The sequence below is a fragment of the Lepisosteus oculatus genome, chromosome 1 (genome assembly GCF_040954835.1).
Source record: "Lepisosteus oculatus isolate fLepOcu1 chromosome 1, fLepOcu1.hap2, whole genome shotgun sequence".
Lineage (NCBI taxonomy): Eukaryota > Metazoa > Chordata > Actinopteri > Semionotiformes > Lepisosteidae > Lepisosteus > Lepisosteus oculatus.
Genome location: NC_090696.1, coordinates 18,284,511 through 18,428,136, shown reverse-complemented (window position 1 = coordinate 18,428,136; position 143,626 = coordinate 18,284,511). Strand labels below are relative to the sequence as shown.

The 143,626-nt window shown below is 47.4% G+C and overlaps 3 protein-coding genes and 1 long non-coding RNA gene across 22 annotated transcripts; 1 reads left to right on the top strand and 3 right to left on the bottom strand.

Annotated features, from left to right (window-relative positions):
* Positions 1-30,256: 30,256 nt before the first annotated feature.
* On the bottom strand, positions 30,257-47,658 carry stac3 (SH3 and cysteine rich domain 3). Of its 2 annotated transcripts, none has more exons than XM_015344029.2 (13): positions 47,437-47,658; positions 46,000-46,079; positions 44,377-44,440; positions 38,648-38,807; positions 38,088-38,185; positions 37,802-37,883; positions 37,490-37,587; positions 36,753-36,822; positions 36,284-36,333; positions 35,283-35,386; positions 34,180-34,231; positions 33,126-33,263; positions 30,257-32,125 (listed from the first exon to the last, which is right to left on the bottom strand). In XM_015344029.2, the coding sequence occupies exons 2-13, from the start codon at positions 46,014-46,016 to the stop codon at positions 32,027-32,029; spliced, it is 1,032 nt and encodes a 343-aa protein (XP_015199515.2). In that variant the 5' UTR covers positions 46,017-46,079; positions 47,437-47,658; the 3' UTR covers positions 30,257-32,026. The 2 variants fall into 2 exon arrangements, with proteins under 2 accessions (XP_015199515.2, XP_069042743.1); XM_069186642.1 differs by lacking the exon at positions 47,437-47,658 and adding an exon at positions 46,941-47,019.
* Positions 47,659-50,153: 2,495 nt separating this feature from the next.
* On the bottom strand, positions 50,154-105,659 carry LOC102693883 (R3H domain-containing protein 2). Of its 16 annotated transcripts, none has more exons than XM_015344265.2 (26): positions 105,206-105,659; positions 75,843-76,033; positions 74,504-74,715; positions 73,861-73,902; positions 72,386-72,475; positions 71,050-71,176; positions 69,666-69,744; positions 69,208-69,267; positions 68,670-68,810; positions 67,905-68,013; positions 67,123-67,218; positions 66,628-66,677; positions 65,770-65,823; positions 61,493-61,728; positions 60,218-60,396; positions 58,970-59,089; positions 57,404-57,706; positions 57,156-57,282; positions 55,802-55,962; positions 55,163-55,317; positions 54,770-54,870; positions 53,744-53,913; positions 52,941-53,085; positions 52,454-52,548; positions 52,076-52,160; positions 50,154-51,443 (listed from the first exon to the last, which is right to left on the bottom strand). In XM_015344265.2, exons 3-26 carry the CDS (start codon positions 74,666-74,668, stop codon positions 51,127-51,129), a joined length of 3,207 nt encoding a protein of 1,068 aa, XP_015199751.1. In that variant the 5' UTR covers positions 74,669-74,715; positions 75,843-76,033; positions 105,206-105,659; the 3' UTR covers positions 50,154-51,126. The 16 variants fall into 16 exon arrangements, with proteins under 16 accessions (XP_015199751.1, XP_015199755.1, XP_015199757.1 ...); XM_015344269.2 differs by having other exon boundaries at positions 55,802-55,959; XM_015344271.2 differs by having other exon boundaries at positions 66,628-66,659.
* Positions 105,660-111,170: 5,511 nt separating this feature from the next.
* Positions 111,171-115,472, top strand: LOC102685239 (inhibin beta B chain). The gene is made up of 2 exons (XM_015344116.2): positions 111,171-112,045; positions 114,718-115,472. Exons 1-2 carry the CDS (start codon positions 111,565-111,567, stop codon positions 115,470-115,472), a joined length of 1,236 nt encoding a protein of 411 aa, XP_015199602.2. The 5' UTR covers positions 111,171-111,564.
* A 149-nt stretch (positions 115,473-115,621) lies between these two features.
* On the bottom strand, positions 115,622-143,114 carry LOC107077019 (uncharacterized). Of its 3 annotated transcripts, XR_011186969.1 has the most exons (7): positions 143,000-143,114; positions 139,353-139,425; positions 137,712-137,820; positions 136,702-137,083; positions 133,484-134,456; positions 130,455-130,584; positions 115,622-115,710 (listed from the first exon to the last, which is right to left on the bottom strand). It is a non-coding gene; the product is annotated as an uncharacterized lncRNA (long non-coding RNA). The 3 variants fall into 3 exon arrangements; XR_011186872.1 differs by having other exon boundaries at positions 133,350-137,083; XR_011186918.1 differs by having other exon boundaries at positions 133,524-137,083.
* Positions 143,115-143,626: the final 512 nt, after the last annotated feature.

Sequence of the window (143,626 nt, the reverse complement as noted above, 5' to 3'; positions counted from 1 at the left end):
GCAAAAGGAGTCATCCGTTCTCATTTTAAGTTTCATGCAAGTAAGCCTTTACAATTTAAAGCCTGGGTTAGAAATAGCAATATGACTAATTCCCGATGGGGTTCAGTCTACCAATCTAACAACCAGCAACCCAATTTCAGCACTTTAATAAGTGATAATGATACAAATGGACGAAGTGCACTGTTCAGACTGGGAGACTTATTATTGGCGACCGCGCTCCCAGTCTTGGCGCCCTGTGGACAGCGTGTTAACTCCACGCCGTGTCTCGTTGTGTGCCGAAAAGAAAGGGGAGCAGGAGAGAGAAAGAGTCCACAATTAAAAACGAAAGGAAACGAGGGTGTGTGTGTGTGTGTGTGTGTGTGTGTGTGTGTGTGTGTGTGTGTGTGTGTGTGTGTGTGTGTGTGTGTGTGTGTGTGTGTGTGTGTGTGTGTGTGTTGGGGGGGGGAGGAGGGAGGCAGACAGAAACGAAAGCGCAGCACATCTTTAAAATTCAAATTGGAACGTGTCACTCCAGACAGCAGATACATATTCATGCTCTTACCTTCGCTGGTGGTGGAGGCCCTCTGCGATCCTGCAGACTGACAGCTTCTCAGGTCAGGTTCTGTTCTGCTGCGAAGCACGAGCCACTGCTGGGTCTGCCGCTACTCCAGCCCGGGCCAGCACACCGTTATCCCAGACTCCCTCAAGAAAGCCCTGGGTTACCCGAGTTGAAAACACAGACGCGTTACAGCACGCCCTCCGCCAGCCTTGAAATTTGAGAGATTTGCTCAGCTTATTTATAAAGCGAAGTGAATTCTATACTGTATACTCACACACCTGAAGAAGGCTCCACGGCCGAAACGTTGTGTTCTCTTTCTTCTTTTTTTTCAGCATGGAATAAACCTATAACCTGTTTCTATACTGTATATATCACTTCCCGCAGCACATAATATTAAAAAAATGACAAATATTAAAGCCAGCAAGACAAATATTTTGCAGCTGGAGAGCTCATAAAAAATGTCTCAGACAATTAGCACTGAATTGCAATAAACAGATTTCTCTGAAGAGTGCTGGATGTGTTCCTGTTATTTTTTCTGTTGTTAGTGCTGGGGTGTCCTTTTCTTATGGCAGATGTGACTAGTTTTGATTGAAGCCGTCTTAAATTTTCAAAAGCTTCAGAAAATATTCAACTATTTTGACAACTGTTATTTTGTCAGCTTGGTATACTGCAAATCTGTTAGTGGTGTCATTCCTGTGCTCTCGGATACAGAATTGTTTCTTCGAATCCCATTGGCACTCTGTATCCCATCAGCAACCTCCTACAGCTTTTAATACGCAGAGGCAGATAGCATCTTTTGCTTTGTTCTGTCTCTTAATTTTCCAATGTGCTTGGCTTGCTTCTTAGCTTGTTGCTAGCCAATCTATCCCACTTAATTAAATAGAAGCTGAGACAGGGAAAGATACAAATATAATACACAGAACAGAGAAATCAAATATTGGCTACATCTAAACAACAGTGGCCAGAACTTATACTGCCAATCCCCCTTGCTAAGTCCAGAGAAGAGCCCCCCTCAGACAGCTGGACCAATCTCAGGACAGCACCACTCTCTCATCCTAGCGTTAATCCCACATCAGCAGGGTCCACTTGTCGGCACGCCCGTCTCCATTTGGTGGTTTGAACCAAATCTTTGAGCTGACGTTGCCATTAAATGCGACCGAGAATATTCCAACCGGCACGTCGCTCCACCTGTCGTCGGCGGGGGGGGAGGAGAACAAAGTAATGTAGCCAATTCATAGAGGGGGATTATTAGGAAGCATGGGAAATTTGGCCAGGACGCCAGGGTTACACCAGACTCTTTTCGAGAAACACCCTGGGGTTTTTAATGACCACAGAGAGTCAGGACCTCAGTTTTACGTCTCATCTGAAAACGGCGCTCGTTTTTTTACAGTACAGTGTCCCCATCGCCATAGTGGGGCATTAGGACCCACATGGACTGCAGAGTGAGTGCCCCCTGCTAGCCCCACTAACACTCAGGACAGCACCACTAAAACAACACAAATCAGAGAGACCCAAATCACAGCATGAGTCAAATAACACTACCTCACTTCACTGGGGGACACACACAACCACAACACTAAATGGAAAAGTGCTGGGCCCAAAAAAGACAAACTGGTCAAGAATCTGACCAGGGTGAGAGACAACAGGGAGAATATCAAGGTACCAGAGGGGAATCGAGCTCAGTTCTTGGACAGTCTGGAGTCCTCTACTTTATGTTCCAACCTAAACTCTTCTGTTACAGTACATAGTAAACCTAATTATTTAATTTACTGCATTGGTGTAATACTTGTAACTTGGCTGAGGTGATTTGTAAGTAACCCTGCTTTTAATGACATACTGTAAGTGTTATGGGTCAACGACTGCAAAAGAACTTAGGTCACATGTTGTATGTGTCCTATGAGATCTAAGCTAATTGATTAATTGACTATTCGGGTTGGAAGAAAAAAACAGCAGGCACTAGGCTCCCCAGGAAGTGAGCTTGACACCCCTGTCTTGCATTCAACCTTTTGTGAGTCAGTGCAGCGAAACACAGAGCTGAGCAATGAGAACATTCATCATCACATCAGAGATCGTCATTCTCCCCTGTGCTGAGGAAATGTCTGACAACGTCAGCCTGGGTTTTTTGAATGCTCCTAGCTTGCTATCCTCCACAATTGCTTTGACGATTTATTCCAGGCATTAACAATTCTTTTCTGTAGAATTCTTTTGTGTAGGAAAAAAAGTGTTTTCTACTGAAAAAAGAGTGTTGCTGCAAGGCCTCTTTCAGAAATTGAAAAGACAGATTTTCATTTAACAAGAGAACCCTACAGTTTGATTGGTCAACCCTAAGCACTAGCAATGGCATGGGTCTTTTTCCAAAGGAATAACAGTGATGGAATAACATATATAAAATAAAAAATGCAATTTTACGTACCTGTGAATTGAATCTGAGTTTCTGGATCAGTGTGAATCTCCCATAAAAAAAGAAAGATTTGTTTTTCCTTGTTTCACTTCAAAATGATCTGTTTTTGAACAGCAAAAGCCTGTCATTCAAAATACTGAATGCTCATGAACAAACAGGACTGGTCATAATAAAAAATATGAACACATACCTTATTTTATTTAAACTTAGGAGAGAAAAGGCCATTTTGAAGAACTGAGCAGCCAGGATCTAAGAGCTTCTTCAGGGCACAGTTTGCTCACTGTTCCTGTCTGTGGGGGGGTTTGTTTTCATAAAGACAAAGGCAACAAATGTCTCAGTTTTGGTATATGAGTCAATACAATCATATTGCGGAGTATTTTGCTTATTTCTACATTCATAACGAAAAGAGTTTTTGAAAAGAGCTGGTCTTTCAGTTGTACAGCAGATATAATGTTTATGTATTGTTCCAGCTGGGTCTTGTATACCTGGGGGAGAACTCATCCAGAGAGGATTGTGTGGTTGCAGGTCAGGCTCTGGTAGTCAGAGGAAACCTTGTGGAGTGAATCCTAGGCAACCTAATGTTTTTAAAGTTAACAGTAACATCACTTCAGTTAAACCTTCACATGGGTTTAATTAGTGTTTTAGTTCTACATTTCTTTGCTTCTCCATGTGAGGTACACGTGTGTACACGTGTGCAGATTTTTTTGGCCTCTTTTTCTTCCTGAAAATAAATGTTCCAAAATGTTTTTTTTTCCATCTGCTACCACCACCCCTTGTTTACTCTCTTGTGTTGAATATTTATACTATTACAGGAGTCTCCACCCCTAGCAGGGCTCAATCCAGTAGGGCTGAGAAATCACCCAGTTCTAAAGGCCTGAAACAGCTTATTTCCGACCAGGCGTACTGTGGAAGTCAGTCATTAAGAGATCGTTCTTGGAACACATTCTGGAAACCCCTCAGCCTTCAAGAGCTGGATTCCCTTAACTGGTCTGATGGGACCGCTGCTGTTGTCCTCTTGAGCAGGGTACTTCACACACATGACACCAGTAAAACACCCTGCTGCTTAAATGGGTTGCAATTTATGTCATTTTGGATAAATGGCGTCGGCCAACCAATAATAATTTATCCGTGTTCCCAGTCATTAAGAATAGGTGATCTACTGTAGGTTGACCTGTAAAACCTAATGCGTTGGGACACTGCAGGACCTGGACTGATATACGGTCTTTAAACCTCTCCAACATCCCTCCAGGGCCAAAGCCCAGGAGTCCTGGGCCTCTTTAACACAATCCCTGTGCCACTTTCCCCCTTCAGTTACTTCTCCTACGTGTCCCCCTGCACTGTTCATTAAACTGAACTAATTTTAGACTGACAGCTGGAGTCGACCTCATTTACTGCCTTTCAAAGTGTTTTAGAATCGAGCTGTCCTGTGCTAAGGGCCGAAGGCATCAAGAAGTCCCTCGTCGCTGTTGTTGTCGTTATTTATTTTTGGAAGAATAAATCTGGGTGACAGCTGAATGTCCATGTTCGAGCAACAGTGATTTCCCGAAAAATGTGTGCTGGGAGAATCTGGGCCTCTGAGTCCGTGTGCTGGGTGTCCGGATGTATCTGGGATGAAGCAGGTGGATTTTTCTCTTCTTCTCTAGGTGACATCACTTCAGAACAGCTGTCCCCTGGTGATTCTCTGTACTGTACACCAAGAGCAGCTGCTCTGCCTCTCTCCTCCTTAAATAAGACACGATCATGAGGCTGTCAGCTGTCCCTCCAGGGGTTTGACAAGCAATGCAAATGTCTTGAGCATGATAGCTGGCGTGTTAAAGAGTTGTTTATCTTTGTCTTTCCTCCTTTTCCCTGCGTTTTCATGATTGTTTATTCTTTGTTCTCCCCTAGATTTTGATAGAAAGATCTAGGTTATCCCAAACACGTGCATTGGTGGCGCAGTGCTTAGCATTGCTGCCTGGCAGTGTTGGAGTTCTGGGTTTAGTTCCCGACCTGGGGTGCTATATGTGTGGAGTTTGCATGTTCTCCACATGTTTGTGTGGGTTTCCTCTAGGTGCTCCAGTTTCCTCCCACAGTTCAAAGACACACTGGCAGGTTCATTGACTTCTGGGAAAATTGACCCTTGTGTGTGTTTGTGTCTGCCCTGCAATCAACTGACGTCCTATCCAGGGTGTACCCTGCCTTGTGCCTGTTCCTTGCCGGGATAGGTACTGGCTCCCCTTCGACCCTGTACTGGATAAAGTGGCTAGAAAATGGATGAATGGAAGAATGAATGGATGTATTCATCCATTGGTGGCTGTCTTCCAGGGGCTGGCAGAGAACAAAGACTACCAGGTATTCCTTTTCTGCATCATGTCTCCCGATTGGGCCCCTCTTATGGGTCAGCAAAGGCGAGAGCTGAAACACTTCGGGGGAGGGGGATCTGTCATGACCCTTCCTCGTTGTGAGGAAGAACGGGTCGCAGATACTGCAAAATGAAAAAGAAAAAGATCCCCGTTTTGTGAGGTCACATCTATTTCAGGTGCAAGATGCATTGGCTGCAATAACGATCTGGGTATAGATCACTTCTCCATTATCCTCAGTTACCTGACCAGACAAAGTATTCTACTTCGGGTCTCTCATACCGCCACCACATGCGTGCATCAGTATTGTTTGCTAGTTCAGTTAAATGTTGGTGAACATTTAATCTTATTTTGCAGAATACATGCAGATTATTCTCAGGATCATGTATGAGATTGAGTTAATTTTGCTATGATATGAGTTAATTTTGGTAGTAAACTTAAAAGTCCATGAGCAGACTATTTTTAAGAGGTCTGATAATCTCTTTTGAAGTTGTGTGATGTGTGAACAGTTGTATACATACAGTATGATTGATTTAATCATTTATGTTATAAATCATGGCTCAATGATTAAGAATCCACATTTTTTCAGGCATAAACATCTTGTGGTATTGTATGGTTCCCTGGTATCAATTCATAGTGGTGAATGATCATAAAGAATGTTGCTTTGCTTTGTACTGCAGTTTGTTTCACCCAAATTGTAATGTTTTGTAATGTAACGGAGAACCTGATATTCCAGAATGACATTTTCAAACACCTGGAATGGCAACAGTGGCACATAGGGGCTAACACTGCTGTTTCACAGCTCCATGATCCTGGGTTTGATATCGCCTTCTGTGTCCGTCTGTAAGGAGTTTGCATGTTATCCTCGTGTTCACATGGGTTTTCACAGAGTAGTCTCACCAGTTCCCTCCTGTCTCATAATAAACATACAGGATGGGAGTGAGTGGCAGCTTTCAGTGGTCTCTCCCAGAGTTATGGTCCCTAGTAGGAAGGGAGCAGGACCCATTTTCCCCGACTTGTGAAGGGTGACCCTGATAGCTCTGTTCTATCAGTTCACAGACAGATATGTCAAGCACCCGACGTCCATCCTTCACTATACTTAAACCTCAAACACATTAAAGCAAACACCCACCACCTCCTCTCTTCCCAGGCAGAGCGGGCTCCGTCCCCCTGACCGGGATTCAATTTCTTTCTGTCACACCAAGTCCAGGAGAGCGTACACTCTGTGTCACAAAGACGGGCACCTCTGATCCCCGCTGCTGGCAGCCCAAATTAAATACCTGTCCGAAAACAAATCAATTAGATAAAAAGATGAGTGGTGTTTGAACAGGACGGGCAGCCTGCGTGTCAGGGAGGAGAGGCATCAGCTGGAGCACTGAGTGAGTATTGCAGGAGAGAACAGGCTGTAACAAATGTCTCAGTCATCTGTGAATCACTACACAGTGCACACAATGCTATTCTAGGCAGATCTGCAATCAAGTCATATTCGACAAAATGTCTTGCATCGATGTGAACAGTATAATAACTTTGCTCATTATTCATGAAATGAATAATAAGAAACAGCATTTTCATTATGCATGTGTGATGGTTAAGGTTCAGGAGTCAGGATCACAGGGCTGTGGCTTAATGTCTCCAGTGCGGACAATGCATTTGTATTCAAGCAAGTACGGCAAGCTGCTGTACTCTAATTACTCCAGCCAGCTGCCAATGAACAGGCAGGTTTCGGGCTCAGGAAGCCAGAGGCAAACTTCACAATGTTCAGTTTCACCCTTTCTCTGCTCCTGACCAGATCCATCCCCATAGCTCTGTCCTGTAGGAAACCTGGAGAGCACACGGCCTCTACAGAGCCATCCCCGTAGCTCAGTCCTGTAGAAAACCTGCAGAGCACACGGACTTCGGAAGCGGATCTGCCAGTTGTCTGCCGTTTCTGGCTATTTATTGATTGATTGATTGATTGATTGATTGGTTGGTTGGTTGGTTGGTTGGTTGGTTGGTTGGTTGGTTGGTTGGTTGGTTGGTTGAGAGAAAGTTCACCTGGAGCAGGGTCACAGTATTTGGGTTCAGGCCCTTCTTTCACAGGAATGACAGTTTAGAAAGTGTTGCTCTAACTTGATAAATGTCTGCAGGAACACAACACCAATTGTCCAGGTGTTTTGGAAGCTGGGCAAGGAAGACAGGGTTCAGGGCTCCTCTGTGGTCAATCCTGTTGTGTTTCTACATGCCATTGCCTGCACTGCTCACTTAGAAATGCAGTTAGAAATGTTGCCGTCCGAGTGTTTTCTCAAATACACACATTTCACCAACAAAAGCTACCAAGAGCTGCCAGGAAAACAGGTTGATGGTGCTGAACATGCTTATCCCTTTGTGCCTGTGATTTATATCTTTTAGCACTGAGAGCTGGTCAATGGCACACAGCCCTTTTCTGAGCTGAGAAACACGCCCGGCCTCTCACTTACAGTCAGTGTCTTTCAAGGACCTAAGCTGGTGGATCTCAGGACAGGAGTTTTTCCCAGCTTTCGTTGGTGTTGTACAAGACTTCAGCTCACAGGGTTTCCTCTGGAGGGGATGCGGTTGGCCTTTCTGCACTAGGTATTACAATTCATGGCACCCAGTTCGACAGCTGAGCAATCGCAGAGCAATCGCAGTTCTGTGCCTTGCTCAGAGATACAACAATATTGCGTGCCGTGATAGCCTGAGCCCACCACAGCTCTCTCTCATAACAGGTCCGAAGCCCTTCTCCACTGATCCAACCGTGTCATTTGACCTGCTCTTCTTGACACTATGGAGCCATTCCTCCTTTCTACAAGCTCTGTGTCCCATTCCACCTCCCTCACTCTGTGGCCCCCTCCCGGAAACCAGACATCTCTTGCTGCCAGAAGAGGAAGAAGGTCTTGCCCATAAATGAATAAGCCGAGCCTATTAAGAAGCCTGCGGGAGGTGGGGAGCTGGGCTGCTTGAAATGCGGATCTCACATGGCAACGACGCCCCTACGTGGAGGCAGAAACCACGGCCCTCATTCGCATGCGGAGTAAAAACACGGGCAGGGAGGCTGGGAGGAGAAGTGCGCCGCAGTTTCCCTACGCCCCGCCTCTGTGTGCCCCCTCTTGGGCTGCACCGGGGGCCTCCGGCGCATGAATAAACCATAAAGAAATCATTTCTGAGGTGTGGCTGCTAGGGACTGGGTCTGGACGGAGGTTTGAGAGACCCCCCCCCCCCCAGTGCTGTGAAGGAGCGCAGCACTTTTCACAAAATTAAAAAAAAAAACAACAGCGCTGGCTTATATTTTTATATGGTAAAAAAAAAACGTTTACTCGACATCGATTTTCTTTATATTACTTTGTTTTCTATTCTGCAGACTCCTCAGTTTTCTCTGCATCCTTTTGCCTTTTTTTTCTCCTCCTCCAGATATATCCAGGTCTCCGTATTATTCCGCAGGGGGGGAGGGGGGTGGGATCAATACACCTGATATAAAAGGTTAAATAGTGGCTTTGTAATATTTCCCTCATTGCCATGATACCGAGAGCGGCTGTAGCTCCACTGAATGCGAACGTCGGGGACCGCTCCGTCTGAAAGGTTAATCATAGAACCGGAAGGGCTACCGCCCACAGATGGCATCCCGCCCATCAGCTGTGGTAAACCGGGCAAACGGTACCGAGCCTGTTACCAGGCAATGTCAGTCACTGCGCCAAAGAGTAGATTGATGGCTCCTTGAACAACGTGAAACAAGTGAAGCTCGTCTCCTCGACCCGGAGCCCGGGAGAGAGACAGGAAAGTGATGATCATGCTTCATCACAAGCTCCCCTGGTGTACAGGCGGAATATTAAAGTGTGGCTGTTTCTCTGCACGCCGCGCTCCGGAAAACAGGTTCGCAGGTTCTGCTCTCTTCTGTGTGAACCAACACTGCAATTTTAAAGGGAGCCTCTGCAAGTTTCCTTTTGCTCACACTGTGCGTCTTGGATGCCAACGATCTTCTGACGTTCAGCAGCTAAGGCCATTTCTAACACGTCTAGGCACTGGAAACAGTTGAAGGCTTTGGATTGATCTCATTAGGGCCAATTAAATAGGGTCAATTATGTAACTGCAAGCTCAGTTGAAGCAAAACCAAGCAGTGGAGGGGGTCCCCAGATCAGAATTGGCAACCTCTGATATAATACATTGAACTTCACATTTTGCATTTGTCCGAGGTTTTTGTTTTAGAAAAGTGAAAAAGAGCCACAAATCCCATTCCATAACAGCATCACAGCACTACGATTCAAAGCTTTAGACTAATGACAAAAGGACATCTCCGGCCTTATAAACGAAAAGGTTAGACAGACCGTCGGACAGAAAACTCCGTGTTAAATCAACCACTGTCACTGTGTATAAGGGCACCTTGCCTGAAGAGGACAGTGCAACTCTAAACTGTCTCTACCTGCATTATAAGTGTGTAAAGGTATCGTGCTTTAACACCACGGAGTATTTAAGAAGCCAGAGCCATGCAGCTGCGTGGCAATGCTAAGTGAAGCTGGCGTGTGCTCACAGCGGAGAGAGCACAGCGCAGGCCGAGCAGACAGCGCAGTGACAGGGCAGTCAGAGTCAGTATCGCCGGGCCGCCCTCAGTGTCTGCACCTCGACAGGTCCCGGCCGACAGACAGCTGACAGGCCACTTAGCTGCACACGAAGCACATTTCCTACACTGTCAAACCCACTCGTGCAACCTGACAGCAACAACCACACAGCATCTCCAACCCGCCACACGCAGCACAGGCCTTACAGATACCACAGCTGCTGCTAATGGTACTGTAACCCTCTCATTTATGTACCTGGGTGACTGTGATGGTCAGTCTGTACCAGCAGGCCCCCTGTGCAGTGCAGGATTTCCCATTAGGCTCTGTAGGCACAGTGCCTGGGGCCCACAAAATATTTAGGCCTACGAAGGAGGGAAACACTAGTGACTAATAAATAAGGAGCTGCAACAACAGGCTTGCGACCGACTCTAGGTGCTCCAAATCAATAATCCTGCGCTGTCTGGGGGCTGTTCTAGACACTAGAAGTATTGCAGAGATGGTCACTCGACTAGCTCCATCAATCACGTGGTTCAGCATTAGAACAGCTTAAAATGCTTCATGTCAATCGATGTCATTCAATTGGTGTTTACCCCTCTTCTTGCACATTTCAGAGTGAAAGTGCCTAGGGCCTACGAACACCAAAATCCGGCCCTGGGTTAGGTGGAGAACTGAGAAATCGCCACACTAAATTAAGAGGGAACAAATAGTCTCACCACCAGTGGAACCCTGCAGTACGTCGTCCCCAGTCACTTTACTGGACCCTTGGTTTGGAAACTCTGGCCCACAGAGAAGATCGCCACCTACTGATCCACCAGCACCAGTTGTGACCGGGTTTTCTTGAAAGGTCTCCCACCCCAGTACTGACCACCTCTCCAGCCTTGCTGAGTTTCTGAGATCTGACCAGATGAGGCTAGGTGATGACGCAGCTACCTGCAGTTTGCCTATAAAGGTGGTCAGAGTATTGCGACATCTGTGTTGTGAACGTTGTGCAATGGAATTTGAAGGTAGTGTGAATGGAACATTCCCAGAGGCTATAGCAGTGCTACCCAGAGAGCACCAACACAACTACTGTGACCCACGGGTATAGGGTATGTTCATAGGGCTTTCAAAATATTCTCAGGCTAATGCAGTAGTTCTTAGTTTTCTGTGAAAAATAAACCATGAAAGACTTGGAACAACTTTGTTTTGTGGTCAATTTTTTTAAGTCAGCGATTTACAGATCACTTGGAACAAAGATCCGAGCACCCCTCAGCTCTCCAGGACTACTACAGTTAACTAGCTTGATTGAACAACTAACCTACTTATTTGATCATTTGCTAACAAGTGTTTCCATTCTAACAATACTTAGCATGCACTGCACAGGACGATTTTTTTGGCAGGATAAATGAGGTTCGTGTTTTGTTTTGTTTTGTTTTGTTTTTTTCAGTGGGCTCTTGCTGCAGTGACTTCGACTTGAACCGCCCCGTTCGCTGCCATTTGAACAAAACTTCCTTTTACCAAGCAGAGATCAACACCAACGAATGATTATGGTCTTGCGTTGGGTTTTACTGTCCCTCCAATTACACGATCAATCAAGTGGGTGGTGCCGTCTTGATCAATATTGCTTTTGCACTCGATTCCGGCCAATTTAAAAAAAAATCTGAATTTCGTCCCTCTGCCCACGCCATTTCTTCCGGGTCAGTGCACCCCTGACCGAGTGAAGTTGCTCTTCGGTCGTGCTCAACCGGCAAGATCACGGAGGCGGCCGCGCGGTTCCGGTTACTGACCGAGCAGACGAACCTCGTCCGGCCAAGGAAGACCTCCGCCTGGGTTTTAATTTAAATCGCTGCTGCTCGGAGCGAGAGATGATGGAAGAAATCAAGGCAGCTAAAGAACGTCTTTCAGCTCCGCTGCTCCCCTTATGAATTGAAATTTCCAGGACTGAGATGACGATGGATGAGGTTGCCGAATTGGTAAGAGTTTTTTTATATCGCTTTTTGAGCCCAGGCAAAAGTTTCTCTTTGAACTTCTTTAAAATACACGTCTCTTTCTTTTTACTTGAGCCTGCCTTTGTATCCTTTTTAACTTAAAAAAATGAGAATAAATAAAAAAAATCAGTAACAGAGCCACACCGGTATTATATGTGTATAGAACGCAAAAAAAAAGAGAAAATTGTCATGTTGTGGAAGTTTGTGTGTTTTCTTTTATTTGTATGAGAGAGAGGTTAAAGAGAAAAAAGTTTTGGTTTATAGTTTTGGTTGTTTTACTGGGATCATCATCATCATCATCGACGTATAATTTTTCCTCCTCAATCCCAGAAGGGGAGCCCGGCCGACAGACGGGTATCTAAATCGCTGACCATATTAATTCATAGTGTTGACGCTTTTAGCGTATTCCTTATAGAACATTATTGTAGTAACCCATGGTAGTACAGTATAGTCAAGCACAGGGAATCCAATCATGCAAGATAGAACATATGAAAGCAATGTTCCTGGAAATGCAAAGTAGATGTAGAGGGAACAGATGACAGAGGTCTACAGTTAACATGCAAGTTTCTCATGAACCCTCACTGCCATTATGGTAGTGACATCCAAGGTTATTCCCTCCTCTAGATAAATCGAAAGCTTACCTTTATGTGGAACCTGGCCCAAAATTGATTAAAAACAACAAGCGTGGGGGGATGAACATCCCATCAGCACGTAAAGACAGCTCAGCCCCAGCCCATGCCGTTAATTACCAGAGTAATTAGTCATTGCGAGTACTCAGATCTAACTTTTAATTGAAATAGATTACTTTTATAGAAATTAGTTCCCCGGCACCTGAACTGCATTGCGCTATTGACTGAAAGGTCATTACAGGACTTGTTGCTGAGCTGTTGCAATCAATTGAACTTGTCTCATCAGCACTGGAAGTTTCTCTCTTCCCTTTTATAGATAAATGATTTAGGTTGATTTGTTTTTCATTCCAACAAAGCAAATTCCACTCGACGGCAGGAGGAGAGTGAGTGAAATGGGAACAAGTAGAGGTTGATTCCCTGCTGAAAAGAGAAGAAAGGAAACGCAGCGTTTCGGCTGCGGAGCCTTAATCAGCCTTCATCCTCACACCCGAAGAAGGCTCCACAGCCAAAATACTGTGTTTCCTTTCTCCTCTTTTCAGCGTGGAATAGACCTTTACTTGTTCCTTTGCAGCCTGCGCACGCTGACGCGGCTTCTTGCTTGAGTGAAATGTTCTATCAAGCCCCAAGCTGTGCAGGGTTCCACTTTGTTTCCCCATATGAACTTAATATTTGAAAGTCCTCTGGTTGTAATATCTCATAGTATGCCTAGCGGTTTGCTGCTCTTCCCTCATTACCTCATTCTGCAGGCATGGAGGGGGGGGGGGGGAAGGCAATTGGTGTTGCACAGCTGCTCTGAAGCCCTTTTGTGAAGAACTGAGCAATTCCGTGCAGCAGTTAAAAACGTCCCTACTGGACACTCATTCACATTTTTTTTTGGAATGTAATGGATAGTATAAGTAGAACTATAATACTAAAGCACTCAGATCACCACGGGTGCATTCAGTATGTATCGCAGTAAAGACTCCACTAAGGCCTGCCTTCTAACCACAGGAATCTATTGTGTTGTTGCGACCATATGTTAACAGTGTGGGTAACTGAAATGAGTCCAGAAGGGGAAAAAGCAATCAGAGACAAGAGGAGACCCAGAAAGGAAATAAACAGAAAATTGCAAAGAAAGTCTCAAAGAAATTGCAGCGATAAAGCTCAGGTCCCAAGGTTATGAGCCTATTTGTTAATACAAGTGAGAGGGCTGCAGTATCTCTTCTGCCGAGCGACATACAAGCTAGTGCTGAGCAGATACGGCGGAGACGTGAGTTTGTTTTTGTCTATTTTTAATATGGTATCTCTCCTCTGAGCATTGCATTTGCTCAAAGTCAGTCGGGTGCTTTGTGTGGCGCCTGGTTCAGCATACAAACTCATGCCACACACTTTGAGTCTCAGACAGTGACCGAGGGGATTGAGGGGTGATGGGTACTTTGTTGCAGGATCCCCATGGGAGTCTCTGAACAATTCAATTCGATTAATACGTTGATTATTTGTCTTCATTTATTCAGCTCACACTTTAATCCCAGCCAACTTGCATTTGTACCCATCTATACAGATGGGCATTGAGGTAAGTTGCTAAGGGGTACAGCAGCAGTGCTCCATCCTGGATTTGAGCCTGCAACCTTCCAGCTCCCTACCCACTCTGAAGAAAGAAAGGCGCCCCAGTTTGATGGGTGAGTCAATTAGGCATCGGGAGGAGAGGGAAAGGGTGTGTCATGGTGGCGCAGTGGTTAACATTGCTGCCTGACAGTGCTGGGGCCCCTGAGTTCAGCTCGGGACCTGGTTGTCACGGTCTTCATCCCCCCTCTAGAGGGCTCTCTTACTTTTCCCGTATTGTACTTAGTTTCATCAGTGTCAGCTGTGTTTCATTCCCTTTCCCTTCTTGAAGCCCGGTGTCTCCGTAGTTCCGGGCTCAGCTTTGGAAGACGGACGCTCAGGAAGCCCGCCTACCACCGGGCTTCATCACGGCGTCCTGACCTCTGAGTCCGGGGCTCGGAGCACCTTGCCCTGTTATGCTTTTAACTGTTCGGGTTCCTGGTCCCAGTTCCCTGTTCCTGTTTTTTAACCGTCTTTGTCTCCGATGGATCTCCCAGTTTCTGGATTTTGGACTTCCTTCGGACTCGTTCGCCTGCGCTCCCCCCATGCCTCAGTCACTGCCCCCTGTCTGTCATCCCGAACTTGCCTCCCTGTGCCTTCCCAGAGACATTCTCCAGACACTTCCAGATTATACCGTCACGCATAGGGTCTTTAACAACGCATTTCACGGGAGTCTGACCCGGCTCTGTGACACTGGTGCTGTCTGTGTGGAGTTTGTATGTTTTCCCCTCGTTCGTATAGGTTTCCTCCCACAGTCCAAAGACATGCTGGTAGGATAATTGGCTTCTGGGAAATTGGCCCGAGGTGCGAGTATGTATGTGTGTGTGTGCCCTGTGATGGATGTTCCCTGCCTTGTGCCTGTTGCCTGCTGGGATAGGCTCCGGGTCCCCCATGACCGTGGATTGGAAGAAGAGGTTAGAAAATGGATGGATGTGTGGGAAGGGTAAGTTAGTGCCTTCAGAGGTATAAGGTGAAGGTGAAACGGACCACAGCGCTGTGTCATTTTAACCCTGTATCGATTGCACATCTGCAGCCACGTGTTCTAATTTAGGGCCAGCAGCTGAGCCCTGTGGCTGGTGCAGAAGCCACTACACATACAGTACCAGCATGAGTCAGGGAACAGCATGACAAATACAGTACCTGCACATTCGTTTGTTCGCGGGCTCGTCTGGCCTGTACCTTTTAGATCTGCCTTCAGGTTCTCCATTTAAACAGAACCCACCTCCTTCACTGTATGAAGAGTCTGCAAAACAACTGAGGGTCTGTTTAGGGTCCTGCAGTAGTGTGACCTTATGACTCTGTGTCTGCAGGAACATGGACTGGATTTTAAAATTGCCCTTAGGTCAAAATAAATTAACATACAAATTCAATTAATTAGATGACCACTGGTGCTTAATGACCGTGCACTGTAAACACATAATACCAGCATAATCATCTGTTTGCTGTTCCTGCCTTCAGTCAGGCTTGCTGAACAGCTGATCGATGTTACTGATTTGTCTGGGAGAGCCATTGTGAATTAGTCTATATATACAATTTCTAATTAACAAACGCTAAATAGTCAGTTTATCACACTAGTAGTGACAGAGAACAACATCACAACATTCCTGCAGGCAAATATTAATGATCCTAATACACCATATGAACTTGTTTTGGAAATACTGTTTCTCTGTGAGCTACTTGGATAACTGTACTGTACTTGAAATTAGCAAAGGCATCATGCTTATAAAAGTTTAGGATATTCTGTTTAAAGAACATTTTTAAAAGTGGGTCTGGAGCTTCTCGGAGGACGTGGAGTCATGTGGCCATCCTGAATCGCACAGACATTGTGATTTCCACACAGGTTTGAATCAATACCTATTTCTTTTATTTTGGAGGAGGGGGTGGGGGGGTCACCTTCAATTCCCAAATCAGCCACCGCAAGCCTGTAAGTAGATTTGTGCAGACAGATACAACAGTGGAAACATACAGAGCGGCTGTCTTGATTTCCCAGGATGCACCTCTGACATGCCTGCATGGGGAGCTGGGGGGGTTGGGGGACGGAACAGGGTCTCTTGACAAATTGCGGCTTCCCAAGAGAGAGAGAGAGAGAGAGAGAGGAAAAGAATTGCCAGAACTAATGGGAAGAGGAGATTCGCAACAGACACTATCCATTGCAGAACCCCCTGTGGGAAACTATTAACAGCAGAAGCAATCACCATTTAGCCACTGTCCACTATCTGTCTGCCTCTTGCTCCATCACTCCCTTCACCCTTCCTGTGCTCACTCTCTCCCTTCCCGTCTGTCCAAGAAGAGCTTGGAAGAGGCTGGTCCTGCGATCTCATCTGGCTGACCTGTCACACACGACTGGTGCTCTGCCGTTCCACCATGCCACTGCAGGTAACTGTACTGGAACAACTCGGAGGGGGAACACTTGACTTGAGGCCGGAGCCTCTTTCACAAACGCGGGGAGTGTCCTGGGACACTAATGCTACACATGAGGGGGGTACAGGCTTAAAAATGCCAAAAAGTGAGAGACCAGAGGCACCTATGAACATAATGGCTAGCAATAAGTACAAGGCAGGGAACACCCTGGACTTAGCGTCAGTCCTTCTCAGGTCAGACAGACACAGGCACACCAGGGCCACATTTCCAGAGAAGATTTCTCAGAGCTGAGCCAGGTCTGTTCTAGGAAGGGATACCTCTAAGGAAATCCAGGCTGCTACTGTAATGCATGTTGTGGGCAAGCAGGAGGCACGCTTCCCTCTGATCCATAGGTTCCAATGCCCCAGTATGGTGGCAGGGAAAACTGCGCTGTAGGATGTGTTGTCCTATCAATGTGACGTTCAGCTGAGGTCCTGACCGTTTGGTCATTAAAGATCCCCTGTGCTATCCTGGCTAAATGGCTTCTCCTCCTGAACTGCTGTGTAGTGGGGCTCCTGGGTATTGTGCAGTTCCTCAGTGGTAAGTGGTGTGGGTCCCCTCCTATATATAAAGTGCTCTGGGATCCTTTGGGGTGAAAAATGTAAGGATTCTAAGTAATTCTGGTCTTATCCTAGTCGTAGTCAAGGGTATTAAAGCACAGTACCCCTAGAGGAGACCACATTGAAAGCAAGGTACTGTAGCACTGTTAATGGCAGAACTGCAAGATTGTCCAGGAAAGTCGTCCAGTAACCTGTCCTCATCTCGCCTGCTATGCCTTCACCCTCCCTCTTCCCCTGACCTGAGTTCCCCTCTCTCCAGTGTGAGCGAGCCTGTCCCGCATCAGACAGATGGAAGAGCTCCCAGCACTCCTGCAGTCGAACAGCGAGAGAGAGAGACACAGCCTTACCGAAACAATGCACCACCCAGCACGGAGAGGGGGGGCTGGCGCCTGTCACGTGCCCCCTGTGCGTGCCACTCGCTAATGAACCCTGACAGTACCTGGGAGAGGAGGGGAGGCTGGGCCGGGGGAGCTGGCATTATTCAACAATTTCCCCTAATTGACTGTTAATTAATGTAAAGTCAGTTTAACCTTGCCGGGACCTTGGCGTTGAGCAGCAGGGAGAAACAGACAGTGAAGAGACAGGTTAGCCTCTGGCAAAGCGATCAGGGAGGAGGTGGCAGTGGGGTGTTTCACTGTCACTAGATTCAGGCGAGAAAGAGGGAAGACGACAAAGACAGGCAGGCAGACTGACGGAGGCACACAGGCAGGCAGAGGGAAACAGACAGACAACCAGGCAGGCAGGTAGACAGGTAGACAAGCAGGCAGACAGACAGAAGCAAACAGGCAGGCAGGCAGTGCGGCACTGTTTCTTGGTGAGAGTCAAGGTATCTCACAACGTTAGGTTTTAAACAAAGTTTTTCTCACCCTGTCGGCACCAGCTGTGAAAGCCAGCAGGAGCTGCACCCCGGGGGGATACGGGGGTTAGCGAGACCCCCCTCCCCGTTCTCCCCTCCACTCCCGTGCAGCAGAGGAGCGGGCCTAACGCCTGCTGCTATTAGCACTGAGCTGTTCACTTAGCTGTCACTTATCAAAGGCACGGTTTCACAGCAGCTGCCTCAGAGCGGCGGGGCAGCTTGCAGGTTTTCCTCTAGCATAAGATATTCTCCGGCATTTGTGTACGTAGCAAAATCCACCTGCCTGCAATACGCATGATACAGAACCCTGCCAACAGCACACCATGAAGCACCAAACAGAGGAGCCACAAACACCTCAGTGAATAGCAGTTCAGCCATACGCACCATGCAGAGGCCTGACAGAGATGATCAGAAAGTAGGCTGATATCTTTGCCATTCCTATTACCACAAAGCGTTGTGAGCCTGAGCCTTATTATTAGTTCTTTGAGATTTTTTTTCAATTGTCTTTGTAAATTATTATTATTCCTGCTGTGAACACCAGCTTTGGGGGTGCTGTTTCCTTTGTGTTCTTAGCATTTTGCACTCTGATGCAAGGTCTGGTTTTTTTTTTTTCAGTCACTATATTTTGGTGCATGTTTAATTGGAAATCACTGACTGATGCCAAATGGAGGCCAGAGTATCAAAAGCTAGCAGAAACAAAACACAAAACAAAATCATTTCCCTGAGCATCTCTTTGTATCCCTTCATCTGCATCTCTTCCACCAAACCTCCACCCTCCCCATCGCAGCATTTATTATTTCTGCACCTCCAGATTAATTTGTCACATATTTATGTTCATTTGACAAGACAAAGCTCTGTTTCTCGCCCGGATGAATTTCTGTGATTAAAGAGATGACAGCAAAACCATCTGCTTGTCACATTAATCTGTCATTTGAGAGCAGATGTGATCCGTAGCCCATCAGTTACTACTGGTGGCAGAGGGAAAAGAGTGTGCGTGTATGTTTGTCTGTGTGTGTGTGTTGGGGGGGGGGAGGCATGATTCCTGATCTGGAATCTGTTTTTTTTGTTCTTCCTTATGAAATTCAGAATCGCACTTTAATCCTCTTGTCCGCCAGTGGCTGCCCTCAGTCCAGCAGGGGAGGGAGGAGTTTCGCAGTGTGCTCACACACACTGGTGCACCCTGGGAAATCACAGGGAGACGCTGGTGCGTGGCCGAACGTGCCCAGTCCTGTTGGCACTGAACTGTCACGCACCACCGCTTGGTCATTCGCGTAACAGAGCAGCTCAGGGTTGAGGTACAGGTAAGCATTGGATTTTGGAGCTCAAGCTGTACTCTGAACAGCTGCTTTGAGGCTGCTTCAAGGTGGAGCGGTGGCACTGTGGCTGTGGATCTGCGCCTGTGGCTGGAAGGTTGCTGGTTTAACTCCTGCAGCTGACAGAGGAATCCTACTCCGTTGGGCCCCTGAGCAAGGCCCTTAACCCCAGCTGTTCCAGGGGGGCTGTATAAATGTCTGACCCTGCGCTCTGACCCCAGGCTTCTCTCCCTGTCTGTGTGTCTCTTGGAGAGCAAGTTGGGGTGTGTGAAAAGACTAATTCCTAATGCAAGAAATTGTATATGACCAATAAGGTGATCTTGTCTTCCTGGGAAAACCTTGTGGTGTAGCTTTAAGGTCTCAGTTCTTTTGATAGCCCTGTACAAACTCTTATCTCCTGTGTCTATTTCTTTAATGTGGAATGTTGATTTGAGAATCTTCATTTTTTACGAAGAAGGTAAAGACCCTCATACGCCCACACTTCAGCCTGTGGGGGAAACGCATGTTTTGGGAATGAAGAAGACTACCCCTAGGGTTTCCCACCCAAGCGCTGTACTGCCTCACACCTGCAAGTGAGCCTGCAAACTGTCATGACCAGAACAGCTCTCGCCTGCGTCGTTCCCACTTCCACTTCATAACGCACCCCCATCCAATACCGCAACAACAGTAAGACCCCCCCCCCCACACACACACACGCTCCCTAAGAGAAAACCATTATGCTTGACCACCCCGAGGTGCCTCTTTGGTCCCTGATAAAGCGAAGCGTCGTCCCTGTTTGCTAAGCAAGGTTTTTAGCCATCCTATTTGAAATGAACAGTTTGATCAATATCAGTGACTCTTTTTTTTTGGGGGGGGGGGGAGACTCGGAGGCAGGAATTGTGTCCGATCTCCTCCTCCCGAGACGAGGTGCCGTGATCACCAAATTCCAAACGCGTCTCTTCCCTTACAAGCCCTCCCCACCCCCCCATCACATCTCTCCCCCTGAAGTCACGTCAGGGCTTGGCGACAATCCCATCCATCTTGGCCTGGGACGTCTGGGGCCCGAGGAGCCGGGCTCCTCCGGGCGACGAGGGCTGGGCGAGAGCTGTATCCATCACTCACACAACAGCACTGAGCTCGTGCTGGGGGCGGCTGAGCCACAGTGGCCAGGAGAGTGGCTTGGCTCCTGCCGGCGGCAGACTCTGGAAGAGTGTGCCGTGGTGAGAAAAGACTGGACTGCTGACAGGCTTCAGCTGCAGAGACAGAGAGATTTGCTCTTAACTGCAGCCGGGAGCTCTGGAGCGGACAGGCCTGATGAGCCATTGAAAGACTCTTGTGCGGAACTGCTGGGAGGAGATGGTAAAAGAGCCCTGAGCTTTTGTAATCCCCAGCCGGGATTTTAAATCTGCCAACTCTGGCCTCCTCGTGATTGTGGAGTCAAAACCTGTAACTCACGGTGATTGTGCTCCCGGTGGGCAGCACGGGGGTGCAGTGGTGAGCTGTGAGCATTGCTGCCTCGCAGGGCTGGGCTGCAGGGTTCAATTCCAGACCTGGTGTGCTGTCTGTGTGGAGTTTGCATGTTCTCCTCGGGTTTGTGGGGGTTTCCTCTCACAGTCGAAAGAGATGCTGGTGGATTGATTGGCGTCTCGGAAACTGGGCCCTGGTGTGAGTGTGTGTGTCCTGTCTTGTGCCTACTGCTTGCTGGGATAGGTTGGCCTCCCGTGTTGCCTTTGAAAGGTCATGTGACCTCTGCTGGTTGCATTGTAGCAGAGATTGTGATTTCAGTCAAATCTGGATTAAAAATCTACCTTTACGGTGTCTTACCCTAAAAATGAGTTCCAATGTCCAAGGGTTGTAATTGTCTAATGGACTGTTTGAATTCTGGTCTTGTACGGTTTAACTTTGCATTCCCTAATGTGGAATTTGAAGTATGTGATTTGATGCCATATCTTTTCAACTACTCACAGTATTCTAAATGACTGCTTACTTGTACCTTATACTACTTCTATCTATAGATTTAAATTCTACGATTCAACGGTCTATCCCATCGGAGGCCCTATTCGTGCTGTACTGAAACACACAGCGTACAGTACCAGCCTCCCTCAATCCCGTACAAAAACTCGTTTTCCCTCCCAGACCCAGTCTAACTTCCTGGAACGAACATGGAGGAAAAAAAAACTGTTACAGCGTCTTCTGGGCGAAAGGCAAATTACAGTAAACAGAGGGGCTTTTAATTTATGGAGCGGCGAATCTCGTCACCTGTTCCGCCGTGTGGTTTTTTTCTGGGTCTCTTTGCGTACCCAAGGCGTGGTTACGGGGACGCAAGAGGGGGTTCGGCTCCGCTCTGAAAGAGGACAGGCCCGCCCGGTCCGGCCGCAAAGGGCGGCTCCGAGCCCGAGAAAGACGACGACGACGGGACGGTCCGGTAGGAGCCGATCCTGCGGTCGAGGCGGGTACGCTCGTTCCGGGCGTCTTCCCGAGAAGATGTTCCCAAAGCCAGCCCAGGAACCTCCTGTTTATTTCAGGCTCGTCTCCTAGATGGATCCCCCGAGGTCTGTCCGGTCTCTCTTTCTCTACCCGTTAGCCATCTCTAATTGCTCTAAGCCCGCGGTTGTGGCTGCGGAGAGCTGCGCTTCGTGCCGCCGAGATCTGAGCGCGGAACCAGCCAGCTTCTGCTGACTAAGATAACTCCCTGCCGCACACCTTCCTCGGCGGCGAAATAACGCTGACAAGCCTTATCCCCCCTAATTAGGCAGCAGTGTGATCGCGGGTGTCTAATTCCCTGGCACCTGCTCTGCCGTTACCGAGGAAAACTTGTCACCTGGTGGGATTTTTTTCGGGGGGCCGCAGGTTTATCCATCAGATCACAGACCCGGGAAGCGAAGACATTGCTCGACTGCCGGAGCAGATCAAAGGCCGAAATTTGAAGGGAAAAAATATACTGTACACACTGCGCCTGTACTTGGGAGGCTTGGAGCCTCAGATGAATGGAAATTACCGCTCAGAATGGAGCCGGCGCACTGGGGGGGGAAAAACGAGCTAACGAGAAGGTGACAGAGAAACAGTGCTTGTTCTGCATAATTTTCTGCTGCAGGCTACGTGAGATGAGAAAGAGCCGGGGAAGAGTGTCGGAGAACTAAACGAATGCGCGACCTTTATGCCCCGAGCTCAGTCCAGAAACGTGAGCCGGTACTTCGAGGCCTAGTCAGGAACGAGTCGATCAAAACAGGAGCGAATGAAGGGGTTGAAATTCTTGCTCAGTAGACGAATACGGGGCGGGGATAACAATCTGAAATTAACCAATGTGATCAATTTGTCGCTGTTTTAATTTTAGACGTATTGTCCTTCTCTTTACCTTGCGCGGGGTGGGCGCCTCGGTGATGGCACTCTCGCAGGGGCGCCCCGCCACCTCTACACCGATCAACGGCGTTCACGGTTTCACACAAATAAACGGGCAGCACTGTACTCTTATTGGGAGGAGAGCGGGGCTGCTTGTCAGGCTCTTCCTCTCCAGGAGGATAGTTCAACGCGTAACGATGTGTCCCCTCGTTTGTACTGCTCGCCTCCTATACCGAGCGGTAGACTGTGCGCGGACTTGCAGGGATTCTCACGTCTCGGCTTAACAGCCGCCGATCCGAATCCGTGGGGCTGTGGAAATAAATTTCATTTCTTTCCCTAATACGCGGATAAAAAAAGAACATCGTCTGAGTCACACATTTTAGGAGCATTCCTAGGCGGAATAATCTAGAGCCGGGAAATTAAAGAAGTCCTGTAACCGTGACTACCGAAGATAAATCGACAGATGCCTAGACACACAAATACAGAGAGGGGTAGACGGATACATGGATTGATTGGTTTAGTTTGTTCTATTTTTTATTCTGTTCTTCTGTCTCCCAGTCGCTATATTCTTTAAAAAAATTAATAATTGGATATCTTTCCTATGGTGCTAGAATTGTTTTGCAGTATATTGTTACTGGCAGGTGTTAGAGGTTTGTATGTAACTACATATTTTAAGTTTTAAGTTATTCCTTTTGAGAATAATAAACCACATCGACATTGAGGAAGCCCAGCAGTTAAATGTTGACACATGAGACACTGAGCCACACTGGGTCCAGTCTGACACTGAACCACACCGGTTCCAGTCTGACATGAGATACTGAGCCATAATGGGTCCAGTCCAACATCACACTCTAAGCCACACCAGGTCCAGTCTGATTCAAACACTGAGCCAAAGCAGATCCAGCATAACGTCACACTCTGAACCACACCAGGCCCAGTCCGACCAGACCACACTGGCAGAGGGGTTGGAATGGGCTCAAACCAGCAGACTCTGCTTCATCATGTACAGTCCCCCACTAACCTTCTCTGTGGACATTTCTTTCTACTGCTTAAACACCTTGAGTTCTGTCACTCCCTAGCCTGTGATCTTACCTCTACTGCTGACAGGTGGCTCAACTGTAACTCCGTCCAGGACCCAGCAAGGTCACCTTGCACCGCGATTCAGCAGCATTTAGGTTCTGGGCCTGCAGGTACAACCACGTTGCACAGCGATTTCCCTGTACTGCTGGCGGACGTTGTCCACTAACTCCAGTGCTCAGCCCTGCGCCAGGAAACAAAGACCAACATCCATCCCTGAGGGTTGAGTAACTGCTGCAGAGAATGGCCAGTTTTCTGGGCTGCAGTCGTATCTGTGTCTTTTCCTTTGAGGATCCTAAAATAAATCTTTAATAAAGAAGGATACATGTTCCATGACAAAAGGGCATTTCCAACAACAGGGCCAGATCATTTCCTTGTCCTCAGTCTCGCTCTACCCATTCATAAGCAAGACTCCATCCCCAGGCTGTTTTCACACCACATCTGACCACTGTTACGGTACTTCTCTCTCCGCCGTTCAGGATTATTATTAAGGAGAGTTGCTCTGTTTTTTCGTCGATGTTAGGGAAGGGGTTAATACTGAGCGAGGTGAAGAAAAAGTCTTGGCGCAACGAATATGCTCAGAAACTTTGTTTCAGGTGGAGAGACAGGGATTGGGCTCTTATTATTCCTGCTCTGACACGATCAGCAGAAATGTGGCAGGCCGTGTTAGCAGTTTCAAATCTTTTTTTTTACCGTAATGAAGCTTGGGACTGTACAGAACGAGCTCTCCGATACAGAGCGTGCAACCCCTCCTTTTTTTTTTTTACTCTCAGCGTGCTGCTTCCTTATTCAAAGATATTCAGCCACATCAGTATCCGATCAGTATCAGTAGGCTGATCAGAGGCTCGGTATCCAAGCCCCTCTCCCATATCCCTGGGGATCCCAGTAGGGCAATAAGATCAGGTACTGGGATCTGGGCTTCTCCTGGATCAAGACTCTCTGTTAGGACACAGCAACTGAGGGGAAGGAGAGGGGGATGTGGGGGGCTGTTTAAGACCCTGGGTGGGTTCTTGAGAAAATACAGCTTGGAGGGGTGTAAGGAGAGGCCCCAGTATAGCTGTGGGTGACATGATGAGCAGCAGGTCACCAACAGGCCCCTCTTTGACTGACAGTCTTTCAATGTAGCTCAGTGATCCCAGAGCTGCGCCCGACTGCGCCTGAAGGAGCTCGGGGGGCTGGTTTCAGGAAGGTGGTCGAGTAGATGGCTCCAGACACACAGCAGGAGGGCTCCCTTCTTTTCTTGAACCTGCAGAAGTCCAACCATCCAGCCGGCCTAGCCTATAGGCTTTGGGATTTTACATTTTGTTGTAGGAGCCCTCTGCTAACCCCCTCTGATCATGATTGAAGACGCTGAGTTCCTGGACAGACTGGGGCGTGTTCATGGGTGGCTGACAGGCACTGTGTCTATGTGAGTACACTTAGATATGGCTTGGGCCTCATAGGAGAGGAGGCCATGGGGCTCTTCAAGATCACTTCTCTAATGTCCCATAGCCAGAATCCGTTGTGCTGGGAATGACAGACAAGCATGATACTGCCCCTTAAAGTCCCTCGCCCAACACAAGACAGGGGCCCGTCCATCCTTACCTGCGCGTCTCTGGGACGTGGGAAGAACCCACAGCCCCCGCGTAGAAGAAAAAAACATGCACTTGAGATGAACATGCAGGCTCCACACAGATAGATGCTCAAGGGTGGAATCAAACCCGTGGCTCTGGAGCTCTGAAGCAGCAGGGTCATCTGCCACACTCCTTTACCACCAAAAATAAAAGCATCAGAAGACCTGTAAAACCTGGCAAAGCGTGACGTTAATGCACTTTTGAGTCACGTTTCACGGGATCATGACTGCCCCTCTTCCTAAGTCCATTCAGCGTCCCATCCTGTGCACTGGTCTCCTGCCAAACTCTTCGTCCCTTTTAACCTTCCGCAAGCAACATTCAGCACAGGCCTGGGGTCCAGCGGCCTTGTGGGCTCCAACGCGCCCCCAGTTCTGCAGGAGAGGTAGAAACAAGAAAGGAGTAAGAAATGATCTTTGCAGCTTGTGTTATCGCAGATTGAAGACAGTTTTGTCTGCAATGCATTTTCTTAATATACACTGATCACTGTCCCTAGTAACCAGAGGGAAGATGCTTTCAGTAGTCCCTTGAGCCTCACTGAAAATTATCTATTAATTTAAAAGGCTGTAGGCTACCCCTCATTATTTTGGACCCACTCCGCACACAGCGGCCAAACTGCTAAGATTTAGGGAACTTCTATTATCCTCAATGGGAGAGGATCTGTCACAATCCGGTTCATTATTTTAAGATACAATTCCTTCTGTTTGTCAACAATTGGACTAACGGCCCATTAGCAATAATTGGAAAAGGAAAACCAAGTTATACTGTTATTCATCTCCAATTATGAAAAGAAAGGTTCAGGTTTTAATTTTCTGCTCCACGGCTTTCTTGCATGAATAGTTAGAGCTTTGTGCTCTTACACACACACACACAAGAAACTGCTAAACATATCATCTGAATTCCCATTTGGTGGAGAAAATGTAAATGTCTTTTTGTTGCTTGAGAGGCTTTAGGAGTAGCTGCGGAAAGAAAAGTCACTGAATCGATAGCTATTCCACCAGGCATGGAGAAATGCGTATTACTGTTTGGTATTATTGTAATTTCTTTGGCTTTTTAACAATTATGCTCCAGATTCAGCACTTCTGTGTTAAAACTTGCTAAGACACATTGCCTTGGCCTCTCAAATGCCAGCTCTCCATCTGAATGGATTCCAAATCTGGGCCAAGTGTTTCTGATCTTTTAAGGAGCAGCTTGTGTTTCCCATCCATCCATGTTCTAACCGCTGTTTCCAGTACAGCGATTGCAGGGGAGACACAGCCTATTCCAGTAGCAAAGAGCACAAGGCAGGGTACACCTCGGATGGGACACCAGTCCATCGCAGAGCACACACCGACACTAGGGTCAATTTTCACACACAGACACTAGGGTCAATTTTCACACACACAGACACTAGGGTCAATTTTCCCGGAATCCAGTTAACCACAACCAGTGTGTCTTTGGACTGTGGGAGGAAATCAGAGCAACACACGCAAGACTATGCAAACACAGGGAGAACATGCAAACTCCACACAGATAGCACCCCGGGAATTGAACCCAGGGCTCCTGTGCTGTGTGTTTTTGTCCTTTGCTGTGTGTCGGCGGAGGTATTTCTCTCACTGAAACAGCCACATCAAAGCCGGCTGGAGGAAGTCATACAGTGGTGCTAGAAAGTTTGTGACCCCTTAAGAATATTCTGAATTTCTGCATTCATGTGACCTAAAATGTGATCAGATCTTCATCTACTGTAAGTCATAAAAATAGATAAAGAGAACCCAATAAAACAAATCACACAAAAGGATATACTTTTTTCATTCATTTATTGATCAAAATGATCCAACACCTTCAAACACTATACGGTTTTACGTCTGCCGCTCGAGTAAATGATGCAAAACAGCCCAGATGTTTTTTTAGAAAATTAAGTAAAACCGCTTCCTGTTCAGGTCTTATCTGTTTTATTATACTTTGGTTTTAAATTTGCTCATATTTTGGCATTAATGCATAGATCTGAACACATGCTCTCCCCATTCAAACAAACTGAACTCTGCAAAGTAAACAGTGTTGGCAAATATTGTTACCGGACAGAGCAGTGCAAAAAGTAGACAGAATAATACATATTTATATCTCTTTACAGGCTGAAGGTTGAGAAAAGAAGATGAATTAGGACGAAGGGAGAACTTTTTAGAGAGGCCAGGCTGTGGAATTTAGGCTGTACACTCCTACCGCTCACAAACAGCGAAGCACAGAGCACCGTGCGAACATCATAAGTCTGAATCTTGTCCCCTGAGGAACTGTTCAAGAGAAATTGAAGGGCTAATGCTGCCACCTAGTGGCTCTTTCTGGATCTGCATCTACGCTTGATTCTTGCTACAGTACGTTTGGCAATAAACCCGGCAATTGAATTTCTTTCCAAAACGTCATTTTAGCAGCCCGTTACACACAGTTCTAAGGCCAATAACGATCCAAAAGAGCGAGAAATCTTGAAAAACATACACAGGATTGATTTATCTTCCACACATTCAGTACACCTTTGTGCTGAAGCACTGCAGTGTAGCTATAGCCAGCAGCTAATTCACCCTGCAACTCACAGCTGGTATCCCACTGAAGCTCAGCAGGTGTGAGCCTGGTCAGTACCTGGATGGGAGACCTCCTGGGGAAGCTAAGGTTGTTAGTGGGGGCCAGTAGGGGGTGCTTATCCTGCAGTCTGTGTGGGTCCTAATACCCTAGTACTGTATAGTGACAAAGTGCTGTCCTTCAAATAAGATGTAATACCAATTTCCTGACTCTCTGTGATTAAAATTCCCAGGGTATTTCTTGAAAAGAGTAGGGGGTATAACCTTGGCACCCTGGCCAAATTCTCCCTGGGCTTTTGAGCCTAATAATCTCCATCTATGAACTGGCTTCTCTCCTCCCCACTGAGAGCTGGTGTGTGGTGAGCGTTCTGGCACACTATGGCTGCCGTCGCATCATCCAGATGGGGCTGCACACTGGTGGTGGTGGAGGGGAGTCCCCATTACCTGTAAAGCACTTTGAGTGGAGTGTCCAGAAAAGGGCCATATAAGCGATAATTTTGTCAGTTCACAAAAACAATATCAGAAACATCTTATGTTTATGTTATATTTAATATATTATATATACAGTTCAAGAAATTCTATAAAATAATGAAACAGGTATAAAAAGAAGCTTCCCAGCAATCTCAAAGCAGCACTGAAATAACTTGAGTGTTAAGAAATACGATATATGAGACATATATTGCCATTTACTACTGGATAGCCTTTCCTGACCAATTGAAATGTCACAGAGAAACAGGCCCCACCGAGGTGACAGAGAGGAGGGATAATTAGGGAGCCTGATGTCTCCTCACTCTGCAGGAAAAGGGCAGAGGTCACAGGCTCCTGTCTCCTCCAATCAGCTGGGCCGTCTCTGTCTGAAACACTGGGCCATTCTATCAGGCGCACTGTCGACCTCAGCCACCCTGTGCCCACTTCCTGTCTGCTCGTCTGTCTGCTGTTTAAGCCTGCTGGGATTGAGTGTGTTCCTGTATCAGCTTGTCTCCATACCGGGATATGTAATATATACATCAGATTAATACTGTACTTTAATAAGATTAAACATTTTGAATGTCATCTATCCATCCATGTTCTAAATACACACACACACACACACACACACAGGGCCAGTTTTCCCAGAAGCCAATTAATCCACCAGTATGTACAGTATCTGGACTGTGGGAGGAGGCCAGAGCACCAGTAGGAAACCCATGCAAACAAGGGAAGAATATACAGACTCAACACAGACAGCAACCTAGGAATTGAAGCCAGGGCCCCAGCACTGCAAGGCAGTGATGCTAACCAGTGTGCTGCCCATTTTGAACACAACTTCGAATTCAGGTCTTTAAATCTCACTCAGAATTACAGGCATGTGATTAAACAGAGCTATGTACTGGGTAGGACTACTCTAGAATGAACTGGATTATCCCTATGCGGTTTAAATAACGTCCAAGTGTCTTATCCTAGTCTGGGAGGAGGAGACTGTGGGGGCAGAATTGTTTTGAGCTGGAGACAAGGGGCCGTGGGTCAGGATATCACAGCTGCCCTTGTCTATCTCGTCTGCCCCGAGATGGCCAGTGTCCAGCCCCACACCCTGCGCTCCCTGGCCCTCCCACTCTCTCCCACCATTCCAGAGACGCAGAACTTTTTACATAAACATTCTCTCTGCGTCGACAGAGGCTCCTGTTTCACTGCCCAAAAATATCTCTCTTCATTCCTGGAATTCAGAGCATCGAAATAAAAAACACAATAGCAGTGACTGAGGCGCAGTACATTATTAAGTACATTACATTAAGTACAAGAGTAAACCTGTCCTCAGATTGAATACTGGGCTTTCTCTGTGCTGGCTATGATATGCAGATTTACAGACCATCTAGATAAATTATGTACCTACAGACAGATATTTAATCAAATTGCATATACCTGGAATAAAACTGTTTGTCCTGTGGTGGACTGGACATCCTGTGCAGGCTGTATCCTGTGTCCTGAGTCTGCTGGCTCACTGTGACCTTGTACTGGACTCAGCGGTTATTGAAAATAAAACAGGAAGAGAACTGTATATGGAAAATGTGTGTACGCTGTCTCTGGAATTTCCAGAGTGACCCAGTTGACAGTCTTTGAAAGCAGAGCTTGTAAACTATTCGTCTTGTGACTAAAAATGGTGCAGATGCAAATCAGATGGCTTTTAAATGTGTTCTTACAAACCGTAAGTAATATCTTCAGTGGGTCTCCACGGGCGCAGTGAGGATCGCTGTGCAGGGCAGGTCTACTTCTTCAGAGCTCTGGAACCCGGGTTCGATTCCAACTTGTGAGAGGGGATTTTTGTTGTGTGCTCTGTTTGGCTCCCACTTCCATACAGACATGCAGATTTGATTGGTCACTCTTCACCACTTTGATGGTGAGAGTGTAGTACTGGGGGCTTCCAGTGCTGGTCTCAGTAGAGAAACTGGGCCAGATCATCACAATTGTCCGAATGGCCTGCTGTTATCTGTGGCCTCTCTGATGTTCTGTGCAGTAACTTAAGACTTCCACTGCCTGAGGTCACTGCCCTGGACATCCTTTCAATTCAAAACAGCTTGAATAAAAACACTTAAATAAATACAAATTGCAGTTTATTGCACAGTACAGCCCTAACACACTTAATGGACTGAAGACACTGATATACATAGCAGTTTAACATTCACTAGACTATGATATTAATTTACAGCCCCCAACTCAGTCAGCATACGAAGGCACTTCGAACAGTCACACACACATTAAGTCCGATGTTAGAGCAGCTGCACTAACAACAGGCAAGGCACATATACAAATACAAAACATTATGACTCCAAAAGAATTCTAAAATCATCTTTTCACCTATAGGTGGGCTTCTTTGGTAACCCACTGCTGAGGGAGTCTGGGGACAGGCAGGAAGATAGTTATTGAAATTAATTATTGAAATTCACGAGAAGATGCTCCCTCATACTGGGGCAATTCAAGATTGGAGTTAAAAAACCATCTTGACATGTTTCTGTCTAAAGATGGGTTTCTGTTAAATCTGACAATCTGGGCAAACTGACTTGTAATGACACAAGTGGAAATTACATGGAAGTGCATTTAATACCAAGGATAGGATACAATTCTTTGCCCAAAGGGTTGTGGGAGTATGGAACAAGCTGCCCAATCACATTTTAAATGATATTCACCTGCCACTTTATCCAGATGGAGATGCAGCGGTGCAAATAGACATTTATTGTTTATGACACCAGAAGACACCACTTGTGCACAGTTGTTGGCAGTTCGAGTTGTGCACAAGGTAAATATTCCCCAGACTTGCTGGTGCACACAAAGCACTCGGATCACTACTGCTGGGCAATTCAGAAGCGGATATTTGCTGTCTGCTGCAACAGAAACATCACCAGAGCAAAGTGTCGTGCCAAACCGGAAAATAAAAAGCCTTCTCAAAAGTGAAAACGCTCCGCACAGCATACAATTTTAAACACACAGACTTGTCCATTAAAAATGATCTCAATGTATTGGAACCTATAGTGAGTGTGTAGAGGATGGGATCAAGCAGAGCAGAATTTAAACTAAACACGACACAGGGTTATTACTAATTAATGACTAATTTATTGAGCTGATGTTTTCATCCAAACAGACTTATATTTGCAACCATTAGTACAGGTGGATATTAGAGAAATGCAGGTGAAAACCCTTGCACAAGGAAACAACAGCACACTCTCATATAGGATCTGTACCCATAACCTTCTACTAGTCCCGAACCCTGACCACTGCTCTGCACTGCTACGACTACAGACTACTGTTAGCCCCAAATCAGAAGAGTCTGGCTTTTGGGCTCAGAGAGACTCAACACACTTACACATTCTCCAGCACGAACACACAAGCAGACCTCAGCCTGGCAGAACACCCAGTACTTGACGAGAGAAAGGCACTTATACAGCTGCACTGCACAAAAATTGGGTTTGGAGGATTTTCAGTGTTCAGCTGCAGCCACCTGGCCTCTGAACACGAGTGGGATTAAGTTCTGATAAAGACTGCAGTAAAAAAAAAAATGTGTTCTTGCAATGAGGGTGGAGTTATAATATGAAGAAAGGGGAGCCTAAATAAAGAGCTGTGTGTCCGCTACCATGTCTGTCCGGTCTGACTGGCTCCAGGTGGAGAAGGTCCGAGGAACACAAAGTCTAAGAACAGTGTAATAGGACAGCGATAAAACTACAAATCCATTCATAAAAATATGGAACTCAAAGTCACCTGTCCATTTTTTGTTGGCAATTTTTCAAAATATCATGTTGGATGAGATTGACTGGGCTGGACAGGCGGGAGGGAAGGAGTGGAGCCGGGTGCATGGTTCTGATCCAGTTCAGCTCAGATCTCCTGCAGCAGGTCGGCGGGGAAGAATCCCAGCTTCCTCCCCGTGCTCACCTTCAGGTAGCCATTGACCTCCTCTCCCTTCTGCACGACGATCTGTGCGCCGGGGGGAACCACAGGGGTGTGAGCGGGGGCTCGCTACGGTGGCACATTACAGGAGGCCTGCAAGTCCAATTCAAGCCTCTCCCGGGCACATGCAAAGCACTTGTAAGGCAAAATCACAATCTCTCAAGAATACTGGTATTGCCCAGTGTTACCCAGCAAAACTCCATGGCCCTGGTTATAAATACCAGCTACTGTACCTGCATGCCCAGCTGGTAAAAGGTCCTGCATCATGCACAAGGTCAGGCTACCACGTCCAGAGCAACTTGTGGTTGCTGCCACGTTTTCCTCTAGTGTTAATAAATAAACATACTCAAGCATGTGCACTCATACATTTGCACAGCACAGTTGGACAGGTATGCAATTCCAGCCCCTGTCTAGACATGCACACAGGATTCAGTGTAAGAAATCAGATGGAAATACTGTTTGGGGTTCAAATCAATGGCATGAAGACGTGCACATCTGAATGAAGGCACTCATTTCGGATCCAGGTTGAGCTCTGTGGCCCAGCGTCAAGCTAGACAACTGGGATCCCCCAAGCAGTAGTGCCCCACTGGTGGAGCGCAGGAGTAGGGTTGCTCTTACTCAGCCTGGGCTCTCCTGCCGAGAGAGCGACTCGTGTGACTTCACCAGGCTCCAGTGAGGTCAGGGCGAGCTGCTCCTCCAATCAGAGCTCAGACCCCCGCCGGGTCACATGACCCGGCTCTGAAAGTGGGCGTGTCTGAGGGGCCAGTCCTCATCTCACTAAGGAGACACACTGGAAGTCATCACCCGAAACCTGAGTCTTAAAACCACTGGCAGTTCCAAGCTAGGTATTGACACAATAAAAAAAAACTATTTTTCTCTGAAAAAGGATTTTTTTCTTTTGTGCATGCCACCTTTCCCACACCTGCCCACTTGTATACATGCACCCTGACACTCGGCCTCGACAGCTGCGCTCTGGCACACATGCTGCAATGCAATATCCCTTCCAAGACACATCAAGCTGATGTACCTGGTCTTTCTTCAGTGTGATCTGGCCCATCTCCCTGTTTCCTACGAAAGACCGGGTGACCTTGTAGACCCGTTCCCCGGCACGCACACGGATGATGTAGTTTGCCGGCAGGTAACCGGTCTTCTCACCGATCTTACCCTGCAGAGAGGAGGGACCGAAAGAAATCACCTCCCTGTTCCCATCAGATCCGAGCTCCAGCACATTGAAATGAACTCCTGCCCGTGGTATACACGTTTACCTAAAGCATCACTGGGGATGTACTGCACAAAACCACTGGATGCAAGTGCTTGCGGGGTATAGTGCAGTACTCCTGAAGCACAACATAGCCAAGTGGGATTTCTCTATGGCAAAGGAGTGCTGCAAAGGACTGTGCAGGGGCTGAGGAGGAAAAACCTGTCTCTTTGAGCTCCTGCGGAGGACTGGACAACGGCAACAGCAGTTTCAGAGCCAGGACAGGGAAAAGAGACATGGACTACAGCAAGTGGTAAAAGCTAATTCCTCAAATTCCAAAATAAAGGCCACAACAACCACTTGCACAGTTAAATGATTGAAAACAGACGATCATCCTTTTAAAAATGTTTGTAACAGAATTTATCTTACAGTGTTTGCTTATTGTAAGACTGATATACATTGTGGAATAAAGTTTATTTTGTTGAAAAAAAAAATAAACACTACCAATTGTTTTATCCTCCAGTGGATCCGAGAACATGATAGTTGTTGCTATGCTTACTGTGACACCTTTAGGTATGTGTCCGTGTCTGAGTCTGCTCTGTTTTGTGCTTGGTGTTCTGCCACATGAGAATTACCTCTGCTCAAGCACTGAAGGCTCCAGCAGCCTGAGAACTGACCTCTTCAGATTCTGGGACAGTGATGATAAAGAGCTGTCAGAGCAGAGCCCACAGTCTGCAGCTGCAGCACAGCTATAATGCTGCACCAGAGCCCAGAATTCCTGTCAATCTCCAACACAGCCCAGCCAGATTGTCACTACTGTGAATGACAACTTATCGGCCTACATAATGGCACAGGAGTTGAAACCCATAAAGGCAGGACTTACCCTCCACCACTCCTCGTTGGAGTCATCAATCACAGTGATCCTGTCTCCAGGGCTGGAACATGAGATGCAGTTCATTAAAGACCAGCCCCACAGAGGAGTTTTTGCATTTGTTTATTCATGTGTGTGATCCCAGATGTCGTTAACCCCACTTGCCACAACATTCAGATATTATTTAACATAAGCGGCTGCTTATCCAGTGCTTAGGGACTGCATGCAGGTCCTTACCAAAACCCTTGTCCTGGAGAGCAACACTGTTTTTCAACTAAGCAACTTGCAACTTAACAGTGAAAGTAGAAAACACAATGTTTTAGCTGTTAAGCCTTCAGGTGTGAGGTTTGTTGCTCACACCTGAAGAAGGCTTCACAGCTGAAACGTTGTTTTCTTTCTTCTCTTTTCAGCATGGAATAAACCTATTACTTGTTCCTTTGCAGCCTACGCATGCTGACGCAGCTACCCACCTGAACTACTTCAACTTGCAACTTAGATCTTAATTGTTTAATTGAATCAGTTATGGGATCAATTACATCAAGATGAATGTTATCTTTAGCCACTGATTGAAGATACTCATAAAACTAGGATTGCCATAATTCATATTTGATTTTTTGTTTTTAGACACCTTAACATTCCATCCAAATGCATCTTTAACTGTACAGCTATAATTATACATCTGCCTTTTCTTAACACTATAACCCTGGAATGTGCATAACAGTCATGCATAAGCCTTCCTCACTGGTCTGAGTTTGCTACGCCATGCTGCTGAGGCCTAACAAGGAAGGAATAGCCATCCATGGCTGCTAATTTTGACTTCAGACATCTAAAGAAGAACGACAGAAGAGAAAACTGAGAGATATTGCTTATTCACATTCTCATAAAGCATAGCAACTGTTTGCTCTTAAAACACACCGTGGTCAAGAAAGGTCATTTCTATAGACATGCTGGATGGATGGACAGATGTTCTGTCAGAGGTAAAAATGTTAAATACTGTGAATTAAGTGAACATTCACGACAACTAAGGACAATCAAGAAAACTAAGACCTTTTCTTGAATAAGATTCCTGATGCAAATGATCTTGAGACCTGCATCCACAGACCAAGAGAACTCACTAGAAGTCTAAGTCGTCTTTCTCCAGGGCCTTGAAGCGATAGACAGCCAGATAGTAGTGGGACTGTGTGAATCCAGTCCGCATCCCAGGCTGGGACTTCTTGTTCTGGGACAGACAAGCACACCAAAGCAGAAAGGGAGGTCAAGGGATCATGCACCAGTACAAAACCAGCTCAGAGTTTTCTGAAGGTGATGGCAGAAGAGGAGGAAAATCAAGGGAAAGACTGAACCTTGTTGACCTTGATAAGCGCTGCCTTGCAAACACAAGCATATAAGTGGCTGACCCTACGTTTCTCCCCCTGTCTTTGTGTCTCATGGAGAGCAAGCTGGGGTATGTGAAAAGACAAATTCCTCATACAAGAAATTGTGTATGGCCAATAAAGTGATCTGATCTGATCTTATCAAGCTTCCGAAAAAGAAAAAGAGGCTTGGTGGAGAAGGGTTCAGACGTCCAAAAGTTAAATTTGAAAATCACCCCTGAAATCCTTCTCATTCTTTCAACTCAGCTCTTCTTTTTCCCTGTTTCTTTTTTTATCTGTCTGTTCTGTATGCACGCAAAAGGCACCTCCCACAATGTGAATGAACTAGACAGGTTCACTGTAACTACAGTTCTACACATTTATAAACCAGCCCGTCCCAGAGCACTGTAGAGTATATACAGAGTTCAACTGTTTCACTGATGACTAGCTAGGAAGTCAAAGGCATCAGCTTCTTAGTTATGTAGTAGACTCGTACCCGTCAACTGCTCTGTGAGGAACATGACCTTTACAACAGCAGCACTTGGGACCACCACGGACTGATGTCTAAAATATGGGGAAAAATATAGGGAAAAATGTCTAAAATATGGGAGAGCTCTGATAAATCAGAGACATAATTAGAGAGACAGGATGTAAGGTCTCTCTGATGGTCGCTCTGATGCTGATTGACTGACCTTTATATAAACCTCCTCCTGTCTGAGGACTCTGGATCACACAGGACCCTGAGGTGGAGTAAGAACAGATACCTTGTCATCAGCTGCCGCTTTGTCCCCCTTCTTATCTCCCTCTGGGTTTTCTGGAAAGAAAGGAACGTGACACATCTGATCTCACTGAACTGCAAGCTTTTCAATTAATTCTTTATATGCACAGACATATGTAATATGTATTACATTCTCCTACCAACCTAATGAGGTAGATGACATGAAAGGAGGGTCAGTGCTGATTGGAGGAGAAGCGCGTCCCTCACAGGCAGCACAGCCCTGTAGCGGAAAGTCAGTGCTGATTGGAGGAGAGGCGTGTCCCTCAAAAGTAGCACCTCCCCACACTGAAAGATCAGTGCTGATTGGAGGAGAAGCGCGTCCCTCACATTCATTCATGTCACGCTAGTCAGTACTCTGTAGGGATCCTAATAACCTGGCCAGTGAGTATAGAGTTTAATACAGATATATAAAAATAAAGTATGTAGAGAGCTCAGAGTTGCTGGACAGCACTCACCGCCTTCAGCTTTCCCCTCTTCCGGTTTGGGAGCCTGTGACTCCTCTTCCTCCATCATCATCATCATAACCTACACAAGGGTGACAGTGGGAGATTCACGGCACTGACATGGGATTTACTGTAAATTGTCATCTGCTCATACTTCATTTCCAATACGGGCTTCTGTTACTGGAAACAGTGTGAATCACACAGTGCCGTAAACCGAACCATTAAAACTTCTCCTGTAAAAAAGTCTTAGGAAATTTCTTCCAAAGCTGGAAAGCTTATCAGGCAGGGCAAATCTGCAGAGTTTCTAGCTTGTGTGCAGGAGCTTTTAGCTATGTGGAAGTGCACTTAAACAGAGAACATCTTTACTAGAAGAGTGGTGGGAGCATGGAATAAGCTACCCAGCCATGCTGTTGAGGATGATAAGCCGTTTGCTGTGTTTTCTCTCATTAGGCCAGGGTAGGGAACCATAACTATTACAGTCCACACTGCAGTGGGTCTACAGAAGCAGAATGTGACAGAAGATGAAACAATTGATTGCTTAATTGATCCTGATACTTTAGATCAAATAAAACATTCAGGAGTCGCTGAAGTGAAGACCGCCAGTAGTATGGAAAGGAAAAGCAGCTGAAAGCTCACAGTGGCAAATATGCACAGTACTGTCCCAGGTGTCCTGAGGTTTCACTAACCTCATAGGATTTCTACCCCAGCAAATAGCATTTAGGTCATTTAGGTCATAAGGCTACACTCACGTTCTTCTTGTCATCAGAGCCCTTCTTTCTCTCCTTGTTGGCCATGATCACTCCCTCACGCAGGGTCTCGAAAACGGGATCCGTGCGGTTCGACTGGGCTGGGGGGTGGGGGATGAGGGGGGGGACATAGACAGCTCCAGTCAATGATTGCTGCTGCAGCGTGCCAGGCATGCCATTCTGCTGCAATTAATTATCCCCTTAATTAATCAGATTGGCCAATGAGGTGCTGCAGAGTTTTGGCTTGCTGCTATCCCAGGATGCCATGCTCGACCGGGGGAGTACTGCCCTGCTGTCCTGAGGTACACTACTCACAGAATGGCAGCAGCTCCTTGACACAGGCATTCTGCTGGTTGCTGTAGAGAGGGGAACTGTACGCCCGCCGAAATCCTGGAGGCTGCAGGCAGACAGGTACAGAGATGTACAATCAGTATCACAGTGCTCTCATCCTTTATCTACCTGCTGGCCTCACTTTGCTCACCCGGTTTTCCAAATCCAGCCCATAAGAAATTAGATCAAACAATCCAGAGCAGCCAAGGAAATGAAAGGCCTGGAGTTGGTTCATTATAGGCCTGAACTGAGCTGAGAGAGAAAGACTCACAATTTTCCCAAAGCACTTCTGGAACTCCACATAGGACTGGCAGTGATGGTGGATGTTGGTCTTGCAGTTCTTACACCTCAGGCCAAACTTGTTGTTGACTGCAGAGGAGAAATGGAAGAGGAGGGACATTGAGCTGCATCACAGGACAGTGGGAGTGCACTGGTGCTTACAGAGGGTGCATCAGGGTGGCCTAGAGTGGGATGTTTTGGGAAACAGTCTATATGGACATGGCTGAGGTGCTTGGCCATCCATGTACGCCCCTTATAATGATCACATGTGACCAGAAATGATCTTTATTCCACTGCCCGTTACCATGTGGCAATCCCTCAATAACGCCAAGTTGCAATGGCTTCTGGAGAGTTTTCTGCACCAGACAAGATGCAGGCTTGCAGTCATCAGGATGGTTCCATTCGTCACAAACTCTATATGTCACCACTGGGGAGAACCCCTTTCCCGGTCACATGATATAGGATTGGGCTGGCGACGTTTGTGGCCAGCGGGGCTCTAGTCTGTGCAATTCCTTTCTAAACTACTACTTGAGCCCCCACCCACCAACTCACGGACAATCATCCGAGCACAGACATCACAGAACTTGGGCTTCTTGCAGTAGTGATCCTTGAACTTGTGGGGCTTGTCATTGACGGGCTTGACCGGCTCTGGGGGGGGCTCGTCCTTCTGGTCATCGTCCTCTTCCTCCTCTTCCTCGTAGATAAAGTACACCTGCGTGGGGGGGGTGGGGGAAGAGTGAGTGAGGGAGAGGAAGAGTTGAGGATGGGAGGGGAAGGAAGGGAAGCAGAGAGAGGAAAGGAGGAAGGAGAAGAAGAGGAGGGAAAGAGAGGCCCAGTGCGGCCTGTAAGACAGAAAAGGCTCAGAGAAGAAGGGAAGAGGGACTGAGAAGGGCAGCATTTTGGGGCTTCAGCGATAAGGACTGCACCCGGGGAGAGAACAGGTCATGCAGAAGCAGGACAGAGGTGGCTGGAGCCTAGCGGAGACTGAGAAATAGTGGAGAGAGAGAGAAAGGAAGAGAGAAACAAAAAAAAACACAAAACCTGTTTTTTCAAAAAAACAGGATGCACAGCATCAACAACCAGATCAAAATCACGACGGCTAAGAGCAGCACTTTGGAAGGAACAGTTATTACTGATGGGTTATTGCCTGGGTTCCAGGTAAGTCCTGTCCAGCAGTCAAGTTAGTCAATTAGGAAATTAAACGTTTAATCAGATGTCAGTCTGCTTATCCCAGGATTAAGGGGAAAACTGCACTGGAATAGGGCAGCAACATGGGAAAGGTAGTTTTAGATGGAAAGATGCATCACATGTGTTTCCAGATTAAAGAAGGGACAGAGAGAGGAAGGGGGAAGGGGGTTAGAGGGATAAGTATGGGTCACTTGGCAGAGGTGAGATCTCACAACCCAGCCTAGAGGGTAGAAGATGTCTTTCCCAGAGTTCAAGGAGGGCCTGGGGAAATTCAGACCCTCAAGCAGGTCTTCATGATCTATGAGGGCAGAAACAGCGCCAGAACAAAACCCAAATTATGCTGGATCTTGAGGTCCAGACCGTGGGCTGCCTTGGTTAACGTGAAAGGCGCTTCATCAGTCTTCTTGATTAATGGAGTGACTGGAGACAGGTGGGTACGTGTGGCATGAATTCCCCAGGGCACTCCCCCCTCCCTCGCCGTGTCTCACCGGCCCCGTGTTGGCTAACTCCCCGTTGGGCTGTTCCCCCCCATCGGCCTCCTGACTCCTCTTCTTCCTCTGAAACAGCTTCTTCAGCTTCCACAGCTGCAAACAGCCAACACGGTCAGTCAGCCCCTCTGACCACACTGTCCACCTGCCTGCCAGTACACCGGCCCGCCGGGCTCCCAGCTCTGCCAGCAAGCTCAATCTCCTCTGTCAGAAGCTGAAACAGCTTTCAGAATAGGAGCCCTGTAATTTTATTCTTCCTAGAAACTCCTAAACCTCTTTCTGATTATTACATTTCTGTACTTAAGACATCCCAGCGCTCACTTGTATTCTATTAGTACTGTGCCCTAAGCATGTGAACGGCCTTTAAAAAACAATTGTTTGGCAGGAAACATGAATGCTGAAATAGTTAAAAACAAACATGTTTCTTGACCATTGGATGCCCCCAGGCTACAGTATTTACTCTTAAGACGGTGCCTTGTGCATTAACACCATAGCCACGTGCACACACCGAGCAAGGAGTTACAGTATGCAAACTTCCCTAGAGTGCTGGATTCCAGAGTATTCCTCCTAGACTGCGGGCATTCTATTTTAATTGCTCCTGCATTAATTAGTGGTGGGTTAAATCTGGCTTTCCGCACATCATTAGTCCTTTCATCTTGGCCTTTTCCATGCTACAATGACACAATCCCCACCCTCACTAAAAAGAACTGTGATGCTACATAAGTCCGTGGTGGTCTAACAAATTGCAGGAAACTGCTTAAACCTCATGTAACATTGGAAAAAAATAGATCATTGTGGGTTTTTTTTAGAAACAAAGCTGAAATTCTTTCAGAATTCTTACAATTCTTCAACTAAAAAGGAGGCAAAGCACAGTTTTGTCTGGTAATAATATCTATCCCAGGATGCCACTGCTGATTGAACTAATTTGCTCCATGCAGGGCAGGTGGGGACCTGGCTGCAGGAATGCGATGGGACCTGTATGATGAATACAGATGACTGTGCTATCCCATGTAAAGCACCAGGTGTACATGCCAGAGACCTGAAGAAGGCACAAAGACTGCCTGCTATAGCACAGCAGAGTGAAGACAGCTAGTCCTGTGGCTTTCACAGTTTCCCCTTCAGAGCAACCCCTGTCACCTCACCCGTTGTGTGCAGAAGGGGACACTGCACTTAGGATCGGTGATTTATTCCGAGCTTAAGAAGTTACTTGTGACTTCAGTGTACTGAAAAACTGAAAACAGTGCTATTGAGGAGGGCCACTCTCAATGCAAAATACCAACAAAATGGTACGGAGTTCTGTAGCAAAAACAGATTCGCCACCCTCTCTCTCTTCCCTGAAGAAGTGTGTGCACAGGTAGTGCGCATATGAAATGTTGCAGCTCAATTGCAGTCCACGTCAGTACACTCCAACAGCTGAGGTACAGTATAATGTTCTAGATTGCAATGGTATTTATGTAGGTCCATAATAGAGAAAAAGCCTCTCATTACCACAATTTTTATCTTACTAGAGAAGTGATCATCACAGTGCATCACAGTGAATTAGCAGACAAATCCTGATAGTTTCCTCCAAAATATAAATCTTATATTTATATTTGACTATTTCAGCAGAATATTTGCCTTTTGGGATCTGTTACGACTCAGAAGCAGAAATGCATACCATGCCAAACAAACATACCAGGAGTGTTCTCTTTTAAAATCCCCCACACAGCTAAATTCTCTCAGGCCACTTCTTATTAACCACATTTAACTTGAAGCTGTGGGTCAAGGAATGTAAAAACTATTGACCGGTAGTTAAAGACGCATTTATCAACACCGAGTCAAAGAGGGCCATACGGAAAATCAGATTCTGGTGCCAAGCAAAGCTCATGTTCAGAACCACCGTTTTCCTCCGATTAGCACAAACAGTCTTGGGAATCACAACTGAGAAAGTTAAGGAATAAATGTAACTGTCCAACAGAATCCCATCCCTATTCTTGGTACGCGAACGCAGCACATTCAAGAGAGCAACTTTGTTCAGGAAGATTGTTGCAGCACTTTGTTTGGAACCTGGCTCTTTCTGAGTAACAGCGCTCTGCATTTGCAAACACATAACTCTAGTGCACACTTCTACAACAGTCCCTGCCCAGTTCAATCCCGCACTCTGGAAACCCCAACCTGCTTACCTGAGGAACTCTTTTCATCCCTGGATCCAAACCGACTTTTTTTTTTTTTAAAAAGGACAAAGGAACGAGTAAAGGGAGAAAACGGACAAACAATCCGTCTGCCTGGCTCTGAGACAATGCCTTGCTGTTCTCTAGCTTCCACTGTCCCACCCCCCCCTCACTACTCCCCCACCACGCTCCCTTTTCACATCACCTGTCCGGCGGCCCGCGTGTCTGTCAGCGTGTCTCCACCCAGATTCTCTCTCTCAGGCCATCGGTCTTCATACGGAATAATTCCGCCCCTCTCCCCTGAGCCCTCCACATTTCTGGCTCTGCTTCCGGCCCGAGAACGAGGAGCCTGCTGGGGATTTTGCGGCTCCTAAAATAACCTACAAAAGGGATCATGAAACTCCCAGCTCGCCCAATGGAAACAGTTTGACACTGTTCCTAAATATACCCCCACCGAGAAGCGTTGTGGCCTTAGGGAAGCTTCGACTGAAAAACCCCACACCACCAGTAGACCTCCAGTCAGCCTGCAGGTAGAGAGCCAGCAACAAAATGCTCATGCCTGTACAGACCTTACAGCACTGCACAGCATCCCAGATCTCCCATGCAGATCACTGCGGCAGGTGCACTTCCAGAGCAGGGCAGCTCACACCTGTCTTGGACGGGGAGTTAGAGATCCAGGTCTGCCTGAGGAATAATATGTCTTACAGAGGTGATGGGGCTTTAAAGCCTTAGTGTAATGTAGATAAATACATTCTTAATTATGTATTATGCTTAAGATATCCCAAAGGGGGAAGAGTGAATTGTTTTTTAAATGAATTTAGAAAAAAAACCAAGTTGATTCCAATAACCATCTCCTCCTACTTCTCCTCCCCTCCGGTCCCAACATACATGCACTCCCCTGTTTGGATTATGCAGTAACTGTTTCATGTTCGTGCTTCAGTTCAATTACCTTTTTACAAGGACAAGCCTGCTTCTCTGACAATGCCCACGCACCTGATCCAGCCTTCATTTTGACACTCTATGAGCCCCATGGCTGCTGACAGGAGAGTCAGTGCTGATAGGAGCAGAGGCGCCGCCACTCACTGACATCACAGGAAGTTTCCAGGGACCTGGGATGATGCTGTTGCATGGAGAGCTGAGAGAGCTCTTGGTGACCCTGCACTTGGTGCTGTTCCAGCAATTAACTGTGCACCATCCCTTTGGGGAGTCCTGGTCACAGTTGGCTAGGGACACAACCCGGGCTCTAGAGTCCAACCTGTGCTCAAGGACAGCTCACATTGCAAGTCACAGATTTTTTAACACAAAGGGTAGCAGGAGTCTGGAACAAGCTGTCCAGTCATGTTGAACTGGGGCTTCAAGAGAGAGCTGGATGAGATCCTCTGATTTATTAACTATTAACTACTGATTAGGGTAGATGGGCTGAATGGCTTCCTCTCATTTGTAACCTTTCTTATCCCAGTTGTTGACGAGAAGAGTGTCTGACATCACTGATCTTTAGAGAAACTCCAGAGATTACCCAACAATTAGTGATCAGTACCTGAAGGGCGGAGTAACTTTCACCTCCCTTCTTCTGCAAACAGCAGGTTGTCTGAGATGGGCATGCATTAGGGTCAGACACGATTGGGCCTTTGTGATGACTAATTGCCCACAATATCAAACAGCCACTGCAGCTGTTCGCATACAAGACTGCATTCCCAGCAGCACGAGGTCCCACTCCAGGAACGTGGAGCGAACAGTGGAGTGAATAAACACCTGACAAACCCAAAACAATCACAGACCCAACGACCGACAGAAAACAAATCTCTGGTTTTTGCTTTCCTAAGTGGCCAAGAGAGGCCATTTTAAAGAAGGCATAAAGTCAACAGTCCTGATCGCAGCTCGTCTGTGCACTGCTGAGGCTGTGTCAAAGTCTAAAGTCAAATCCTTCATCACACGCAGTATGTTCCTCTGCAAGAAAAGACATCTACTGAACTCACTACACTGAGATGCTAACTGAGAAACAGTGTGACTCATTACTCAAGTCCTTTAAATTGTTTGTGGAGAGCTTACCAGGAAGCTTGATTTTGGCCCAAATTTTGGATGCTAGAAGGTGTTGAAAAGTCAAAGTTCCTTCAGGACACATTGTGAAGCAAGACGCTGGAGGCAGAAGTGTAGACTAAGAAGGAGTGCATTAAGAACTGAAAACAGGAGACCTGTTTACACAAAGAGTTGTGGGGGTCTGGAATGAGCTGCCCGGTCATGTTGTTGAAACTGCACCCCTGGGGATTCAACAACACTCAGTCAGACGAGACAGTCGGATCACTAAGCCACGATCCACAGGCGGACCGTCTGCAAGCTGGAGTTATTGTGTAGATCCCTCGTTGCGTTATCGTCAGTGTAACGAGTTGGGGGCTGGGAGGGTGTTGGGAGGATGAAAGGGGGTGGGGGGAGTTTAGACCTGCCATGATCCACTCACCGCGTTGTCCTCTCCGGGAGATGGGGGGATGTCATGGGGGTCCAGGGACACCTTATCGCTTATTCTGAAACACAGACACAGGGTTTCTGAGGAAAAGGAAGCCAGTTCACTGATGGGAGGTAGCTTACTGTACCACACACTGGTACACTGGTTGGCATTGCTGCCTCGCAGCTCTATGGCTCTGGGATCAATTCTCCACCTGGGGTGCTGTCTGTGTGGAGTTTGCATACTCTGTGTTCGCATGGGTTCCCTCCCACACTCCAAAGCCATCCTGGTAGGTTAATTGGCTTCTGGGAGTGTTGGCCCTGGTGTGAGCGAGTGTGTGTCTACGTCTGTGTTTGTGTCTACAGTATCTGCCCTGTAATGTACTGGCGTTTCATCCAAGATGTGTCCTGCTTTAGCCCACTGCTTACCAGGACAGGCTCCGGCTCCCCTGTAACCCTGAACTGGAATACGTGGTAAGAAAATGGATGGGTGTACAGTAGATAAGTGTGTGGTTGTGTTCACACAGAGCATGGAAGACTGCGCTTGCTGGCCAAGGCTGCAGGTTCTCAGACATCATACTCGGCTTCAGGAGAACCAGCTTTTTCCAAACTATACTGAGCAGAGAAGATCGAAATTGCATTTACTTTTTGTCTGAGAGGGATTCAACTGATTGTAGAGGTCAGGATTATGCAAGCATTCAAAGGTAATATAATAATAAAGGGTATAATTATATATTACTATGTAAGGGCCACTTTTGACCTTGGTTTTACTCTATTGGGTCAGAATGTCACCCGGGTTCCTTGCAGCCAGCACCTGCACAGATCTGTGCTGAAATACCTGCCTGGCATTCTACAGCTGTGCAAAACTGCACAGAGCTGTGCAGGAATGCAGGGACCTGCATGAGGAAAAATGCAGCCTGTAATTCCAGTGACGATCTGGTGTAAGAGATAATAGTATTCACCGCAAATCGACGAGACAGCAGGGAAACTGCTGTTCCTAAAGAAGACCGTGGTGACAGCATGGGCTTCCAAGGCCTTTTTCAAGGATAACAGAACTGTCTCAGTTCACATCCTTCACGGAGCTTCTTCCTGCATTCAGATTCTCAAGGGCTGTACAATTCTAGTCCAGGATTGCACTGTAGGTTTTCATTCCTAACTACCTAGTTAATCTAATGGGCGGAGCTGTGGCGCTGTGGCTAAGGATCTGCGCCTGTGGCTGGAAGGTTGCCGGTTCAAATCCCACAGCCAGCAGAGGAATCCTACTCCTCTGAGCAAGGCCCTTCACCCCAACTGCTCCAGGGGCGCTGTACACTGGCTGACCCTGCGCTCTGACCCCCAGCTTCTCTCTCCCTGTCTGTGTCTCATGGAGAGCAAGCTGGGGTCTGCGAAAAGATTAATTCCTAATGCAAGAAATTGTAGAGGGCTAATAAAGTGATGTTATGTTAATGATTGGCTGAATTGGACCATCTTCTCCCAGTTTTCACGTGTCCTTGCAATGTTGCTAAACCTCAGGCAGGGTGGGGTTTTGACAGTGCAGCAAGATCACCCTCTGCTAGAGGCTCTAGGCACTGTGCTCATCAGATCAGTCACATTGCCCAACGAGCAAACTGGGCGGGAAGACGGAGGAATCGGGACTCACTGGTCGTACTGCGCCATCACTGCTGGGGGAAGTCTCCCTCGCTCTCAAGCACGGGGCCACTCCTGAGGTAGCAGGACACCCTGCCAGGAGAGGGGAGAGACACACAGAAACGCTCTATATTACACCATTGCACTGCCATTAGCACTGATGCAGGTAATACGTTGACCACTAGTATAATTTGAACACTTGTTACAGGTGCTTTTGCATCTTTTAGCATAACATGAGGAACAAATCCATTACAGACAGCGAGAGTAGTAGCCGCGGCAGTAGAAGCAGAGATGGCGGCAGTCACGACAGCAGTGCAGGGACCAGTAGATCACTAGCTGTAGGTGAAGGTGTGGCAGGAGAAACAGCAGCTGCAGAAGGGTAACTACCCGCTGTGGCAGCTGCAATATCAAGTACATAGCTTCAGTAGTGGTGTTGGCACTAGTAGCAGAAGTGCAGGTGTCCTGGTCCTGATCCTGGGAACCCAAACATCTGCTGGGTTATATTCCACCTGAGCGCTCAGTTAAGTAATTGAACCCTTAACACACCTGATGATAACAGGTGTGGTCTGAACTCGTCGTTTGCAGTTCCTAAACATGGAGGAGGTTGTCTGTTAGCCATTGCATTTAAGTAACACGAGGACTCCAGCCTTTCAGCAGACAAGCATAGCTTGGCGGGGTCCTGGCCCAGCGACTTGTTGGTTCAGTTAAGGGCTCATTTGAGTAAAGAGCTCAGCTGCAACAAACGCCAGCAGATCCCCAGGGTCAGGATTGGGAAGCCCTGTCATGGAATAAAGATAGCCCCGATAGTAGCACACGGTGAAACTGGGAACTGGGATAACGAAGCCTTGGGCAAGCTGAAAACAATTCCTCATGCGGAGCGCTCCTCCTGTGTTACTGGCCGCCGGCGCGAAGGGAAGGCGGGTGTCGTTCAGGTCGACCAGTCCGAGGACTGACCAGCACTCCTCCAGGTCGGCCCAGCCTTGCCAGCCCAAGGAGAACAACGGGAATAAACAGTTTCCAAACACTTCTTTCTCCCGATTGTACACCAATGAGCTCTGCCCCGCTCTCTCTCTCTGTGTGTGACTCGCGCTCAGACTGCTCTGCTCTATTCCTGGTTAGGGGGTAACCTGATCTCCACATGACTAAAACCGGAGCATCGTGGGCCCAGGAGCCCAGATTGAATTACAACAGTAACGCTCTAGAACACTCACTGGGGTGTCCGACTGGAGCTTAATCTCAGAGCATTAAAGATTGGACCAGAGCTACACACGGAGCATTTTAATCAAGCACCTCTCCTAACCCCAGTCAGCATTTCTGTTTCGCCTGTGCAATCGGAGAGACTCAACAGGAACGATTCCTACAAGAAGAGGAGCCGTAGGGGGTGTCCAGCTCTGAAGCCAAAGCAAAATACACGAGCCCCACCCGGGGGAAAAAAACACAATCCTCTCACCTCCTTGGGATTTCTCTTCCCCTCTGTGGCTCTAGTCTCTTCAGAAAGGAATCGCCAATTGGAAATTCCTGCGCGGTTTCCAAAGGGGCTCGAACTTGCCAGTGATATTAACACCAGCAGCGCAGTCCGGCACAATTTTGTCCCTGGGTTTTGCTGTGGTTGACTCTCCAAATGGCCCTTCCAACAGGAGGGGTGTTTTTGAAGCCAGAGGACCAGAGTGTTGTGGAGAGGGGGGTGCGCGCGTGTGCAGAGGAGTCAGGAACAGCTGACACGGATTGAGCAACGAGGAGCTGACACCAGGAAATCAGACACCTCTGATGGGACAGGCTAGGGGTCTGTCAGAGGGAGACAATCCCCACCTTTATCATGTCGTTACTGTGAAAGAACTAACAATTTGCCAACAGGTTGTCAAGGATTATTTCAGACTCTCTAGACAGACCACATTTACTGTATTCATTGCTTATTAACCATGAAACAAAGAAACACCGACAGGGAGACCAATGCAAGAACAAACACAACGTGTTCTAAAAAGCGTACTTAGCACAGGTTAAGTCAAGCCTCCTAACCAAAATCTTGATCACTGATGGCCAGGTTCAGGTTTCTATGGAATCAACACTTTTACCTCCTACTCTAAATTTCAATCAAGTTGGGTCAAAGCTACTTTATTAATCTGGTCCAAAACCACCAATCTTTCAGCAATAAAGGAAATGTACAGCCGATCAGCCACCTGACCTAAAACACTCCAGTGTGTGATGGGACAGATGAATACAGACGACATCTCATTATAATACATTTATCTAACCTTTTCTGGACACTCCACTCAAAGCGCTTTACAGGTAATGTGCAGCCCCCCCGGGTGATGAGACAGCAGCCATAGTGCGCCAGTACTCTCAACACACATCAGCTATCAGTGGGGAGGAGAACAGAGTAATGAAGCCAATTCATAGATGGGGATTATTAGGAGGTCACAATTGGCGAAAGCCGGGGAAAATCTGGCCAGGACAACACCCCTACTCTTTTTGAGAAATGCCCTGTGATTTTTAATAACCACAGAGTCAGGATCTCGGTTTTACATCTTATCCAATGGATGGTGCCTTTTTTACAATATAGTGTCCCCATCACTAGACTGGGACATTAAGACCCACACAGTCTGCAGGATGAGCGTTCCCTACTGGCCCCACTAACACCTCTTCCAGCAGCAACCTTTTAGCTTTCCCAGGAGGTCTCCCCTCCAGGTACAGGCCAGGCTCACACCTGCTGAGCTTCAGTGGGTTGGATGTCTGTCAAACCCGCAGAAAAACGGGGCCCAAACCAAGTTCCAGATCTAACCAAAGCTATAGAATTCAAAAACACACATGCCCTCCAATTACACTTACCTCAGCAGGACAATGTCTTATTGATGTTGCTAAAGCATGGCACCTTGATTGAGGTTTCTCACCTGCGCACCTGATCACTTGTGCAGGATGGCTGCTGGAGGGAGTGCACTTCAGTGTCTGGAAGTAGGTGCCTTCCCGCATATTAAAGGCTTCGAAGGCATTTGGGGAGGAAAGTGCTATACAAATTCAACGAATCATGGTCATACTAATCTTTGAGAGACAGGTGTGACTGGCACCCCTGGACAATGGCTTCCCCAGTCCGTTCCAGTGTCTTTACCACAGGATATCAATCTCAGGGCTGGTCTGACCTGTCAATACAATGTCTACTAGTTTCCACTCCCCATTACCGCCTGTTAACAGCGTAAGGCTCCACTTCCCAGGAGCTTTCAGGTCTTTGTTAGACCCCAGGCAGTGATCATGCAACCAAACTGATTATCCTTTGACCTGAACTATTTAAATACTTCTCTACAGATCTTTATAAACATACATATTAACATTCCCTACAAAGCATAAGTTTCTAAATCAGAGACTGGTCAATAACTGGATCAGTATGAATTGAAGGGGAGGGTGTGGGAGGAGCAGACGAGGTCTATAGCCTTTCTAAAGGAGCCGTTGCAGACAAACTGGCTGGGACCACACTGAAAGCATTTCCCCGATTCTGGCAGACTTGGTTTTTGCTTCTTCTTGGAAGAACTCTACGACACTACGGATTGCTATGGCTTCAGTCCAGATCAGCTCCTCTTGGGAACCCTCTTTCCCACTTGCCTGCTCCTTAAATGTTTGCTCATGTTGCAAAACCTACCCACTTAAATCCCCCTGCCCATCTCATAATTCAGTCTGGGGGGGAATTTCTCACTCGCGCTGGTGCAGGGCGGCCAGGTGGGTGCAGCACTGCAGAGGGAGATGATGTGGCTCCCCCCTGTGTGTGAAGCACACAGGACCATTTGTGGGGGGGGGGCAGAGATAAATGCAAGCAAGTATAAGCAATGTGGAAACTATTTGAAAAAAAAAAACATCATTCTATTCTTGCTTACTCACGTTTAGGGGTTGTGGTCATCAGTTTCTACAAGTGTGTCTTTTTTAGGAATATGAGCTTGAAAAACAAACCGAGTGAGTTTTAGGTTGCGAACACTAAACAATACAGTTCAAGCACTGGGCAGTAACTGATCCATTACAATAAAAAGATCATTTTAAATGGAAACTTTGGGAGAAACTGGCACTTCTGCAAGTCTGCCTTTAACAAATGCTCTTCTGGATGTAGGCTTCCACTGAATTCCTCCAGAGCACTGTTCGAAAGAGAAACAGGAGGAGTGGGGAAAAAAGAGAGACCAAACAGGCAGGCAGGGTTTTTTTTTCACTTTTATATTTTTAAAAACAAAAATAACAGATTAAATAAAATTTACAGTAGACATATGCAATCAATTGTGCACTTTTTAAATACTTCTTCTGATACGTTCTGCACAGCTGTCAACGAAAAACGCAAACACAAGAAAGAGAAAAGATCAAGGAGGAGGAGCAGGAAGATGGAGGAAGAAGAGGCAAGGCAGGGGAAGGGGAAAGCGAGGGGCTGAGAATGAGCAGGGCGAGAGTGTGTGGTGAGGACGGGAGGGATAAACTCTTCCACTGAAATCACTGAATATATATATTTTTAAATCCTTAAATCACTTATATAAATATATTCAACCAAAAAAAAACAGAAAACAAAAAAACGAAAACGAACGAAGAAACAGAATAAAGAAAAGATCAACAGCGCAGCACATGAAGCCACAGCAGTAGTAAGGCAAACAGAAGCCAACGGAGGCAGCCAAGAGAGAACGAGAGAGAGAGAGAGGTGTGCGCTACAGTGAGAGAGAGCGAGAGTGCGCCAGGAGAGGGAAGAAGTCGTGAGTATGAGTGAGAAGGGAAGGTGAGGGTGCAAGAGACCGGGAGTTTGAGTAGAGAAAACAGGACAAGGGGGAGGTAGCAGAGGAGCAGAAAATAAAAGATGGAGGACAAGTTTGGGGGGTGGGGTGGGGGATTGTGGGTAAAGTGAGGTCGACTGTCCAGTGTGTCCTCGTGTGCGCCGCGCGTCGGGTCATCGTACGTGCGTGTGGGTGGGTGGGCACGCGCACACGGTCAGTAAATGCTCCACACACATACGCGCATCAAACCGCACGCATGCTCGCGTGTCTTGTGTGCTCTTCTGACAAAAAAAAAGACCCAAAAAACAAAGGTAAATAAAAAAAAATAGAAAGTTGGAGTACGCCAATCTGGAACTTCTCCTCCCTTTTGTCGAGACGATTCGTTTTCCCCGCCGCGACCCTGCCCCGCTGCCCTACTGCGAGCTGGCCCGCTCCAGAATCCGCAGGTCATAGTTCTTTTTGGTGGCGCGCAGCTTGAAGCGGCTGGTGGAGTTATTGAGTTTGAAGGAAGCGCTCTGGGCGGCCATGGTGCTGGGGAACACGGCCACCACGGTGTAGAGGTGCGCCGGGTCGTTGTCGCCCTTGCCGCCCCCGCCGTCGCCCCGGCCCTGCGTGTCCTTCAGCCACTGGATCTTGGCGCCCGACATGGCCAGCTGGTTGAAGAGCTTCTCGGCCTCCGTGCGCGTGATGCCCTCGGGGAGGTCCGTCACCTCCAGCACGCGGCTGACCACTGCAGGGGGTGGCACAGAACACAGGCAGGCTGAAACCTCACCTCTCTGCCACCGCGGCCCACTAATCCTTCAGCCGCACGCGGCAAACAGCCCATTCGGACTGGACGGGGGAGCCTGCAGAAAGCCTCCTGTTGACATGCCCGTGATCCTAACCTTCTCCCCCAGGAAAAACTTTGCCCTCCTCCTCCCTCAGTCATACAAGCATGAAGGCGGCATTTTTTATTTTTTTACTGCCAATTCCCATAATTCCAGATGAGAAATTTGTTGTGATGTCCTTATTGAATCATGTCAAGCATTCCTGGATTCCTGGAAAGGCCAGAAACATTTCCATGATGCATGGGTGTCACTGACCAATCTTTCCCATACAGGCTTTACAAAGGAGTTTGCAAGACTGCTCAACGCCCTTATTACCTCAATACAATTTACCAATAATGCAGAGGAACAGCCCTTTTTACAAGGTCTGGTTTGTCTTAGAATGACACACTGGGTAATTTTGGTAAAAGTCGAGCGAGGAAGACAATAAGGATGCTGGGAAAGGAAGCAGGGACCTAATGGGAAACCACAGGTGAGGTTAACGAGGAACGGCACCTTTAAAAACCCAAGGGCACTGGGAGAAAGGTCAGAGCCTCACCTAAATCGTTGGTGCCCAGGTCTGTGGATGCTGATTTCAGGGTCTGTCGCTTCCCTCGCGTGCCATGCTTCATTCCAGTTTGTCCCTTTAGCAGGAAAGACAGGCGTTGAGGAAAACCACAACATTCTTCGGGATTGAGCTAAGGGACCATCCCTCCTGAAGGGGGCTCTGCAGTCTACTCTGCCTTTTCTGGTGTGTGTCGCAATACTGTACAGTCAGAATAATAACACAAGCTTCTCTTTTTCTTGCCTTCTTTAAGGTCAAAGACTTGGCAGATGCTCAGAGCACAGTGCACACGGGCACTCTAGAAATCCTATGGCAGAGAGCAGCCACACCAACAGACCAGGGATCTGTGTGGCACAGGGCGGCAAGTCTCACCTGGTGTGTGGGATACGAGGACTGGCTGTGGATCAGCTGAGGGGGGCATAGGCTGTACTGTAAGGGCTGACCAAGCAGCGAGTATCGACCATCACCTGGAGACAAAAAGAGAGAGATGACCATCATCCATTGCATGCTTAACAGCTTGTACACTCGGGCACACGCTGTACATTCTATGACGCTCCAATAGATGTGGTTGGATTTGGTCAGGCCAGTGCCCGATCCGTTATAAAGAATCAACTTCCGCCCTCTCACTCCAGGAATTTATGGAGAAGCAGAAAACTTCCTTTCAGGGCGTTTCTTTGGGAAGCAAATAGTCTTAAACAGAAGTCAACCTCATCCCTCAGCCACTGACTGAAGATCTAAAACGTGAAAGCTCTGGGGCTCTCCAGACCTGGAAGGCCATGCAGTACGCACGTGGAACCAAGCTAGCCACCCTGTGCAGTGCTGTGCGTGTGCGTGCGTGCGTATGGCCATGCTGCTGTACCTTGTGCGGGCCCCAGGGGGCGGGAAAACTGTGTGATGAGGGGGAGGGGTCCGAGGCCAGGACACACACTGCTGACGCTGCCTGAGGGAGAGGGTGTGGGCGACTGCGTGGGCGAGGCCAGGGGACTGTTGATCTGCGTACTGGCCTGCCAAGGACAGAGAGGGAGAGACACGCATGGTGACCACGATCGAAACACTCAATTAAAAAGAACATTTTAGGGTTCTCTGCACGGTCGACCACTGAGTGGAAAACATTTTGCACGTTGTGCTCCGAAATATTTAGTTTTAGACAGCTGAATTCTAAAACATCCTCCCTGCACAGTGCACCATTTGCAGGACAGCATGGTGCATGTGTGACCATTAAAAAACAGTTCTTTCATTGTAGTGTATGGGTTTCCAATTGTTTAACCCTTTTTACTTACTAATCGCTATCGGTTAACTACCAGCAGGGGGCGTGAGTGATGTTCCTTTTAAGTCAAGCACCTGAATATCGGATCGAAAACAAGATTTAAAGGTAGATGCCGCCTTGTGATGAAAGTGATTTAGATTAAAGTAATCCGATCTTCATAAATTTAAAGAAACCTATGTTTCTACGTAGTGTTGTGCAAGAACAGTCATGCTTCTTCACTTCTGAGGAACAACACATGGATCATCTGCATCAAACCCTGCATGATGTCAGAAGGCAAATCGACTCAATTCTGCCTACTTCTGGCAATTCCAAGAGTTATCGGAACGGCAGGACCACAGCAGACGGAACAGCCCCGGCCGACACCAGCCACGCACATCCCCAGGGTGGGCTCTGACCTGCGAGCTGCTATCTGTCTTGTACAGTTCCCCAGGCTTCTGTCCTCTCTGCTCCACGCTGTAATACTTGCAGTGGTTCCACTGGACCATAGAGGGGCTCTGGGTGGGCTGGGGCCCATTGGGGACACTCAGCTGCATCACCACCACACCTGTACCTGGAGGGGCCACACCTGGAGACACATACCACTTGAAAGTCAATGGCACAAAATCACATTCATGAACGTGCCACTTTCTTCTTACATCATGACATATGCTGTAAGTGATGCATGACAAGTGATGGACTGTGCCATCAGCATTCGAGTACAATGCAAACAAATGCATCAGAATTCAGAACAAGTGCATCAAAGAAAAAGCTGATTTTACAACCTGCCACAAAGAAACAGGGGATCAGGGGAAGGCGAGGTCCTTGTGTACTGCTGTCTTCACATTAATTCATTACATTTAGAGGCATTACAGACTTGCATTCCAAATTTAGAGAAAACAAGTCTGCACTTCAATTGCCATCTTGTGCATTATGCAATATGAATGCATTACACTCCTAGGTAGGCAAGGTAGCTAGACAGCATCCCAAATATGTTTGAACTTTAAACCAGCATTACAGGAGGATACAGCTATAATTAAAACGTACGTTTAAACAATCATCTCAACCTGATCGGAAAACGTGTCTGTCAACTGCATGATTGCATGTAGTACCAGTTTCTTGGCACTGGGTGGTGCACTCTGCCCAGTTTTATGAACTGTGAATCATTGCTCTTCACTCCATCCTCAGACAGAGCCCCAGCTGTGCCCTCCCACAACCTCATAAGGTTGAACAAAGACTATCTGAGCAAGGCGTACAAGATTGGGGGGAAAAAAACCATTTAAAAACTGATCAGACAAACTCAAAACATAGCAAGGCACAGACAAACACAGCTAGGGGAGACAGACACAGAGAAATGCAGACAGGCTGTGGCCCACGCAGGCAGGCAGGCTACAAGCACAGGCTGACATTCAGAGGCGCGCAGACACGCAGAGAGCCGCCCTCACCTGAATATTGCTGCTGTATCTGTGGCGGGTTACAGGGAGAGGGGGACTGTGGAATCTGGTACTGCTCAGAGCTGGGGGGTTGCAGAAAGCCCACCGATGGGCTGAAAGACAGAGGGCAACAACACAACTGAGCTCCAGGAACTTCAGCAGGTAGGCAAGGACAGCCGGGTTACTGGGTCTCAATCCGAGCACATCTGAATCGTACAGGCTGTTATTATCCCAAACCACTGCCCACTTACACCCAGCAAGTTTCCCCTGCACTGCTGTTGCAACTGTAATGAATTCAGTGACAGAGCATGGAGGGGAGGGGGAGCATGCACGTGACTTTCTCCGCAGTATCTAATAACCACCTGCCCATTTTCCCTTCAATCCGAGCCCCCCCAGGCCTCTCACCTTGTGCTGGTCTGCTGTGCTGGGGGGAGGACGCTGTAGTAGACTGGCATTGCGCCCCCTGGCAGCCCCCCCTGCACAGACTGGCTGGCAGGCACCATCACAGGCTGCTGGTATGTCTGCTGGACCACCTGTTGGGATTCGTTGCCCACAGGCACCTGGCGCAGGAGAGACAGGCACACAGTGGTCAACGGGTGCCCACGGCCTTCAAAAACAAACTTAGAACAGTCTAATGCCCTTTGAGATGAAGTTTCCTTTAATCTGTAAATATTAAGAGATGTGCCCTGTCTGAAATTCTCTTAGGTGACAGAAGCAGTTGTCACCCCGTCTGGGCTTACAAAAACAGACTCGATGGCAAAATGTTAAAAAACCCCTTATTTCTAGTAGAACCAGGACCATCTAGGAAGGTGAAGAGCTACTGATGCTGCACAGAGACAATACAGTGTGAAGTCCTATGATTCTTTTTTCACAGCATCAGATGAAGCTAAACCATCTTTAAGTCCCTTAATTCTGAGCCTCCAGGGCTGAAAACCTTGAAGTCTATGGGGGTAAAAGCACCCTCTGCCCAAAACTGAAGCAAGGAAAAGGGGCAGATAGGTACTTCTGTTCACTAAGGATTTTAAGAGGATTTTTGCTTTGTACCTGGTATGAAGGCAGCGGTGGATATTGGACCATCATGCCTTGCATCTGGTTTCCCATGTTGCCCCGCTGGGTGTTGAGAAGGCTGGGATTCTGTGGCTGTTGGACTCCCATCATGCCTTGATACGCTTGCTGCTGATTGGGCAGCATGGTCTGGAGTCCTGCTGAATAGTGTGCAAAAAAAAAAAGTTTCAGAACTTGGTTTAAAAAGAATGTCTCTTCAGGAAAAAAGGATATGTTTTGTTAAGATTTAACTTGCAGGTGGTTTCTTTAGCGTTTGGTCCTTTTCAAACTCTGGGAGCCTCCTGACCTGTCCATTTGTTGTGCTTGATAAGTGATATAAAAGGCAGAATATGCCTTCATAATCTGAAGCTTTGGGCAGTTCTACAGTTCTGCAAACACAGAAAACCATCCGTTTTCTAACAATTTTATCCATTACGGATTCAAAGGAGAGCTGAAGCCTGCTGAAGGCAGGATATACCCCGGACAGGACGCCAGTCCACTGCAGGGCACACACAGACAAACACAAACTCACGCCAGGGTCAAACTTCTCATAAGCCAATTACCCTACCAGCACATCTTTGACCATAAATCCACATGAACACGGGTAGTACATACAAACTCCACACTGACAATCTCAGGAATTGAACCCTTGGGCCACAGGGCTGCGAGGAAGCAATACTCATCATTGCACCACCATGCTACCCTCAGAAAATTTAGTCTGTTAAAAATACAGCTGAAGACACTGTTAGGGTTAGTAGTGTTGCCAGACAAGTATTTTTCACCAGTAAACCTGCTGGAAAAAAAAAAATCCTGGGGGACTTAACCTTTTTATCAGAGCTTATGGTTTTACTTACTTACTGCTAACCTGGAATAACACTCACAAAAGAGCTTGACATTTGATTGGGACTTGAAATTAAACTATGAAACTAATCAATGTGGGACCAATTGGAAAAGGCTACATTCCTTGACGAGACGGGGACAAAACTCAGTCTTTTTAATTGCTTGTGTTAATCATGTCAACTATTGCATCCTTCCAGACTGGCTCCTGCCCCTCTACGAGAGCAGTACAGAAAGACGTCTCGTGCTGGTTGAGAAAGCTGGGGGAATGGGTATGGGGCGATCGCTCACCTCGCCTGACTGCGGTAGTGCCAGCCGGGCCAGAGGTTGAGAAAGCTGGGGGAATGGGTATGGGGCGATCGCTCACCTCGCCTGACTGCGGTAGTGCCAGCCGGGCCAGAGGTTGAGAAAGCTGGGGGTGTGGGTATGGGGCGCTCGCTCGCTCACTGGACTGCTGTAGTGCCAGCTGGGTCAGGGGTTGAGAGAGCTGGGGGCGTGTTGTGGCACGATTGCTCACCTGACTGCTGCGCCGGCTGGGCGAGGGGTTGGGAGCGCTGGGACGGGTAGGACACCTGGTGGGAGAGCGGGCGGTACTGCTGTCCTGAAGTGGGGTACTGCCCCGGAGCATAGTAGGACACTTGAATCTGAAACACACATCCCACAGCAGAAGAGGGAAACGGGTGAGGGCTGTTCCTCCTCCTTCCCCACTCCCATCGGAGGCTCCAAGAGCAGGTAAGCAGACTTCAAGGTCGGCGGGGTACCCACCTGCTGAGGGGGCGGGGGCGGGGTTTGAATGTACCCCTGGGGGGGTGGCGGAGGCGGTGGCGGCTGCAGGACAGGCTGCGAAGGCGGGGGCGGAGGGGGTGGGGGGTGAGCGTGGGCAGAGCCAGGCTGGAAGGCGGACGCGGGCATCGGCTGGGCCCCCGAGGCCATGATGTAGCTGGGCTGGGGCGGAGGGTGCTGGGGCAGGACGGAGGGAGGCTGGAACAGTGATGGGGGCTCCGGGGCCTCGCTGGAGCCCTGCCGGCTCAGGGTCATCTGACTGAACTGCGGACCCAAATCCTCAGTCTGAAAGAGATGGGAGCAGAGGCGGAGAGGGAATGAAAGCACGCAGATATGAGAACTGACGAGACTAGTTTCTGTACCCCTTGACTAGTGACAGCCCCCACATGAGTTAGCCTAAATGAGGCAGCACAGGATTGATAACTAGGGCTTTGGAAACCACTCAGGCACCTAACATTGCAAAAGGAACACAAGCAGCTCAGCATAATGACATTAAGGATATTTATAATTTTACAACATTTGTCAAGTAAATTCCACCCATTAATATATATTCTGTTTGTTCATAATTCACATCGGCAAATAGGTCGGTTCTTATTGCACATTTAAGTTGGCTGCACTGTTGCAGGTAACAGCTTCCATGGTCACTCATACTCCTGAGCCCCACAGCGGAACAGGTGGAATTCTCCACCCTGCTGTTACCCCAGGTTAAATCTACGCATTCATCTATTTTATAACTCCTTCTTCCAATTGAGGGCTAGCAGGGGAGCCAGATTCTATCCCAGCAAGCATCAGGCGCAAGGCTGGGTCACGCACACCCTCACACCAGGGCCCATTTTCCCAGAAGCCAATTACCCTGCCAGTGTGCCTCTGGACCGTGGAGGGAACCTGCAGGGACACGGGGAGAGCACGCAGAGAGCCCCCCAGGAACTACCTGAACCCAGGACCCCAGTGCTGCGAGGCGGCAATAGTAACCACCACGCCAGCACCAGTGTGCTGCCCAGGCTAAACCTAGTTTAACCTCAACTGTGCCTGCAAATCGCTGCTTCCCAACCTATGAGTAATGGATTTATTTAGGTGGTTAGGAGACAATCAATGCCGTCACCTTGGATCACCACTAGAACTCGCCTTTATTTTCGACAACCCAGTTCTAATGGCTAGTCAACTCTGGCTTGCGATCCCAGGCAGCCATGAGCAGAGAAGACCAAAGAAAAATGCAAACTACCTGTTCAGGCCCTTCTGCTGTATCCCCCTCTCTTGTTTCCTAAAAATTCTCAACTACTGCTCCTGCGAGTGAAGCTGAGGCCTTGGCAGAAAGCCGAGTAACCTGAACGCCTCAGCCAGCCTTTCAAAAGACGCTTGAAATGGAGAAGTAGAAAAAAAACGCTGCCTGAGTCTGAGAAGTGACCATGCAGAGGGTGTCAAGGGGAAAAAAAAGGAGGACGAGGAGAGAGGAAAGGAAGGAAATGTATGGGAGGTGGGGAAGGGAGGGGGCGTGTCATGAGACAGCATGAGAGACCAGAGAGTAAGAGAGAGAGGCAGACGGGGTACCATGTTGTACTGCTGGGGGGGGGACACTGGCAGGATGACCTGGGGGCAGGAGGTGCTGGAATACTGCACTGGCTGCGGAGAGGGCTGCAGAGACGCCACGGGCTGCAGAGACGCCACCGGCTGCAGACAAGGGGGGGAAAGGGAGAGCTCGGTTACAGCGATCTTTTAAAAGAGCTGCTGAAAAAGTCATTCCTGCTCTCGAAAGACTACAATCAGACCATCCATATTCATGAAACCGTCGCACCATTCTGATCTATTGCATCACTCTTTTTTGGGGAAAAGTTAAACCGAAATTCAATTCCGAACGGCCAGGTGGGATATCGGCATCAATCGTTCCTTAATAGGGACAAATAAGCCTGCTGAATTTTGACAAGACTGTTTTCAACTTGAACATGCTGTCACCGTATTACAGGGAAAATAAAGAACATGTGAGGGTACATGAGTTTTGAATATGACTCTGCTTGGCTTCCACGTACTCTGCCACATAAGGGTGTTCATCCCTTTCCTACCCGCAGCATGAAGCGAGATTGCTCTCTGCAGCAAAAATACTTAGGGGCTGTTGTGCCGCTGGCATCCTGAAATCCTGTTACTGTGTGACGACACAGAAGTAATTCAGTTAGGAGCAGACTTTACAGCCCCATTGGGATTCCTGCACGTGGAAACAACTGGAATGCGCAACAAAGGAGCAGGGGGGCAGTTTTATAGAACAAGGAAGGAACAGAAATTAAGAGATGGATTTCAGATTATAGTATCTTGACTTGGAAACGCACTAATTAAGAACCCTTAAAAATTAATCCAATGGAAAAAAAACAGGTCTACAAAAGCAGTGATCTGGGGGGTTAATCAAATTAAACTAATTATAATGCAATCATTTCATTCCAGGCAGACGTCACCCTGTAAATTCAACGCCACATGCAAAAGACAAAACTGAACAGTGAAACTGCTTAAATTTAGAAAAGAAAACAGCATTTGTACCTTGCAGGACCAGAGGAGCATAATTATTTAACCATGCAGAGCAGTACGTAAATGACTGCTAAGTCATGACACGCCAACCAGAAGAAACACTGCACCTTTTCCATCCTGCAAGGGTTACAAAACACACCTGAGCGTATTACTCATCCTGCAAAGAAAAGCTCTCACTTCTCTCTCCCTCAGCAATAGCAGCAGGAGACGGAGCCTCGGCTGCCTACACACTGCTAAAACCAGCACCCCCCCTCCCATCTGCCCCCCAGGGACATCGTGACTCACCTGAGCCATCATGTGATTGCTCATGGGAGGCTGCGGAGGGGTGGGCAGCAGGGCGCTCTGGGGGGGCTGTGCCTGCTGTCCCTGGGGCTGTGCTTGGCTGGAGGGGCAGGGGAGCAGGCTGCGGGGTGGCTGGGGCGCTGAACACGGGGCGACTGCATCAGCGGTGGTAATAGGGAGCCCTAGAACACAAATGCGGACATGTTGTAGAGGTCAGTGTTACACGACACATTGATGGACAATCTGGTCAAATCCTCTTCTAGTCCAGAGGTACAATTAGATCACACATCATCCATCAATTCCTTATGAGAATTATGTAGTACATGTTTAAAAAAAACACATCAGAAAAATGCTTGAAGCTGACATCTATTACATGTTTTAGATTTTTGTTTTTCTAATGATATGATACCAATATTGTGTAATAATCTCACCTAAAATAATGTTTTAACCACACTGCAGATTAAAATGAAAGGGGGAAACACAGAAACGTGCTCTTCTGGAACTTGCCCTTCATCTGCTTTTGATGCACTTAAGCTCCATTGTGAGGTCCAGGTGAGTCAATGCCAATTGGAGGACTAGTGCGTCTCTCACTGATGTCACAGCCAGCAGCCAGAGCCGTGGCTCCAATGCCAGCAGTAAAGACCGTGGCAGACTAATTCCAACGCTACCCCAGGAGTGCACTACCACTTGGGAAATCCCAATACTGGTTGAGTCACTTGGGATATGGTGAGATTTATTTTGTATAACTCTATTCCAGGTTCTGCCCAAGGCACACAAACGCTTAAGTCCTCTTGGGTTTTAATTTGGCCACTGTGTAGAATACCACAAGGCTTTTAAAGCTTCTTCAAATAAGAACATCAATATCCTCTCCAGAGATAATCCGGACCTAGAACTGTCCTTATTATGCAGGGTTAAAATAACCCTTACACCCTGCCCCCAGCAGCTATATAAAAGTATAGCTATATAAAACAGGGCAGTGAAATCACTGTTTGTGTAGCTGTTGCACTGTAACTGTGGGTTCGGCTACAGAAAACTATGCAGAAGGAAATAATCAGTCAGGTGCATTAATGCCACCTGAAGGCATTTCAAAATCAAAATAAAGAACACGTGAGAGATGGGCTTCAACCCAAAAACTAGCTTTCAAGTGAGAAATTACAGCAATAACCAGGACACCAGACTAGATAACATATGTTTTAACACCACGTCCCTGCTTGCATGGGCTCAAGACAACCTGTATCGGGAGCAGTCTCTTTCAAAGGTGGGGAAGGGAGTGCACACCTGTGCGGGAGATCCTGCAGCCAGCGGGCACCCCCTTGGCACTGCCAATGCTGTCACCCCGGGTGAGGATAGAGATGCCGGAGAAGCTGCTGGCCTTGGTGACCGGGGGCCGCAGGGTGCGGTTGGAGCTGTCCGAGTCGGTGCTGCTCCAGGGTCGCGGCTCCAGGCACTTGAGCTCGCTGTCCGTGCTGCTCTGGCGGCTGCTGGAGGCCCGGCTGGAGCTCTCCCGGTTCCCCCTGCGGGGCAGAGCGGGGGCACAGGCACACGGGAGGTCAGGTGGCGGCGGCGGAGGGGGGGCCTAGGCGCGGGTAACAAGCTGGCACGCACAGACAGATGTGGAGCCCAGACACTGCACGCATCAGACCAGCTGCTGCCCCGCACCGGGACAAGCATCTCATTCGCGACAGCTATGAGGAAACCGCACGCGTACAACACAAGAAACACGCAGACGGGGAGGAGGCTTGCGTGCATGCAGAAAAGCAACAGCGCCAGAGGTAGACGTTACAAAGGAGGGCGTCAAACACATGGAAAGAACGCACAGCAGGTACCCTAGAAAAGAACAAGCAAGACGCTCTTCGGGGGGGGCGGGGGGGGAGAACTGCTCAAGGAACAGTACATGAGCTCTGCCAACGGGAACGGGTGCTTCATTTTTAAGCTGTGCCCCACGTGTCTACATAAAGGTACTCTTCAGAAGGGGACAGGGTTTAACCAAACAGCGGACAGCAAGTAGGGGCATCACGCAAACAGGCTACAGCTACTGAACAAGACTGGGCTCCACGACAACAGTGCACAACTGCAGACCAAGCAGGCGAACACACCTTGCAAACCTGACACAAAGGCCAACAGACTCTGCCCAATGTGAACAAGATGTGCAAGTGGGTCTCAGAAGTTAATCGGCTGATTCCTTACGATGGAATTGCAACGCATCACGTGCTGCCTTGAACTGTGGTCAAAACTCGGCGTGACTGCTGTCATCGGGCAGAGTGGATTGGACTTTAATACAGAGAGAGCAGCCGCCCGCGCACACACACCGACAACCGATGTGCACTTTCTATGCCAGAGCAACATCACTTCCTCACACACACACACTCCTGCACTGACGGACAGCTCCACACGTCCTGGCTGGAGAACAACACGAAACAGACTGCACAACCTCCCCTGGGACCTCCAACCTCCTAGTAACCCCCCCTGCCCTTGAACCAAGCTGGTCTGGTAAAAAAAAAACACTCCTCTGTCCATCAGCTACCTGATGAAACATCAGGAGACGGTGGGGTGGCAGAGTGGACAACTTCTTGGCACGATGCCTAAGGGGTAAGCAAATACACTCATCCCTTAATTTTCACACAGCTGGCTTTCGAATTGTTGATCTTACAAAAGCACACATTTTCATAGCTGTTTTTGCACTCACACAGAGATTTTCAAAACAGTGAAGGCGCATTTGTCTGTAACCGAACGAAACACTCAATTCTCGGTTTGACCTCCCACAACACACTTTCTACAGCAACTGTCATAAAACAAGCAACAAGCAATAGTGTTCTTACTTTCATTAATCAGTGCTCTGGTAGGGCAGAAATAAGTAATGATTTTCTAGACTTCAGGAAGGAGTCTGAAGGTTTTACATATAAAGTAATGGGTACTGCCTTTTTGGCCTACTAGGAACAAATAATGATCATAAATCATTATTTGAAAAACGAGTGAAGGATACATTGCCTTTTTTATTAATTAATCCCAGAATTACAGGGAATCTTGTTTTATGGTTCTGCTACACTGTCATCAGGGCCCAACCCTTACTGACATCAGTCATAATGGAACTCTCCCCTTTCAGAAGAGCTAGTTAGCCTGGGTAGCTAAAGCATCTAAGCAGAAAAAAGGGAGTTCAAACAGGGCACAAGTACTGACAAACTGCTAAGGATGTACCATATTCAGAAAAGCAAAACCACTCGACAGCAGGGGTGCCCAATCCCGGTCATGGGGGCTGATGTGTCTGCAGCTTGTTTTCATCCCAACTCAGCTAATCCCGGCTCGACTGGACAAGTTTAACAGCTCGTTTCAAAACCTCAGGTCCTGCCGCGTAACAGATCTTGAAAGCCTGCAGAGAGACCAGCTCTCCAAGACCAGGACTGGACACCCCAGTCTAGAGGGTGTTCTCTGGTCTAAAAGCTCATTTCACCTCTGCCTGCATCCTGAACACCGAGTGATCCTTCCACACAAAAATCAAGGCCACCCTGCTTTTTAAAAAGGGTGCTTGCATATGAAAGTAAAGTCTTTTTTTTTCCCAGTGGAAAAAATGAACAAAGATCAAGGTGAATTCGCAATTCAGATGCAAGAATGAAACTGAGATCATTACAGAATTTCTAATAACTGATAAGAATATATTCTATCCTTGTATGGAAATAGAACCTGAATGCCTTGAGGTTCTGAAACCAGTGCAGCCTAATAAATATTTCACAGAGCTTGTAATTAACGGCAGGTGCTATTTATATGGTGCGCTATTTAAAGAAAGAGTCGTGGCCTCTTTCAAACGCAGAGAATGAGATCCTGCTTAATTTCACACTATTGTTTTTTTGCTTCTTAAAGAGTGTGATTCTCCATGAAACTAGGCAGTGATGTGGTATGTTGAGAGATGCATACAGGCTCTCTCTGGGCTGTGCCCAAAACACAGTTTGTATTGCGGTAAAAAAAATCTTAAAGGTCCTTCTTGAAATTAACAGGACAGGGTTTATTGCCCCTGTACATGCTGCCGGATAACATTATGAGGACTGTGTTCACTTGACATTGCAGCAGAGGCATGGATCCACAATCCGAAATCATTAAAATATCGTACTGCACTCTCCCGGGCATTCACTAAATTGTTCCCCTGCAATCAGACCCCATGATACTGCACCACCACAACACAGAACACAGATCATCCATTACCCATGCACGCACATGCCGATCACAATGCTGCTTGTTTCCTTCACAGGTGCCTGTGTGAGACCAAACGGCATTTAAGAGCATCTATCTAGGGGGTTGAGATGGCATTCCTCTGTGCCTAATACAAGTCAGAGGCTGGCTATCCATAAGCCTGATGATCCATGGAGGCCCTTTTCCAACACACACTGGCTGCCGGAAAAATATCATCCATATAGAAAATAAAAGCCCAGGGCTCCGCACTGAGTTGGTCAACTGAGAAGAAATGGTACGCAAACAAACTGAGCAAATGTTGCGCTGATAACCTGGTCTATCCTCTATATGTGCAAGCTCTCAATCCTCACCATTTAGCTGTTGTGTTCTGAAGTGGTGCAATGGATTCTATGGTCTAAAGCTTCTGCACAGCACTGTCCTCGAAGCCAATGGCACTCCAAGGTAGAGGATCAGAACTTCAAAGCAAGCTACCTCCCTTCATTTGGAGAATGGACAAAAAGGGGAGCAAAAGATGATTTTTGAGAGAATTCGAGCAGCCCACAGGGCCTTGGGTTCGAGAGATGGACCTCCTCAACAACTTGGTGAAGGCAGAGCTAGTTTGTTTTTAGCTGTGCAAAATGGTGTGGTTGAGCAGATGGGGAAGAAAAACAAGCACCTGAGAAATCAGGGGTGCAATAGTGATGTGCGAAAAGGCTTAAGTTGATGTTTCAGCTGTGATTTTGATATTTGTGTGTTTAGATGGAATTACTGAGAATACAGTACCAAGCACAAGGCATCCTGTGATAGCGAGGGTTTACATACAAGAGCCCTGCGGCACAGGAATGGGTCAGATTACAATGGGTAAAGAAAATATTTCCACCCCTGATGGGCATGCTGAAAATACCAGCTGAGGACAAGACGGAGCTCTGCAAACTTGAACAGCTCAAACACCAGTGCCTCTTGATTCGCCATTGGGTTGGCAAAGAGGTGTGTTAATCAGGCCTTCGGGACGATGCTCTTCATGGTCTTGGGGTGCATGAGTAATGGCCGAGAGAATGTCGGAGCTGGACATATAGAACCCCAGTTCCCTGTTCTGTCCAAAACAGGCTGCCTGAAAGTCAAGTTCACTGGATCGAGCCCCCCCTCCCTCCCCTTCTGTGGATCTACTCCTTGTAGGGGGAATGAGTGCATGTGTCCGAGGTGGGGCGGTATTTGCCTGAAAGTGAAGTGGAGGTGAAACCATTGGAGGAAAGACGGGAGGAGAAAAAAAACTGGAAATGCGACATATGAGCGTCAATGACGGAGCCAGATATCCCACAATCAGCCATGCATGGAGCGACACCAGGTGTCCAAGCAGATGGAACCGTGACTGGCAAACCATAACACACAGGTACCTAAAGATCTGTCTCCTTTTTTGAGAGCTAGAGGAAAAGCCTTCAATGGAGAGTCTGTTGGTTACATTAAAGAAAATGGCATTACCACTGGGGGGAAACAGTGTTGCCCCCCCCCTTCAGAAATAAAGCAAGACACTGTGCAGTTTTGAGTTTGCAGTTTCAGGGTCCATGACTGAGCAACGCAGGCAAAATACTGAAGCTTCTCCAGCATCCAATTGGCACTTTGGTTGAAGGGGAAAATGTTTTCCTAATATGGAAACCCTTTTGACCATATAGAATCATTCCTTTTATTTCTATTTTGGTCATTTTCCCTGAAAGGCATCTATGAAAAGGGGGCAGGTGCTGGCCAAAAACAACACAAATTGAGAATTTTGAAAAGAAAAAGGTTCACGCAAAGGCAGTTTGGATTTGCAAGTGATCCCATCTGAGAGACCGGTGTCGGCCAGGGTGAATGGGAGAGATGTGGTCAGACATGCTGCCAGTGGAGTCTTGCTGTGTTACAGCACCTGTCTGGCCACGCTGCTGTCTCTGAACTTGACAGACCACTTCATGTTAAACCAGTCAGGAAAACCAAGACAAGTGTTTCCCCCCCAAAAAAAAACAACAGATTGGACACCTGTTTAACCACTTGGAACTGTAGATGCAGTAGATATTTCATTTTCAGCAAATGTTCATAACAATTTTGCTCCAAAAGGCCAGATTCAAGAGAATCCTGTGTAAAGAGCTTTAACATACAGTGATGAGACACGATGTTCAGTCATTATTTGATTTATAGAGTAGTGTTATTAATGTAGGATTCAAGAGATCTATTGTATCACTCAATCCTGGAAGACAGGGCAGCATTATTGAAGTGCTTACCTGTTGTCGTTGATGTATCCATTCTGGGATGACTGAAAAGAAAAAAAGACCTACAAATTATTAAAAAGCTTTTCTACCTTTCCTCAAAAGTAAGTATATATCCAGCAGTCTCTGTTGGCGCTGATCCACAGAACCAGCACAAAGAAAAGTACATGGCTCCAGTCACTCTTAGGACTGGCCTCCGAAACCAGGCTTCTGTCTTCTGCTCCAGCCAAGGTCTCAGTGACTTAAGTGAAACCCCTTACTGAATTAAATCAGCTTCATGACTGAGACACCTACAGAAGTTCATGGAACAGGGCTGAAAAAGAACTGAGCTTTAGTCTCATTGCACAGTTGTAGTTGTTTTTTAAACGGATCAGTACCAGAAAGTTTCAGGTACTTCTCTACAGGGGCAGCACAAAGCACAGCCATTTCAGATTTGCCTTGATTTAAAAGCAACAAGAATAGTCACAGGCCTACGATTTTGCAAAAGGGGCGCGCCAGCTTCCTACTTACTTCCCGAGCGAATATCCGCTCCCGCGCCCTCTGGTACTCCTCCTCCCGCTCCTCGATAGACTTGCTCCTGCGCCCGTCCTGCAGCGGGACTCGGATCTGCAGGAAGAGAAGGGTTAGGGAGCAGTGGAAACGTGCCTGTAAAACTCCCGGGGAACTGACTTTAAGGAACGGAGCCCCTCCCCAAAACAGCATGAATCGTTAGTGCAACTACCTAAAGAGCAGCAGGGACACAGGGCAGGTTAAAATTTGCTTTATAGCACAGAACACTGCACCACTGAACGTTTCCTAAAACATCTGTGTACAAGACTGCACATTTCACTTGGAGGAGAGGGGAAAGGCTCTGGCACTGAAATCGGTACTGCTCTCGACGCACTCGGACATAGCCGAGAAGGATGTCCCAAGATCAACATAACATACGAAAGGTCAGAAACGAGGTGAGGCCTTTTGGGCCACCTGGCCATTTGGTATTAGTTAACTGATGCCAGCATCTCATCCTGACGTTTCCTGACAGAAGCCCGGGTATCGCCTTCCATGACATTGCTGGATATCTCATTCCACACCCCCACTCTCTTCTTTACTCAAACCTTTGAGTGAAGAAGTGCCTGCTGTTTTGAGCATTAAATGCACTTCTGCAGAGTTCCCACTTGTATAAGAACAGCGTGAATCTCCCTCAAAGCACTTAACAGAACGAAACGGTACAGATTTCTAACTTTAAAGGCTGGTGCGTCTACATGCATGCTCTTAGGGATCAGAGCAGAAGTGAGAGTTACTTGTTCCCATACCTGGTTGTCGTCTTTATCCATGCTGGTGTCATCTCTCTTCAAGATGAACTTCTTCTGGAAGTCCATGTTCCGCTCGTCTTTGATGTGCTCTGAGAACCTCTGCTCAGGGCTGCCAAGGACAGGGAGAGAGAGGAAATTAGGGAAGCACACGCACACACACACACAACAGGCATGTGGGATCCATTTACCATTTTGAATGTGAAGAACACCAATCTTGGCCTAATCCACACATTTCTGATGGATCAAGAAGTTAAGGTTCTGTACATTGCTGAGAACGTAAAAGCATATCTGCTCTATATATCACAAATTAACAAAGCAGGAAGAAACCTAGAAAATGTCCCAAGGAAATTCAACAGACTAGCTACTCTCACAAAGGTAATACACACACTTGATAGATCAGCAGGATGGACAGATGCAGTTTATTAATTTTTTGTAACCTGGACCTTGACAAATGGGCTCTAAAAACGTGTGAGTTTCTGCAGGTCTCAGAGACACCTTTCAATTAGTACCAAACTGAGACCTGGAAAAATGCAGGTGGTTTGACTTCTTTTCCACTCAGTTGGTCCGGATAAGTCATCACGATGGAATGAAAGACAGAAACAGACACAGGCCTCCAGGTCCAGGGTTCTCCAGCCCTGCTAGCGTGCTGTCTAACTGGTCAGTCTGATCTTCTAAGAGCAACATAACCCCCTGGGGAATCTTGCCCTCCATCACCTCCTCTCCTACAGTAATGCTCCCTGGTACCATCTGGAAAACCTGACTCACATGCGCGTGTTGCCGGTCTTGTTGATGATGACGGCTTTGCCGGTCTGATCCACATTGTGGTCCATCCCGAAATACGCAGCCACCCGGTGCAGGAGCATCCGGTGGTAGGAAGTCATCTGAGGAAACTTCTTGTACTGGTTACTGCAAAGGTGGAAAAAGCAGAGAACAAAGCAGGAGGGAGTGAGAAGAGGAAATAAGAGCTGCGGTGGCTCTGTGGCTAAGGATCTGCGCCTGTGGCTGGAAGGTTGCCGGTTCAAATCCCGCAGCCGGCAGAGGAATCCTACTCTGTTGGGCCCCTGAACAAGGTCCTAAACCCCAGCTGCTCCAGGGGCGCCGTATAAATGGCTGACCCTGCGCTCTGACCCCAAGCTTCTCTCCCTGTCTGTGGGACTCCTGGGGTATGCAAAAAGATGAATTCCTAATGCAAGAAATTGTATATGGCTAATAAAGTGATTTTATCTGATTTAACTGGGGTCTGAGCAGAATCTGGTGGCTAGAATCGCTCTTTTCTCACCTCCAGTAGAAGCACTTCACTCACCTGTTATCATTGATGAACTCCAGGATATCCTGTTCCAGTTTTAGCAGCATCATTCTATCCCTGTCAGGGCAAAAAGAGGAACACAGGGGCATGAGCTAAGACTCAGCAGAGGCAACCATCTGTTCTGAATCCCCCTTGGAAACAGAGGGTGGATTCCCTTTCCTTGTCTTCCTCAGAGACTGTTTCTTACGGTCTCTTTTCATTACTACAGAAGAACGAGTTCAGTCACGGAAAAAGCTGCAAGCTCACAGCCTGCGCAAGTCCATTCAGCCATATGGAAAATCACCACCACCTCTCCAGGACCCACCAAAACCCACCTTCCTGCCCATCGTCAGCTCCTCTCCAGAACTCACCCCCAGCTGCTGGGATCCAATCCAGGAAGTTGAATCAGACAAAACAGTATTAAAACCTGCACCGAGAAAGAGAGTTTAAGACATAGACCCATGCGGGGGCGTTACCTGGGGTTGTTTTTCAGTGTGTTGACCAAGAACTCATGGACGTCAATGCCCGTCGAGTCGGTGTATTCCTGGCTGGAGTCTAAGGAAAGAATGTGTGGAAAAAGAGAAAACCTGATCAAACCAAATGTCACCTCGCATGCCAACAGGAAATTGCAAAAATGGTATCTGATGCCTAGACTGAATCAAAAAGCAGGTTCAGTTTTGGCAGCTGGCAGAGAACTGAAATCTCAGTCCAGTAAACCTCCCGAACCGCACAAAATCACCTACTTCTAATGACCGGGAACACAAAGCTATTGACCAATTACCAACAATTATTTACTTAATCCAGGGAATTAGACCAGGGCTATTTCTAATTTCCAATGATGCCTTTTACAATGTATTGAAAGTAATACTGCCCTCTTCACATCCTCTTGGCCCTGCACAGACTAAGATATTTACACACACCACCCAAAAGCTATCACTTAAATAAGGAAACTATGGTCTTTGAGGGTTGAAGAGCATGCAGATTTTTAACCCAACTGTAGTTTTCTTTACCTGGCTTATCTGCAATTACACTATCAAACCAGTCAATTCCTACATACTTCTAACAGTTACCTACAAAACTACTGGACTGGGATCCCCAAGACCAGGGTTGCAGAACCCTGCTTGAGATCATGAATGGTTTTAAACAATCATCAAAAGACTCTTTGCCAACATCTATCCATTTTCTAACCACTTCTTCCAATTTCTTGTCAATGGGGAGGTGGAGCCTAGCCCAGCAAGCAAAGGGCACAAGGCACAGATGCACACACGCACACATACACACACACCAGGGTCAGTTTTCCCGGCAGCAATATAACCTACCAGCATGTCTTTGGACTGTGGAAGGAAACTGGGGCACCTGGAGAAAACCCACATTAACACGGGGAAGAAATGCAAACTCCACATAGACAGTACCCCAGATCCAGAATTAAGCCAAGAACCCCAGAGCTGCAAGTCAGCAATGCCAACCACTGATACTATAACCCACTTCTCCAACATTAAAAAAAGTTGTTCTAAAAAAAAAGTCTCCAGCTTGGATGTAGAATCTTTCTCAATGTCTCCCTACTCCTGCCCTGGTGAGGACGTGGGACCTTTACTTAATCACGAACAGCTACGACTCCCCCCTGCAGAGCTGCAGTACAAAGCACATTCCTGTTTCTCCAGGAATACCTAATCGAGACAAATGCTGTTGATCGCTACAGAGCAGAGAAGCTCGGCTACCAGAACTTTCAATCCATTTCAGCGCACTTAATTGGATAACGGAGTTAATTAACAGGTCATCACACAAGTAAAGTGCTGTGACCTTGTGGTGGCACAGACGGCCCAGCCTGGTGCTGAAGTAGCAGAGTTATGGGGTTATTACCGCGAGACAGCATCTTTCGAGGAGCCTTGTCCTTGTTCTTTTCCTTCTCCTCCTTCTCCGACTCATCCTTCGAGGATTTCTCTTCCTCCTTGTCGGAAGGGCAGCTAATGTGCAGCTGAATGATGTCCTGAAGGGGAGAGGAGACCGAGACGGATGGGAAAGGAAAAGACCTTTCGGCACGATAACACAATCATGGGGGAACACAGCACGTTTTACACAGCTCTAAGATTTTTTTTAACTGGCATCACAAGATGAAAGTAAAAACTAAAAGACTGGAATAAACCACCACACACCTCCACAGAAATGACCTGGGTGATTCTGCTGCTACAGAAAAGCTTTAAAGCTTGACTTTCCTTTACGAACTCAAACCAATACATCAAGAAAGCAAATAAAAGTTCTGTTCAGTCAGACTAACAAAAAGGAAAGCAGATTTCTGCTAAAGCAGCGTTTTCAACAGGCAGAACTGCAGTGTTGTTCTACAAATTAAATGGCACGCCACAGAATTCTTGAAAAATAAAATGAATCAATGATATAAAATAGTTGATACACTGGTTTTGAGGTGTAGTGTGTTCGGTCTACACACGCGAGTGTTCACGTGGGAATCTCGTGTGACGCCAGTCCCGTTTTTCAAGTTCGAAACGGGAGATCTGAAAGAATCTGAGCATGAGCTCCGAGTTTCAGGATCACCAATTCCTGCCAAGATGATGAGGCGAACTAACTAAACTATAACTAGTTAATGATGTTCATAATAACGCGCTCAGGCTGGTGACGTGTGTGTGCAGAGAGGGTATAGCTGGGTGGACCTGGTCTTCCAGTGAATTACTATTTTTATTGTTAAGCAGTGCGATCCTTTCAGGAGGAGGGTAGTACCACTGCAGGATTCCCTTAGTATTAATTATCCCATAGTATTAATTCCATTCTATTAATTGGACCTCTTGCCAAATTAGTAGTACGTTCAAGGAGACCTTTAAAAGGGCAGTAAATTCTCTGTGGGATGGAACAGGCTCAGAAACACTGGGCTACAGCTATAAAGAACCTTTTGTCATTTAAACTTAAAAAAAACATTTAGAAATCGTTCATCTCCACAATGAAGGGCCGATAAAACTCTTTATGTTTTCTAATATATCTTAAGATACTGAGACTGGGCTGTGACCTCCTCTCCCTGTCCCAGCCTGCTCTCACTGGGCTCATTTACAAAAAGAATACAGTGCGCTGTTCCCTCAGCACATCAGCCTCCCTCTCTCCCTGCCCCTGTGCACAATGGCTGTAAGCTCTTGATAACAATGCTCTTCTCTCAAGAGGTTACCCTCCCCCCCACTTTGCCCCAAAAGGGTACCTGTGATTCTGAAGGGCCGTCTCCTGAGAAAGGTCCTGAGGACTCCTCACACACCGCCAGGCTCCTCACCAGCTTTAATTTGGCATTTGACTACGGCACAAAATTAAAGACAGAGAGGTTATTAGTAACTACGCTTAGCTGTTGTCTCATTAAGGGAAGTTAACATGGATAAAAACAAACAGCAGGACAAACAGTGAAAGTGTAACAGAACTACAGGGAAAGCTCATCTGACATCTATCATCAGAAACTAGAGTGCAGAAGTTTTTCTCCTCATGCAGTAGCTGCACCTTGCCAAGGATCCAGATGAAAGGCCAGGAGAGGGAACGCTGCCCACTGTACCCCCACCCAGAACCATGCGAGTCATCGTTAATTAAACATCACTCAGTGCCACGCCTCAGACTGTACCATGGCGGTAAGACAGAAGCGAACTGGCAAGGCCTGGCTAGCGTTCCTGGTCCACGATGCTGACACACTTGGCATGTCAGCCAAGTAGTGCAAGTTTATATATAGCGCAGGAGGTCACTGCAGAAATGCGGTGTTCCTTCTCCAACGAGGAGCAACCCAGATTAAGGCAGAGGGGATATATGAAGGTCAGCTGTGCGAAAGGAGAACAGCACAGTTGCAGCAGCAGTCCGTTCGATTACATGCACAGTAACCACAGTCACCGTCACGAGACGCGGACGCCCTCGGGCCGATCTGCAGGCTGGGCAAACCCCAGCGCCCTCCGACAGCGTGGATTAACAAATCACCGCAGCTGAATCAAAATCATGCATGTGACAGACTGAACGATACCCATGTTTAAAAGGAGGGCTTGTCATTATTGGTAATCTCCTGTTAATTTTGAAAGCGTTGCATGGCTGAAGGAGTTAGGTATTCAGGCCACGGATGTGCAGTGCCTATAAATGGCTTCATCTAAATCCGTCGTGATTATGTAAAAGCAACATAATGGCGATGAACACTGGCAAGGCAGCCTGTGGCAATCTATTTCAGGAGGAAGCGGCATCATTTTTAGTTAGGGACGGAGTTCGACATCCGCTTATGATTTCCATGGGAGAAAATATCCAATCATCACGTCTGTTCCTCAGATAATCAAAATAAATATAAAGTAAACCTGGGGGTCCAGTTTAACAGCTGGATCCAGGGCTCTGCACGCCAAGTGGAATTGTGGAATTGTGCGAAAGCAGCAGAATATCACTGGGACTCCCTGATGGGCAACGCGCGATCCGCGCTCTTCCCCTGGGAACGCCAGGCGTACTGGGGATCGAAACAACGCAGGAAACGAAGCGCAGATTCTGGCCGTGCACGATCTGGAGAGCGTGCCGGCGTCTTCCATTCCTCCGTGGTTCGGGAGAGCTGGTCTGCTGATCCTCGGCTCTGACAGGAATGTACAGGAGGCACCAGGCGCTGTACGGTCACCAGTGCTGCTGACTAGCTGCCGTGCAGCATCAGCGGGGTCGAGGAACAGAGCATCTCACCTTGGCCCTTTTCCTGCCGTGCCCGTGGTTCTGGTTTCTCCGCTGCAGAGGGGAGACGCGTTAATCAATGTGAGACGACACACAGGCTCTGACACAAACTTCAATACAGTCCCCTGAACTGTCAGCTAAAAGAAAACAGCTCCCTCATTATAGAACAAAACAAGATATATATATATACACAATATAAAAAGTGCAAAACGTTGGCAATTCCTTGTGATGGAGAAAATTTGGCATTGGACTTTCCCTGGGCCAAACCAAAGACCATCCTAAATTCCACTGCCTAATGTAAAGAATAACCACACACTTGAGACTGCTTCATGAGATGATAAAGCTTTCGATATTTTAATCAGAATTACTTTTTTACAAGTCTATGCTTGCTACTCCCCGTTTCGCATGTGCCTTCAGAGTTCCTTTCTATTTCCAGCACGAGCAGCTGCTGGCGAGGACGATGTGGGAGAGGGCAAATACAGGAACTATCAAAACTATTTACCCACCTTGGTATTTAACCAGGAGTTTTTGACGGAAAACACTATATTGCCAAAGAGAATAATTCTACGGATCCTCATAAATTAATTATAATAGTAAAATTCTACGATTACATACTTCCTCTCTGCTGCCCACCCCCCGTCGACTGCGTGCCCACCTGGGTGTCCTGCGGCGTGCCCGACTCCTCGCCCTCCTTGTCGCACCCCTCCTTGGCGGCCGCCCGCACCGCCAGCTTGTTCTTGCCCAGCGCCTCCTCCACCAGCTTCCGCTCGCTCTCCTTCATGATGTCCAGGCTCTCGTGGGGGCTGCCGCTGCTGGACATGTTCGCCGCGCCGGGGGGCCAGAGCTCCCTGGGTCCCGCTGCCAAAGCTGTCCGGCACAGAGACGCGGCGGCGTCACTCGGAAACCCGGCTGAACGCCACCGGCGCGGAGCCAGTTGTCGCGCTTCTCACCAAGAGCACCCGCCGCCTGTCGCCTTACACTCTCACACAATGGGCTTCGCTGGGGCCATCGGTGCTAGGCGCCCTGCATCACCTGGCATCTGAACCCCCCAAGCTCCTGCCTGGCTCCCCCTTTCCGATACTCGACTGCAGCAGAGGCCCCTGCTTTCACCAGCTTGCCTGAAGATCTTTAACTATAACAAGCTTCACCTTCAGGATCATGAGGATCATGACCCTTTGCACCAACATCAACAAAAAGAAGGTTGTTTACTTCTTACTATACAGGAGGGAGATGGGGGAGCCTTTTGAAATCTTACAGCCCTTCAGCTTTCTGAAGACGAAGCAGTTAGTCTTTCACCAGAACAGAGCTGGGGTATTAACACTAGGTGTTTTAAACCAGGTCCTTACTTTATTTAACTGAGCACGTTAAATCAGGATGGTGGATCTGGAGCCTGTATCGCCGAGTATGAAATCAATTAGCTTAATCCAGGATAACTTGCACGTAATTATAATCTCTGACTATAATAAACTTTAATTTATATAGCAGCGATATAAATCTCGAAGCAATTTAAAGAATGACAGAAAAAGAAAAAAATACACAAGATATACACAATGAAAAGACACAATGAGAGGAGACAGTAGATGGGTGTACTGAAAATGGCAGAGGCAAAGGGGTATATAACAGAACCAGTTAAGTAAAGGCCCTTCTAAAAAGGAAAGCTTTGGGTGTAGATTTGAAAGAGCTTATGAAAGATGACACCCTGATATCCTCAGGGATAGAGTTCCAGAGGTCTGGGGCATAGCAGGAAAAGACCCTGTCACTCACAGAGTGTAGACAGGCTTGGGGGAAAGACAGGAGACCAGAAACAGACAAATGAAGGTTGCAAGGTGAGGAGTATGACGATAGTAGGTCAGACAGGTACTGAGGTGCCAAGCTATGCAGAGTCTTATAGGTGAGCCAGAGGATTCTGAAGCCGACACGAGAGGGTGTCAACTTCAAAAGCCCGAGGGTGAAGTTTAGAGTGGGTGGGGGGGGTGGAAGCAAAGGATCATCACCTGTAGCTCTAATCGACTCTAATGCGACAGAGCCCACGCTCTTCAAGAATCGGGGGAACCGTCTACAGCAGACTCTTCGGCTGGGCCGTGGTTAACTTGCATTCCATATCATGAAAACCACCGGTGTAGCCGCGCTGTGCCGAACACCTGGTCACTCCTCGGGCATGGCGAGCGGCGTCAGAGCAGGCCTGCTGGAGAGCGAGAGAGAGCAATTAATCCCAAAGATCAGCCAGGCCAATGCTGGCACCTGCCTTCCACTATCCTGGGAATGTCAGCAACCACCCACATGTCAACAACCCCCTTACGCTGTCGCACTGTGCGATACGATTGGACACCAACTGCATAGCAATTAATTGCTTTCCAGGTTTTGTTTCATACACGACAATTGTACCAAGGTGCTTGATAATTGACTGCAGCAACAACAGAGGGGTCTGACTGGGGTCTTCGGGCTTCCTTCTCTAGGGTTAAAACGGTTAGTTTTCTTAAAAAGACATCTGAAGCCAGCGTTTATTTTTCACCGTGAAGCAAAACGAGCCGTTTAAGACTGCCGTGCCGCACGCGGGAGTCTCCTCCAAGCCCCCCTGTCCGCGCCATTCGCCTCCTGGAGCACCGCGGGCTGCCCAGCACCTTTCAGGAGAGTTTGCATCAGTTGGAAGAATGGGAGAGACCGTTTTCATATAGTCTTTTATTAGGCTTTAAGGTGCTCTCTCAGCCAAGATGGAGCTTTGCCTGCTACACCTACCCTACGCCACAGGCATACACTTTTTGGATACCTTAGTTCTAAACCCAAAGAACTGCAATCATAAATGGGAAGTTTACAAACAAGTGTTTCGGTCCAAATCACACCCCATTTTTTCTGAACTTGCCCTTCATATCCACTCGGTCATTAAGTACTCAACATCCCACACAGCTCATAACACCTGGAGCAGACTGAGCTGCAGTGCAACGGGAGTCTCACTGGCGTTGACTGGATTATAATTGGCGTTGCATGCTGTAGGACAGCGGGGATGGACAAACGGGTTGTATGGCTTTTGGTGGCATGGCGCACCTTCTGAGTGCTTGCAGTGCCGTTGGTGAGGGATGTGCCTCTCCTCCAATCGGCACTGCCCCTCTGGCACAGGGCGGTGCTGCCTGTGATGTGAATTAGAATACAAGTGGCGGGAAGGAGAGTGGGACAGAGGAACCTGCCTGCGCTTCCTCATTCTCCCCCGTGTGCGGTCACGGGGTTAATACCCCTGAGCCGACACGAAAAACACACAACTGGCTATTCCAGATCAGGTGGGTACAGCCAAAATATCTCGTCATTTTAAAAATTTTGAAAAAAAAAACAGTGCATTCTATTAAAACTTCAAAACAAAAACAAAACTCTTCTAGTTTGCCAAGTGGCTCAAAAGCTTTTTCGGAGATAACTTTTCAGGTGAATCAAAGTGCATGAGAAGCAAATGCTTTGATGCATTTTAAAACATGTCTCGACTGAGATTCCCCTTTCATTGCATTAATGTTCCAGTATCGAGTATTCCTGTAGGTTTCCCATCAGATAAGCTTGAATGCAAATTCAATTGACTGCGCAGTGAATGGATTAAACACCTCTTTGCCAGCAGTAGTCTAGTCTCTATACAGCAACAGTGAGACACTCTAAATCTCTGTGAAGATGCTGCGCCAGTCTGGAGAATACCAATGAGATCGGGAGCTGTAAGAGACACAGACTGTGAAAAGGCCAGACAAAATATTCTCCGACTACCAGCCACCAGACAGATCACACCCAGCTGCAGCAGCATAGCGACACACGCTGGTGCAGATTTCTACACTATACACAGCCCATTCAAGAGCTGAACTTTACTTGTGTTACAAACTTGTGGCGATCAGCAGAGCAACCCGTGCTACACTTGCTGCCGGACAAGGAAGTGTTTTCAGGTTTCCCTCTGAGGTATATCCCCCAATGGAAGCAAATAATACCCGTGTGTTAGACGGTGAAACCAAACACTGTGAAAAATTCTCTCTGGGCAAGATGAGCAAAATTCCGATTCAAGTGTCTGTCAGGAACTCAGCAAAAGTAATAAACACAGCAGCTCCCAATGCAAAACCCCCACAAGGTCAGTATTAAACAGATATCCAGCTTTCAACGGAAAACGATTAACAGAAATAATCGCTCGAATAACACCTGCAATTCAGACAGCAAAGAAATAATTCTTTAAATATTTTTTATAAATGGCTACAATTATATTGCTTCTTTATCTGAATTTCTCTTCTCGGAGCATGCTGGGCTGTTACTGCACGATTTCGAAACTTATACTGCCTAGTATGGTTTCAACCCTAATTAATCGTAAGGTCAAAAATAAAAAAATAAGACAAATGAGAGGCCATTCAGCACTATCTAGCTTGTCTGGAAGTCAGTGTAGTTAAAAGCTTCATGATCCAAAGACATCTGGCCGTTTCCTAAAAGGAGGCCAAATATTGGCTTCAGCAACATGGCTGGATAGTGTGTCCCATACTCCCGCTTGTCCTTGAGTAAGTGCACACAAGGCTGCCCTGTTCCACCTCTCAAGGGAGAGAGCACCAGATAACACCTGGAGCCATTTCACTGTAACTGTGCTGCAGGACCCTGGACAACCTGCACTGATAAAGTTCCAAGCAAGAATAGTTTTTCCTCCATTAAACTGAAAAGATCCAGTGCATGGTGATGGCTTAATCCCTTTTTTTCCCCCCCAAGCGATGCAAAAAAAAAAAAAAGAACTGCCACCTTACAACGTCGGTACAACATCAGAAAAGATGGCTCCTGCAGCAGCAGGGACTGGATCTGGCTGCAGACATGATGACACTGCAGTCAGAAGGGACCCATGGGAGGGTCAGCTGGTGTGGAGAGCAGTCCCTTGAACTGTCAGTTTAAGAGCAGCAAAGAGCCTGAAGACCCGTGACTCCTGCCTCCTCCCTGCAATGTGCCTACCTGGCACGGACGCTTGATAAACGCTCAGCTGGAAACGTTATCACTTCGGTTAGGTTATCCATCACGTGCCCCACCATCACGTGCTTTCTGGAGTGGCCAGAGGGTTCATGGGGTCCGAATTCCAGTTGGGGGACCCCGCTGTTGTACCTTAACCAAACTGTTTCAGCAAACCCGAATGTATAAATATAAAAAATCATCCAAGTTGCATTCGGATAGTAAGTCCATCCATACCTATTCACTAGAGCTAAAACACCAGGAGAGCAAGAGTTTCCAGATGAAGAGTGGGACTGAAATCCACTCATTTTAGTAATCAGAAGATTGCTAAAAAGGATCAGGACAGCTCTGGGTGGAAGAAAAACCGGGACAGGACTCGGTGAACGCTGGGAAATGTCCCACGCTGCCATGCCCTCTCGCTCGTGCCCGGAGAAACTCCTCGAAGGAAGCCGCAGCTGAGCCCTGCAGCCACATGCGGACTCGCAGGACCAGAAACTCACAGCTCAGGGGGCAGGGGGGGGGGGTGACGTGCCCGCACACGCTCGCACCCGCAGGGAGGCGCCCCGTGTCTTTATTAAACTCATACGCAATCCGTTCCATGCAGAGCACATTTTCTCAAAAATAAAAATTCCTCCTCTGTGAAATCACTCGAGCCCCAGTCTCCTCCTCCTCCTCCTCCTCCAGTGCTTCCTCGGTTGCTACTGAATGAGCTGCTTCACCGACGAATCCTTGCTGTTGTGCACCGGGCTGGACGAGCACGCAAGTGAAACCAGAAGACATGTCACCGACCATCACGACGGCATGCGACAGTTAATAAACCAGCACATCCACCTTGATTCAGACAAGAGGGTTAATACACAAGCTGCATAAGCATAATGAATAGAGAAACTGGTCAAAATATAACTGGGGGGCAGCGGCTAGGGAGAATTTTAAAATCATTTCTATTCCACAGATTCTACACTGACAGGCTGAAGGAACTGAACCTTTTTAGTCTTGAACGAAGGTCACTATGAGGGGACCCGTGTTCAAAATTCTCAAAGGCTCTGACAAAGTCAACCCGCTGGAATTCAGATTCAGCAGTGAAACGAACCAGAGGACACAAGTGGCAAGAGCTTTTAAAACTGAGAATAGGAGGCACTTTACCTTACTTTAATTTTGGGGGGAGTCTAGAACAAGCGACCCAGCCGTGTGGTTGAAGCCCATACCATGGCTTGCTTCAAGAGGCAGATGGATGAGATCCTTGGAACAATTAGTAACGACCAAACGGGCTGACAGAATGGGCTCCTCTCGTCCATGACATAATATTCTTACGTTCTTAGGGTACGCCTCTTATTTGTTCAGTTTGGGGTTCAGTACTGGCGCTGCAGAGGGGAGGAGAGGGGGCTTGAAGTTGATACAGCTCGAGGTCTTGAACAGTGCCCGTACAGTGGGGTTCTGTAGCCGCAAGTCCTCTTGGAATAAAAGCAATTCTTATTTTCAGGTTGAGCTATTTCATGGCCTTCCCCCTGGTACTTCTCAAGAGACACAGGGGACGTTCCTCCTCTGTACGTCCAGAAGGGAGTGCAGTGCAGAGAGTCACTATATTTGAACTGCGTCAGCTCAGCGGCGGCAAGTGTAACATAAAGAAAAAAAAAATCAACAAAAAATGTCCGCTCATCAGGGGCAATCTTGGATTGCCAGCGGACCAACAACAGAGCTCCGGAACAGGGGGAGATCCAGGGAAGCAGGACCAGGGGTTTTCCACATCCGTAACCACCTCATGGGCACCGGCGTCCACCCGTTACATAACGGAGGGTTTACTGAACTGGAATACTCTGGCAGTAAAATAGACTGAGTGGGATCCGATCACATCAGGATGGGCTGGAGACAGTCAGAAGCCTTCAGAGCTGATTTTGAACGTGAGGCCACATGTCCTCGACACCTGTACCTCAACGACTGAGGCCCCTTCTCCCGTCTCAAAACGGATCCCTCCAAGCTGCAGTACACAGGTCTGAACGGAGGGGTTGAGAGATTTAATGCAGCGCTCTCTTCCTCCAAATCTCTCCTTTGCTCAGTCCTCCAAAGCTCCCGGACTTATATTTAATAATATACCCATCTCTCCCCCCAACTGGGCAGCGGCAGCTGTGAATGACGTTGCCGTCTCCATGGCAACCCAGCGTCCCTCAGTTTTTTTTAAGGAAAAAAAAAGAGGGGGAAGAGAACAAAGGCGGGCCGGCTCATTCATGACAGCTTAATTCACAGCTCATTCAGCGCCGGCCTCGCCGCGCTCCCCTGCGCAGCTCAGGCTTCCCTTCGCCTCCTTTCGAACGAGGCGGCCATTAAGATTATTCTCCTGAAAGAATAGAAGGATCTGACAGTGCTGGGAGCTGCACATCTCCACCGCACGCTTCAGCGTCTTTATTAGAGCACGGGGTGTTTCCCAGGCTGCACTGCTGCAAGGCTGAGCAGAGCCGGCAGAGCGCTGCAATGAGACGCGTGTCCTCCATCATTGATGCAGTGCACAGACGAGTCGCCCCCGTCCTCAGGCTACGGAACCCCTCTCTGTTGGTCATAAGCCCACTTGCCAAAATACTAGGACCCCTCGACACGAGCGCTGTACAACGTGGCAGTCCTCTGCAAGCAGCAAGGACAGGCTGAACCAGGAATGAGTGCGTATCCCCAACAAGGCTCGGAAAGGTTTTAAAGTGCACCTTCGGGAAAAGCTAGGCTATTCCCAGCGTGACTGGGCAGCAGTGCGGAGCTGTGCTCGGGGTTCTGGGCAACCTAACGGGGAGGTTGAGGGTTCAAGTCGCTCTGGACTAGAGCATTTAAAAAGCAGAATAGCAAATGCTTTAATGAGTAAGTCCACAGGTTAGTCTATGGAGCTCGTGCTCAAATCAAGGTAAGAAAATAACCCATCAGGCGTGAGGGCTGTCCCAGCTTGACCCTGGTGAGGCTGATTCCACAGGTGATTCAGAGCTCTCTACTGACTCTGGGCCACAACAAAGCCACTTCATGTTTTAACCAGTTGCAGTATACTGAAGCCTTGGTTGGCATAAGACACCATGGCTCTCTGGGAGCAGGTTAATTGACCATTAGGCAGGTCCCCTGCCAAGCAGCCAGGACAGGTAACCACCGGGAATGGGCACGTATCCCACAAGAGTACGAAATATTTGCCACCCCATCCCATTCAGTGCAAGAGGACAACCAGTTGAGGTTGTCTCAACTGTAAGTGTGTGTGTGAAACTGATCTACGCCTCTCACTGGTTCTACCAGTTTTCTCCATCTGTTTCATGCTCCCGAAGCCTAGTCAGGAACAGTCCCCCACCAGGAGAATACTTCCTGACTGGAATTTCCTGGTATGTCTGGCCAGACATGACATACACAGTAAAGAACTGCAACATGTCAAAACCTTTAGCCAACACCACTCTCGTTAAACAGGACTAACGAGGTTGCAAATAAGAGTCAACTACAAACAATATTCGTTGCCCAACAGGCCAGTTTCCTAGGTACCTGGAATCTGAAAACAGGGTGCTTATGTTTTTGGTTGCTTGAGTCCTCAGCTGCCCCAGTCCTAAAAAACATCTAATGTCACCTATTAGAACATTCATTGGAACAGCTGATTCTCCAGTTTTAAGAAACTAAAATATTTTTTTGGAAACACTGCACAGTCTGTTATTGTTTGCAGACGGGTATCTACTCCACTGCATCTTGGGTAAAATAAGCACAGGTGAAAGGGTGAAGGAGAGGCAACAGCTCGGCTGAAGGCGGCACACGCACAGCAGCGGCCACCTTCGCCCCAGAGCCTGCTGGGATTCCCGCGACCAGAGACGTCATCGCCGAGTTCAGTGATTAACTGAACTGGTCTTCCTTCCAGCTGCTCGCTGCTCTTCGGTCCCCGGGGAGCCCGAGTTCCCTGCCCCCGTCCCCGGAGCCGAGGAGCGCAGGGGGGCTCCGCACGGAGCGGACGGCAGCCTCCGCAGGGAGTGAAGGAGAGAAAGAGGGAGGGGGGAGGTGACCGAATGAGACGGAGAAAAAAAAAAAAACGATTTTCCAAAGTGAAGAGGGGTAGAGGTAAGAGGAGGAGCGTGAAGTGTGAAGGGGGTGCGAAGACAAGATAGGAATTCAAGAGGAGGAGAGGCAGGGAGATGGAAAGGTTGAGGGAGAACTGTAAAAGAGTGCGAGAGAGAGAGAGAGAATGAGTCAGCCCTCGTCCCCCAGGACTGAGTGTGGGCTGAGAGGGGGAGGATGGCGTCAGCAGCCTTGACAATTTAAGAGGCATTAAAAAAAGAAATGCTTTACATTCTGGTGGGGGGGAGGCAAGGAGAACCTGCGCAACAACAGCTGAGGTACGAGACAGGCCAGGGGCCATGGGAACGCCCTCGTCGGCACGTCAGCCATCAGCGGACGGGCCCGGGACGGACCCCTGTACTTCCCCATGCTGCGGAGGAAAACAAACGCTGGCGTGACCCCCATGAATAATTAACGCTCCAAAAGGGGTGGGGGGGATCCTGATCTTGATGAATTATGGATGCTGAGCACTGGAAGAAGCGGGGGACTTGAATGAATTAAGAAACAAGCAGAACAAAAAAAAAAAAGCAAGTGACTCGACGGGTTTGGTGCCCTCATGTCACCACACAAAACGTGCACGCCCGCTGCCCTCACCCCCAGACTGCTCTCCTGGCATCCCAGCTTCTCCACGGAAATCAGCTGCATGACCCCACAGGACAGTCGAACAGTGCCAGCCTAGAGACTGTGCGGGGCAACTGACAGAGAGCAATCAGGGCAAAATAAAACCTGCTACAGAACAAACCATTAAGGTACATAAGAGGTTGCACCCCAGCGTGTCCCAGCGACACGCTGAAGCCCTGCACTGCCGTGGCCGGACTTGGACTTTCAATGATGCATTCTTCTATTTATTCCTTCCCGGCAGAGTATAGCAGAGGTCAGGCATCTGGTAAAACCGAGAGCTGGTGTACTCCATGTCTAGTTCTGCATCAGTACAAGCATGGAAGCTGCACATTCTGCAGATTCAGAAAGTAGCCCCGTACCCAAGATGCATCATCTCACAGCAGAGGTGTACAGTCAACCTGTTGCTGTCTGACATTCTACATTGATTACTGCTGCTCTGCGATTCACTACTGACAAGTGCACCTTGAATAAGGCTACAGAGCGTCCAAGTTCAAGCTCCTGACTGCCGTGGCCTTTCAAAGTAAAATCCATGCAGCAAAGACATACCAAAGTGCCATGTGGTAAGTGTGTCACCCTCACACTCTTCCAGCTGTAAGTCATTCTGCAGTTTCTGTAGCCTTACATGTTCCATGCTTCAGGTGTGAAGAGGGCAAAAAAAAAAAATCTCAATGATGAAATACTCCACGCTGCTTTCCTATAGGACATGCTCTCAGCCAACAGGAGCGCAAGCTCCATGGCAACAGGCTCTGTCACCAAGAGAAAAACAGGAGATCTTCACAACCCATCCCTCCCCCCTCTTCAATGCATTTCGAACAAGACGGTTACTGTAGTGCCTACCAGCGCACCAAAACCAGGCTGAGCAGAGGGGCTGGATTTGCACTGAAAACAAAGCTATTGTGACCGGATGAAGCTTTCAGTGACCTCCACATAACCCCCGCATCTTCTCGAGCTCAAATTAGGCCCCTCCCTCTACTTTGTACAAAAACAGATGAAGGTAATGTTAGAAGCGACACATGGTTCATTTGGGCATCTCGGGCACAAGATAATTACAGAAGAGGAAGGGTTAAACGTAAAAAAACTGCTGTTATATCCCAGAACGTACCTCTCACTCACACACATCCACCTAACACTCCAAGTGCCTCGTTATCCATTTCCGACCTGGACTGAGTCTGTAACGAGGAGCCGAATATTTGCAGTGCAAAAACACTTAAATTGGCTTATCCAATCAACGGGATCTGAGCTGCACAGGTAAGAGTAGAGGAAGATTCTAGGATTCACAGCAATCAACAGGGGACGCCGCAGTGAGAGCTGGGGGTTAAGGAATGTGGACCCAAGATCATGGAAAAGTTTGTTTTAAACATGCTGCACACCGTCTCGGCTAACATTCATTTCCAGTCACAACCAACTGCTTGCAAACTGTACTAACGATTTAAAGAAGGGCCGTTTCTTTTATACGTAACCCAGAGATGACATTTTAAATTCCCAAATTGGATGAATAACTCTTTTAGTGCACAAGTATATAGGCCAACAGAGAAGCAGACTACTTTTTAAAAGTGGAAGCCATCTCATCTGGAGTCAGGCGAACTCACACATAGACACCTATCCAAACACAGGCCTGTAGGACCCGAAAGAAGTTGTAAATTTCCACGTAGTTTGCTTAACGTGCACAGCCCAACCTGGTCTATGACAGGCGTGTTCTGATTCGCAACGCGTCACAGAAGTCCCCATCCAAGAACAAACCAGGTCAACTAGCGCACTGCTCTCCCAGCACGGAGCCTGGAGAAGCAGGGAGAGGGGTCTGAAGAGACACTTCCCGAGCATCACCAGGCAAGAATTAATGAGGGATATCCACCACAGGGCTTTCCTGGCACACAGTGACAAGGACGGATCAATCCGGGCAGGCAGACAGCCCCTCCCAGACGAGCAGTGGGCCCATGTGGGGCTCTCCCACAAGCCTGCAGAGGACCGACACAGATACGCTTAAAACTGACCAATCAGAGTGTTAGCGGGTGTGACTCATACTGTGCTGAGAAGGGGCACAATTAAATCCGAGTCCCGGAAACAAGCCCGCTTACTCAGAGCTGCAGGTCAGGTGCTCCCACACTAGACTTGATTTTTCTTAGCACTGTTTACTGGGACAGCCTTGGCAGGTTCAATCTTCAATTTATTTTGGTGCTTGCATTCTGAAACGGTGCGAATCCAGAAGGAAACGGTGTGAACAACAGTCAAAACAAGAAATGACAGGGCTGCCTAAGGCAGTGAGCTGGTAAAGGTGCTCACTCAAGCGTGGGCGGAGCTGTAGGATCGCGGGTTCGAGCCAAGATCGTGTTGCTTGCCGACTGTGAATGAGGCTTTGCAGGGTGGGATCAAGCGCCCACAGTGCCCCATGGACTCTTGCAAACACGGTGTGCCGTCCTCGAGAGGTCAGCCTTAGATGAGGAGCAGGCTTTGCACAAGAGTCAGGAGTTTTTTCTTTTGCTCGGGGGTGCGTGCATGCCTCAGATGCATCGACGGCGTGAAACTCCACTAAGACCATCAGTGTTGTAAGGAAACGGCAAAAGAAAAAACCCAGACAGGAGAGCTGTCTAAATGATTGTCAGCTACTCTACCACAAGTGGCCCCACCGGCATGCTGCAGCTCAACAGCAAACAGATCTGATGAGAAGCAGCCAGTGGGAACCATCGACCAGGCAGAGCCAGGCGCAATTACTGCCAGGAAGCAGCATACCAGGCCCCTACAGCTAGGTGATGGTACCACATCATAAGAGAGTAAGATGCCCTGTGGCCAGGATGTCAGATGACAGCTGCACTTGTCGGCCTCTCTTGGGTCCGATGCAGCTCAGTACACATTGCATCGTGGGCGCGTTATCAAACTCAATGATTTGTCAAGGCTGTACCAGAACTCCAACTCCACTCCGAGGAGCCACTCTGTCCTTTATGGGCACGAAAACCATTACTGTTCCTTCAGTCCCTGCTCTTGTATACTGGTCACATGCTGTTGCATTTCCCCTAACCCTTAGGAATACCTATATCTCTGCCCGAGACCCGGATGAACGACGGGGGAAGGAGCAGGGAGACCTGCGTGCTGTTGCTATGAAAAGGGCTCCTAACGTGCTGTCCCCAAACCACACTGACAGCACACAGAAGCACCGCACAGCAAAGACAAGGTCAGCGCAATCTCTGCGGAGAGGCTCGCTCTCTCTGCTAGGTGACAACAGACATCTGGAGTAATTGCTATTCCTGTTAATTAAACACTAAATCAAGCTCCTTCTTCTCTCCATCTTTCCGTGCATCACGAGGGCTCGACTTGGGCGACGCCGCCAGGCTCTGCACCATCTGGTCTCCAGGCTGTACTTCACCACAACAAATATAGATTTTTGCTGCCCCTCTCCCCCTAATTCCGGGTTCTTGCTTTATTTTATTCAGACCAAATAGCATCAGAACTTTATAAATAGTAGTTGTCGCTGCCTCAAGACTAAGGGCTGACATGCTTGATTGCACAGGCTCGCCCCCCGGAGAAAAACCACTAACGAAGGGCCAGCGGTCCTCCACGGTGGGCACCGATGTTACATTAAGCAACAGTTCATGTCCGCAACAGCCCACAGGAGGCATGAAAACTGTTCACTGTCTTTAATGCTACACTGGCAAGGAAAAGGCAGGGCATCCAGCGAACCATGGACTGTTTCACAAGGCACCCGAGACGCCGAGACCTTGATCTGTTCGATTTCCCATCCGTCTCTTGGCAAATGTGCCCGGGAGTCTAGGCTGAGGGCAGGTATGGCCTTACAGGGCTGTAACCTGAACCTGCAGGTCAAGGCAGAGGAGAACGAAGGCTAGCCGAGAGCTAGTGGCTGTCAGGGAGGCAGGGACAGAGAGGGACAGGCGCGCAGAGTGCACAACCCCAAAAACACCACAAAGCCAAAACAACAGCCGATCGATTCCAGCACAAGCTGGCAGTCGAAGACCCAGAGGAACTCGAAAGCCAAGTTTGCTGCTCCAAGCACTGCGTCACGGAGGGATCGCCCGCATTGCTTGATCCAGACATGTGGTTACAAGATACGCACAGTTGACACACTGCTGAGAACACACAGGGGGCTTGAATGTAAAGGATGCTTCCCCAACAGCACCCAACGCGCGGCGCGAGATCAAAGCCAGTGTTAAATGTCACAACAGTGCAGGAATCGTGCGGCGCACCGACAGCGAGACCAACACCTGTCGCCTCCCGAGCTTGCCATCACCAGCTAAGAATGCGTTTAAAAATAAAACCAGATCAAACCACTTTACTGGAACTCTTGCTGGTGCTAAGGACGGCCGGCTTGTTACTTCGGTAATTACACAAGTAAACCTGTTAGTAAAGCCGCAATCCCCCTCCCTCACTAGGACGAAATAAAGCAATAAAATCTAACATCTTCACCGAGCACCTTGAGCGGTTTTGCCTCTCCACACCATGAATGAATAACAGTGCTGAGCTATTTCTGAATCCCACGCCTGCCTGAACTGGCAGGAATACATGACTCCAGCTAGTCCCAAAGATTTCGATCCACTCCGTGTTTTTTCAGGTGCAGGCCCTTGTTCAGAAGGCGCTGCAGTCAAGCTTGTAGCTTTGTAAAACTGCTAAGACTAACGTTAAACAGAACGGATTGCGGCTCAGGAGTACAGCGTGTACACTGCAGCCTGGTAAAACCTGAAATGGATCCAGCAGCTATGCAATGGGAGTATAATCTGTACCTGGATTCTTCCCTTTGCCAAGAACTCTGCAAATCCTTCTTTCCCAGTTCTCATATATTCATGCAGTAAAACAGCCATCATGTAACTTGTCCCCTGGTTCAGCCCAGATGCATTGCTAAGATCAGAACTGAATTATAGAATTAACTGGACCCCCCCCCCAGGCCAGCCCCTGAGAAACTCAAGGATCACAAGTGCAGCCCAGAAAGCAGGGGACAGGGGGGCAGAGCGGCGAGGTGTCCAGTGTATGTGCGGAGTGAGAGAGCAGCACATCGCCCGAGTTAAACAATCAGGCTACGCCAACAGTCTCCCCATCGATTTTTCTTCGCCTACATTCCTTCTCCCCCCCCATCCGCACACAGCCGGCTGATTGGAATTCAAAGGGAGACCAGCAGCCCTTGGCCACCTGGGTGATGCTCTCCAGGAAGAAACAATTAATATCTTATCTGTGTGCATGGTGGAGGAAGGGTCTGAAGGAGGTCGCAGCTCTTATGTTCCATCAGTAGATCCTGCGATTACACAGCTGCTAACACATGAAGTCGCCCAGGTGGAAGCGAAGTGATGGAGTTCTAGAGGTATGAGGACATGCGTGGACAGTGTGATTGGCCCCGAGAAACATGACTCTGGACTATTCATACATCGAGATTACTCCAGGAGTCACGCCGTCAAGGAAGAGTCGTTCCGATGTCCAATCCCATGCAGGCAAGCCAGACGAGTTTTTCCCCCCCTTTGCGTCAAAAAGATATGAAGACAAACTTAAAAACCTCAAAGTGGCTGAGGCACTTGGCATTGAGGGCTAATTTTAAAATCGCCTGCTTCTGGGCTGCACTGTTGCACCAGAGGCCAGCCGCTTGAGAATACCTGGAACAGGTGAAGCTGCTCTGCAGAAGGAACCTGATAATCTCCCTTCCACGTTTAACACACTTTTGTATAAACAATCCCCAGCACTTCAAGCTGTCCTGGACAGCTCTTTTAACGCTTTGAGAAAAGAGGGATCTGGTTCAGTTCCACGAGAGTTCCCTTCGCAGGACTGGAGAGCAGAGACGACGACAGCTGTGATTGTCTGAACAGCCCACAGCGATAATACAAAGTCCCTGCTTCAGCACCACAGAGCCACTCCAACCAGGACCCCTGCATCACCCACCCCACCAGAAAGGCTGCAGGGGCTGGGCTTGAAGCCTGTATTGTGACGCAAACTGCAGAACCATCCATTGCCCTAATTTACAATGTGTGCATGCACACTGGGGGGGTTGGTGGTGCGCTTCCACTTAAATGCACAATAGCTAAAGGGAAACAGACAGCAGAACCCCAACATTTCCTGCTTGCACCAGCACCCATATAGTGTCATGCAGGGCAGGGAAAACTAGAATAAAAAAAAATGGATTTATAGGCTTCCAGTAACTGGTTACTGCTCAAAATTAGGGAGAGCAAACACTACACAGGACCAGCTTAACACACAGCTGAGTAACTGACAGCTGAGCTGGATCAATTGAACATAACCCCCCCCCGGTTGCCAAGAGGGGGCACTCCTCCACTAATGGGATGAGCAAGGTGACTACAGCAGGGAAAAACACCCCTGCACTGCAAGAGGTCTCCCTGACTGAAGCCCACTGCATGTTACAGACAGTAGGGAAACAGATGGGAACCTTACACGCAAAACTACAATTCCCACTTAAGAAAAAAAGTCAGAAACTCTTCGTCGGGAAGGGACAGCAGCCACCAAGCCTGGGATCCCCGGAGGTTTCCTCGGCCCTGCCCACTCGGAAACTGTTACACTAGCCGATACACAGCGCCGTACAGAATTGTTCAGCAAAATGTTGTAAAGAGCGCTACAGAAAAAGACTGATTGATGGAGCTCCCATGACAATCAAGCCAATCTGCAATTGAAAGGTTCTGGGATGCAATCTGAGAGGTGGGTGCCTGCTGTAAATTTTCAGAAACCTTACAACAATTCCACCTGTTGGAGGGGGGGTTCAACTGATGCTACAGAGGTTGCCTGGTAAAGAGGAGATCCCCCAGAGAACAGCTTTACTGTCAGCGGAGGGGAGCTGAGTACCGTCAGCAGCAGAAAGGGCAAACGTTTCTATACGCGCTAGTGCTGAGACGCGGCCGACGAATCCGCCCCCCGTCGCCGCTGCTGCGGAAACACACGACCCCCTGCACTCAGCCTGAACGCGCCGGTACCGCTCCAGCCCAGACCCACAGCCCCCGGACAAGAGGGGAACGAAACAGGCCTCAGGAAATAGATCATGGACACCAGGGAAGAAGCAGCAGCAGCAGCAGCAACAACAACAACAACAAAAAGCACTGCACGGCCACTAGAGCAGAGGAGCTATTTTTAGAAGCAGCCTCTTTCTTCCGTGCGCGAGGATGGATGTGGGACGGCTCCAGCACGTTCTGCTCCCAAAAGAGCCGCCGAGCACAGCGGGGGGGGGCCGCACGCATTTCTGAATGGGCTTGAATCCTTCCTTCGGGAGGGATCTGTGCACATGGGGAGCTGGGGGAGGCGGGGGGATTTCAAATTTTAAAAAGCAAAATTTTCCAGGGAAAGGCCACTTGGGTAAAAATAAAAATGGGGAGGAAAAAAAAATACACCCATCCAAAAATGTGGGCTCCCGGTGCAGCCGGACGGAAACAGCTCTCCCTCTTCCCGCGCGCGCGCTCCCGCTTGGCTCATCGAAAACGCACTTAGAGGGGATTCCTGATTACGTCATTGCTATCCCCGCAGGAAAGGGAAAAAAACACATGACCAGCAGCACTTCATCCATCTTCTCTAACATTGAGCAGGACCCCCCCCCTCCTCTGTACAGAAGACACCCCCCCTTCCTTCACTGCCCAAGTCACGACACACTATTGATCACCACACAAGCACCCCCCACACACCTCCTGCCCCCTCCTCCAGCTGGCAAGCCCGTGCACAGAGAACGAAGAGAGGACAGGGGAACACACGCCTTCTGCAAAGCAGTGTATTTAAGCTGATTTTTTTTTAAACAGCACAGCAGTTGCAAACGATTTAAGCCCAAAAGAGTCTACCTAAGCAAAACCAACGCCCCCCAGCCCTTCCTGCCCTCTCCCCGGGCTTCCCCCCTCTGAAAGCAGGCACTTCCAGAGGGATAATTGCAATCACACTCAATTAGCTCCTTCTGCAACTCTCGGCGCGGTCCCAATCCGCACGCCGGTGCTGCTCAAGGCAGCCCGCACGCTTTTCAGATCAGGGGCAAAAGCACAGACCATCAGAGGACGAGGCTACAGCAGCCTTCCACCAGGCAAACTCTTCCCTCAGCCCCCCCAGAATAAAAGCAGAATCAAACCGGTGATCTCTGAGCAAGGCTCTGCCACCACGGACACAAGCGGCACACACAGCCCGCCAGGGAGGAACCTGCTGGACTCCCCTCTTTGAAACCACATTCGAAACAGGACCGATGCCTTACTTGCGTCTGTATTTTCAGCCGCACAGGGGGTTTCCGACAAGTTCAGCTCCCGTCGCTCTTCAGATCAATCGGCGCCACAAGGCTCCCGACGAAGAAGCTGACGACACTTTGATCTCAAGGAAAGCCGGAACGGATTCCATCTCCCCGCTGCACGGCTGCCAGTGTGAGTCTGGGTAACTGCACACGCTCGCTCTCTGCCTGCCTCAACCCCAGCCCCCCCCCCCCCCCCACATCTCCTCCTCCTCTCTCTCTCCTGCGTTGTGGATCTGGATTTTGTGAACGAGGACGGCTCGTTCTCTGGCCCCCTCTTTTCCTTTTTTCTGAATGGAGTACGAGTGTCAGAGATCCCCCGCGCGCGCACTCTCCCCCCGTCCCTGCTCTCTCGTGCGCACACTCTCTTTCACGCTCTCCCTCCCCGGACAGGGTGGCAGTACAAGCGCCAGGGTGACGGGCCGCGGTCCGGCTGGCTCTAACCCTGGTCCCCAGGCAGGAGATGTGCCAAGGAGAGACGCACGCACACACACAAGCAGGCTGTCAGATCATCAAATTCTTCATTAATGTTTTTAGAAACCGCAGCCCGCCTCCACTCGGGCAATGACTGCATCAGGACTCAGCTCTCTCGGTGTAATTGGTGAATCAGGAGAATCCTTCCCAACGTCCCTGGTTTCGTCACACAATATTGAGTGCAATGCCTGCACTTTTTTTTTTTTTTTTTTTTAAGTGTGCTGGGTTGCTGTAGATGGCTCTATTAGCAGAGCTGGTACACAACTAGGAGCTAAACCATTTTTCTCCCCTGTTCACGCTGTCACAGTTACTCCGCAGTTTCAACACCGAAGCCAAGCCCGAGCACCAGGTATCTGACCACTGGAGAGCAATATGGGATTCACAATCTGCGCAGCAAAATGAGTAACGGATCAGGACACTACATTCTCCTGAAAAATACATTTTATTTAAAGGCTTAGAAGCAGAGCTTGGGGTACCTCCTGCACGTTTTACAAAGCCTTCTAAACAGAGCCCAAAGTAACAGACTCTGCCAGATGTTTTGATCACTACCTGGGCAGTCACCATCTGATACCCCGCTCTGTCGACCTGGGGTAGGAACGGCCCCATTGTTATTCCATGCTTGCTGAGAAACACGCTTGTTAAAGATTTTTCTCTTGCATTTAACAGAGGTCTCCCCTCTCATCACCATCAATATCGCCCTTCCATTTTGTGCGTTTTTACAAGTTTAAATATCCAATGACCGCTCTTGATCACAGTCCAACCATAAATCACAAGCTTTGCCAAGGTACATCCATGGCAGTACAGTACTGCAGGTGGAGACTGCCGTGCTGTGACACTCAGTGCAATGGTTTTGGTGGGTAACTGGACATCTGTTTTGAATGTTCTTTTCACCTTTTCATTCCCTCACTTATTAATTTGCACCAATGAGCTCCGATATTTCGTTTCTGATTCCGCTTAGCCAACAATTGCGGAGCGCAGAATGCCTGCAGGGCCACCCGAAGAACAAGTGAACTACAGGTTAGGAGCCCCACCGGTCATGTTGTCAAGAAAAAGGACCTAATCCAGAGCATCGCCAAACGGCAGCCCATTGCCAGAATCTCGAGGATTGGGCATGGCAAGTGCTTGGATTTATCAGATCGAACATACAAAGCGCTCACCAGAACATGCATGCAAAAGCACTGAGTACTGGACCCCAGTGACAGACAATAGATTTACCAGAATTTCTATCCCAAGCACAGCTCCCAGACTCCATCTCACCTCAGACTCCACACGAGAGCAGAAAGTAAAATTGCACCATGTGCACCCATGACCCTCAGGCACCACCACACTCTTCATACAATCTGAGCCCACGGCTTCCTCTGCCCAATATTCTTCCGTAATCAACTTTCAAACAGCTCTTACACATTGGAAAACAAGACGATTACCATTTTCCCCACTTGGAATCTCAAACTGCCCACCTTGTGATTCCGGTCCCGGCTGGATTTGCGTCTCGCACTCAACAGTATTCTATAAAAGTGGTACTGTACACAACACCTTACAAGCATTTAACTGGAGCCGCAGAATATTCTTCAAACATCAATTAAGCAAGGTATGCTCCCTAGACACACGTGGCGAGAGGGTAAGTAACAGAAGTCATGGTTAGCCCTGGTGATGTCAGCCACCGCACGTTAATGACCAACTCCTTTACAGATTGTCCCACCATCTGAGAATAGAGTCATGCCTAATTAAAGTCACTCCATATGAAGCTGTGCCGTTACCTGGAGCGACTAGCGATGCCGTAGGAACAAAGTCAAGGGACTGTCTGGAGGATGCACAGATGCCTGTCCCTGACCTAGATAGTCGAACAGATTGATGGTGCAACGGGCAGACAAGACAAGCAGGGAATTATAGAAAGACAAAGACAAGACCTGGACCAAGCTGCCTGCTGGGACAATTACTAATAATAAGCAAAGTGAATAAAACATGGGCTGATGTACAGTTTACTCAATCTCGGACTCCCAGGGCCAGGATCACTGTTGAGGCAACGCAGGCCCATCTGAACCCTCCCTTTCCCACAACGCTCCTCCCATTCCCCCTCAGGTGCCCGCCAGCCTTCGTGAGCAGCTCCTGAAACATCACGACTAAATTAGACCCGGGTCCCTCTCCGTGTCCCAAACTAACTACAACAGCACCTTGATCCCCACCACTGAGGCCTCTACAGGCCTCGGTGACAAACCCACGATTGTTTTATTTTAAATTACAAGGCTCTGGTTTAATTTACGGGTCTTAATTTGCCTTCTTGGCTCAGACGAAAGGAAATGTAAAGCCCAAGATTTTTTGGGGGGGTCGTATTGAGAAGCACTTATGCAGCACCATCCTCAACCTCAAACGAAGTACACAATCTAGTTCGCCACAACTCCGTTGGCATCATAACAACTAGGGCATTAGTCAATTATAAACTTCACGGGGGGAAAGCCTGAGGAGTCGTTACTCCACTCGAGGAAATGAGAATCGGACAAAAAAAAAATCCTTTACGTGTGCACAGCACCAGCAGGCCACCTTATAATACCCACCAGGCCAAGCTCCACCACCACAGCCAGGAGTGACCTTCCGGGAGCCCAGGAAGCACAAGGACAGACTGGAATTCGGCCTGGACACCGCTACTCTTACAAACAGCATCTTCGGACCATTAATGGCCAGGAAACTGGTGTAACATCTCATCAGTGCAACCACGGCCCAGAAGACAGGTCCATTCAGCACAGCAAGGTCCACTCAAGAGGGAAACCGACTCAGGATGACCCCTCTTGAGACGCAAGCCGAAACGCTTCTTTCGCCTTTTCACTAAAAAATGCGCATAAGGAACGCAAATAAAAAAATCTGACAGCCAGCACATTCCGTTGGGGTTTCAAAGGAGGGTCACGTTGGATGGTTCGCTTAAAGAAACACTGTTAACCCCACTGATGGCCTACAACTCTTGAAGGGTTACATCTCGGCTCTAACAGCTGATTAGCGTTTAATTGATTCTAGTGCAGCGTTAGCTTCTTGAAAGATCCTTCTTAATGAAGGAACTGGGGAATCAGATGAATAAATAGGACCCTGTGTGGCTTCAGCGCAGAGAAACCCTGTGATGCTTTAAGGCTCTCTGGCTACCAGGGTCAGTGATCTTATTTAAAAAGATAGGTTTTACTCTAGAATAGAACAGGGGAGTGTTACTCTGGTGGCACAACACCCTACGCTGTAGTTCTCTCTCAGAACTCACCCTCCTTCTCAAAGCCTCAACCCAGCAAAAACAGTGTCACAACAAAAGTTTAAGATGCCAGTCCATAACAGCTCTTGAAGCATACCTTTAAATCCTTAACTCAGAGGACAAATAAGATCAAATGAATAAAATTGAGCCACTTTAAATTGACTAACCCTTCCTGCAGCTAAAGACTTCTTTGCACAGAGGTTCCCAGGCTGACTAAGGTGACAAGTCTTGTCAAAGGATGCAAGCAACACAGACGAGTGTGGGGAAAAAATGATGAGTTGTATATATGTGCATTTGTGTGTGTTCTCAGCCCTACTGTGTAATTACATTTCCCATCTCAACATAGTCAGGACAAGCATCAAAAAGCAATGTTTGATCAACTTGATGAAAAAGAATCTCAGGCTGCGATCTGCTGTCTCTAACCAACAAACAGACTATAAAGGAAGGTTCCTGCTACATATAGGCCCCACCCAGCCTGCCATGTCTATCAGATCCTCCCAACTAATGGATGCAATAGATCTACTGAAGGAACACATGAATTAAAGCAAATATCCACAAGAGTTTTTAAACCATAGCAATCTAAACTTCACCATGCAACAGACCTGGCAGAGTGCCGTTTGCAGTAGCTTGCATGATGAATTTGAGGTAACATTTTGAGTACAATTGGGCTACACAAACAAATTCACACATTTGCATACACCATTATGTTGTTAGAGTTTGTGGGGCTGTAATACTGAATGCAATATCGGTATCTACTCCTTGTGCTCCGGGCACAATCCTGCACTATCTGTATCGTGCATAAAGGATCCAGAGGATCAACAAACAAAGCAGGAAAGACATCGAACCTCACACTGCTCCAGCGCTCAGGATGAAGACCCCCCACCCCACAGTGGGAGATAGAGACTGAGAAGTGGATGAAGACCCCCCCCACCCCCACAGTGGGAGATAGAGACTGAGAAGTGGGAAAAGAGGAAGAAAGCTCAGAGAGCAGGACAGGAGTAGAAAGACAAAAAAGCAGGCTGGGGCAACAGAAACTCAGATTAATTTCTACTAATAAAGGACAATGTGTTGTGCACAGCTCACACACACATCCAAGTGTGACGGGCGCAGCGGGATAATTCCGGAGGCTCCCTGCACAGTATCACATGCTGCCACATGACCCCCCCCCCCCTCCCCCCGGCCATGCCAGCCGACACCAGGAAGTGACCTTTCCAGGGGAACCCCCGCGCAGCCCAGCTGGTCACCGAGCTGATCGCCCAGCTGATCGACCCGTTTGATCCAGCACAGGCTTTGTGGTTCTCCATTAAGGGCACTCCAGGAGAACATGAGAGGAACAGCAGGGGAACCAGGCTAATCCAGTCCTGGGGAAATCACTGCACCGGGTTTTCATTCCAGCCCTGACTCTCCACAATCCCTACCAGCTCTGGCTCAACTGGTCCAGGTGAAGATGCTCAGCAGGTTTAAAGAGATCGAGAAGACCTGCAGACACCCCGGCCTTCCAGGACCAGGAGTGGACGGTCCTGTTATGCAAAACACTCAGAAGAGGGACGAGAGGCGGCCTGGGGCCGTTGTGCTGGCCTGGCTGTTAAAAGCGAAAGGATCTCATTCCAACTGTTTCTCAGAAAGATTCCCAAAGAGAGACATAAAGGAAAAGCTGATGTTTAGGGGGACAAACGCAGGAACAATCAGCTCAATTACCTCCACGACACAGGACTATTGATCACTCAAGTCAGCCGCAGGCAGCCCCTCCCCTCTTTCGGGATTCGCGGCGACGCCGATGGCCCGGAGAGGGTTAAATTCGGAACAGGCGCTCTCGACCGCCCCGAGGAATGCGCCCTTGCCGCGGCTCTGCCCAGTGGCGCGGCTGGCACGCGGCCCCGCCCGGGCTCTGCCCAGCACCAGGGCCAGCAGGCTCCGCTCACCTCCAGCGCCGATCAATAATTCAGGCCGAGAAGCTTGCCGCAGACACGCCAGCGCGCCGCTCCGCCAGCGCGCCGTTTATAAATAGAACTGGCAAACCTGGAATCCTTCTGCAAATGGGGGGTGGGGAACACATCCCGCTACTGCAGATGGAGCTAAAGGCAGGAGGAGACTGGAGATTGGCCGCAGAAGCGCACGCTGAGAGCAGCAACGCTCTCCACACTAACTTAGGCGGAGCACAGACCCATCCGCTGTCTCTAATGGGTCTTTGGAGGCTCAGTCGAAATGTATTCATCCAAGTTTTTTTTTTTTTTTAACCTGTCCGGATGGATTTCCAGGGCACTAGCTTTCAAACATTTCTGAGAAGACCGGATCTTTAAAAAGCCATTCAGCCAAGCGCTCTCCCACAACCTGCGTGCCAGAAAGGGGATACCCCCACAAACGCTTTTCTGCAGCACCGACGACACAGCAGATGCGCATGGTCCTCACTTAGACCCGTTTGACAGGCAAGCGTAAAGCACCAGGGTTATTTTAAATAGTACCACATGGAAAAACACAGGGCTCCAATTACATAGTGGTCTCATCCATTCCAGATTTTACAAGCTGCACGCTCTTCTACAAATTAGTACTAATGATCAGAAAAGTTACTGAATTGCTTTGACTTTCCAAATCTCATTCACTCACAATGGTATACAGAACCTGGCAATGGCTTCAACAACCCAGCTCATAAAACCTGAACGGGATCCAACTTTGCAATACAAGTCTTGCCAGTTCTGTTATTAACATCTTTACCTAACTCACAAAAATAAAACCCTGAAACCATCTTGCAGATTGCCAACCTAAGTCATCGTCTCTTAATGGTCAGCTGACTAAAACTACCATATCATGTCTGAATTCCTTTAATTTGCTTCAGTTACCTAAACATCTAAAAAATAATCCCTCTTCACAATCCCAGAAGATCACATGTTCGAAGTGGCAAAGCAAGGCTCTGTACTAGAAGAAAGAGTGTTTATGAAATTAAACATTCAACCTTTCCATCGCCTAATTAATGGTGCCATTACACAGCTGTTTTAATTATTCAGCTTCCAAGGAACGCTCATTCCTCACCCTGCACTACCACCTCATGAATCAAAGCCAGCGGAAGACAGGTATTTCATAATGCATGCGCAGTCTCAACTTGGGGGGGGCTGATCTCAAAACTTTCCTTATTGTTCCCCTTCATCAGTCCCTCTCCCTCCACCCCCACCCCACATGGGGAAGAAAGCTCAACAACTTCAAACCATCAAAACAAGATCGCTGAGGAATCCCGTTCACAGTCGCTCGTTTCTACCGATCAGACAGAACTCCTCCCTCAGCTTACTGCGCTTACAATCTCAGGATCTATTCAGAGACGCAAAATCACAACCGAGCACAACGCTGTTCATTTCCCTTGGACACTGGAGTGAATGGGCTTGTTTAGTGTTCATGACCAGCCCTAGAGACTGATGGAAAAGTCAGCTTCAAAGGGCAGAGCATCAGGGGATATAACACGAATCGTATCCTCGGGTTGAAAAGGTCCACTCTGCAGACCCTACCTACACTGATCACACACCAGAGGACTCATTATCTGACCCTAATTCAGATCAACGTTTCAATCCCCCGAGAGATAGCGGGGGCTAATCCACATTGTGCTGATGACTGATCACAGCCAGCACGCCCCCAGTGACACTGAAGAACATCCCACTGATCCTTGGCTATCACGAGCCAGCTGAGTAACACCAGGAGTCTTGGAGGCCTTCCACCACACTGAGGGCAAGCCTGAGCAGCCTGCTCCACCTGGACGATAGTCAAGCAAAACAATGTCCTCGTTTTCACAATCATATGTCACATTAATTTAACCTTTTCAATGTAAAATGTTACTGTGACAATCCTAATCTCTGGTGAAACAAGGCTCTTGTACACTCACTAACACCCATCATCATCTCTTTGGAGACCCGGAGAAATGAACAGACGAAACCTGTGTGTGGTTTTGCAACCACAAGGGAACCCTTCACCTGGGGAATGAAATAAGACTTCTATTGTACAGCAGCTCGATCTTTTTCAGATCTTAAGAGCTGCAGGTTCTAAAGCAAGGTATATTAATGAAGCAAAAAAGCCAGTACATTTCATACGACTTTAACCCAGGGGAGCTCAGCTCCTCAAAGGTCGCTGTCCAGAAGATTACCCCCTCTCCAAAATCTCCAGGACATTAAGAACAAGGAGAGGCTTCAACTTATCTAATAAACAATGAGTCCAACTAGCTCAGGTGAAAAGAAAATCATAAGACCTACTGGCCCTCTAGGACTGGAGACGCATACCCTGGTTTTGTGCTTGAGCCTGGGCCGTGCATAATTCCTCAAAATAAGGCACCGCTTTTAAATTACGTGACAGCAGGCACAACTTGACAGGGCTCAGATTGCTTTGGAATGAGAGCCTTATTTCCACCCCTCCAACCTGCAAAGAAAAAACTACCACATGGAATAAAAGAATATGGAAATACACCTCTCCCCTACCCCTCACGATCGCCGCAATTAAACAACTAGTGGAAGAAGGGCCAGGAAGGTCTATTTAAATCCATAGGCTTTGATTTCATATAAATCATTAAGCCAGGGCTGTAACACACAGAACTCCGCAATATCCATCACTGGTAATGGGGTTGCCAAAAAAAATTACACTAATTCTGTTCACTGACTATGAAACTGAATTATTCACAAGGATGAAAAACCGAGATTACCAAAAGCTGATTTTTAACTATTTGCAAGCAGTAGGGGGAAAAAATGCTGATGGGGCTTTTTGGAGAAAGGGGAGCCATTCATCACAGATGTGGCTTCTGCGAGGCTCGATGAAGCTGAGGTTGGGTGAAGCCATTTGTCAATTATATTTCAATTGTCCTGCCCGGCACACCACACCTAAAAGTTCCAATGATTTATTTGGTAGTCATCCCACAATACAAACAAAACCAAAAAGGTCCATAACTGGGAGAAGAATCCTGCTGGTAGAAATCAAAAAGATTTATTAACAGAAATCCATACATATTTACCCTGTGAGACTTTTCACACTTATTTGGCTTAAAACACTCATCAAGCATTAAGTCATTCCTTTGGGTTTTATCCTCTGTTCGTCTCATAAATTCAGACTCCAATTTGAACTGTTGTGAAATGTATTTTAACAATTGCGAAATTTTGCTGCAGACTGAATTCAGAGCCCATCACTATTCACCCTTCACCTCCAGCAAATCGCTCACGCCTGACAGAGCAGGCCGTCTGCCATGCAGAAGCCAACAACCACCTTACTAATAAAGAACAGCTTAAAATACAATAATTTAAAGAACAATTTAAAGTTAGAGACCAAAAAATCCCCCAAAACACCTTACAATCCCTTCGTGAGAAATGACACCCGCCAGTAAGCAGAAGCGGTCAGGAGTGCAAGAGGCTGAGGCTGCAGCTGCTGGGCTGGGGGTCAGTACCTGGCTGAGGGGGGGGGGAGGTCAGGAGTATCCGAGGAACAGCTGCAGGAGGGACCCAGCAAGACGAAAGAAGGGAGGGAGGAGAGGGGCCCAGCGCGTTTCTTATAGTGTGTTCGGGAGGTGAGGTTTAGGAGAATAATGAGGTACAGTAACTACTCGAACCCTTACATGAGCTTTGCTAGGTTCTTTAAAACCGAGCGGGAGATTTCACGTTTACCAGAAACCAGCTTCATCGGGGGTGAAGATAAAAGAATTCAACTAAAAGGGGGGCTGAGGTTGGGCGATGGCCTGGGTTGAAAAGCAAGAGTTAGAGAGAGACCGTGGGATTATGTTCCATTTTTACAGCTCATCCTCTCCGTACCATACGATACAAGCGCATGATAGCCTCCCAAAGTCACTGCATTCCTACAAGCTCCTTCAGCTCTGATGCAGTACAGGCTTAGCAAGCTCTAATGCGTTAATCAGTTAGGGGCAACGGTGGCGCAGTGGAAGGGGCCCTGGGTCAATGCCCAGGGAGCTGGTCAGCTGGGAGTTTGCATGTTCTCTGCGTATTAACATAGGTTTTCTCCCTCAGTCCAAAGACATGCAGCTAGGTTAATTGTCCTCTGGGAAAATCAGCTCTCATGCGAGTATGTGCATGTCTGTGGTTGGTCTGTGTGCCCTGTGATGGACTCGTGTCCCGTCCAGAGTGTACCCTGCCTGGCCCCCGTTGCTTGCTGGGATAGGCTCCGGCTCCCCTACAACCTGGTACTGGATAAAGCATTCAGAAATGGATGGACTGAATCTCCAAGCGCAGTATTAACTTCTGCTTGTTGTTCTGGCACACTGAAGCCACGCTGCTTGTGCCAGCTGCCATGGTGAACACCAGAGGGAACTTCCGTAGTTATGGTTCACAACTCTCCCCTCTCTCCCTCCCTGGAAAGCAGAAAAATACAACAAAATACCCTGGCCTTCTCAACCTCTCAGCCCCGCAAATGAAACCAGGCCTCCTTTCTCAAAGCCGTTCCAAGCAGACAGCATTTCAGTCTGGCGCTTCAGTATTTTCTCTGCCCTGAAATCAAGCCTTTATACACATACATATGTACAGGAGTTCGGGGGGGGGTCAGCTGCATATAAGATAGAGCTCATTCCCCATTAAGAATCGGCAGTGAGGTACAAGAGCCCACCTCTGTCCTGCTCTCATCTGGCGGCGGCCCTGCGCGTTCGCAGTGTGTGAGTCACCCGCTCCCAACAGTGCGACCAGCACACCCTTCACACAGACGCGCACGGGAGCAGGGAGGCGAGCTCTCCATTGAGCCACTCCGCTCTTCACAAGCGGCGTGCCAGCTACCCGGGGGCATTCCTGCAGCATCCGGCCCAGTGCAAGTCCCAGCTGGAGAGGGCACGGCCCCACCCGCCCCCCCCGGGGACAGCGCAAAAGATAAGCCGAGTTACCTCCTCTCCTGCCGGGGGACGACACCCCCCCCCGAATCTCTGACTGCAAGGCCTCTCGGCGGCGCTGCCCAGTTCCCATGTGCCCCCACTCACTCACGCCAAACAGTGCAACCTCCCGCCTTCGCTGCCCGCCGCGGTGATGTCAGGTTCAAACCGAGGACGGCAGGCACCCACGAACCGCGAGGGGCCGACACCCGGCATCGGCACCCCCGAAACGCCCCCGCAGCTGCGGACGACTGCCCCGGCACAGGGACCCCCCGGCCTCCTGCCTGCCGGGACGCCGCCGCTGCGGCCGTGACACAGTAAGAGCCACACCGCCAGGCTGGCGTGCCGCGGGGAAGGTGCCGAGCGCCCTCAGCAGCTCTCTCTAAGCGGCAGTAAACTGGGACACGGGTGACCTGTAAGCAAGCGGATGTTTCTGCTCAGGGAGGGGGTGGACGAGAGGGTGTCGGCCGATATGGTGGTCAGACGGGGGGAGGAGTGAGACAAAATTAATAATAATAATTATAATTATTATTATTATAATTACTTGCACTTATATAGCGCTTTTCTGGACACTCCACTCAAAGCGCTTTACAGGTAACGGGGATCCCCTCCTCCACCACCAGTGTGCAGCCCCATCTGGATGATGCGACGGCAGCCATAGTGCGTCAGAACGCTCACCACACACCAGCTCTCAGTGGGGAGGAGAGCAGAGTGATGAAGCCAGTTCATAGAGGGGGATTATTAGGAGGCCATGATTGATAAGGGCCAATAGGAAATTTGGCCAGGAGACCGGGGTTACACCCCTACTCTTTTCGAGAAACGCCCTGGGATTTTTAATGACCACAGAGAGTCAGGACCTCGGTTTTACGTCTCATCCGAAGGACGGCGCCTGTTTACAGTGTAGTGTCCCCGTCACTATACTGGGGCATTAGGACCCACATGGATCGCAGGTAGGGAGACATTTTAAATTGTGGTCATACCTGAAGGCTGAAGAAACTACACTACCGTGGCAGAGTGAGCAGGTAGGTTTGGGTACCAGCACGGTTCACATTTGCCACCAGCCATATCACCCTGCAACTCACCACTAGCAGCCCACTGAGGCTCAGCAGGTGTGAGCCTGGCCCAGTACTGGACAGGAGATCTCCTGGGAAAGCTAAGGTTGCTGCTGGAAGTGTCAGTGGGGCCAGTAGGGGGCGCTCACCCTGCAGTCTGTATGGGTCCTAATGCCCAAGTACAGTGATGGTGACCGCAATATTGTAAAAGAGCACCGTCCTTCGGGTGAGACGGAAGACAGAGGTGGTTATTACGAATCCAGCGTCCTAGCCAAAAAAACATCCCCCTGACATTAAACGATCATAGTCTCCTCATAATCCCCATCTGTGAGCTGGCTTCACCATTCTGTTCTTCTCCCCACTGATAGCTGGTGTGCGGCGAGAGTACTGGTGCACATTGGTGTTGGTGGTGGAGGGGGGTGCCTATTACCTGTAAAGCGCTTTGAGTGGAGTGTCCAGAAAAGGACTGTATACGTGTCAGTAATTACGAATACTTACAGAGTGTGTGTGTGTGTGTGTGTGTGGTTGCGGGGGTTGGGGAAGACGATCACGCAAGAAGTGAGCGGTGTATTGTAGCAGCGATCCAGGGGAACTGCGAGCGCGAAGACGGCATAGTGACCGGTTCAGCGGGTTTGCAGCCCGCACTGCGCTTGCGTGCCCGGCTGGCGGCGGAGGAGGACGCGGGTAGTTTGTTGTTTGTTTAAAGGGGTCTGGCAGGGCACCGCTGGGCTTTAAACTCGGGGGGCGGGGGGGCAAGGAGAGAGGGAGAAGGGGGATGGGAAGCGAAAACGCGACCCCCCGAAAACTGTAATTCATCACTTCGGGAAACTCGTCTGAAAAACGGGGGGTTAGACTGTCTGAAGAGAGCGCTCCCCACTAACATCACCGCGGCACGGCTGTGGCCTAATCCGAGCGTCGCATCCGCCAGCTTCCAAAAAATTCAGACAAAAACCGTGACGACCCCCCCACACACACAAAAAAAAAAGAAAAGATGAAAAGGCAAGCCTACAACTCGTTTATTTTGGCAGGCGAAGAGTGGAAGAGTGCACAAGCGGCTTCTGCAGCACTGCTGCCACCATCCTGATAGAGGGGGGGTTAATATCGAGGGGGGAAAAAGGTTCAGACGCTAACTCTACCGTTAACGGGACGAAGTGGTATTGAGCAGGACGCTGTCCTTGCAGTAAGGCAGAACACGTCGTCGGTACAGGAACACGACCACCAAAGCGGAATATTAGTGGGATTAGGAATGATACCGGCGTGAGGATTTCTGTTCAGTACCGAAAGTGCACACCCACAACACAGTACCGACTCCCTGGCCGTATTAGGCTCTGTATCTTCGATGGCACGGCTGCTCCCCACGATCCTTAGCCCCAGTATTGCGCTATAATCAAGCAAATTACATTTAGATATCGCCTTAATTTAACTGCACGCCCTACCCGAGACCAGTCCTTCGAAAACGTCTTCAAAGTGTAACCTAGACCACAATACACACTGCATACGTATATGTATATTTCTGTGAGCACACTACAAAGCGGACACGGGAAAGAGTTCCACTTAAAAACACAAATTCCCCCCCCCCAGCCAACCAGTTACTGTACAAACACAAGCTTTACACAGTAAAGCGTGAAGTTGGAGCTCAGTACGCCCACAGCACACGGGGCCTAAGCAGACGGGCCACCTCTCCTCACATTTTTAAAATGCCCATCATCTGCGTTTTGAGGCGGGATGACATTTTTATACGTTTAAAAAGCAAACAGAAAATCAGATCTGGTCTCTCTCCGTTTTGCTCACAAGGATCTGGGCTCGGCGAGAGCGCCGAGCTGTGTGCCTCCACAAGTGGTATGAAAATGACGAGAAAACACACACAGGTGGTCGCGCAGGTTTTGTCCGCGGAGAAAGACGCCCTCCGACCCCCGTCGAAAAGACCAAGGTGAAACCCCACATCGCTTCCCACCCGAGACGGCTTGGGAGAAGAGGAAGACACGTCGACTCACCGTGGAAAAGCGTCCTCATTCACAGAAACACGACCCGATTTTTTTTTCTCTCTGAAGAACTTTTAAGAAATTGTCGGTCTCATTCGGCTCCTCGACTTCTCAAGTCCGTGGCCACTCGGTTGCGGAAAAAAGCGAAATAAATCGAACAATCACGCCGACTTGTACTGAGCTGGGGGGGAGCAAGTTGATTACAAAAATACAGCTAGCCTGTCTCCAAGAAAAATGAAAAAAAGCCTAATATTATCCCCCCCCCCCCGTCTCCAAATCGACACAACTAAATCGCCCGTGGGAAGCAAGGTAAAACGAGGAAAAGGGAGAAACTATACATATATAAAATGAAATGTTTCTTTTAAAAAAACACTAAAGAATAAAGCCCCGGGTTTAAACTAAAAGAGAAAAGAAAGAAAACACCATTCCCCTCGGCTCCGGCTTCTCTGCGCAGCGCGTCACCGCTTCCTGTGCAAGTGAACTACGTCAGCATTTCCTGTGTACTTCGTCTCGGCGCCTCATTGGTTTTTTGAAGTCTCCCGTTACGTCATATTCCCCTGCGGTTTGCAACAGCAGCGCATCGATGCATGTGTTTTACATATATAAAATGGATCTGAAAATATATTTGCATTGAAAACGTAACTTCAAGCTAATCGGGGTCTTTAATTATATTCATTATTTTGACATATCTGAGATGCAAACAGTTTCATGAATAACCCCCCTCTGCTTAACAATCATGCGGCTAATAATACTACGTACCACTAATTATATTTTCGTGATTGAATTATGTTTTTGGTAGAATCAAAAGCGTTTTAGCGAACTTGATCCGTTGTAATTTTATGGAATGCTCACGGGAAGGTTCATTGAGATCCACAGAGCGTTTCATTTACTAAAACCCCGGGGTGATCAGCCAGTCGGGCGCGTGGAACAGGAAAAGTCGAAATTGGGATTTTCCGCGAGATGTCTGGCTTTTGGCGCAGTATGGCACTCGTGACCCGCAGCTAAACTTTGCGCCTCTGCGCCCTTTGTAATCTAATTGGACTTAAAGCAAGAGCCTACATCTGGCTTCTGGTTATAATAAACAACTTCATTGTGTACAGTGCCTCTAAAAGTTGCATCTCAAAGCGCTTTACGCCAGGTGTAAAAGAAGTTAAAGGAAAACAGTTCTAAGTAAATATAAGTGTAAATGAGAAAGACAAACAGAAATGCAGCAGAAGACATATGGTCATTGGAAAACCTGTTAACACTAATGAAGTAAAAGCCTTTCGTTTCTAGTTCTGATATCACTAACACACTTTCAAACATTCTAGAAATATCTGATCTTTTCAGATCAGGGATAATTCCCAAGGCGACAGAAGAACATCACACCAAGTGCTGTAACTGCAGGATCAGGAATAAGTCTGGATTACACTTTCTGGCCAACAGGGGTTTAATTAAGACTTAATGCCTGTGACCCAGTTATCTGGAACCGGAAGACCTCAGGCAGGAAAATTCCTGAGCTGTCGAGTGTCCCGGGTTTGTGTTTTATTATCTGTAGTCAAGGTTACCACTGCAGAGACAGGCCTGGTGATGCCTTGTGCTGTACATCTTCGGCTGCAATTTTGGGCAGACACTTTGCCAATCAAAGTCCCTGCCTCTTCATAACCAAATAAACACCTTGACAGGGGCTTTTAAAATGCCTCAAAATTGCCTGGTAAAACTTATTCGTCTGTACAGAACTGATAGGATGAGAGGGGACTAGAATCAACATTGAAACGCAAGTGGAAACTACTGGGAAGATCATTTAAAACCGAGGGAGGGGGGGAGGTGCTTCTTTACCCAAAGGGTGGTAGGGGCTTGGAACAAGCTACCCAGCCAAGTTGTTGAAGCCGACATACTGGCTTCTTTCAGGAAATGGCTCGGTGAGATCCACAGAGCAATGAGCTACCAAGTATCCAATGGACTCAATGATCAGAGTGGCCTCCTCTCGTTTGAAACCTTTCTCGTGATGTTAGTTGCCCCAGTTGGGATCCACCTCCTGGGCGGGTCGAGGGTGGTGGTGGTGGTGCTGCCATTTACCATCTGTCTCTCCAGAATCTGCATTTTGGGGACCCTTGGATTACTCCAACCCAGAAGCCCATGAGCCTGCTAGACCACAGCAGCATTCTAGTGCCCTGAGTCTCCCACCTTCTCACGCTTTGCATGGGGAGCTGTAGGTGGCAGGGTGGGGCAGAGCGGCCGGGCAGCAGTGAAACACTCCCACACTTTACATAGATATTTTCCTTAACAAGCTTAAATGAGGCGGTGCAGTGGCTCTGTGGCTAAGGATCTGCGCCTGTGGCTGGGAGGTTGCTGGTTCAAATCCCACGGCTGGCAGAGGAATCCTACTCCGTTGGGCCCCTGAGCAAGGCCCTTTACCCCAACTGCTCCAGGGGCGCCGTATAAATGTCTGACCCTGCGCTCTGACCCCCAGCTTCTCTCCCTGTCTGTGTGTCTCATGGAGAGCAAATTGGGTTATGCAAAAAGACAAATTCCTAATGACTGGACCAGGAGACTGGACTCCTCCATAGCAGTCTGTCCCTGAAAACCTAATGCAAGAATCTGCCACAAAAAGCTGCCTTCCACCCTCTTCCACACCGGGTGGAGCAGGGACGGTAACGCAGTGAGTCCACTGCAGAAAGGTCCTGAATTGACCTGTCCCACCAAATGTCCCACCAGATGTAGGCTTAGCCTCTTTGAGGCTCTGCAAACAAACTAGGTGTCAGCCTGCTACTGTAGAGACAGAGACTTATCAATTCCCACAGTTCCCAAGGACAGCACAGAACTACTCATTTTCTCAATCAGACACAGTCATCACGATCTTTGGCAGCTCTCTTCTTAAAATAATTGCATTAAGGGGTATTTTGAAGGGAACTGGAAAAAAAAACAGACTTTGTCCCAAGGATCAGATAAATAGACTAGTTGTTTCATGGCGGCATGATGCATCACAACCCACTTGAGTGCAATATGTTTTCTGATGTGTTATAAATGTTACATGTGGGTATGTGTTATACCTGTGCAATAGAGTGATGTGCAATGTTTTTCTTATTTTTTTGTAATAGAATAAGGTGCAGTGTTTTTCTTTTCTTTTTTTTTGTTTGCATTCTTGTACAGGAGTGCTGTGCGTCCAGAAAACATTTTCCCTCAGGGGACAATAAAATCTTATCTTATCTTATCACACTGCTGCCTCTCAGCTCCGGTGTGTGATTCCAGATTGGGGTGCCTTTTTGTGTGGAGTATGCATGTTGGTTCCAGGTGGTCCAGTTTCCCTTCCTTGTAGATGGCAGCCCACCCCATTATTCTGTCCTCCCAGTCCGACCCCAAACGCCGGTGACAGGGTTCAGATAAACGAGGTCGGATGATTAGACGCTGCAGCAAGGGAGAGCTCGGATCAAGTGCAGAGAGCAGTGAATGCCTGAAAGCAACGTGTCCCTGTGGGAAATACACTGGATACACTGCATGCAATAGAAATTCTTCCTCTAAGAATACTTTGCATTACAAATGTGGGCTCATTGAGTATGATGGATTAGTGGCTGGCTGAGAATTCTTGGTGTGACAGGAAAACAGACTGGAACATTGAAGACTTTTCTGCTGGCGGTGTGGCAGGGTAGTGGTCAGCATTGCTGCCTCACGGCGCTGGGGGCCCGGGTTCAAGTGCAGATCTGTGGGGAGTTTGCACGTTCTCCTTGGGTGTCCTCCGGGTGCTCTGGTTTCCTCCCACAGTCCAAAACCGTGCTGGTAAGTTAATTGGCTTCTGGGAAAGTTGGCTGTGAGTGTGTCTGTCTTTGTATGTGTGTGTGTGTGTGTGTGCCCCTGTGATGGAGTGTCCAGTCCAGGTCCCACCTTTCACTTTATACTTGCCGGGATAGGCTCTGGCTCCCCCATGATGTTGGAATGGATCAGATGGATGTTTCTGCATGAAGAAAAACGGCGATATTCTGACGTTCAGCTACACCTGAGGCGCGTGGTGATGAACGTTTGAAAGCAATGACGAGACGTTTCCGTCATAAGTTGACCTTTCAATGAAAAGCCCCGTAGTAGTAGTGGTTCTTCCTCCCTTTAAATTAATTTAAAACCTAGTTTCTCTCCACTAGGTGGAAGTAGACTAAAGGAGTGTATCTTTCTGACTGAGGCGCTGTAGGAATTGTTGTCTGCATTGCGAAAAAGGTTTATTTGTTAACCACAAGGCGGCGCCAAAAACGTTGTTGTGCAAACAAGTGCAACAGCGGCGCAACATAATACAAATATTTACTCGTCAGCTGACAGCCTTAAATTTAAGCTTTTCCTGGCAGAACCTTCCCAGAATATTTACAGTATATTTACCCAAAGCCCAGCTGGTTGCAATGTGCCTCTTACTGTATACTGTGCCTCTTATGTTTTTGACTGCTTTTAAATTTTACTGTTGTTTTTTTTTTCTACACAGTAAGGCAGTTGATTTTACACTGTGTGGAAATTTGGATATCTGATTTCAGGTTGTAGCGTCTGTTGTGTTTCTCTACTGGGTGCCCTGTCCCTCCCTTCAAGCTGTCATTCATGTAGAGAACACTCATCCAAGACCATAGCAGTCACCCACACCTGCCCTGTGACACAAGCACACACACACACACTCAGCTGGACACTGGGGTGTATTCCAAATCAGACCTGTCTCAACTCTTCCAGGTGCTGCACCTCATTCTGTGAGAGCTAAAAATTCAGGGACAAAGATACTCATGTTTCAAATGAGCGAGTAGATGTTAAAGACCCTTAAAAGTCCATGACTTTTTTTCTTATGGATTGGTACTATGTGATAAATGGCTCAATACTATGGGTGCTGGAACCACACTCCAGTACAGCCCTGGTTCAGACTCAGGACCCACAGAGCATGGCAGAGCACTACCAAGGAGAGGTGGGCATTGATTGGCAGGGATCTTCTGGGCTTCCTAGCAAGATGGTTTCCCAAAGCCTGTGACTTGCCAGGTGCCGGTGGGCTCGCGGTGACATCATCAAGTGATGGCATTCGGGAGCGATGACGTCATCGGTGCCCCCCCCCGTCAGCTCTTGCTCCCTCACCTTCGGGTCCTGCGGGTGCCCCCTCACCCGTGCCCTGCAGGGACGACAGAAGCAATCCCAGTCTTGAGCACCTGAGCACCGCGGGTCAGGGTGGTAAATGGCAGCAAAAGAAATGCTGGTAGCAGCGGCGCTGTGGCAGAGGGTGGCACAGCGTCATGGCGGGCAGGGCTGTGGCACGACTGCAGGATCGTTTCCAGCAGGAGTGTCGCTGCTCCGACCGTCCTCCCCACTTTACCGCAAGAGAGGTGGATGTAGTGTGAAGACATGGGGCTGGCGTGACCTGCTACAATCTCACAGCTCTTGGTGAACCAGTGTCATCCGCACCCCTGGGTGGCAGCTCATCACCCTCCTGTCCCGCTGTCCCTGCCTCTCTCCACAGGCCTTATCACCTCGGGCCTGAGACACCCAGCACAAAAAAAACAAGAAAATACAGGAGAGTGGATGCCATTTCCACGGTCTTCCACTGCTTAAGGCAGACGCAACAGCTCTGTCAGGTGGACATCACCCAGGCTGAGTCTAACCCGTCTACCCTTCCTGAACCCCATCACTTCACAGCCCGGCATGCAGAGAGCGCAGCAGGCCAGTGAGGCTCTGCCGCAGGTCACGTCAGCCGCACGGGCGACGCCGGCCAGGAACTCTAGGCGACGTGGTTTATGGATCGGTGATTTCATCTCACTTATCTCCGATTCCGCCTCCTTGCAGTCACTCGCAGCGCCGGGCTGCACGACCTTTGTGCTCATTACCCCTGGGGGAATTGTCACTTTTCCCAGAGTCACAGGTACGCATTGCATCATGTTTGCGACACACGTGCTGCCTGCCTGCCCTCTCTTTCCAAAACCAACTCTTTGGAAAGAAAGTGGAAAAAAAAAAAAGCGAAGGGCAAACGATACAAACAGAAGTACTTTTGTACTTTGAATTCCAACATGTAACCCAGGTCTGATTGACGGGCCAGTCTGAATCATCCCCGTGCCAGAGCCGCGGGGATCGCATCTTCCCTCACAGGAGGGTACAGTAGACAGTCTTATGACCTCGCCTCCGCTCTTACATATATAAGTCAAGTGGCGGCTGCTCTGAGATGGTCATTGGTGCGCTCCTCGAACGTGTCACAACCTTTGGTGTGGATTACCCCAGATCTTTCACGCCCCGGGCAGACAAGACGCGGCTGCAGGTGTGGAGGAACTCAGCGGGTCTGACAAGCCCCCGGGACCCAGAGACTCGCGTCGGCTCTCAGCTCGGGTTAGGTTTTGACTCCGTGGTCTCGGCTTGGTCTCAGTCCGCTTTCGGTCGCACCGGTGGGGCTGTGAATGAAAACGGAACCACGCCGTCGGCTCGAATCCATGCTGCCGAAGTTGTCCCTAGTGATGCTGCTACCACCCCGCGCAGAGCTCCACGCTTACAAGGTCGGCAACAGCAAAATGCAGTCCTGGTGCCTGTCCGCTCTCCTCCTGCTGGCGCTGGCGGTGCTGGAGGGGCTGGCCGCCGCGTCCCCCGAGCAGCACGGCGCCGACGAGTCCCGCTGCCCGTCCTGCGGCATGCCAGCCCTGGACAAGGGCTCCGAGGAGCAGCTGCTGACAGAGATCGCCAAGCAGCAGATCCTCAGCAAGCTGCACCTGAAGGAGCGACCCAACATCACTCACGCGGTGCCCCGCGCGGCGCTGGTCACGGCGCTCCGAAAGCTGCACGCGGGCAGAGTGAGGCAGGATGGCACGCTGGAGCTGGGCAACACTCCGGAGAGCGCGCAGACTAGAGACCCGGCGTACGAGATCGTTAGTTTTGCAGACACGGGTGAGTAACAGAGTTTATTGCAATACTTGAAAAAAAAAGCATTAGTCATTTAGTCATTCTGATAAGAGACTTCTACAACGGGGACTGTTTGTTATGAGTTGAAAGCACGGGAAATACATATTTGACCAGACAATCAAACAAGCAAGACTTTAGCATTTATTCCATTACGTTAAGGAAACGTTTGACCAAGCCTTTCCGGTCGACGCATCCAAAGTCTTCAGAGCCAGGAAAGGCAAACGTGTCGTTTTTTATTCCTTTATTTTACCATGTTGAGTCGAGCGAGAAAAAAGCGTTCGTTATTGACAAGCCTGGAAACCCATTCATACAGAGGCGCACTCTGAGATAAAAGCCCTCCTTGCTGAAGGGGGTGTAACAGCAGCTCCCCATGCCGGGTTTGAACCCGCAATCCTCGGTTGTCACATGAGATTCGAATCGCAGACAGAAAAAATAAAGTAGCGCAGTGTGTTTAAAATCTTTCTTAGAGTGAATTAAACAAGGGCGCCAATGTTTATAGCAAACTTTAATTAACTTCATTATATCACATAATGTCAGTTTACGGACCCGTATCTTTTATAGAGTGGATTATTAGTAAATATTGATCTAAATGCAGTCTTAACGGTGTGTAATATTGCCCAATTTTCAAAATGTCACATTTGTGTCTAATCCTATTGTCCTCTGTCAGGCCGATAATGTTAATAGATATTTTTGTTTGCTAAGAAAACATTAGTGACAAGCCATCAGTCGTAAAGCGTGAAACAAATTATGATTTGGGGGCCAATTAAGCCCAGGAAGAGGGATAATTAATTTGAAAACAAAACATCCCGGTGACTGGGATCACCGAGTCTCAGGACTAGGCTGCAATTAACTACAAAGTACATTGTTTTGGAACCGACACTTAACTTCTGTTCGTTTAATACTTGTCTTTGACTGCCAGGATTGGTCATTCTCCGTGGCCCTTCGGTAATCGGACATCCCTGCTGGGTCGAGAGCAGTCTTGGGCTCTCGGTCCTTCCTCGCACCCTAAGCCTCTTGGGCAGCACGACCCTGGTCACGACAGGACAGCTTCCGGTAAACGAGTGGATACCGGTGGCAGAAAAGTCCTTCATGCGTCTCGGTTGTCAGTACACACACACAAAGTTTCGTTAGGAGGAATCCCAGGAGGGTTTTCTGCGCGCTTTGTTGCTCCACGGCTCCAGACAGGATGTGGAGCCCCACGACACGATTCGAAGCAGTGGAATTAATTTAAAAAAAAACAACAATACGAATGAGTCCAGTATCTTTCTTGAACTGCCTCAACTTTAACAGCTGTTAGGAAACATTAGCCACCCACCGAACAGCCGTGAGTCGTTATGGTTTTCCGAGTTCGTTATCGCTGTCCATTTTATTAGCGAATTGAATACAAACGCTTATTAAAGTCTTCAGCGCCGGGGAAGGTTCTGCCAGGAAAAGCTTAAATTTAAGGCTGTCAGCTGACGAGTATATCTCTCGTTCGGTAATAAAAGTGCACGTTTTCAACAGAAATTCATCCAGGTGGGGCTGCACATTGGTGGTGGTGGAGGGGAGACCCCATTACCTGTAAAGCGCTTTGAGTGGAGTGTCCAGAAAAGCACTATATAAGTGTGAGCAATTATTATAATTATTATTATTATTAAATTGTATTTCTTTTAATGCGGTCATGTCGACCTGGCCTTATTAGTGGTTTAATTAACCGCCCCCCGTCGTTACTAGTTTCAGTCTTGACGTAAGCTCTGCTTACTGTACCGTACTGTAATAAATGATAAACACATAAACATGTGGAAGCGGATAAACGCGATGACCTTTTACACTCTGGACGGCGTGCTTGCGCGCAGATCGAAGCACTCACTCCGACCGGAGAGTCGGCTTCGTCAATGACGATCTACCGACAAAAACATTCAAAAACCGTTATCAGGCTCTTTCTTGATACAACCGGTTGTGTTCTCTTCCGCTTTGTATTATTTCAAACTACTTCTTCTAATCTCGAACTACCGATACATATTTTTTTTCTCAATGCCGTAAAATGCGACGGTCGGGGAAACTCATATATCGTCTGATGTGTAAAGCCATTAACAGCTGCAAGTTCCTCACCGTTTTTTATCTCAACGAAGTCGTAGATTTTTATTTTGAAAGAAACTTTAAGGGGTCAGTTTTGGCACTACTGAGGACTTTCTGTTCTTTGTGTGTGTGGGGGTGCACGACGGCACAAGCTTTTAAGAGGGTGTGTCCCTTTGTGAGGGACCACACCGCTGACATTGTAATCGTGTGAAAACGGCAACACAACACAGATGTTGTACTGCTGGGGGCAGAGCAGTGAGCATTGCTGCCTGGCAGCAGTTCCTGGGGTGCTGTCTGTGTGGAGTCTGTATGTTCTGCTCACATTCGCCTGGGTCTCCTCCAGGTACTGTGGTTGCTGGTAGGCTGACTGGCATCTGGGAATGCAGCCCCTGGCGTGAGTGCGTCTGTGTGTGCGCCCTGTCCAGGGTGTACCCCACTTTGTGCCCACTGTACCCACTGATCGCCGGGATGGGCTCCGGGCCCCGGACGGGGTGAAGCAGTTGGGAAAGGGATGGAGGGATGCGAGGCCGGCGTGCTTTCGAGAACCCGGGGTCACTAACCCGCCTGACGGCTCTTCTCTCCCTCCCCTCTGACCTCAGACCACGCGGACAGCGCGCCCGGGCGCGGCGGGCTGGCCTTCCAGTTCTCCAAGGAGCGCGGCCAGAGCCTGCAGATCCTGCAGTCCACGCTGTGGCTGTACGTGCGCGCGGCGGAGGCGCCGCGGGGGAAGGCGACGGCGCAGGTCTACGCGGCGGGGCCCGGCGGCGCCAATCGCACGCTGCTGGGCCAGAAGCAGTTCGAGGTGAAGTGGGGCCGCTGGCACACCTTCACCGTCACCCGCGGCGTGCAGGCCTTCTTCGACAGCGGCGACAAGCGGCTGAGGCTGGAGCTGGAGTGCCAGGGGTGCCAGGAGCTGGCGGTGCTGGGCAGCCCGGGCAACTCCTCCCACCAGCCCTTCCTGGTGGCGCAGGTGAGGCCGCGGGACGAGAGCCACGCCATCCGCCGGCGCTCCCTGAGCTGCGGCAGCAACGTCAGCCTGTGCTGCAAGAAGGACTTCTACATCAAGTTCCGCGACATCCAGTGGCAAGACTGGATCATCGCGCCCGAGGGCTACCACATGAACTACTGCATGGGCCAGTGCCCGCAGCACCTGGCGGGGGCGCCGGGCATCGCTTCCTCCTTCCACGCCACCGTGTTCAACCAGCTCAAGGCCAACGGGATCCACACGGCCATCAACTCCTGCTGCGTGCCCATCCAGCGCCGCCCGCTCTCCATCGTCTACTTCGACTCCACGCACAGCATCGTCAAGACGGACATCCCCGACATGATCGTGGAGTCCTGCGGCTGCACATAGTGGGCCCCGTCTCGTCCAGCAGGCGGACGAGGCCAGAGAGCGGGCAAACGCCACCGCGGGGCTCCACCCTCCCCCTCGGACCTTCAGCCGCCCCCATTCCCACGGCTAGCCGAGCGTCCAGCGCCGTGTCCCCTTCATCTTCAGGCACCTCCAGCCCGGATGCCTGTGGGACGCTGGACAAGCCAGAGGGAATTCCAGGAGGGGGTCTTTGCAGAGGCTTTGAAACTTTGTCTTCCTTCTTTTTTTAAAAAAAAAAAACAACATGCATGGTCAAAAGCCATGCAAAGACTGATGTTCTTTCATCATGTCTTTGCAACGTCTTGCTTAAGGGCTCGTTACATTTAGAACTTTGACATTTCTCCGCGGCCGATGTGCGATTTTCAGCTAACAGAAAGGAAGAGAGACAGTAAATCGTACCCCGGGGGTGTAAAGGTGGTGGGGCTCATTCAGGGGCACCCAGATTTGGAGGTACGCGAGACTCTGGGACTTGGTTGCTCATTAAAACATTATTGGCTGGAAACATAAAGGCAGGTTCCCACAGAGAGAATAAAGCCAGTGCAGGCACTGCAGAGGGCTGTGGTGACAAGACCGGGCTCACAGAGGCAAGCTGTTGCTTTCTCCCTGTGTCTTCCAGCTCCGTACGTCATACAGACTACATGAGCGTACATGTTTTGTAGATGTGAGAGGGAAGACTGAAAGCAGGCATGGCTTATTTTACAGAGCAATCGTGTTACATGTCAGAAGCAAGGGAAAAGGGTAGCTGTGAGTTCCGAGAGAGCTAGGGTCAGAAAGAAAGAAACTGTGAATCAGAAAATTACAAAGCTTTGAAAATTTACAATTCGAAGGGGGGCGGGGGGATGCTGGAATCAAACGGACCTTTCAGTGAGGGATGTTGCAAGTCTCTCAGCTGTGGAGACGCGGTTTTTGAAAGGGACAAGTGAGCATTTCCAACCTTTGCCACATTGGTAGCAAAGGGGTCTTATCTACATGCTCTATTGCCCTGCTTGTCCCACATGCTCTCCAAGGTGAGCCAGTGACTGGGAGCGTTATCTAGGAAGGTGCTTACGTGTTCACATATCAGGAGCTCTCTGTGTCGCGCCGGTGGCACAGCTGATGTGCTGTCCTTGTGAAGTTTGGCCTTTACCAGAAGTCAAAAGTCATGACGTGCCAATGGAGAAACGAACCTGAAACCAGGCGTACAGCGAGGTAGGAGCTAGGAGAGTGGGAAGGTGGCAATGGGTCCAGACTGAACCAAAGCCCAATGTGCCTTCTTCCCCATTTTGAGTAATAGGTCATGTAGGCGTGAAAGCCAGATGTCCAGGTAGCCTGAGACTGTATTGGAACAGGACAGTATTGACCAACTTCAACAGGTTCCAATATCGTCTCACGTTATGTGCTCTATCCAAAAAGAAAGAAAGACCTGGAGGAAGATGCTGAGATGTTTGCTCCTAGTCTGGGATTACTCCTTTCAGTCAGTATTTCAGCACCAAAAAATACAGCTTTGCATGGTCTAATGAAAGACTTTTTCATGCAATTTAAATGCATGAAAAGGCATTATTGATTCTTTAGTCAAAACGTGGGTGAACGTAACTCCTGATGGCATATACTCTAGTTTGAGGGCAAAATAATGAGGAGAGTGGTGCCAGATGTGTGCAACATTTAATCAGACACTGGACGAGCCATCCTCTGTTACTCTCCACGGAGCAAGGGTGCACTTCTGTCACGTGCCAAACATGTCCCCACCCTCCCGGGGTGATGTGAGGGGGATAAGATCATGAAAAGACTTTCATAACTAATCTCTCAAGATCACGTCAGGCTGGCTCCTGTAGGACAGAGATAAGCAGAAACTTTCATTTACCGAGAGCCCTCTTGCAGTGACAAAAAGAAGCCATTCTGATAGTGGTTCAGCTATTTTCCAGTTTTTCGTTCTAAGTTTATTTTCTCCTTCCTTCGGAGGTGTTAGCGGGACGAATAGGGAGCACTCCCCCTGCTGTCTGTGTGGGTCCTCTTGATGTGTGGTGCATGGTGAGCGAACTAGCGCACTCTGGCTGCCATCACATCATCTAGGCGGGGCTACACGTGGTGGTGGAAGGGAGTCCCAATTGGCAGTAAAGCACCTGGAGTTTCCAGAAAAGCACTACTAAAGAATTATGTTCTCCAATTGTAAATAATGTTGTTAATGCCCAGCCCCTTTCCCAGTGTGAGCCCATTCTCTGGGGTCCACTAGCAGGTGCAAGGGGGGTGACAGAAGCTGAGGTTGTGCAGGATCAGACTAGACCATTTCCAAAAGACTGTCCCGCATCGAACACATTCAAAGCGTCTCCCAGTTGGTCATCCAGTGAGAAAGTCTTTCTGTTCCTCGACGACTGCCAGTAGACCAAAACAAGGGATCTGAGTGAGGTCACAAGTGACAGAGAGCCGCTTCAAATGGCAAAGCTGGTCGGAGGAGGTTAGTAATCCCAGCATGTAGTGATGGATCACTAGTGCATCAGCCTCCATGTTTTTTTGTGTTTTGTTCTCTAGTGTTTTGGCACAACCAACAGTGCAAGATTAGAAATTAAGCATCAGGGTGTACAAACAATCCCCAAGGTCAGTATAGATTTTTGAAAAATTATTCTAATACCCACTGCACTGTATTTACACATCTCCTTAGTTAGGCAACAGGGCTCACCGGTATGAACTCAGTGGTATTACTCAACAGCGTGTGTAAACATTTGGCTATTGCCACAGCCTCAGGAAATGTGAAGGTCCTGGAGGATGACAGTCAATAGGTGCTTGGTAGAAGCACGTCTGTATCTGCCATGGGGGGGGACATTTGGGGTAATATCAGCCATTGTGGTCTTCTATGGCAGATGGGGAGCACACGTCTCATTTAGGCACGTTCCATTTCAGCACCGCCTTACAGCAGTAAGGAGACCTCATTATCACATGCCGAAAGCCTGTTTAAAAGAGATGTTTTACCTCTTTCACAGTTTTCTTGATCTGTTCTGCCGGAAATCCTTTTGATCTGAAGACATAAAGCAACCTTTTAAAAGCAGGTGATGGTTTTTAAAATGTTGCTCTTGAAAGCAAAACAGGGCAACTGACTATGGGAGAGCCATCTGTAAACTTGAATGATTTCTCCAGGGCACCTCATGCTGCATAAAAGCAAAAAGTCGATATTTTGCTGCTGGAATGAGAAAAAGCGAAAATTTTCCAAGCCGTGTGGTGTTGTGCAGTGAATTCTCCTGTGCATCTGCAGCAACAGGGTTTTCAGAAACAAAACAGGTACATTGCAAAAGTCCTACATTGAAGTGAGGGACTAGTGATGTGCGGGATGTTTGTGATTCAACATAATAAAGACAGACTTAGGGAAATGTCTGCACCTAAAGAAGCATGAAGCCATTGCCTCATATAAACAGATTTCAACAAACAATTTTATTTAACTTCCAAAAGATAAGTGACGTGGAAAATTGGGTTTTAACCCCAGGACAACGTCAGTGGATAGAATAACACACCAATGCCCTCTTTGATGTGTATAAATCTTGGTGACGGAGTAACAAAGGGGAATGTTGTGTATGTGTGTTAGCAGACTGTGAAGTTACCAAGAATCAAAGCTTTAGAGACTGAAAAGCTCCAACAGCACTTCCTACTGGAGTGCCTCTTTAAAAAAATAGCAAGCACTTCCTGTTAACTTGCACCTTTTTGCATGTTATGTGTTTTTTTCTGTGTGTTTTGGTTTGTTTTTTAAGCACTTCCTGACCTAGGTGTAGACAAGCAAGAGAGGCAGTCCATTGCGGTTTTGTCTGTCGGAGGTCTTTCAGTCTCCATTTCAGAGCCAGGCTGACCTTTGCCAAAAAAAAAAACTGTTTGCCCTGCTGGCAATCTGAATCTGCTAGTTTAGGTCTCATGGTAAGAAGGAACCCATAATAAATTATTATCCCCCATCTGGCCAGCTCACAAGCTTACAAAGACAGGCAGGAAATTAAGAATTGAAGGGTCAAGTGTTCTTTCCTCACAATGTATCCACCCAGTCTAAGACAGTGAAACTTGTTACTGACGTAGAGAGGACACATTTCCATTCCTTTCAGCACAGTGCTGAATCAACAATTTTTGCCCATTGCTGTTCTTTTTCACCTACTGCCTATTACTCTCTCACACAGCTTGCTAGAAATTCATGAATATTTTTTTAGCAGCCAGGGTTTTCAAGGACAAGCCAATAATGAATGCAAGCGCACTTTATTTATCAGTATTGTTTTTGTCAATAAAGAGAAACAGCCGCCTCGAGTCGTGCCATACCACAACCAGGTACAGCTGATTAAAAATTGTTAGTAGTGTTCATCAATCTGCTAACAAATATTTCTATGCTGGAAAGAACTGTTTAGAATTTGCATCTTACTGGAATAGGAGTATGCAGGGGGCTTTAACTGCGCAGAAGGACCAAACTTCTGGACCTCCACCACAAAGTGTAGCGTGGAGACCTCAACTTCGGAGCAGTTCTCACCTCTGCTGTTGTAAAGTTCTCTTTGTGCAGCAGAAAACGTTCCTAACAAAGAAGGCAGGCAGTACTGGTTTAGCCAGACTTGGACATGAATTAATTCATGCTAAAGTACAAACTGGATGTTTTCCAATTGAAGTACAATGAAAAAATCTGCCAACCGTGCTTCTTAAGGGGCTGTCTCAGAGCAAGAGCAATAAATACAAAAAAATGTGCAGGAGATTTTTGCAATACTCGTTGTGGGAACCTGAATTGTTTGTAGATTTACGATTCAGTTTGCCCTCTGTGTAAACTGTGGGCAAACTTCCAGTCCAACACATCTACCAATCCACAGTGGGTGGTTTGTCCACAGGGGACATAGGACTTTTTCAGATATGCTTTACAATTGCAGTATTTTACTGTGTTTTTGTGTTAGTATGAGGGGGGGACATTTTTATTTACTGAAAAATTTAAGAATGCCACTAGCCTTTTGTATAAGTATGTATTTTTGTGTATTCTCACGAGGTTTCAGTAATTTGTGGCTATTTTCTTCTTTAAAACAAGAGATCTAATAATTTGATGGAAGACCATATTCTCGTATTTTTATGAAGAATTTGCAACCCTTGGTTCTTTCTGACCTGCTTTGAATTTTATAACTGCAAAAGACTTATGTACTGTACATCATAATTATATTGTAAAATTTTATTTTTAACAAATAAATATTTTTGACTGTAATGCATTTTTTCTCTTTTATAAGGGAAAAATAAATCTGGATTTTCCCACAGTAAAGATTTAGAGACACAAAGACAAATGACGAAAAACAGAAGTGTGTTTACAGCAGCCCATGCACAAGAACGATTTGTAATGCGTCTAACAGGATGGGCAACATAGTATTTAATCCATGTATTCAGACATGTATTTCTTCAAGAACATAATGAATTCAAGATGTTTAGCTCAGCTCTTAGGCTTCTGAATTTCCTAGACGGTGGTGTGGTATAGCTTTGCCTTTTCCTTGACATGCCTCAGGTTCTGAAAGCGTATGTGACCAATATCAGAGTCAGCAAAAGTATTCGTTGGTTGCAGCAGTGACACTGGGAAAACCCCTGACCCTCCCCTGAACTCTAGGGGTCAATCTATATGGTTATCACCATGGGTCAAACACTGGGCTCTCTTTATTGATTAAACAGTGAAAGTACTTAGTCATGCAGGCATGGGTGACGGTGCACTTACTCCACGTACAGTAAGCACGTACTTTCATTACAGCAATGTAGCACACGTCTCTATCCCCTCTCACGCTGTTCATACAGACGGATAATCCACCATGACCTCCTGCTCTAATGAGCTGGCAGTAAGCCAGGCCCAGCAGGAGAACGTCAAACAGCAGCCGGGCAGCTTCAACACCGCTCTTAAAGACGAACACTTCTGTGCCACACTGCACTTTACTTGCCAGGATCATCCTTTGCACAAAAACAAACGTTTGCTATGGTTTTGGTGTTCCAATAAATAAAGACTTCTTTCACATGGCATAAGGTGTTGGGAGTCTTGGCTGAAAGCTGTACCAGTGTCCAGTTACAAATCCAGCAGTTGTGTGTTCCCCACACCTCTAAATAGGCCTCCTGACTCGAAGTGAGAATTAAACAAAAACAATGTGGCATCGGTAGCTTAACAACAGCATGAACACATTGCTGAATAGAAACTCAACCCTGCACCTTTAAAAGCCCATCTGCCCATTATCACAAACCCACTTACTTCTGACAAGGGTCACGGCAACCCAAATGCCTGCTGCAGAGGTTCCAGGTGCGAGGCAGGCCTCTACCCTGGATGGGATGCCACTCCGCTGCAGGGAGTGTACAAACTCTCACTCACACACACCCAGACACAAACTCAAACGCACTCACACGCTCACTCACAAGGAGAGCCTAGAGACATAGATTCTCGTAGGCCGGCCTGTTTTTGGAGAGTGTCTTATCGCTGTGCCCACTGTGGGCACACACTGTGCAGACTCCACACGGAGGGCACCCCAGTCTGGAGCTGAACAAGGGCCCCAGGATTTCATTCAGAAAATAAAAGAGATCAGGTGGTCTGGGCAGACTTGTAAGGCCATGCCCAGCACATGAGCAACTGAGAACGATATCTTGGAAAGGGGACTGTGTCTTTGGTAAATTTACTAAACTTACTTAAAGCAGAGCGGTTGAGTTTACTTTCTCCAGATTGAACGCTTTGGTTATTTCTTGCTATCTAGTGAAGTCAGATATGATACGATAAGAAGGCATAGCTGACCCCATTCCATCTATCCATTTTCTAACCACTTTATCCAGTACAGGGTCGCGGCGGAGCTGGAGCCCATCCCAGCAAGCAACAGGCGCAAGGCAGGGTACACCTTGGATGGGATGCCAGTCCATCACAGGGCAGATACACACAGACACACACTCACACCAGGGCCAGCTCTCCCAGAAGCCAATTAATCTGTCTTTGGTCTATGGGAGAAAACTTTGATTACCCAGAGGAAACCCATGCGAACGCAGAGAGAGCATGTTTTTGGAGACATCACCCCAGAAACTGAACCTGGGTCCCCACCCCTTACAATACACACCGCTGTGCAACCATGTCACCCAACACCACATTCATGTAGCCAAAATGTTTTTCAAACGTTGGCTTTTAAACTTGGTAAACGTGGTAAATATAGTAAGTCATTAAAAACTGCTGCCATTTTCAATAATACTTTTGCTTTAGCATTGTACTGTATGAATTCTGCATCCACAAGATGTTGAAAATACAGTCTACCCTGTTGCCTTTTGCTACCTTGCCAGCTGTTAGACCAAAACAGTCAGGCAGGGCTATTCTCTTCATGAAACAAAATCGATAGTGTCTGAAAGACAAAGGGCATGTTTACTTGAACAAATAGTTTAAGTGCTCTTTATGGACTGTCTGTGTTTGGTGAGCAAACAGCATCTACTGTCTAATTCAACTGTTAATGCAAATGCCTTGATCTGTGGCAAAAGGGAATAAGGGGCACCTAATCCAGCATAAAACTGAACGGTTGAATGAGGGAAAAACTGGATTCTGGTGATGAACGAGGTTATTACAATTATTAATTAGAAGAACAGGCACATGCTTTTCGATTTGTCATTAAAAAAATTACACGTTAAGGCAATCTTCTTAAATGTTTTACAAAGGGAAAGGAGTTTTATGTTTATGAGGAAAAACAAATTAGGTTAATATAATTTATGAATTACCTGTTTTTTACGTTTCCAAATCCTGTTTATATGTGGACGTCTTAAAACGTTAAGGTTGGCGTTATTCCGCTATTCGCCCCTGTTAATACATTAGAGCAAGGATTTGGACAACATTCAGTTATCAAATGTGTATTTTTTTTAACCAAAACTGTTCGGTTGTAGTTCTGCTACTCTGGGAAACAAAACTTACCACCGACAGAAAAACGACTGTCATTTAGTTTTAAAGACATTCAGGGAGAAGAGAGTACGGGGCAGGAAACAGGCGGACGTTTTCTTTGACGAAGTAAAAACGAGGGGTCTGAGGTTAAGTGTAGGTCCTGTGAAACTTTTCAGGGACTCCCCAAAACCGAAAGAAAACTGTTAACCCCCAACCCAGCAGCGTGCAGAATCGACACTTCCTCAAAACCGATCGTGCTTTGTTGTGGTCCATTTCTGTTTTTCAGTATTAGTTTAAATCATATCAAATATCAGTATTATTATCAACGCTATACTGTAATTGTTTAATAGTATTTTATTATCCCTAACGGAGAGTGACAAGATACTTAGACAATGTCAGGAAAAGAGTTTTTAATGAATTAGTCTTATGACATAGAAAAGCTCAACACGCCAGAACTAAATGTCTGCATCCCATAATATTTTGGTTTTCTTGAACGAATGGCGCAGGTTTTATTGAGACTGGTATTGCCTGGTTTTTGGCAAAAAAAAAAATATTGCCTGGTTGTGAGCGTCGTGTCTTCTTTTACGCATGTTTTCTTTTAAAAAAAGATTTACTGAATATTGTCTTTTTTGCCTCGTGTTTTGAAAAAGGAATGAACCGCGATTTTATTTTCCCACCTTGTTTACTTGTCGACCGGTTTATTTACTGCACTCAACCATTAATACGTGAAATTGTAATTATTTTTATATAAAAATAAAATATTGCTTTCCAACCAAAAAATTCAACGCTTTAACATTAAACAGCGAAACGGGACACTACGTTGAGAGCTACAATTCCAATATTTAAGGTCGTATAAAACAGGAAAAATACCGAGGTTTGCTTCATTCGTTTTAAACAGGATTACACTATCAAATTGCAAAAATGGAACAGAATACGAAATGCAAAATAACTCTCTGAATCAAGACAGTTGTAAAACAATGACACGTTTTACCACTATTTTTATAAGCAGAGTTTTCAAACAAAAGTCCTTAAAACTTCTAGGACTTTCACTCAGCGCAAACTTATGCAATATTTTCTAACTACCGTAAGTAAAAGGCTGGTACAAGCCTTGATGGATTTTTTTCGTGTTTTTGAGCTGCCAGTGTTTTAAAAACCGATTTGTGCATATGTAGTTTATACTGATGGCTAAGAAAATATTTTTTTTTGCCAAACCCCAATTAATTAGTATTCTTTGAATAAAGTGCATGCTTTTTGCTGCATGCTTTAGAAAAGAGAAGAGATTAAAACATTTAAAAGACAAAACAAAACAGCTAAAAAGATTAGCCAAATGTTACAATGTTGTTAAAACATCCCATTTAGAGTTCATTACGGTGTACCACATATTCCCAAAGGGTGGTTTATTTTTACAAGGACTCGTTTATTTATAAAGGTTTTTCCTTACACCGTTCTTTCAAACAGGATCATTCATCTAATCATTTAAAAAGGGTTGCACTCATTGATTCGTTTAACAGTTATATAAACCTTTTTTAAAAAAAATTTACTCGGGGGTATTTTATTATCTGCTGTTATCGTCTGTTTTTTCATGTTATATTTTACATTTGTTCAAGCATTTGTGCTTGACAATTCATTGACCCCCCGCCCTCGCACCCCCCAGTTTAGTACTTTTCTAGACCTCGGGCGCTGGCCTGTCCTCTGTGTTTGTCCATGTGAGTCATGGTGTTCCAGACAGCAGCAGTCTGCTGATTTAGGTAATGCTGCCTGGCATAAGCTCGTGGCAGGTGGCACAAGAAGCTGCCCTGATATTTCTCGATAAGGATGATCTCAAATTCATGAAGGGATGTAAGACTCCGGTTTGACGAAGGACTGCAGTCTTTATAGCTGGGCGCCACTCCTGTCCCACCCTCCAGACACTCACGAGCACAGCCTCGACATTAAAGCACCTGCTAGAATTGTTACCCCTGGCTAAACAAGGAAAGCCACCTGAAAGACTAGGATTTAACCTGAGTAGTATTTAACTAGGCTTGAAGGAAACACAACATTTTGGCTGTGGAGCCTTCTTTGGGAGTGACACCCGAAGAAGGGTCCATAGCCGAAGCGTTGTGTTTCCTTTCTTCTCTTTTCAGTATGGAATAAACCTTTACTTGTTCCTTTGCAGCCTAGCATGCTGATGCAGCTCCCTACTTGAACTACTTTAACTAGGCCTGCCTCACTTGGGTAGTGTTGAACTAGGCCTGCCATAATCGAGTAGTATTTAACTAGGCCTGCCTCACTTGGGTAGTGTTGAACTAGGCGTGCCATAATTGAGTAGTATTTAACTAGGCCTGCCTCACTTGGGTAGTGTTGAACTAGGCGTGCCATAATTGAGTAGTATTTAACTAGGCCTGCCTCACTTGGGTAGTGTTGAACTAGGCCTGCCATAATTGAGTAGTATTTAACTAGGCCTGCCCCACTTGGGTAGTGTTGAACTAGGCGTGCCTCAGTCGGGCAGTATTTAACTAGGTATTTAAATAAGTATTTAACTTCTCTTTCAAACTACTCTTCCGTTTCTAGACATAACCCTATCCATTAACCATCCGCAACCCTCTGCTTCTGTCTATTACAAACCCGGAGATTCGCACAGCTATCTGCTGTACAGCTCATTTCACTCCACGCATACTAAAATGATCTCCCTTTTTTTACAGTTCCTCAGGCTCTGGCGACTTTGCAGTGACAACATGGATTCATAAAATCCCAGAGCCCTCAAAATGCTCTCTTTTTTCATCAACAGAGGATCCCCCACCTACGTTATTGGCAGGGCCCTCTCCCGAGCCAAAAACAGCCCTCAGATCAACAACTCAAGTAGGAACTCCTGGCCTCACAACCACATTCCATTGGTTCTTCCTTACCACTCTTACACCCTTTCTATCCCCAGAACCTACTAATAACAACAACAACAACAACAACAACGGGGCATTAGGACCCACAAAGACCACAGGGTGAGCACCCTCTGCTGGCCCCAACAGCAACCTTAGGTTTTCCCAGAAGGTCACTGTGTAAAGAAGTATCTTCCATATCCACAGCCTGAAAGTAAGTGCTCTTAATTTCCACTTTGAGGCTTTCATTCACTGATGAGCATGATATCCTCCATTGGGTTCACTCTGTTTGTACATTTTGGGATTCTGAATACAGCACTTGTTTCCAGTCCCATATCTCTATTACTATTTTTGTGAGTTTTTCTTTACACATGCAATGTCATACTGTCTATGACTTTCCTGTGTTACCTGGATTTATTTTGGAACTGCTCATGTTAGACCTTAGAATGAGCAGTTCTTCATTTAGCATTTGGAATGTTGTGCTTTCATCGTTTAGCATCTACCATTGATGATGAACTGTTTCATGCTGTTTTTATAAGGATCTTAAGTTGCATATTCTATCACGATTATTATCTGTGTCACCAAGATACCTGATCACCACAGGATCACATCTGGAGAGGTCTGTCGCACACAGGCCCTGCCAGAGCACAGCTGTTTGTACAATTCTGCCCCTTGCACAGTGCGCTGAATTACATTGTGAAGTGCAACGTCACCTGTCCCTCGGTCTCGTTTTCTTATAAACTTATCTGATTCACAGAAAACTCTGTCACAGGGACATAGAGACAGCAAAATTATCGCCTTTTACCGCAACGCAAATACACCGCAGTGCTGAAAAAAAACTGTTTTTCCATTAATTCCCTTGGATTTCGGTTGAGTTCATAAGCTTGTGCCGAAGTGCTGTCTGGAATTTTATGTCTTTCTTTCCAAAACATAACCCCATAGAATCCCTTGTGACAGATAAGGGTTTGATTGTTTGTGTGTTTAACACCACACAGCTTGGGGAAATGTATATCAAGTTTTGGCTAGGAGCTTCTCAAAGTATCGATTGGTTTATTTAATGGTGGCCAACAGAGATTGACATTACCCCTGTGTCATGAATGATTTCCGGTCAGAAGCATGTTAAACAGAAGCAGTAATAATGCAATTGCTACATTCAACTTCCATGTTCAATATATAATTTTATACACAGGATTACAATGTGATTGCTGTAATATTTTGCTCTGTGTTAGAGCATTTGGGCAAAACCCTGAATTGTAGTTATTTTACAGTAACTGTTATTACTTATTATCAGCGGTGAGTCAGTGCTCTGAACGATGCGTTCACAGAAATTTTCTCTTGCAAGTAGTACATGTACTGCTCCTTTTTGTCTTTACTCTTAATTTCAGTCTCAACTAATAAACAATGAAGTTTAAGCACTTTTCAGAATTCTCTCATCCTTCATCCCTAAACCTGTGTCTAGTTGGTATATGGGCTATAGGCAGCTTTATAGGCAGCATGAACCTATATTAAAGAGACACAATGCATCCAAATTCCGTATGACAGAATCTGTGCCATGCATTGGTATAAAAACACTGATACTGATGGTACAGCAAAGCTGCCCTATTTCCATAAAAAGTACAGTATCTCTATGAGAGAATAGGAAAATGGACCATACGTCCCATAATAAGAAACTCTAAAACAACTTTTGCATTTTTAGAACTATCTGATATTGTGCACTTCCTTCGGAAAACAATAACCTGGCTGTTTGCAGACTCCTTACTCGAGACCACACCTCCCCTGTCTCTCCTAGTGCTACACTGGTTTGTGACTTTTTCAAGCACAATTAGGACTTACGCTGCTGATGGTAAAGTGATTGGATCCTTGTGAGTCCCAGTGACTCAGTGATATACTGACACACTGACCTAGAGACACACTGAGAGCTCAGCACCACTAAAACGGTAATCCTCCTAACTCCTTGCTAGCCAAGCACAGCCCCCAAATCCCCTTAGGGTTTAGGCACCAGTGAATGTTCCTGATGCACAATCACAACAATATGCATCACAGCTGTGGCAAACTTAAAAAACACCACTCTTTGCTCCTGGTTTTGATGTGTACAAATATTAAAAGAAATCAAAGGATTTCTTTGTGGTAGTGTACAGGGCTGGACATCAGGTAGGTGAAGGAAAGTCTCATTTTTTATGAAAGGGGTTAATGGGAAATCAGTTGTAGCTCTGTCCAAACTTAATGTTGTGCTCCGAAATAAAGATAGTATGTCTAATTACGATTATACCTCTTTACTTGCTCGTAATCCATTACAATCAAATAAAGACCCTGATTTTGCCATCTGTAAGCACAGTAAAACTTGCCCAGGTGTTTCTGTTCAGCTTTTCTGGGTTAAACTGTATTTAAAATGCCATGGCTGTGAGATCAGCAGGGTCGAGGTAATTAAGGTCATCATCGGTAGGGGCTCATTTACAAAATTGGATTTCACACTCTATCAAATGTATTTGCATTGATTATACTCCTGACTGCCGCCTGACCTAGGGCTGCTGAAGTGTAAGGACATTTCACCTTTCACCCTTAAGCTGAGGAAAAGCTGTTGAGTTCAGACACCAAAGATTGGTTGAATTGAGCTGTTTTCCTTTTGTCCCCAAATGTGCAAATTATTTCAAACAGAATTCGTAATTCATGAAAATAACATTTCTGAATTATAAACTATACAATGTCAGGACTTTGTATGCTTATAAAGCAACAGTTAAAGCTAGTAAATTAGTCTAATTACAACTCTGCATTTCTAATTAATCACATCAAATATACTTATTTGATGAAGACTATCTCTTTACTCTGTGTGGATGTTTTTTCATGGGGTTTGTTTCTGGCAACTTTTTTGCAATTAAGTGGGATCAGAGAAAAGGATGTGACCTAGATAAGAGAATAAGACCCCAGCCTGTAATTGGAAGTTCTTTAATGGACCCCTCTCAATGTGTGCATTAATAACATCCACATTATTGCTGAGGTGCAAAGGACAGAGGTTAGCAAACTGAGAAATAGGATCCATTTCAGAAGTCATGGAGGTATAAGTCAATGTCCGGCCAGTGTCGCTCGGTGTCTCTGCCCTGTGAACAGAGCTGCGCGTCTCTGTGTTGCCTGGAATGACTGACTGGGAGGAGTGCAGAAAGCACCTTTGTTTCGGTTGTTTTCTCTTCTCAGAAGCAGTGCCATAACATAACGGATAAGCAGTCTATGATTACAATCGCCCTGTACTGTGCGTCTTGTCAAGGCTTAATCCTAACCTTTGCGCCCCCACAAAACACATGTTAAACACACACAAACTCGTTCAGGCCAGACCTTCGCTTCCATTAACTGGCAAATCTCCTGGCTAATCTCATTAGGCCAGACCCAGTTTCCTTATATATCCCTCGGCATTACATCAAGGGGACATCAATTGCACCTTGCAGTGAACCTACCAATTAGGCATTTTTAATTGCGTTTCACACTATGACCCCCCAGGTTGAATACAATCTTGTGCCCTTCATCAGACTGTGATCGTCAGTCAGCCTGACCAGATTCCTAGTGGGTAAAGTGCCGTTCCAGCTGTGAGTGAGATCTGTCACTAGGTTATCAACACATGCTCCTTGTGTGTTCCTTGTCTAAAAGGACACTGGCATATGCCAGTGGCTCCAAACTGAGCAGGTAGCCAATGAGGGAGCAGTGTTCGGGCAGAGAAGCAACAGCGCTCGCGTTGTCTTCTCATGGCTGTGAATGCCTCTTTGCCCACAAACAACAATAATAAAGTTTCCAAATGAGTGCTTCAAAGGGACTCCCAGTGATATGGTTAATCAAACACAAATCAAAAGGGGCTACAAAAAAGTGTCTCCTGGGCCAGTTCGCGATTTTGTCATCCGTATCTTACAGATGGAGGACCTCTTGAAAGATTTGAAGTTGTGTCCTGGGATTTGTTGATTTGCTTCATGAAGTAGCACCTGTGTGCAGTGAAGAGCCTCCTACAGTCGGCACTAACTGGTTCTCATCTGTGTCTGCCTTCTGCCTTGCATGGCTGAGCATCAGCACAGCTGTGGTTGCTGAGCTCAGAGAAGTCTCTTCAGAGAAGAAGCTTGCCTGGTTTGGGGACTCTTGGATCCCGCTGGAGTGGGGATTTTCCTGTACTGGCTGTGTGTATAATATAATGCTTTTACTTTTTTCACTTTTCATTGAATTATTCTGTTTTTCCTCTCTGTGTGGGTACCACCATAAGGGCAGCTTGCTTTGTGTTTTTTATGGCTCTGAATTGCTTTTGCTTACCTGTGTCTTGTGCTGAACCTGTAAGCTGGGCTGCTCCAGAAGGCCCTGGGGTCTTCCAGTTGGCTTGGTCCTTAGTACCTGTGTGTGTGGTCAGTCTGATGGGCTGTAGTTTTGATGTGCTGTCTTCTGCCTGAAGCAAAAGAAAGGTTGCTGAAATGTCACATCCAGGACACAGTATTTGCGTTAACAGAACACTTTTTCTGTCCCTGTCCCATACTGAAACAAGGGGGTAGCCTGTGTTTCAATGTCCGTATTATATTTTCAAGAAATGTTTGCTACTTGGTCATCTCCCTAGAAAGAAACATTTTTAGAAGGATTCATTGCATGTATTTGCAGGAGCCCTATAGCATCTTACAGGTCATCAGCAGTCATCTCTGAGCATGCTCTGAACCATCTCAGTATAGTGACCCATGACCCTTTTTTGCACTTCCAAATTTTTTTTGGCCTTTAAAAGTCCTGTTTATGGCGTTGACTTAGATGTTGCCCCTTAAACATGAGTCGTGTCTCACCAGCTAGTTGTAACTGGGATTGCTCCAGTGGCAGAGGCAGGTATTAGCTGGCCAGGGCTGTCTTGGCTCAAGGCAACTCCTGTAAGCAAATCGCGGGTTGGTTGTGATGTTGGGGGGGGGCACTGTGAAGCTCACAGCACACCCAAACCTGAATGGCTCTACAGGTGGGCATATCAGAGCAGCTGTCTGCACTTCCTTATTCTACTTGTACAGTATAGCCATAAAGCTAAGAATGAACAAATCACAGCTTCCAAAATTGGGGTGAACAGTAAAAAAACATTCCACTATTCCACTTTAATGTAGACAATGTCTACTGATGAGGCATATTAAAAGATTCAAAAATGAAAAAAATGTCATTTAAAAAAAGTTTTAATCAATATAAAAAAATCATTAATGAGGGTACAAAACTTGCATGTGTGGCGCTACAGTCCTAGAAACGTTCAACCCAAAGCTAAAACGATATTCCCCATTGCAGATTTATTAGAAGTGTCAGAAGGTAGTTTTAACTCAGAGCACTCACCAGCAGGTGGCGCATTTCTTAAGTACGGAAAAGGTTTGCCATTTCTTAAAATTATTCAGATGGATTTCTTTGTATTTTCCCACCGTATTTATAGCTGTAGTTTTTGTTTTATTATATCTTTTGCACATGAATGAATGAACAATGAAAGCCATCATATTTTACCATCATCATTTATGGGTTTACTCCCACCTGTTTTATCTTTGGCAGTTGAAAATACACACCATTAAGGATCCCTGATTATAACAGTGGGGTTCTGGAAAGCCACAATCCCATGCTTATACAGGTTCCTCAAAATATTGACTATATTTCAGGCACTGATGGAGTCAACTCAGAGAACCTGACTTGATCAAGGGTGTAGAGTTACCCAAGGAAGACTTGGAGTACAGTGCAAGGGGGTACAGTGACCAAGGAAGACTTGGGCAAATACAGTGACCAAGAAGGATTCAGGGGACTGTTCAAGGGGGAACAGTGACCAAGGGAGATTCAGGGGACTGTTCAAGGGGGAACAGTGACCAAGGGAGATTCAGGGGACTGTTCAAGGGGGAACAGTGACCAAGAAGGATTCAGGGGACTGTTCAAGGGAGATACAGTGACCAAGAAGGATTCAGAGGACTGTTCAAGGGGGATACAGTGGCCAAGGAATACTTGAGGTAAAGTTCAAGAGGGTAGAGTGACCAAGGGAGACTCAGGTGACTGTTCAGGGGGGTACAATGACCAAGAGTGTTTCAGGAGACTGTTCATGGGGGTATAGTGTCCACAGGAGTTTCAGGGGACTATTCAAGGGTGTAGAGTGTCTGAAGGGAGACCAGGACTAAGACTGAGAGTCTGGAAACAGGTCCCTAGTCACATGCTTGAAGCTGACTCCTATAAGTCAGGGGTTCCCAGTCATGGTTCTGGCAACCCACACACTGGGTAGTTTTTGTTTCACTAGAGCACACAATTGGGTGTTTCAATGGCTGGTGTGACACGTCTAGTGTGACTGCGTAGTCAGTAGTTGCTTGTCATCTCTCGCTTTCAGCTTTCACCGCTGGCTAGCAGCAATGCGAGAAGGAAAGCCGAGTGTGTAAGTCTTTCCCTGCCAGTACATAGCCTCTCCACTAGCAAGCCCTACTGTATTTAGTGCCTTCTAGTGGCAGCACCTGGAAACTGAGCACTTTGCAGCCTCAGGATCAACTACAAGGGACTCAGAGGAGGTTTGGCTCCTAGACATGCGGCATGCAGGCCCACCGATGTGTGGTCAAGCCCTGGTGTCCACGAACCGATCCCCCAGCTACAGGTGAGATAGCACCCCTGCCTTGAAGGCTAAGGGAATAAACCCCTACGTAAAATCTAGAGTGGGGCCCCAAAGGCAGTCGGCTGGCATATTTGTCACCCTCCGGCAGCTCCTGCATCCTAGTTCATCTCTAGCCGTCTTGACATCGTCTTGCCACTGGATCCAGATGGGCCGGGATGAGAGAGCGAGGCAGACTTTGCGCAACTCTTCCTCACAATAATCAAAGTCAAGCGCAAGTCACGACTTCAACACATTGTCACACAGAAAGTCCTGTGGCGATGGGTGAGTGACGAAACAGCATGTGCGGATTACGCTCAAGCTGCAGCCACAAACCTACACACAGGCGGCTCAGGGTGTAGGGTAGTCTTTCATTGAACGGAAGCAGCACCGGAATTCGGCAGCCCCCTGAGTGACTGAGCAGCCTTATTAATGGTCACTCTGCTCACCTCCTTAGCCTGGGGAAGGGGCTAAAAAATAAAAGCCCTAAACATAGCCTGCTTCATCTTCACCCGACCATCTTACCGCGGCTGGAGGGAATCCCTTCATTACAGTCGAATTACAAAGATGAAGAAACAAAAGGTGACGGTGCTCACCCTCGGTACATGGAACGTCCTATCCCTCCGTGACAATGGAGTGGCTGATATACCAGAAAGAAGAACAGCACTGGTCTCTAGAGAACTTGCCCGCTACAATGTAGACATAGCAGCTCTAAGTGAAACACGCCTACCAGGTGAGGGACAAATATCAGAACGTAGCGGTAGATACACCTTCTTCTGGAGTGGATGCAGTAGCGAGGAACGTCGGGAGGCAGGTGTTGGCTTTGCAGTCAAATCCCACATTGTTCCAAAACTCGCTAATCTTCCAAAGGGCATCAGTGACCGACTGATGACACTTCAACTCCCTCTGGGAAAAACAAGTGTTTAACAATTATCAGTGCCTACGACCCCCACTATGACCAACCCAGAAGCGGTGAAAGACAAGTTCTAAGAAGAATTGGACACTCTCATCACAGCGGTCCCGAAGTCTGAGAAACACATTCTCTTAGGTGACTTCAATGCGAGTGTGGGCACAGACCACCTGACCTGGAATGGAGCTATTGGTACTCAAGGAGTGGGAAGGTGCAACAGCAATTGTCCACCGTCTCGAGCAAGATCTTCTCCCCGAGAGTCAATGCGGCTTCCGCGCAGGGCGTGGTACAGTGGAAGTGATCTTTGCGGGCAGACACCTTCAGGAAAAGTGTCAAGAACAGAACAGGGATTTGTACACCATCTTCGTGGACCTGACTAAGGCTTTCGACACTGTCAGTAGGGATGGACTCTGGAAGATAATGGCCAAGTTCGGATGTCCTGACCAGTTCATCACCATTACACATCAGTTTCACGATGGTATGATGGCTCATGTGCTGGATAATAGTGAGATCTCAGAAGCCTTCCCTGTGATAAAAGGAGTAAAGCAGGGGTGTGTACTTGCCCCAACACTGTTCAGCATGATGTTCTCAGCCATGCTGTCTGACACTTTTCGCAACAATGAGGAAGGCATCCACATCAGATACAGGACAGATAGGAAGCTGTATAACCAATGCCGCCTGCAGGCAGTCACCAAGGTGAAGGAGACAGTCATCAGGGACTTTCTCTTTGCCGATGACTGCACACTCAATGCTGCCAGCAAGCAGGACATGCAAGCCAGCATGGACAGGTTCTCTGCAACATACGAAAATGTCAGTCTCACAATCAGTATAAAAAGGACAGAAGTGATGTACCAGCCAACCCCTATCAGAAACCCTGCATCACAGTGAAGGGATTGACACTCAACATCGTAGATAGTTTCACCTATCTGGGCAGTAATCTATCCAGGCATGTGAACATAGATGGAGAAATAAACTGCAGAACTGCTAAGGCCAGCAGTGTGTTTGGGAGGTTGCAAGCCAACGTCTTTGAGCATAGAGGTATTAGTCTCAACACAAAGCTGAAAGTCTATCAGGCTATAGTAATTTCAGCGTTGCTTTATGCATGCAAAATGTAGACCATCTACAGCAGACATGCCAGACAATTGAATCACTTCCACATGGTGGCGTGATAAGATCCCTGACACAGAGGTTCTCGCCTGCACAGATCTGCACAGCATTCACACCCTGCTGCAGAAGAATCAGGCCAGTTGGCCAGACATGTTCTACCCATGGACGACAAGCGTCTTCCCAAGAAGCTCTTGTACAGTAACCTGGCAGAGGGAAAGCACCCAGTTGGGAGACCCAAAATGCGCTTTAAGGACAGTCTAAAAAACTCCATGAAAAGCCTAGGAATCTCTGTCGACATTTGGGAAAGCCTTGCATCTGATCGCACAGCATGGCGTACTGTGAAGGGTTCATTGAAGTAAAAAGCTCAGCTTTAATGAAAACCAGAATGTGTGTGAGAGCCTAGGCTAGGTGAGTCATTAAAGAACTAACAACCAAATAAATAAGTGGGATGAAAGGTTTCAACTCATCTGAAGGTTTTTCAGGTTCTTAAATGTTAGTGTTCAGCTGACAAATTACAATTTGAATCAATCAATTTCTGAAGGCTTAAAACTAAAAGATGAGCTTGAAGCTCTAAAGGCTCTAAAGGACCAGAGCTGGCCTCCAGGCCAACTTACAGTGATCTGTATATGCCTACAAATGTGGCCATTAGCTGTATCTATTATGATCTAGCACTGTCAGGAAGGTTCAGTGTTATCAGGCATTATAAAGGTGAGGTCAGAAGAGGGTTGATGCCTCATATCCTATCCACATGGCTGTTCCAGGAGCATCACAAAGATACATGTAGGATCAGGGCCTGCAAAACCAATCAGAAGTCAAATGCTACTGTGCAAGAAGTTGTACAATTTCTTGTATTAGGAATTTGTCTTTTCACATACCCCAACTTGCTTTCCATGAGACACACAAACAGGGAGAGAAGCTTGGGGTCAGAGCACAGGGTCAGCCATTTATACAGCGCCCCTGGAGCAGTTAAGGGCCTTGCTCAGGGGCCCAACGGAGTAGGATTCCTCTGCCAGCCGAGGGATACAAACCAGCAACCTTCCAGCCACAGGCGCAGATCCTCAGCCACAGAGCCACTGCACCGCACCACCACTCTTTATTATTGAAGAGTCTTACTTCCCTGCAGGAGGGCGGTGTCTCAACAGGACCAGGAATGAGGCGCACTGCTTTGCACACAACTGAAAAGCAGCTAGTGACTTATACAGGGTGAGTCAGGGAGGAAGAAAACTGCACTGGTGAAATGCACGGGAGCCAATCCTTGCACAGAGAGCTGAAAGCTGAGAACATGTGAGTGAATTGCACTATTGGTGGAAATTGGTAAGGTATGCAACTCTGTTCACTAGAACAGCCTGGACGCTGGTTGCTGTTGCATTGGCTAGGCTGTTTCCTACAGCACAGGTACATCAGCGTAGGCAGAAAAACTACTGGGCTCAGAGGGTAGACACACAAAACCTGCAGGAGAAAGACAAATCTGTGGGACTCTGCCTCTCCTCCAGACAGTGAGTCTGTGTAGTGAAGGTGTCCAGAAATCTTACAAATCTTTTGCTATTGTTCTGTTAGGAAACGTGTTCAGCTCAGAGAGATCAGTGGCACAAAAGCCTGATATTTAAATGGCACAGAGCTACAATGTGACTCCTCGTGAATGAAGAAAAACTACGATCAGACTAGAAAATATTTGGAAAGGGAGCCAGACCTGCTCAGATCTGCTTTCTTGGGTTTCCCTGTGCTTTTCTTTTTTTGTCCTCCCTGTCAGCTCCAATATGCCCAGAGACATAAGAAGTGATTGTATCAGGAAGGTCAAAAAGGGAAAATCAAACAGCAGACTGGGCCAAACAGGACAGGGGCTACTAATTAGTCCCTGACCCAGGGAGGTTGACAGCTCAGGGAATTAATGTCACAGCCTTGTTGTTTTACCTAAACCCCTCGTCTCTTACCACAAGCCTTCCTGGGAGACCTAGTTCTTTAAGGTTATGGTGATGTTTAATCAGTCACTGTCGATGGAAACAGAGAGCTTTTCCCTTGGCAGCACTAAGCAGGCAGTAATTTGTGTGACAGGTTGAAAGCTAGGTTCGGGAAAGTTCGTCTGACTCTGATTGTAAGTCTTTTATGCAATGGCAAAAGCTGTTTTCCTCCTTTGTTTAAGCACTCTGCCTCTAAGTAGAACACAGCAGCTTCTGGCAAATGGAGCAAACGTTGTTTTCTACAAGGTCAGTCATCTGGTCATCACAGGAGTGTGTCTCAGTGTCATCTCTTTGGCCACGGTAGGAAGAGTGCTGGCTGGGATGCACCCAGGATCACATCAATCTAGAATGATTCCTTGTAAGAGAAAAAATTGTGAATTAAATAAAATGTCTTTCTGGTATAGAACAACTGAAATATAGGTTCCTGGTCATTTAGGAAAAGCAGAACTAATCTTCAATATCAAGGCATGAGTTGCATATTTTACAGTTGCTAGCAAGCAGAACAAACCCCCCAAATGTGCTGGGGATTCAGAGGGAGGTGTCTGCACATCTTCCTGGATGGTAATTCTGCTTAGCAACAAACTAGCCTGTTTAAGTCCATTATGAAGCAGTGCCATGTGCCCAGGCTTAGTTGTTGTGTTACAGAACAGATGCACCTTGTTCAGCAGTAATAGCTGCTGTATATGTTTTCATGTTTGCAGACTGAAAGCTCATGTTTTGGTTAACAGTAGGTGTGCACGTGTGCACGTGACTTATGTTTTAAGGATGATGCCCTTTACCCTTCTTAATCAATCACTTTTTCTATCAAAAACCAGCTATCTGGTTTTGTGCATTACTACTTTTTTAAACTTTTTTTAAAGCAGTTGTCTAGGTAGTCTCAGCACAGCACTCCATGGCCGGTATGAGTATTGTATTGGTTCACTGCCTGGTTTTGACTGCACCTGTGCTACACAAGAGTAGCAGTTCGGCTGTGTGATTTTTACCTGTTTGCAAGGACACCTGCAGCATGATCAGTGGTGGCTACAATCACCCATTCTCAATTACTGTTGATCCAGAGGACACCACCTGGGTGGTTTGAGGTTTCCACAGAGCCTATAGAGAACAGGAAACAGGAGAGAATATATATAACAGCAAGACATCAGTATTGTGCAAAACATTACCATAGCCCCATATTACTTAATATCTGAGACTGCCAATTTTAGTTTCAACCTTCCCATTGAAGTGTTTTTTCACATCAATAGAAAATACTGTGTGGGGCAGCTCACAATATGGGCACAGGTTCAAGGTGAGACCCCAAACACAAATACTTGCCCCACAGAAGGCTTTAACAGTATTTTATAGACTAGAATTTGTAGAATATAGCTTGTACCTGGCACAGCAATAGTAGTGTTTCACACCCTATGCAGCCAGAGGGCGCTCCTTCTCTGTCCTGTCCCTAGTTTCCTGTCCTTTGTTGTCCTTCCGGTCTCTCTCTCCCTGGGGCTATATATTTCCGGGTCACTCATTCACCTTCATTCAGCATTGACGTTCGGATGTCCCGAGACCCGCCTAGCACCAGGTCGCCACTCCGTCCGTGGCCTGAGGGCATAGGTTTCTATACGGCACTCCAGAACTCTTTGCACTGCTGAGCCCGGGCTAACCCCCCATTCCGCCGCTTCGCATAGGGTCTTTTTCCACTCTCCTGCCTCTCCACGGTTTATCCCTTCTGACATCCGTGACATACAGTAGTGTTTGTCGTCCTGTTTAAGGAAGCCTGTGGAAGTAGCGCAAGCGGGTGTGCGTTGCTACTAAAATCTTTCTACTTGCTACTTTCCTGTTGGTCTATAAGCAGCCTGCACTGTGTGTATATGACTGAGGCAAAATATCACAGTCCTAAAGCTAGTTTAGTGAAATGGTCAAGGTGTTTTTGCCTAGGGCTATAATGGAAAAAAATACAGACAGCCTGCACTATGGCAATAAAGCTGCTCTTCGACCCTGAGGCTGAGACTGTAGCATTTTAGGTGAGATACTTCAACTCGGAGGCTGGATTAACAATATTTCAGCCTGTGGCTGGGTTTAGGCTAACATAGTGGTCTCGCAAAGTATGTGCTCGGACGTCTTCTCCTCATCAGTCTATATATGTGGCCTGGAGCAGGGTGCACAGCTGATGTCTGTTTCTGTGATTGCCAGCATCTGCTCTCCTGTGATCTGTGCGATGCTATCAGATAAGCTTCTAAAAAAATCTAGGAGTCCTTTGGGAAAGAAACACCCCTCAAGTACCCAGCCCCTTGCGGCATCACAATTGTTTGTGCCTTATTCCATTTTGGCTTGAAGTCAGTCTAAGCTTCCAGTCACATACTGAATGAGGAGGCTGTCCCTGCTTGTACACCAGCCCTGGTCCAGGAGGGCCACAGTCCAGCAGGTCTTACACCTGCTCTGGTCCAGGAGGGCTACAGCCCAGCAGGTCTTACTCCAGGAATGACTCAGGAGGGCCACGGCCTCTGCAGGATCAAGGCTAGTGTAGAATTCTGCATTGTATAGAAAGGTTTAAACTACCTGATAACATTCCTAAGAGTATCACATTCACCTGAACAAGTTTTGTTTAAATAACATTGGATTTAAACATCGGTTTCTAAACCACATACCTGGCCAGATGACGTCATCCTTCATTCCCTTCATCCCCTTCATTCCCTTCCCTTTGCTGGTTTTTGCCAGGGGCTGTGATTACAAGAAGAGAGAATGAAAACAATTAGAGCAGCCAGAGGGCCCAGAACCTGCGAGAGCGAAGCAGCAGAAGATGAACTTGCACCTGCCTGATAAAATTAAAGGAAAAATCTCAAAAACTGTTTCAAACAGAAAGCTTTCACCTTTGTTAATTGGCTAACAAATGTCAGCAATTCTGTTCACTCTGACATCTTGTGAATTAAACTAATACTTTATCTTAACACTGAGAACATCATGTAATTAACAGATCTATTATGTGTGAAATCTACACATCAGCCATAAAAAAACACAAATCATGATTCTTGAACATGTATATTTCAACTTCATAAAGCTTAAAGCCTCTGAAGCACGATACTTAATTAGGAAAGATACATGATTTGATAATGTTTTTATTTTTGCGATTTGCACAATAAACTGAAAATCACTACAAGAGGCACGAAGATTCAGTGCAGAGACCTGAATTTAAGCGACTCTATTCTGCAGAACTTTTAAATTACACATTTAAAACTCCCAAAAATTTGGAGTCAAATTAAATGTCATATTAGTCATTTGCTCATGGCTGCACAGCAGAACTTGAATACTGTTGCAGTCAAAGGAGGCATTTGTGTGGATCTTCAAAACCTGAACACGCAATCCTGCACATGTGTAGCTCACATTTTGATGTAATCTATTATTCACCCGACTTAAAAAGTGATTACGGAGCTGCAGAAGAACAGCCCCTAGTCTTTCTGGTATTGCACTGCTCCCTGCTGGCTATCTGTGGTAATTCGTATCAGATTGCCAATATTCCTTTTCTGAGTCTGTGAACTTATTTCTTTTCTTCAAGACTGAAAGAGCAACAAACTATAAAATAGGAATTACAATAAGTATACTTTAAAATACAGTTTTTAAAAGAATGTTGTTAACTAATTATTGCCTAGATCACACACGTTTAACTGCAATTTTCAATGAAAAATCTGTGAGTGGGAAGGACTGCCATTTGAGGTTATTTTTTCACTTGAGTCTTTCCACATCTATCAGCTGTGCCCACAGCTGGTTGAAGTCAGGGAAGATCAGTCTCTGCTTAGCGCTTGGGGAAAATCACAAATCCATCAGCATAAACTATCCACAGTGGTTCATTTCAAGATGCCTGCTATGTACACTATGGGTACTGTATATCCCACCACACTCAGTAGATTGCATGTTACACACAGGGCAATTATAAAGTACTGTCCACTGTCAGAATTAGACTGGTACCTAATTAGAATCGACACCTGCTTTTCCTTTTTTACCAAACATGCCAGCTCAAAGCTGAGGCCCATGTATCAGTACTGCAGGTATGAAGGCCTACACATTCTCTGAAATATACACACTTGATACACCTGGCTCTAGTCGCCTTGTGAGCCCCACAGCATCTACTGCAGAGTTAGCACCGAGGAGAGAATGGGTGCAGCTCTCACTGACAGCCCTGCACTGTCACAGGTGCCCAGCCAGTCAGTACGAATTGCTCATGGGGGGAAACTATCCTTACTCAAACCCATGTCAACCCAGCAGAACTCAGCCATATCCAAGTCATGTTTTGGTGAATACTCAGTGGCAGTCAGTTACAAAGGCCACACTGGATTTCTGAATGAGCGACACGTGGGCTAGTCAATATGATCACCCTTTCCAGGTCTATGCAGTACAGTATATCCCACTGTGGCTACTGATACATCTGTGATGCATTCACTACTGTGGCTCCCTGGGGCCAGAGCCAGCCATCAGTGGTGTAACAGACACTCCTAAACCAGATGCATGTGGCTCAATGCCACCTCTGGACTTTGTCTACAGGTTGTCACGCACACAATCACATTCCAAGACAACTTTAAAAAGCCAATTGAATTAACTATTGGCGTCATCAAAGCACTTTGAAAGCTTTTCCCTCTCTCACACATACGGTTTACTCCCACAGAGATCATTAGAGACATCCTTATGTCTATGAGAGTTGATAGGAAACTGAAGAAACCCACATGGATGAGGTGAGAACATCCAAACTCCACACCTGAGGTTCCCCAGTCAACAATCAAATCAGGAACTAAGAGCTCTGAAGCTGCAGCACTAACTTCAATCCAAGCCTTAGTTTTGATGTGTTTCATAATATTTTCACAAAGTTGTTTGTGCAAAAAGAAAGCGGTCACAGAAACAGAGGGAAATGATCAAGCCAGTCTAAAGAATCTACTGTACTTTCTTAACATGTGTTTTTTTTACTTGGGAAGACAAAAAACAGTGCAGAATTTTCTTTGAATAAAACAGAACTAAATTAAACACAAAAAGTTTAGATTTTTTTTAAAGTGAGGATAACCTGGACAGGTTAGAATTCTGTGTTTTGTACAGTTGTTTGAATGATTACTGAATGATTCATATTGTAGTACTACTGTATTTATATTTGAATATTACAGAATAAAAGTGGGATAAAGTCCATACAAGAGCCCCATCAGTCCAGAGCTCTGGTTTCTGTGGGGTTAAGAGAGTGTGTGATGGGGTGGCAGCCCAGAACAGAGTTACCCCAACACCACTTTTTACCGCTGGGTGGACTGGTGCCACTGGGGTCAAGTGCCTTGAAAGAGGGTCTTGAACTCATAACCTGTCAGTCATCATATCATCAGTTCAGAGGTTTAACCACTAAAGTATGTCACCTCATTACAGACTAAGCTGCTAGAAATTTAACAGGAATTTATTAAAAACTTTCTTTCACTTTCTCTGTTATTGGTTTACCTACTGCTTTTTACTGTGCAACACCATTCATAGTTACTAACTCTAAATAAGTTAATTAATGAATTACAGCAAATTAAGTTAACATAAGTATTCAAAATTGATTTCTGATTCTCTATTTAGTTATGGTCAGTAGTCAAAAGAATATTAATATGCAGATTGATTGTAAAACATCAACACATTGAACAATTCAACTTTCCTAAACTAAATTCCAAAGTATACCTAGGGAATGACTGTACTTAGATCAACATGGTCTCTACCTGACTGCCTCAATATTACATCAATATCCACTCAAATTCCAACTTAAACACTGCAAAATCATCACTTTGCCCTTATCATTTACCAGATTTCATCATATTTAAAGACAAACCTTTTAAAACACATTGCCTGACTTCCAGTATTAAATTGGGATTTGTTTTTGTAAAGGAATGGGATAGTACAGAAGATACACATACAGGTGAGATACCTTAAAAGGATCAATTCAATCCTCTTAATTTCATCTGTAATAAATCACTTGCATTCAAATACAGTCCAGTGAAATTATGAACACAAAACACAGATAATTACAGTGAAAATTCTCATAAAATTATTGGTAGAATGATTTTATCCAATTATACCTATACATATAATAAACAGAGAAATGCAATCCGTGCAAAAGTTATATAGATTTTAAAAAAGTATGCAATCAAACAAAAATATTTGCAATTGGCAAGGAAGCAAAACCCACTACAACATAACAGGAATTGTGTCAAATACACAGATTGTTAGATCTACAATGCAGTTGCACAGGTGAAACAAGGGAAATAAGGTGGACACATATTGCTTGGATTAGTATTACCTGTTCAAGTCCTTGGCAGCTACGATTCCTTTGTTTCCACAGGGGACTGTTGTGCGGGCTTTGTGGAGATGGGTGCTGCGGAGATGTGTGCAGGTTTTTTGCATGGCCTGGTGGAGCTGTGCTTGATTTGAGCACCTATTTATACGCTTCTGTGTGTGTGTCCGTATTTATAGAAACAAGGGACCCCAAGCCAATGAGACTGAAACATGTGCCCCGGGCCATCTGTATGGAAAAAGAGATCCTGCAGATTCTGCCTTCTTTGCAGCACTTTGGAGAGCTCCCAGCAGATGCTGGACTCAGTGGCAGGTGCGTCCTCCCAGCTGCCAGGAGCTGTGTCAGGCCACACCGAAGGCTAGCACCCGAGATGAACCAGTCAGCTCTCTCCACCCCACTCACCTCTTCCCAGGTCCTAGAAATCGGATTTCTAGGAAAAGCTGTTAAGGACACGAAGGAGTACTTAACTGCAAGTGGTGGGGTGGGGGGAGCGAGAGTTTACCCCCAGTCTGTTCTCCAAAAAAGGCTTTACATCAATTCTATTGCAAATCGAATTTTAAACAGAAGGCAAGGACTTGCTTTCCTGTTACCCATCTTTCTATTGTGACAGACACTCTTCCAAGTTCCTTCTTA

Bases quoted from the DNA above. Each gene is read 5' to 3' on its own strand.
- stac3 (XM_015344029.2), bottom strand. The intron at 36,823-37,489 runs GTGAGTGTAGCC...ACCCTTGTGTAG, and splicing joins GCTCTGATGACAAGAAGAAC to GTTATGATGATGATGATGGA. The intron at 33,264-34,179 runs GTAAGTCCTGCC...TCCTCTCTGCAG, and splicing joins CCAACGAGGAGTGGTGGAGG to GGTAAGATCGGTGAGAAGAC.
- LOC102693883 (XM_015344265.2), bottom strand. From the start codon at position 74,668: ATGTCCAGCAGCGGCAGCCCCCACGAGAGCCTGGACATCATGAAGGAG. The intron at 69,745-71,049 runs GTAATAACCCCA...TTCTTTCCTTAG, and splicing joins TCGAAAGATGCTGTCTCGCG to ACTCCAGCCAGGAATACACC. The intron at 60,397-61,492 runs GTGTGCACTCCC...TTTGTGTTCTAG, and splicing joins CTGCAGGATCTCCCGCACAG to GGCTCCCTATTACCACCGCT.
- LOC102685239 (XM_015344116.2), top strand. From the start codon at position 111,565: ATGAAAACGGAACCACGCCGTCGGCTCGAATCCATGCTGCCGAAGTTG. The intron at 112,046-114,717 runs GTGAGTAACAGA...CTCTGACCTCAG, and splicing joins CGTTAGTTTTGCAGACACGG to ACCACGCGGACAGCGCGCCC.